Source organism: Pseudophryne corroboree (assembly GCF_028390025.1).
Source record: "Pseudophryne corroboree isolate aPseCor3 chromosome 3 unlocalized genomic scaffold, aPseCor3.hap2 SUPER_3_unloc_10, whole genome shotgun sequence".
NCBI classification, from domain to species: Eukaryota; Metazoa; Chordata; class Amphibia; order Anura; family Myobatrachidae; genus Pseudophryne; species Pseudophryne corroboree.
The window spans coordinates 1,710,169-1,821,035 of NW_026967494.1; the positions used below are offsets into that span (position 1 = coordinate 1,710,169).

The window sequence follows — 110,867 nt, forward strand, 5'->3', positions numbered from 1 at the left end:
GTTTTCCAGGATCTCATTAACGATGTGCTCCGTGAATTTCTTGGAAGATTCGTTGTAGTCTACTTAGACGATATTTTGATATATTCTGACTCTATAGAACAACATGTTACCCAGGTGCGTCAGGTTCTAAAAAAATTACGTGAAAATCACCTATATGCCAAGCTGGAGAAGTGTGAATTTCATGTCACGGAGGTATCCTTTTTAGGGTACATCATTTCCCCTCGGGGATTCTGTATGGAACCAAAGAAGCTCCAAGCCATCCTTAGTTGGGCGCAACCCACCAACTTAAAAGCAATTCAGCGCTTTTTAGGGTTTGCAAATTACTATAGAAGATTTATTCACTCTTTCTCCGACCTAGTTGCTCCCATTGTGGCACTGACTAAGAAGGGAGCAGATCCTACCAACTGGTCACGTGAAGCTGAGTTATCTTTTCAGGCCTTGAAACAAGCCTTTGTCTCAGCCCCAGTCCTCAGACATCCCAACCCAGAATTGCCTTTCATTGTTGAGGTTGATGCCTCGGAGGTTGGAGTAGGGGCTATCCTATCTCAGAAGGATCCGGATTCTCTAGAATTACATCCTTGTGCCTTTATGTCCAGGAAATTCTCATCTGCTGAATCCAACTACGATGTTGGTAACCGGGAATTACTGGCTATTAAATGGGCTTTCGAGGAGTGGAGGCATTGGCTTGAAGGAGCCACTCATACCATTTCAGTTTTGACTGATCACAAAAATCTTCAATACATTGAATCAGCTAAACGGCTGAATGCCCGGCAAGCTCGTTGGGCTTTATTTTTTACTCGTTTCAAGTTCATTATCACCTTCAGGCCAGGTTCCAAGAATACCAAGGCAGATGCCCTGTCACGCAGTTTTCTTCCAGTTCAAGACAACAGTCCTGTTACTCCCATACTTCCGTCTTCAGTCATTCGGGCAGGACTCACACAAGATTTATTTACCCAGTTAAAGCAGCTTCAACATCAAGCTCCTGGAAATACTCCTGCTGGTCGTCTTTATGTCCCCGAGTTTTTGAGAGCAACTGTTTTGACGGAGTTTCATGATAGCAAAGTTGCCGGGCATCCGGGGATCGCTAAAACTTTTGAATTAGTTTCCCGCTCAGTATGGTGGCCTGGTCTTTCCAAAGACATTAAGGAGTTTGTTTTTTCTTGTCAGGTCTGTGCACAGCATAAGGTTCCCCGTTCCTTGCCTATCGGTCAACTTATGCCCTTGAATGTTCCTCTTAGGCCATGGTCTCATATTTCCATGGATTTTGTGGTGGACCTCCCTCTGTCAGCCGGATGCCGAGTCATATGGGTGGTAGTGGACCGTTTTAGCAAAATGGCCCATTTCATTGCTCTTCCCCAATTGCCATCTGCCCAGGGATTGGCAGTCTTGTTCCTCCGCCATGTTTTCAGACTCCATGGGTTACCCACTGATATTGTTTCTGATCGGGGTCCACAATTCATTGCACAATTTTGGAAGTCTTTTTGTGCCTCATTAAAGATGAAATTATCTTTAACGTCTGGCTACCATCCCCAATCCAACGGGCAGACTGAGCGAGTTAATCAATCATTAAAACAATATTTGCGTTTGTACTCGGCCAAACTCCAAAATGACTGGTCTGAGTTTCTTCCGTTGGCGGAGTTTGCTTACAACAATGCCTGTCATTCCTCCACCAATGTGTCTCCATTTTTTACAGTTTTTGGTTTTCACCCCAGAGCTAATTCCTTTTTTCAACATTCCTCTGTCTCCTCGCTGACCTTGACCTCTCATCTCAAACTCATTTGGAGAAAAGTGCACCTGGCTCTCAGAAAAGCGGCATTTCGGGAGAAAAATTTTTCTGACAGGCTCCGGCGGCCGTGCACTTTTAAAGTAGGAGATAGGGTATGGTTGTCGACTCGCAACATTAAACTTCGACAAACCTCAGCCAGATTGGGTCCTAAATTTATTGGACCATTTCATATTATCAAAAAAGTCAATCCAGTTGCTTTCCGGTTACATTTACCAAAAACTTTACGGATCGGAAATACCTTCCATTGCTCCTTGTTGAAACCATATGTTTCGTCCAGTAGATTTCCTCGCAAAATCTCTCAGGGGAAATCACCAATAGATGTACAGGGTCAGCAGGAGTTCTTGGTGGAGAAGGTTCTCGATTCCAAGTTGTCCCGGGGTCGGCTTTATTTTTTGGTACATTGGAGAGGTTATGGTCCAGAAGAAAGGTCTTGGGTCCTGGATGAGGATCTCCATGCCCCGAGGCTCAAAAGGGCATTTTTTCGAGAATTTCCTCAGAAACCTGGCCTTAGGGGTTCCTTGACCCCTCCTCAAGGGGGGGGTACTGTTAGGCGCCGAGGGTCCGCCCGTCAGTGCGGCCCGGCGCCTAGCAACTAGGGACGCCGCAGGCAGACAGCCGCCGGCTCCCTAGCAACGCTAGACGCCGGGCGCACGGAGCCGCTCAGACCCTAGCAATGGGGACGCCACGGTCGGACCGCGTTCCCCGTTGCTGGGTCTTAATTAATCAGTTCAATTGTATCCTGGCCGTGCAGCATGCAGCTGCACGGCATGATTATGTGATTACCCTGTCTGGATCTTGATTGGAGGGCTCCCAAATTTAAGCACTCAGGACTTCTCACAGACGCCGGTGATAGCTTCCTGTTTGCTGTGTCAGTTACAGAGAGTTTCCAGTCCTGCTCAATCCGGTTGTTCCTGTCCTCAGTGGTCCAGTACTCGGAAGTTGTCATCTATTCCTGGAGTCCGACCGAGCACCTTTAACATCCTGTGGTGTTCGTGAGTCGTGGCGTAGCCGTGTGTTGCGGCTTGACCGCTTACTGTTTATTATTTAGTTTCTTTGTGTTCCGGAGCTTTTGCGGAGGATTCCGCTCCCACAAATCCACTCTGGTATCCAGCGGTGCTGGATAGGAGTAACGGATCAGTGGATCTTTGGTTGTCCTTTTCCCTGGCGGTTTGTCCGCACATACTTTTGGTTTAAGTTAGTTAGCTTGTAGCCCCTGGCCTGGTTGCTTAGTCAGAGGGCCCCTTGTTATCACCCTGTCTCGGATTTCCCTTTGTCTCCCATTAAGACCTGAGGGGGCATCGAAGTTGGGCAGACATAATCCGCCCTTCAAACGCGGCTGCCATGGGCTCAAGCAACCATAGTCTCGCAGGGGATTTCTGATAACACGGGCGAGACAACGGAGTTAGGGCGCCAGGGGTTACTAGGCTTTCCTGCTCCCGTAACCAGCATATCTTTCCAGTACTCAGACCTCTGCCATAAGATCTCCTCTGGTCTGGAGTACGGGAATCATAACATTAGGTATACTGGAAGAGAGCTTCAAGCTTATAAAACAGAACTGGTCCAGCATAGAATGGTTCTTAATTATCTCACAGCAGTGACAGGTGGATATTGTGTCACACTGGCAACGCAGTACGGCGTGAAATGCTGCACATATATTACGAATAGTACAGAGGACCCGGTCGAGGTCATAGACCAAAAGATGGACGTCATTCTCCAATTGAAGTGGGAATTTCGCAGGAGACACAATCTCACCCTTGCTGCTGTGGGTAATGAGTTGACTGGTTGGGTGTCATGGTTGAACCCGCGAAATTGGTTCTCTGGTTTAGGAGAATGGGCTCAAGGAGTCATAATGGATGTTGGGAAGTTTCTTCTATGTATCTTAGGTGTTGTCATATCGATTGGCTTGATATTTAGATGCGGTCAGGCTTTAATGAAGTGCAAACATAGTACCAGGGTAATGAGTCTAAGGAGTGAGGAAACTGTAATTCCAATGGATTTGATTTATGACCCAACGGTAGAGACAATGATGTGATGAAAATGCGATTATACAGTCCGTTTCTTTCACCTGTTTTTCCGTTTTCTCCAAGGTAAAAAGACCCACTTGGACGAGGAATTTGACGAGCCTGTATACAGACAACTGATGGATTAAAGAAGAAGTTTTGACGACCTTATACACAGATATTTGATGAACTATGCCATAGACCCCCAGTTTCCCTAGAAATTTTAAAATTACGCTAGCCCAACACTTTTGTAAGTCTATGGACATTGACAAAGCTTTTTGCTCACACCTTTTGGCAAAAGCCCAAAGAAGACTGCATTCAACAGACACCGAACAAGACTTCAACCGACAAATGTTCATTAACCTGACATAGAATACCACTGCATTTACCATAATTGTGTCTTATCTTCATCTCTACAACCTTCAGGTAATGGCACACATAGTCGATAGGGAATACCAGCACAGATATCAGCAATCACATATTCCCCCATTCATGTATCATCAATTAAAATGTGCTCCCCCATTTTATTGCAACCAAAAGCCGAAAGAGCTAGGTAGAGTTTGACAGCTCATCCACAGACCCTTAATACGGGATAAGAAGGAATTCAAATGTATACTTCGCAATACCTCGAAGCTTGATTTAAAACACGTACGGCACAATGATACATGACCCCCCAAACATGGATTCATACACACATGCTTCTGCTATCTCACTAGGTCATACCCTTTTCACACCTTCTTCTCTCCTCCCTTACCCAACCATGGAAATGTATTTACACCTGACATATATTTTTCTCTTTTTGAAATGTTTTAGGAAGTTGCAGTTATTGTTGACTGCCAAAGGGTGGACTGTCAAAGTCAGAAAATATCACTATGCACACTGCCATATTTGCACCCCATGCGAGCTCCCGCTGCGCGTGCAAGAGCTCTCCCGTGCGTGCGCATACTCGCAGTCGCGTGCACCCGCAAGCGCACGATATGCGGATTTACGGTAGAGTTTGTATGCGTCTAGCGGGCGACTAAATCGTTACATATTTTAACTATATAATGTATTTTGTAGATTATGGTCCCTTTAATAAATTCTGAAAGTTTAGTTAATGTAGCATGTTCATGGACAAAGAGATCCCTCTTTGTTTGATACGAAGGGTCAGACAAGGGTTATACAGTGGTGTTTAGTATCCATCGGAAGAGTATTTAATTAGCAATATTCCGGTGTTGGTTTGAAGCGGATTAATCGCTTGTGCGAATAGTTATGGACATAAGAAGTTTATGTCCATTTACTATTATTTGCACTCACTTATCCATGCGGCGGGAAACCTAGTTTCCCACCCACCTGAGCAGTTGGAAATAGTCACAGCCCACCTGTATGAATCAACCTATGACCTTTTGTTATAATGCGAAGACGAATTCCTGTGTCCAATGAACAATGAGATTGTAGGGACCATTGTATTGTACTGTGTGTGGGGCATAAATAGACAAGCCGATCGTATCCAGCTCCCTCTCTTCAACGGTTCTCATCACTGATAATCGGGAGCTGGATATTCAGAAAGGCGCATGCGATCGTTCCCTTTGTGCGTAAGTTTTCTCCGCAATCATATTGTCTTTATTGTTATTGTGAGCCATATCTCTCTCTCTCTCTTCTCCTCTTTTCTCTCATTTTCCCCTAAACGTAATTGTATTGTATTGTATTTCCTGTGTAGTTATCTGGTTAGTTAGTCTATGTTATATTGGTAGTGTATGACTTGTATTGTATTATACTTTTGCAAATATAACGTTCATATAAAGGTGTTAGAACTTAAGGTCGGTATCTGTGTATTTCTTATATTTTTAAGTATTCTCAGAGCGTCGGAGACGCTCGAACAGCTTTTAAGTTAATAAGGTTACACTGTGTTACATTTACACTCTATCACTACACCAAGGTTTACTGCATAATACACTGTTTTATGGTATAGTTATAAAGGTTTAACATTGTGAGCGTCTGCGCCGCTGGTGATCTCCTCGTGGTCCCGAGCGTCCGCTACGCTAATAGCGAACCATTACGTTAGTCGGCAGCCAATAGCGTGCCTGCCTGTGATCTCTTGGCCGTGAGCGAACGTGACGCTTGAGCGTCTCGACTACGGCTAAGTGATTGTTACGCAACGTGCGTACCCTTACGGTACTCCATACGTCAATAGCGTACAGTGTTCTTAGACCTCTTAAAGGGTTTTAAGTAAGATAAATATTTAGCTTTATCAGTTCCTTCACAGGTCCAGGATATTTAAACTTTGTAGTTAAAGGGCACTCAAACTTCTTAATTAATATATGAAAGTTTATTGTTTCCAAAAAAGACACTTTTTAAAAAAAAAATCCATATCAAATGGCAATGGTGAAGGAAAAATGCTTATATATCAATAAATATTCAAGCCAAAAAAGCAAATGTTTCTCTCCAATCCAAGAGATTTTCAACATCAATGCAGCACTTAGAAATATATGATTGAAAGTCAAACTTATACGTTAGTCGTCCTCGGTCATCTAGTGACCGTCAAAGACTCCGGCATCCCAGCACAGATCACCCTGTTGCCACTGCCATCCACACACACTTCTCTGGGAACATACACTATATACCAAATGTACCAAGATGATTCAATTACCGTAATTCACACCTGCCTATTCCGGGGACAGTGTGTTGTCATCTTCCCCCTCCAGCTCCACATCCTCTGGTAGTTCAGTGTCAGACTGGAGCACCTGTGGGAGTGTACGTTTATGAGAGACCACCAGAGGGGGCTGAGTTGGCTGTCTGTGATCAGCAGTCTTAATAATGAACTCTTCTACAGACTGTTTCAGGGTTTGTCTCTCCTGCTTTGCAGCAGGTGACTTTATATCTGTAATCATTGTTTTGAATGAGTCCAACCATGCAGGTTCCTGCAAAGCACTACCCTGTGAAGGTAGAGAACACTGGCTACAGAGCAGGGACCCCTGGGAAGAGGGTGTAAACTTGGTGTTGCAAGAAGGACACAAAGACTTTTTTCTCAGACAAGCTTACAGCAGAAAACACAGATATTTATATCACAGTGCAGTGACACACAATAGGGAACAGCACAGTAACCCAGACAACCCTGATTGGAGGAACACAGAGAGGACTGGGACCAGCACACAATACCTCAGCTCAGGGCAGGGCTCCGCTGGGTATGTTTTACACGTTTTGTGGCCAGCGGTGTAACCGCTATATATGCGCTCCCCCCCTTTTCTATCAGACCCCCTGGTACCAGTACAAAACGTGGTGCAGTGGCCTCTGTGGAGGAGCAGATTGAGCGTGCAGTCTGTAACCAGCAGCAGGAAATGGCGCCTTTCCAGTCTCTGGTCCCGCTCTCTGGGAAGCCCTGCCCCTTACATGGCATGCGGACCCTAGCAGATTATACTGACATAAATAGTAAAACCACCTTGTAATACATGTGTATATAAAGAGAGTAACCCTATGTTCAGTGTGCCAGTGTGGGGTCCACAGCAGGCACCGCAGCTCGAGGACTGTGACTGCCGCACCCTTTTGACGCCATTTGCACCAGGGACCTGCTTACTGGGACCCCTGCGTATTACTCAATGCATCTACTTCGGCATGTTAGGGGTGGCGGCATGCTACTGGCGTGGGCTCACACCCGAGTGTCCTGTCAGCGGGGATATGAACCATTAACTCTTTATTAAGTTGGTTCGGTTCCCACCCTAAGTGTCACGATGCAGGCAGACTGGTGCCAACCAGCGCTGCCTGAAAATAATAAACTAACATAAATTTTGATGAAAACTCTCTGGAGCTCCAGAGAATGCACCCGGCTCCTTGGGCACATTTTTCTAAACTGAGTCTGCTTGAAGGGGCATAGAGGGGAGGAGCCAGCACACACTAATGGACTCGATATATACCCCATGGTACGAATACCACCCCAGTATCCACTAGGATGTTATTGAAAGACAGGTTACTTGCATAGCAGTGGTAGACCAGGGATGATATGATTGTTTCACCCAGTAGCAGCATGCATATTGCAAAAAGCAAAGGAGATAGGACAGGAACTTGAGAAACAATGCATGGCAATTGTGATGATGAGATTAAAAAGGTTCCTCACCTGTGTGATGTCTATTGTGTGAAACAAAGCTGACTTACTTCTCACACTCAGAACATGGAAATGGTTTCTCACATGTGTGAGTTCTTTGATGTCTAACAAGAGCTGATTTCCCTGTGAAACATTCTCCACACTCAGAACATGGAAATGGTTTCTCACCTGTGTGACTTCGATGATGTATAACAAGTTTTGATTTTCGGGTAAAACATTTCCCACACTCAGAGCATGGAAATGGTTTCTCACCTGTATGAGTTCTCTGATGTGTAAAAAGATTTGATTTCTGTATAAAACATTTCCCACACTGAGAGCATGGAAATGGCCTCTCACCTGTGTGACTTCTTTGATGTGCAACAAGATCTGATTTCTGTGCAAAACATTTCTGACACTCAGAACATAGAAATGGACTCTCACCTGTGTGAGTTCTTTGATGTCTAACAAGAGCTGATTTCCCTGTGAAACATTTTCCACACTCAGAACATGGAAATGGTTTCTCACCTGTGTGACTTCGATGATGTGTAACAAGTTCTGATTTTCGGGTAAAACATTTCCCACACTCAGAACATGGAATTAGTTTCTCACCTGTGTGAGTTTTCTGATGTGTAAAAAGATTTGATTTCTGTGCAAAACATTTCCCACACTCAGAACATGGAAATGGCCTCTCACCTGTGTGAGTTCTTTGATGTATAACAAGAGCTGATTTATGTGTAAAAAATTTTACACACTCAGAACATGGAAATGGCTTCTCACCTGTGTGAGTTTCCTGATGTGAAACTAGATGTGCTTTACTTAAAAAACATTTTCCACACTCAGAACATAGAAATGGTTTCTCACCTGTGTGCCTTCTCTGATGTGTAACAAGAACTGATTTGTATGTAAAACATTTCCCACACTCAGAACATGGAAATGGCCTTTTGCCTGCTTTATCTGTCTGATGGGTAATAAGCTTTGTTTTCTGTGTAAAACATATGGCATCTATAGAACAGGGAAACACTGTGTCTACTGTCAGAGCTGTTACCGATGTACCAATATCAGAGTGATCAGGAGAACATTTCCCTGGATCAGAAGGACCAGCTGATAGAGCTGGATGTATAATTGGGATAATGGGGTTATCTCCTGGAGAATCCTGTCTACTGTCATTATCTTTTATGTCACAATCCGGGGATAACATAAGATGTCCTTCTGAGATATTCCTGCTTGTGTGTCCATCTGCTGGAAATAAAATACATTATGCACATATGAATTTTCATGAAACAAAATAAATATTGTATAGGTTATGTTCAAAAATGGCAAAAAACTATAAATGAGTAGAAAACACCCAGGATGTGTCAAAGTCGAAAAATATTGTAATGCATATACCATGTACTAACCCCATGCACATGCCCGCTGCGCGTGCACTCAGTCCGCCGTGCGTTCACATATCCGCAATTTGCGTAGGATCGCTCCTGCGATCATGCGCGTGGTATGGGTAATTACGGTGGAGTTTGTGAGCGCGTAGAGGGTTATTAGAACATTACATATTTAACCCAAATAGTGCATTTTGTACCCATAGTTCCCCTGCACCACATCAGTGAGTATCAACAGTTTAAACAGTTCCAGGACTAAGGGATTCGCCTTTGCATGATAGGAAGGGTCAGATAAAGGTTGGAAGGTGATGTCTAGTATCCAGCTGTAGGGTATTTTAAGGGTAACATTCCGATGTTGGTTAGAGAAAGATCGTATGTACCAGCGTATAGTTATGTGCAAAAGTAGAATATAGATATTAACTGTATTTAATGTATATTATGTATGCGGCGGGAATCCAGAGGATACCACCCACAAGAGCAGTTGGGGAAAGACATCGCCCACATTTTCAAATCAACCTATGACCTCTCCTGTGATGTAAAGACACATCTCTGTGTCCAATGGACAATGAGATTACAGTGACCATTGAATTGTGTATGTAAGTTGTGTATAAAAAGCACATTGTTGCCTGGCCGGTCAGAAGACTCTGAACGCTTTCTACCTGACAAGTGGAGGACCGGCCGGGTTGCGCTTGCGAACATTCTCACGTATGTACATTCTCTGTAGCCATTATTCTGTTGTAGATTTATCTTGTTAGCCTGTAGTGTATAATTTATACTGTTATACCTTTTGAAATAATCCACTGTGGCCTTAGAACCCTGTGGTTTCACTACATATCGGTGTTGTGTCCTCACTTTCCTGCTAGGGTTTAAAGCGGATTTTACTGTATAAGGTTATAGAGTGTATTGATAAGGTGTATGCACTGCGGGTACTTTATACCGCCAGCGCTACTTAAGGTTTAAAGTATAAACATCATTACAGTGCTTCGCGGCACATGGTTTAGAGTGTAACATTACATTGCATTACTAATAAGGTTTAAAGGTTATCAATTGTGTGTGCGCGCGCTGTGCGAACTCTGTACAATCAGCAAATAGCAAATAGCGTACAAAGTGCGTATCGCGTGTATTCAGTATAACGGACATAGCGGCTCCACGGTAAAAGTGTATCTAGAAGTATAGCTTTATGGTTTAAGATGATATCAACATTATCAGATGTTACATTGTACATTATATAATTCTGTAACTGAAATTAACCAGTACTATAGTTCTGCCATTCCTTTTATGCTTAATTAAAAATACTAGGAAGCTTGGACTGAAGTATAATATGCACTCAAAGAGTGTGAGGAGACTGGTCAGATCTCTAGGCTGGTAAAATACAGTGACATGATGTGAGGAGGAGAGCAGGAGTATAATAGGGGCTGATGGCTCCTGCTGTATGAGATACACCAGCGAGTGTGGGGAGGAGACTGGTCAGATCTCTGGGCTGGTAACACAGGGACATGATGTGAGGGTGAGAGCAGGAGTATAATAGAGGCTGATGGCTCCTGATGTAAGAGATAAACCAGAGAGTGTGGGGAGGAGACTGGTCAGATCTCTGGGCTGGTAACACACAGTGACATGATGTGAGGGGGAGAGCAGGAGTATAATAGGGCTGATGGCTCCGGCTGTATGAGATACACCAGAGAGTGTGGGGAGCAGACTGGTCAGATCTCTGGGCTGGTAACACAGAGGGACATGATGTAAGGAAGAGAGCAGGAGTATAATAGGGGCTGATGGCTCCTGACTCCACACTGGGAAAATACATATTCCTCCTTAGTTTGTACTGACAGAGGAGGGTGTAGAATTAGAGATTGCTGTAGTCACTCAGCAAGAATATGTGACTCTTATCTGTAATAAGTGTTTATTACTCACCTGTGCTGATATCTGTAGGGATTTCCTCCTCCTTACACTGTTGATCACCCCTCACATACGTCTCTTCTTCTCCCTCTGTATCTTCTGCCTTTATATCAGTCACATACGTCTCTTCTTCTCCCTCTATATCTTCTGCCTTTATATCAGTCACATACGTCTCTTCTTCTCCCTTTATATCTTCTGCCTTTATATCAGTCACATACGTCTCTTCTCCCTCTATATCTTCTGTTTTAATATCAGACAGATGTTCTACCTAAAAAGACAAACAAACACTATAATGACATTTGCACACAGTCAGATTAAACTGAGGTGAAACAGTATAATATCAAGACACACACAGCTCCTCTACAGATCATATAGTGACAGTAACTTTGGGTGAGACCCTAAATCCCACCTACCTGATCCTCCTGTGGGGTCCTGTGATTCTCCTCTGTACAATCCTGGGAATACAGAGGACGGGGACATCTCTCTGGGGTATCTCTGTTACTGGGCCCATCTGTAGGAGACACGCAGTGACTGAGTACAGTGTATATATGTGATTATCAGGTAATGTGTGTATATATGGGTCCCCATACCTGCTCTCCCCTGTACAATACATGACAGTCTCCTCTTACCCAGTGATGTGAGGGGCCGGTGATTCTCCATCATCACATCCTTGTACAGACCCCTGTGTTCCTCTATATACTCCCCCCTCCTGCATGGAGACATAGACAGTGACATCATGACACCTTATAGGAACCTGACACACACACAGTGATACAGTCATCACCCAGACACATCCCCTGGTGTTACTGTATAATGTCCCATTCCCTGTAGTCACCTCTCCAGTCATCACCCAGACACGTCCCCTGGTGTTACTGTATAATGCCCCATTCCCAGCAGTCACCTCTCCAGTCATCACCCACACAAGTTCCCTGGTGTTACTGTATAATGTCCCATTCCCAGCAGTCACCTCTCCAGTCATCACACAGACACATCCCCCGGTGTTACTGTATAATGCCCCATTCCCAGCAGTCAGCTCTCCAGTCATCACCCAGACACATCCCCCGGAGTTACTGTATAATGCCCCATTCCCAGCAGTCACCTCCCCAGTCATCACCCAGACACATCCCCTGGTGTTACTGTATAATGCCCCATTCCCAGCAGTCACCTCCCCAGTCATCACCCAGACACATCCCCTGGTGTTACTGTATAATGTCCCATTCCCTGCAGTCACCTCTCCAGTCATCACCCAGACACATCTCCCGATGTTACTGTATAATGCCCCATTCCCAGCAGTCACCTCCCCAGTCATCACCCAGACACATCTGCATGTTACTGTATAATTTCCCTTTCCCAGCAGTCACCTCTCCAGTCACCACCCAGACACGTCCCCCAGTATTACTGTACAATGTCTCATTCCCGGCAGTCACCTCCCCAGTCAGAACCCAGACACGTCCCCCGGTGTTACTGTATAATGTCCCATTCCCAGCAGTCACCTCTCCAGTCATCACCCAGACACATCCCCTGGTGTTACTGTATAATGTCCCATTCCCAGCAGTCACCTCTCCAGTCATCATCCAGACACATCCCCTGGTGTTACTGTATAATGCCCCATTCCCAGCAGTCACCTCCTCAGTCATCACCCAGACACATCCCCTGGTGTTACGGTATAATGCCTCATTCCCGGCAGTCACCTCCGCGTTCATCATCCAGACACGTCCACCGGTGTTACTGTATTATGCCTCATTCCCAGCAGTCACCTCTCCAGTCATCATCCAGACACGTCCCTCGGTGTTACTGTATAATGCCCCATTCCTGGCAGTCACCTCCGCAGTCATCATCCAGACACGTCTACCAGTATTACTGTATTATGCCCCATTCCCAGCAGTCACCTCTCCAATCATCACCCAGACACATCCCCCGGTGTTACTGTATAATGCCTCATTCCCAGCAGTCACCTCTCCAGTCATCATCCAGACACATCCCCTGGTGTTACTGTATATTGCCCCATTCCCAGCGGTCACCTCTCCAGTCATCACCCATACACATCCCCCGGTGTTACTGTATAATGCCCCATTCCCAGCAGTCTTTTTTCCAGTCATCACCCAGACACATCCCCTGGTGTTACTGTATAATGCCCCATTCCCAGCAGTCACCTCCCCAGTCATCACCCAGACACATCCCCTGGTGTTACTGTATATTGCCCCATTCCCAGCGGTCACCTCTCCAGTCATCACCCAGACATCCGCTGGTGTTACTGTATAATGTCCCATTCCCAGCAGTCACCTCTCCAGTCATCACCCAGACACATCTCCCGGTGTTACTGTATAATGCCCCATTCCCAGCAGTCACCTCCCCAGTCATCACCCAGACACATCTGCATGTTACTGTATAATTTCCCTTTCCCAGCAGTCACCTCTCCAGTCACCACCCAGACACGTCCCCCGGTATTACTGTATAATGCCTCATTCCCAGCAGTCACCTCTCCAGTCATCATCCAGACACATCCCCTGGTGTTACTGTATATTGCCCCATTCCCAGCGGTCACCTCTCCAGTCATCACCCAGACACATCCCCCAGTGTTACTGTATAATGCCCCATTCCCAGCAGTCACCTCCCCAGTCATCACCCAGACACATCTGCATGTTACTGTATAATTTCCCTTTCCCAGCAGTCACCTCTCCAGCCATCACTCAGACACATCCCCTGGTGTTACTGTATAATGTCCCATTCCCAGCAGTCACCTCTCCAGTCATCATCCAGACACATCCCCTGGTGTTACTGTATATTGCCCCATTCCCAGCGGTCACCTCTCCAGTCATCACCCAGACACATCCCCCAGTGTTACTGTATAATGCCCCATTCCCAGCAGTCACCTCCCCAGTCATCACCCAGACACATCTGCATGTTACTGTATAATTTCCCTTTCCCAGCAGTCACCTCTCCAGCCATCACTCAGACACATCCCCTGGTGTTACTGTATAATGTCCCATTCCCAGCAGTCACCTCTCCAGTCATCATCCAGACACATCCCCTGGTGTTACTGTATAATGCCCCATTCCCAGCAGTCACCTCCTCAGTCATCACCCAGACACATCCCCTGGTGTTACGGTATAATGCCTCATTCCCGGCAGTCACCTCCGCGTTCATCATCCAGACACGTCCACCGGTGTTACTGTATAATGCCTCATTCCCAGCAGTCACCTCTCCAGTCATCATCCAGACACGTCCCTCGGTGTTACTGTATAATGCCCCATTCCTGGCAGTCACCTCCGCAGTCATCATCCAGACACGTCTACCAGTATTACTGTATTATGCCCCATTCCCAGCAGTCACCTCTCCAATCATCACCCAGACACATCCCCCGGTATTACTGTATAATGCCTCATTCCCAGCAGTCACCTCTCCAGGCATCATCCAGACACATCCCCTGGTGTTACTGTATATTGCCCCATTCCCAGCGGTCACCTCTCCAGTCATCACCCATACACATCCCCCGGTGTTACTGTATAATGCCCCATTCCCAGCAGTCTTTTTTCCAGTCATCACCCAGACACATCCCCTGGTGTTACTGTATAATGCCCCATTCCCAGCAGTCACCTCTCCAGTCATCACCCAGACACATCCCCTGGTGTTACTGTATAATGCCCCATTCCCAGCAGTCACCTCCCCAGTCATCACCCAGACAAGTCCGCTAGTGTTACTGTATAATGCCCCAGTCCCAGCAATCACACTTCCAGTCATCACCCAGACACGTTCCCGAGTGTTACTGTATAATGCCCCATTCCCAGCAGTCACCTCTCAAGTCATCACCCAGACACATTCACTGGTGTTACTGTATAATGTCCCATTCCCGGCAGTCACCTCTCCAGTCATCACCCAGACACGTCCCCTGGTGTTACTGTATAATGCCCCATTCCCAGCAGTCACCTCTCCAGTCATCACCCAGACACATCCCCTGGTGTTACTGTATAATGTCCCATTCCCAGCAGTCCCTTCTCCAGTTATCACCAAGACACATCCCCTGGTGTTACTGTATAATGTCCCATTCCCAGCAGTCACCTCTCCAGTCATCACTCAGGCACGTCCCCTGGTGTTATTGTATAATGCCCTTTTTCCAGCAGTCACCTCTCCAGTCAGCAGCTGAATGATCTTGTTGGTGAGTTTCAGGAACTTCTGGTCACTGTGTCTTTCATGTTTCAGTGAGTGAGGTGGAGGCACCGTGATGGGGCTCTGGGTAATGCTTAGTCCGCCTGACACACAAAGATGGCTGCTGGGTGTCTCATGCTCACCGGATGTCTTCCAAACTACTGTGTAATCCTGCGAAATGGGGGAGACATCACTATCACTGTAAATACTCCCAGATCCCCTCATCTCCTCAATTATGTCCCCGTATTATTACTAGACATATAAGTAATGTCACTGTGACATTCCCAGATCTCCTAACCTCCCCAGTCATGTCCCTGTATTATTACTATAGATACAAGTGATGTCACAGTGTTGTTCCCAGATCCCTTCACCTCCCCAGTCATGCCCATGTATTATAACTATAGATTTAAGTGATGTAACTGTGATGCTTCCAGATCCACTCACCTTACCAGTCATGTCCCTGTATTATTACTACAGATATGTGATGTTACTGTGACACTCTCAGACCCCCTCACCTCCCCAGTCATGTACCTGTATTATTACTACAGATATAAGTGATGTCACTGTGACGCTCCCAGATCCCCTCACCTCTTCAGTCATGTCCCTGTATTATTACTATAGATGTAAGTGACGTCACAGTGACATTCCCAGATCCCCTCACCTCCCCAGTCACGTCTCTGTATTATTACTATAGATATAAGTAAAGTCATTGTGACATTCCCAGATCCCCTCACCTCTCCAGTCATGTGCCTGTATTATTACTATATATATATATAAGTGATGTCACTGTGTTGCTCCCAGATACCCTCACCTCCCCAGTCATGTCCCTGTATTATTACTATAGATATAAGTGTTGTCACTGTGATGCTCCCAGATCCCCTCACCTCCCCAGTCATGTCCCTTTATTACAATAGATATAAGTGATGTCGCAGTGATGCTTCCAGGAGTCTGATATACATTTGATTCACACTGCTGCAATTATCATCTGTTACTCATGCCAGGGATATTATGGTCTCTGCTTTAATATAACCTGGAATTTGAGCAATATTTTCAATTCCCACAACTACATATAATAAAATTAATAATAATAGTTATAATATTAACAATAACGACACAGTATAAAAATAATAACAGATGTCTTTAAATCAGGACACCTCAGACCATTCCTCCTGTATTGTAGGACATCACCAACACTCCCAATGTATAATAATAATACCAGGACACCACAAGCCGCTGTCCCTGTACAATAATAACCATACACAAAAACCTGCTCCCTCTGTATAACACTAATAACAACAGGACAACCCATTCTGCTCTCCCTTTATAGTAATAATAAAATTACACCACAGGCTGCTCCCTCAGCAAAAAAATAATAATAATAGGACACAACGTGCTGCTCCCTTCTGTATAACAACAACAACAACAACAGGACATCACAGGCTGCTTCCCCCCTGTATAATAATAATAATAACAACAACAACAACAACAGGACACCACAGCCTGCTTCCCCTGTATAATAATAACAACAGGACCCCATAGGCTCCTCCCTCTGTATAATAACAATAATAATAATAACAACAACAACAGGACCCCATAGGCTGATCCCCCTGTATAGTAATATTAACAGGTTACCACAGGCTGCTCCCCCTGTATAATAATAAATAATAATAATAATAATAGTAATAACAGGACACCACAGGCTGCTCCCCCTGTATAATAATAATAACAGGACATCACAGGCTGCTCCCCCTGTATAATAATAATAAATAAGATTTTACTTACCGATAAATCTATTTCTCGTAGTCCGTAGTGGATGCTGGGACTCCGTAAGGACCAGGGGGATAGCGGTTCCGCAGGAGACAGGGCACAAGAATAAAAGCTTTAGGATCAGGTGGTGTGCACTGGCTCCTCCCCCTATGACCCTCCTCCAAGCCTCAGTTAGGATACTGTGCCCGGACGAGCGTACATAATAAGGAAGGATATTGAATCCCGGGTAAGACTCATACCAGCCACACCAATCACACCGTACAACTTGTGATCTGAACCCAGTTAACAGCATGATAAAACGAAGGAGCCTCTGAAAAGATGGCTCACAACAATAATAACCCGAATTTTTGTAACAATAACTATATACAAGTATTGCAGACAATCCGCACTAGGGATGGGCGCCCAGCATCCACTACAGACTACGAGAAATAGATTTATCGGTAAGTAAAATCTTATTTTCTCTGACGTCCTAGTGGATGCTGGGACTCCGTAAGGACCATGGGGATTATACCAAAGCTCCCAAACGGGCGGGAGAGTGCGGATGACTCTGCAGCACCGAATGAGAGAACTCCAGGTCCTCCTCAGCCAGGGTATCAAATTTATAGAATTTAGCAAACGTGTTTGCCCCTGACCAAGTAGCTGCTCGGCAAAGTTGAAAAGCCGAGACCCCTCGGGCAGCCGCCCAAGATGAACCCACTTTCCTTGTGGAATGGGCTTTTACCGATTTTGGCTGTGGCAGGCCTGCCACAGAATGAGCAAGTTGAATTGTACTACAAATCCAACGAGCAATCGTCTGCTTAGAAGCAGGAGCACCCAGTTTGTTGGATGCATACAGGATAAACAGCGAGTCAGATTTCCTGACTCCAGCCGTCCTGGAAACATATATTTTCAGGGCCCTGACCACGTCAAGCAACTTGGAGTCCTCCAAGTCCCTAGTAGCCGCAGGTACCACAATAGGTAGGTTCATGTGAAAAGCAGAAAACACCTTAGGTAGAAATTGAGGACGAGTCCTCAATTCTGCCCTGTCAGAATGAAATATTAAGTAAGGGCTTTTATACGATAAAGCCGCCAATTCTGACACACGCCTAGCTGAAGCCAGGGCTAACAGCATCGTCACCTTCCATGTGAGATATTTTAAGTCCACAGTGGTGAGTGGTTCGAACCAATGTGACTTTAGGAACCTCAACACAACATTGAGATCCCAAGGTGCCACTGGAGGCACAAAAGGAGGCTGTATATGCAGTACCCCTTTTACAAATGTCTGAACTTCAGGTACTGAAGCCAGTTCTTTTTGGAAGAAAATCGACAGGGCCGAAATTTGAACCTTAATGGACCCTAATTTTAGGCCCATAGACAGTCCTGTTTGCAGGAAATGGAGGAAACGACCCAGTTGAAATTCCTCAGTAGGGGCCTTCCTGGCCTCACACCACGCAACATATTTTCGCCAAATGCGGTGATAATGTTTTGCGGTTACATCCTTCCTGGCCTTGACCAGGGTAGGGATGACTTCATCTGGAATGCCTTTTTCCTTCAGGATCCGGCGTTCAACCGCCATGCCGTCAAACGCAGCCGCGGTAAGTCTTGGAACAGACAGGGACCTTGCTGGAGCAAGTCCCTTCTTAGAGGTAGAGGCCACGGGTCCTCCGTGATCATCTCTTGAAGTTCCGGGTACCGAGTCCTCCTTGGCCAATCCGGAGCCACGAGTATAGTTCTTACTCCTCTCCTTCTTATGATTCTCAGTACTTTTGGTATGAGAGGCAGAGGAGGGAACACATACACTGACTGGTACACCCACGGTGTTACCAGAGCGTCCACCGCTATTGCCTGAGGGTCCCTTGACCTGGCGCAATACCTGTCTAGTTTTTTTGTTTAGACGGGACGCCATCATTTACGTGGGCGACTGACGTGATGTTGTCCGATTGGATCAACACCGCCTGACCCTGAAGCAGGGGTTTCGCTTGACTTAGGGCATTGTAAATGGCCCTTAGTTCCAGAATGTTTATATGAAGAGATGTTTCCATGCTTGACCACAAGCCCTGAAAATTTCTTCCCTGTGTGACTGCTCCCCAGCCTCTCAGGTTTGCATCCGTGGTCACCAGGATCCAATCCTGAATGCCAAATCTGCGGCCCTCTAGTAGATGAGCACTCTGCAGCCACCACAGAAGAGACACCCTTGTCCTTGGTGACAGGGTTATCCGCTGAAGCATCTGAAGATGCGATCCGGACCATTTGTCCAGTAGATCCCACTGAAATGTTCTTGCATGGAATCTTCCGAATGGAATCGCTTCGTAAGAAGCCACCATTTTTCCCAGGACCCTCGTGCACTGATGCACTGACACCTGGGCAGGTTTTAGGAGGTTCCTGACTAGCTCGGATAACTCCCTGGCCTTCTCCTCCGGGAGAAACACCTTCTTCTGGACTGTGTCCAGAATCATTCCTAGGAACAGAAGACGCGTCGTTGGAATCAGCTGCGATTTTGGAATATTTAGGATCCACCCGTGCTGACGTAACACTACCTGAGATAGTGCTACTGCGACTTCTAACTGTTCCCTGGACCTTGCCCTTATCAGGAGATCGTCCAAGTAAGGGATAATTAAGATGCCTTTTCTTCGAAGAAGAATCATCATTTCGGCCATTACCTTGGTAAAGACCCGAGGTGCCGTGGACAACCCAAACGGCAGCGTCTGAAACTGATAATGACAGTTTTGTACTACAAACCTGAGATACCCTTGGTGAGAAGGGTAAATTGGGACGTGGAGATAAGCATCCTTGATGTCCAGAGACACCATATAGTCCCCTTCTTCCAGGTTCGCTATCACCGCTCTGAGTGACTCCATCTTGAATTTGAACCTTTTTAGGTAAGTGTTCAAGGATTTCAGATTTAAAATTGGTCTCACCGAGCCGTCCGGCTTCGGTACCACAAACAGCGTGGAATAATACCCCTTTCCCTGTTGTAAGAGGGGTACCTTGATTATCACCTGCTGGGAATACAGCTTGTGAATGGCTTCCAAAACTGCCTCCCTGTCTGAGGGAGACTTTGGTAGAGCAGACTTCAGGAACCGGCGAGGGGGAGACGCCTCGAATTCCAGTTTGTACCCCTGCGACACTACCTGTAGAATCCAGGGGTCCACTTGCGAGTGAGCCCACTGCGCGTTGAAATTCTTGAGACGGGCCCCCACCATGTCTGAGTCTGCTTGTAAAGCCCCAGCGTCATGCTGAAGACTTGGCAGAAGCAGGGGAGGGCTTCTGCTCCTGGGAAGCGGCTGCATGGTGCAGTCTTTTTCCCCTTCCTCTGCCGCGGGGCAGAAAAGAGTGGCCTTTTGCTCGCTTGTATTTATGGGAACGAAAGGACTGGGTTTGGAAAGACGGTGTCTTTTTCTGCTGATGTGAAGTGACCTGGGGTAAAAAGGTGGACTTTCCAGCCGTTGCCGCGGCCACCAGGTCCGATAGACCAGCCCCAAATAACTCCTCCCCTCTATACGGCAATACTTCCATATGTCGTTTGGAATCCGCATCCCCTGACCACTGTCGCGTCCATAACGCTCTTCTGGCAGAAATGGACATAGCACTTACTCTTGATGCCAGGGTGCAAATATCCCTCTGTGCATCACGCATATATAGTAATGCATCCTTCAAATGCTCTATAGTTAACAATATATTGTCCCTATCCAGGGTATCAATATTTTCAGTCAGGGAATCCGACCACGCTACTCCAGCACTGCACATCCAGGCTTAAGCGATTGCTGGTCGCAGTATAACACCAGTATGTGTGTATATACTTTTTAGGATATTTTCCAGCCTTCTATCAGCTGGTTCTTTGAGGGTGGCCGTATCAGGAGACGGTAACGCTACTTGTTTAGATAAACGTGTGATCGCCTTATCTACCCTAGGGGGTGTTTCCCAACGCGTCCTAACCTCAGGCGGGAAAGGATATAGTGCCAATAATTTATTAGAAATTAGCAGTTTTTTGTCGGGGGAAACCCACGCTTTATCACACACCTCATTCGATTCATCTGACTCAGGAAAAACTATTGGTAGTTTTTTCACACCCCACATAATACCCTTCTTAGTGGTACTTGTAGTGTCAGAAATGTTCAATGCCTCTTTCATTGCCGTGATCATGTAACGTGTGGCCCTACTGGACATTACGTTTGACTCATCACCGTCGACACTAGACTCAGTATCTGTGTCTGGGTCTGTGTCGACCCACTGAGGTAACGGGCGTTTTAGGGCCCCTGACGGTGTCTGAGACGCCTGGACAGGCACTAATTGATTTGCCGGCTGTCTCAGTTTTTTGTAAAGTGCTGACATTATCACTTAACTGTTTAAATACGATCATCCAGTCAGGTGTCGACTCCCTAGGGGGTGACATCACTAACGCAGGCAATTGCTCCGCCTCCACATCATTTTCCTCCTCATACATGTCGACACACACGTACCGACACACAGCACACACACCGGGAATGCTCTGATAGAGGACAGGACCCCACGAGCCCTTTGGAGAGACAGAGGGAGAGTCTGCCAGCACACACCCAGCGCTATATATATATATACAGGGATAACCTTATATAAGTGTTATTCCCTTATAGCTGCTGATTATTGTTATTTGCTGCCAAAAATGCCCCCCCTTCTCTTTTTTACCTTGATTCTGAAGCAGGACTGCAGGGGAGAGTCAGGGAGCCCGTCCTTCCAGCGGAGCTGTGAGGGAAAATGGCGCTTGTGTGCTGAGGAGATAGGCTCCGCCCCTTCACGACGTCCTTATCTCCCGCTTTTTTGTGTAAAAATGGCAGGGGTTAAAATACATCCATATAGCCCAGGAGCTATATGTGATGTATTCTTTTGCCACCTAAGGTAATATCTCTTATATTGCGTCTCAGGGCGCTCCCCCCCAAGCGCCCTGCACCCTCAGTGACCGGAGTGTGAAGTGTGCTGAGAGCAATGGCGCACAGCTGCGGTGCTGTGCGCTACCTTAGTCTGAAGACAGGATCGTCTTCTGCCGCCGATTTCACCGGACCTCTTCGTCTCTTCTGGCTCTGTAAGGGGGACGGCGGCGCGGCTCCGGTGACCCATCCAGGCTGTACCTGTGATCGTCCCTCTGGAGCTAATGTCCAGTAGCCTAAGAAGCCCAATCCACTCTGCACGCAGGTGAGTTCGCTTCTTCTCCCCTTAGTCCCACGATGCAGTGAGCCTGTTGCCAGCAGGACTCACTGAAAATAAGAAAACCTAAATTTAAACTTTTATTCTAAGCAGCTCAGGAGAGCCACCTAGCCTGCACCCTTCTCGGCCGGGCACAAAAATCTAACTGAGGCTTGGAGGAGGGTCATAGGGGGAGGAGCCAGTGCACACCACCTGATCCTAAAGCTTTTATTCTTGTGCCCTGTCTCCTGCGGAGCCGCTATCCCCCTGGTCCTTACGGAGTCCCAGCATCCACTAGGACGTCAGAGAAATAATAATAGTAATAACAGGTTACCACCGGCTGCTCCCCCTGTATAATAATAATAATAATAATAATAATAATAGTAATAACAGGACACCCCAGGCTACTCCCTCTGTATAATAATAATAATAATAATAATAACAACAACAACAACAGGACACCACAGGCTGCTACCCCTGTATAGTAATATTAATAGGTTACCACAGGCTGCTCTCCCTGTATAATAATAATAATAATAATAACCTTGATGGGATCACAAAGGACAAACAGAGCGTCCGACTTCCTGTGACGAGAAGTTCTCTTCACATATATTTTCAAAGCCCTCCCACTGGCATCACAATAGGTTGGTTGATATGAAAAGCTGTAAAAATCAAGTAGGGACTCTTGCATGACAATGCACCCAATTCTGACACACGTCTAGCAGATGCCAATGCCAACAGTGTGACCGCCTTCCAAGTAAGAAACTTAATGTCCATCTCCTGTAAAGGCTCAAACCAATCCGATTGCAGGTACTGCAGCACCACATTAAGATTCCAAGATGCCGTAGGAGGCACAAAGGGTGGTTGGATGTGCAGAACCCCTTTCAAGAAAGTCTGAACCTCAGCGAGAGCAGTCAATTGTTTCTGGAAGAAAACGGACAAGGCTAAAATCTGGACCTTTATGGAGCCCAAGCGTAGGCCCACATCCACACCTGCTTGCAGAAAGAGGAGAAACCGTCCCAGTTGAAACTCCACCGTAGGAAACTTCTTGGATTCACACCAAGACACATACTTTTTCCAAATCCGATGGTAATGTTTAGATGTTACTCCCTTCCTAGTCTGTATCAGGGTAGGAATGACCTTGTTCGGAATGCCTTTCCGAGCTAAGATCTGTTGTTCAACCTCCATGCCGTCAAACGTAGCCCCGGTAAGTCTTGAAAGGTGAACGGCCCCTGTTGCAGAAGGTCCTTTCGAAGAGGAAGAGGCCTTGGATCATCCAGTAGTAATTCCAGTAGATCCGCGTACCAAGCCCTTCTTGGCCAGTCCGGAGCAATGAGGATCGCCAGAACTCTTGTTCTTTTTTATTAGTTTGAGAATCCTTGGGATGAGTGAAAGTGGAGGGAACACCTACACTGACTGGAATGACCACGGAGTTACCAGTGCGTCCACCGCCACTGCTTGTGGGCCTCTCGACCTCCGAAGCTTCTTGTTGAGGCGAGAGGTCATCATGTCTATCTGAGGTACACCCCATCGGCTTGTCACCTCTGTGAACACCTCCGGGTGGAGGCCCCATTCTCCTGGATGGAGATTGTGTCTGCTGAGGAAGTACGCTTCCCAGTTGTCTACTCCTGGAATGAAGATTGCTGACAGTGCCACTTTTCTGCCCAGAGGAGGATTCTTGTTACCTCTGACATTGCTGCTCTGCTCTTCGTTCCACCCTGTCGGTTTATGTAGGACACTGCCGTTACATTGTCAGACTGAACCTGAATGGCCTGATCTTGCAGTAGATGTGCCACATGTAGAAGGCCGTTGTATATGGCCCTTAGTTCCAGAATGTTTATCAGAAGGATGGATTACAGACTTGACCACTTTCCTTGTAAGTTTTCCCCTTGGGTGACTGCTCCCCAACCTCTGAGACTTGCATCCGTGGTTAGAAGGATCCAATTCTGAATTCCGAACCTGCAGCCCTCGAGTAGGTGAGAAGTTTGCAGCCACCAGAGGAGTGAAATTCTGGCTTTTAGCGACAGGCGTATCAGCTGGTGCATGTGAAGATGTGATCCCAACCATGTGTCCAGGAGATCCAGCTGGAAGGACTGCGCATGGAATCTTCCGTACTGTAAAGCCTAGTAGGAGGCTACCATCTTCCCCAGAAGGCGAATGCACTGATGAACCGATACCCGGTCTGGCTTCAGGACATCCCATACCATTGATTGGATCACCAGCGCTTTTTCCACCAGTAGAAACACCCTCTGCACTTCCGTGTCAAGTATCATCCCCAGGAAGGGCAGTCTCCTTGTCGGCTCCAAATGTGACTTTGGAAGGTTCAGGATCCACCCATGATCCTGGAGTAGTCGAGTTGAGAGAGCAATACTCCGTAACATCCTCTTCCTGGAAGATGCTTTTATCAGCAGATCGTCCAGATATGGAATTATGTTCACTCCCTGCTTGCGGAGTAGCATCATCTCTGCCATGACCTTGGTGAACACCCTCGGTTCTGTGGAGAGGCAAATGGCAATGCCTGGAACTGATAGTGACAGTCCAGCAGCATAAATCTTAGATAAGCCTGGTGAGGTGGCCAGATCGGAATGTGAAGGTATGCATCCTTGATATCATGGGATGCCAGGAATTCCCCCTCCTCCAGACCTGAGATCACCGCTCTCAGAGACTCCATCTTGAATTTGAATTCCCTCAAGTAGGGGTTCAATGACTTTAGGTTTAATATCGGCCTTACCAAACCATCTGGTTTAGTTACCATAAACAGGTTTGAGTAATAACCCTTGTGTTGTAGGTGAAGTGGCACTGAATTAATGACATTTGTTTGAACCAATTCTTGAATGGCTTCCTGTAAGATAGCACTTACTATCAGCGAAGCTGGTAAGCCTGATTTGAAGAATCTGTGAGGTGGGAACACTTGAATCTCCAGTCTGTACCCCCGGGCAAGAATATCCTTTACCCATGGGTCTAGGCATGATGACGTCTAGATGTGACTGAAATCCTTTAGTCTTGCTCCCACCTGTACTATCTCCAGGCTGGGAGGTCCACCATCATGCTGAAGACTTTGAGGAAGCAGAAACTGGTTTCTGTTCCTTAGAACCTGTTGTTGCAGGTTTTTGGATTTTCCCCCACCTCCTCTAAAGACAGTGGAAAGGGGTTTGGACTTTTTAACTTTTGCGGTCCATAAGGACTGCAGTGAAGACGTAGGATAACATTTCCTAGCCGGTGGTGCTGCTGAGGGAAGAAAGGTTAACTTACTTGCAGTTGCCGTGGAGATCCACGCATCCAATGTGTCCCCAAACAGAGCCTGACCTGTGAAGGGTAGGTTCTCCACACTTTTATTGGATTCTGCATCTGCAGACCATTGGCATAGCCAGAGTCCTATGCGTGCCGAGTCTGCCATGGAAGTAGCCCTTGTGTTCAGCATGCCAAGGTCCTTCATGGCCTCCACCATGAAACCTGCAGAATCCTGTATGTGACGCAAAAACAAGTCAATATCACTCCTATCCATAGTGTCTAAGTCCTCTAGTATGGTGCCTGACCACTTTACTGTGGCTTTAGAAATCCACGCACAAGTAATAGTGGGCCTTAAAGCCACGCCTGTAGCAGTGTATATTGATTTGAGCGTAGTCTCAATCTTGCGATCAGCCTGCTCTTTTAAAGCGGTTGAACCAGGGACAGGTAAAACCACCTTTTTAGACAGCCTAGATACAGAAGCGTCTACTATAGGTGGGTTTTCCCACTTCTTCCTATCCTCTTCAGGGGAAGGGAAAGCAATGAGAACCCTTTTGGGGATCTGGAATTTTTTCTCTGTTTTTTTCCCAGGATTTTTCAAACAAAGAAGTTAACTCCTTAGAAGCCAGGAAGGTAAGCGAGGATTTCTTACTTTCTGTAAAATAAGATTCCTCTACCTGCTCAGGAACCTTCTCAGTAATATGTAAAATGTCCGTAATGGCTTCAATCATTAGCTGCACCCCTTTAGCAATGGATGCATCCCCCCCTGCATATCCCCATCACCGTCCCCTGTATCAGAGTCGGTATCAGTGTCAGCTTGCATTATCTGAGCAAGTGTACGTTTTTGTGGGTATGTAGGTGAGGTTTTAGATGAAGATGAAGTAGTGAGAGCTGAATACTTCAAACCCACTACAGCAGGGGTGGCCAACCAGTCAGTGACAAAGAGCCAAAAAACCTTGTTAGGTACGTCAAAGAGCCGACATGGAGCCGATGGCGAGCATGCAAAAATGGAATGTGGCCTTGTGCCTGCTAGACCACACGCCTGGTATAAAATACATGAAAAAAGCCAGGACGACATAAAATAAATTTTTTAAAGCCAGATCCATTGAAAAAGCCACTTTCACAAAAAATCCAGATTCACATAATAAACTTCAGCTCCCCCATGTGTCACTCCAGACAGCTCCCCATGTGTCACTACTGCTAGCACCCTCTTATGTCATTCCAGCCAGCTCCACCGTGTCAATCTTGCTAGCTCTCCCATGTGTCACTCCAGCCAACACCCTCTTGTCACTCCAACCAGCTACCCCATGTGCCACTCCTGCTAGCACCCTCTTATGTCACTCCAGCCAGCTCTTCCATGTGTCACTACTGCCAAGACCCTGCTGTGTCACTCCAGCCTGGTCTCCCATGTGTCACTACTGCCAAGACCCTGCTTTGTCACTCCAGCCAACAACCTCTTGTCACTTCAGGCAGCTCTTCCATGTGTCACTCCTGATAGCACCCTCCTATGTCACTCGAGCCAGCTCTCCCATGTGTCACTACTACCAAGACCCTGCTGTGTCACTCCAGCCAGGTCTCCTATGTGTCACTCCTGCCAGGACCCTCCTGTGTCTCTCCAGCCAGCTCTGCCGTGTGTCACTCTAGCCCACCCTCATGTATCACTACAGCCCCCCCATCAACTTGTGCCATTGCAGCAGTCCCTAATGTGTCCTCTGTTTGCTTGTGGGTGTCTCACTTCTAGTATCTGACTCATTCAGTTTTCAGTCCCTGTAGTGCTGCTGCGTGTCTAGCTGGAGTGCAGTGGTTTCTGTATCTGTTGTGGTCACATGATTTAGAGTTTTGGGAGCCACATTTGAATAAAGAAAGAGCCACATGCGGCTCAAGAGCCACAGGTTGGCCACCGCTGCACTACAGATTGTCTCAAAACCTGCGTCTCTTTCTCAGTATGTGACATCCTTGTTGAAATATGGGATATCATTCCCCTTAAAGAATCCACCCATGGGGGTTTGGAGTCAGAAAGGTGAGACAGCACATTGCAGTCCTGAGTACATGGAATAGACTCCTCAGGAGAAGATACACACTCTGCAGCACAGGACACAGAGTCCTTAGACATGGTAATGTGGATACACACACACACACGTCAGACACGTCAGACACAGTTTCCCCCAGAGTACCTTCAGAGAGACACAGAGAATAAGGAGCCAGCCACACAGCGCCCCGGTAGGCAGTTATTATACACTCCACCCCCCCCCCCCGGTACCGCAGAGGTATGCTGGAGTTATGTGGAGGGCAGCGCTCCCTGTCAGCGTCTCTTCCTGTGATCTGCAGGGAGAAAATGGCGCTGGTGAGTGCTCTGAAAAGCCCCGCCCCCTGTGTAATGGCGCGTCTTCCCTCACTAATTGTTTATACTGGCCTGAGGATTTTAGTGATAACAGGAGGATTAGCCCCTGTTAGCTGCGTGACCAGTGTAGGGTATCCGGTGCTGGCTCAGGACGCTCCTCAAAGTCCCTACACTGTGTGTTGCTGAGCCTTCCTGGAGCACAGCCTGTCAGAGCTGCACTCCCACCCTTGTGCCGCCATACCCGCTGGTGACCCGCTAACCGGGCCGCCGGCGCTATAATCACCACTCTTCTTTCTTCTGGCTCTGTTAGGGGGTGGCGGCCGTGCTGCAGGAGTGAGCAGTCGCCTCGTGGGCTTGCGATCAGCACCATCAGGAGCTCAGTGTCCTGTCAGCGGAATAGAGAACCATTAACTTCTAGAGTTGGTTCCTACTCCCCCCCATAGCCCCACGAAGTCCTAACTAACAATGACAGCACATGATGCTCCCCCTGTATATTATGACAACACAGGATGCTCCCCCTGTATATTATGACAACACAGGATGCTTCCCCTGTATATTATGACAACACAGGATGCTCCCCCTGTATATTATGACAACACAGGATGCTCCCCCTGTATATTATGACAACACAGGCCACTCCCCCTGTATACTATGACAACACAGGATGTTCCCCCTGTATATTATGACAACACAGGCCGCTCTCCCTGTATACTATGACAGTACAGGATGCTCCTCCTTTATATTATGACAACACAGGATGCTCCCCCTGTATATTATGACAGCACAGGATGCTACCACTGTATATTATGACAACACAGGCCACTCCCCCTGTATACTATGACAGTACAGGATGCTCCTCCTTTATATTATGACAGCACAGGATGCTACCCCTGTATATTATGATAACACAGGCCGCTCTCCCTGTAAATTAGGACAACACAGGCCACTCCCCCTGTATGTTATGACAACACAGGCCACTCCCCCTGTATGTTATGACAACACAGGCCACTCCCCCTGTATGTTATGACAACACAGGCCACTCCCGCTGTGTATTATGACAGCACAGGATGCTCCTCCTTTATATTATGACAGCACAGGATGCTACCCCTGTATATTATGACAACACAGGCCGCTCCCCCTGTATACTATGACCACACAGGTCGTTCTCCCAGTATATTATGACAACACAGGCCGCTCCCCTTGTATTCTATGACAGCACAGGCTGATCCCTCTGTATACTATGACAGCACAGGATGCTACACCTGTATATTATGACAACACAGGCTGCTCTACCTGTATACTAAGACAACACAGGAAGCTACCACTGTATATTATGACAACACAGGCCACTCTTTCTGTATAGAAAGACAATACATGCAGCTCACCCTATATAATAATAGTAACAAGACACCACAGGCCCCTCCCCCTGTAGAGTAGGACAACACATGCCGCTCCCCCTGTATAGTACAATGCCACAGGACACAACAGCTGTAATGTCCTGTGTATAGAATTACGGTAACAGCGGGGTCTGCGCCGCTTGTATTACGGTAACGGCGAGGTCTGCGCCACCTGTATTACAGTAACGGCGGGGTCTGCGCCACCTGTATCATGGTAACGGCGGGGTCTGCTCCACCTGTATTACGGTAACGGTGGGGTCTGCACCACATGTATTACGGTAACGGCGGGGTCTGCTCCACCTGTATTACGGTAATGGCGGGGTGTGCGCCACCTGTATTATGGTAACGGCGGGGTGTGCGCCACCTGTATTACGGTAACGGCGGGGTCTGTTCCACCTGTATTACGGTAATGGCGAGGTCTGCGCCACCTGTATTACGGTAACGGCGGGGTGTGCGCCACCTGTATTACGGTAACGGCGGGATCTGCGCCACCTGTATTACGGTAACGGCGGGGTCTGCGCCAGCTGTATTACGGTAACGGCGGGGTCTGCGCCACCTGTATTACGGTAATGGAGGGGACTGCGCCCCCTGTATTACGGTAACGGCGGGATCTGCGCCACCTGTATTACGGTAACGGCGGGGTCTGCGCCACCTGTATTACAGCAATAGGTCACTAGAGTGTCAGCCACCTGTACAGGGATAATGCAGCACCAGAGGCTGCTCCAGCTGCACTATAACAAGGCACCAGAGGCTGCTCCCCCTGTAGTACAGAACCTGACACCAGAGCTGCTCAGCCTATAGAATAATAATAATAATATCATTACCTGCTGCCAGACACAGCAATGGCTGCTCTCTGCTCCTGCTGCCTTGTGGGAATGATAGAAGGTAGACGGAGCTCAGACCAGGGGAAAATGGCCGCCGCTCCGGACGTCACTACACGGCCAGCGAAGCTATTGCTGCTGCCGGACTGGTCTACAAGAAAATGGCCGCCGGCCTCCTGCACTGAGGACATGTATGTTAATATTCATTAGCAGAGAGCGGGGCTGTGGGCGGGTTGAAGGAGGGGAGGGGCCAGTAACCAATAAGCAGCCTGTGCCAATCATGCCCTACTTCCGGACTGTGCGTTCCAGCTTACTTCCGTATTGTGCGGTCCACATACAGGAAGTGAGTTTTCATCGACTGTTGCAGCCACCCAGTGTCCGTGGAGATCAGGTAATGACGTCTTACTATACAGGGGGAGCAGCCTGTGGTGTCCTGATATTATTATTATACTGGGGGAGCAGCCTGTGGTGTCCTGTTATTATTATTATACTGGGGGAGCAGCCTGTGGTGTCCTGTTATTATTATACAGGAGAGCAGCCTGTGGTGTCCTAATATTATTATTATACAGGGGGAGCAGCCTGTGGTGTCCTGTTATTATTACTATACAGCAGTGGCGTGCGGTGAGGTCTGTGGCTGGTGAGGCACTGCAGTCATAATGTTCACTGAGTCCCACTGATGACCCATACCACAACTGTGGTTGTAGACATGCCCCCTCACAGAGAGCCTTTCTCACGCTGACGGCCAGGCTGAGCAGGAGAGGTTTGCAGTTGCTGTGATCCCTCCCTGCGAGGGAGCCCTCTCACCCCCTTGGGCTCCCAGCGCCTGTAGTGATCCCCACTACCAGAGAATCCTCTCATGGATCCGTTATCCTCCCCTCCATGGCACTCCCTGCTCACCTGGGACCCCGACCAGCGCTCACTTGGACACCCGCTGGTAATGCAGTGTACAGGGAGGATCCAGGTAGGGTGCAGGGAAACAGGTGACTCATAGACAAGTAGCAAACAACTCTCTAACCCACTGCTGACAGTGCCGGCAGACACCATGTGATCTGACCCAGCCGGCTGCAGGGACAGCGGGAGACACACGGGGAAAGTTGTACGGGGGAACACAGGGGTCTGAGTCTGTCAGAGACCATTTCTGAGGCAGGTGAGGAGGCAGAATGACTTACTGCCATAGGCGTGCGCAGCACATTTTATTAGGGGGTGCACCGTCGTATAGGCGCGGCTAGTACCACCTACTGGGCATGTCTAGGACCGCCTATTCTTATTCTGTTCTATTCAATATGCACCTTACCTATTTGGTGGTTTCTCATAACAGGGAACCTCTGAAGAAATGTATCCTTCCTGGGCAGACAGCGTCTTCAGTCGGTAATCACTATTCATGTAGGAGATCACATGATCCAGAAGATACCTGTGTAGGAATATAACCAATGTGGTCATCATACAACAGAGGTTCACCTCCTGCCCTTGCGTCTCTCAGCCACACCATCACCCCTTCTCTGCATCTCTCAGTCACAACACCATCTCCTCCCTGCGTCGTCTCTCAGTCACACCATCATCTCCCATCTGAATCTCTCACAATACCCCTCACTTTGTCTCTCATCCTGCCACCTTCACTCTGTGCCTCTGAGCCTCCCACCCTTCTGTCTGTGCCTTTCAGTCACCCACCCTTCACCGTCTCTCAGCCTGCCCCACCCCATTCACTCTGTGTCTTTCAGCCTCCTCCTCCCTTCATTCTCCACTCCCTTCACTGCATTATTAATAATTTATTACTAGTTATATTATATCCCTCCTGGCCCTCACTCCCCCCCCCCCCATTCCCTGCAGGCTGCAGTAGTTTATGGCTAACTCCCACTGACAGGAACGCTGTATGCAGCTCCTCCACCTCCTCCTCATCAGTGGAGTTTGTGGGCACAGTAGAAGAACACGGGCAGGTGGGCGGCCGTTCGCGTGGTGTGACATCATTGGGTCACATCGCACAGTACATTCAGGCGGAGTAGTAGTGTGGATCAGGGGGCAGGATAGGAGTAGTAGTGCGGATCACGAGGGCAGGATAGGAGGAGTAGTGCAGAGCAGGGGGGTAAGATAGGAGGAACATTAGTGTGGGGCAAAGGGTCAGTTTAGGAGGAGGAGGAATACTGCTGAGTAGGAGGAGTAGTGTGGAGCAATGGGGCAGGATAGGAGGAGTAGTGCAGGGAAGGGGGCAGGATAGGAGGAATAGTAATGTGGCTCAGGGGGGTAGGATAGGAGGAGGAGGAGTGGTGCGGGGAATGATAGGAGGAGTAGTGGTGCGGGGCATGATAGGAGGAGTAGTGGTGCAGAGAATGATAGGAGGAGTAGTGGTGCAGGGCACAATAGGAGGAGTACTGGTGCGGGGCATGATAGGAGGAGGAGTGGTGCGGGGAATGATAGGAGGAGGAGTGGTGCGGGGAATGATAGGAGGAGTAGTGGTGCGGGGAATGATAGGAGGAATAGTGGTGTGGGGCATGAAAGGAGGAGTAGTGGTGCGGGGCATGAAAGGAGGAGTAGTGGAGCGGGGCACGATAGGAGGAGTAGTGGAGCGGGACATGATAGGAGGAGGAGTGGTGCGGGGAATGATAGGAGGAGGAGTGGTGCGGGGAATGATAGGAGTAGTAGTGGTGCGGGGAATGATAGGAGGAGTAGTGGTGCGGGGCAAGAAAGGAGGAGTAGTGGTGCGGGGCATGAAAGGAGGAGTAGTGGTGCGGGGCACGATAGGAGGAGTAGTGGTGCGGGGAACGATAAGAGGAGTAGTGGTGCAGGGCAAGGCGGCAGAATGGGAGCAGTGGAGTGGGACAGGGAGGGTAGGATGGGAGAGTAGTGGTGAGAAGCAGGGGGAGGCAGGATGGAAGCATTGGTGCAGGTTAGGGGGGGCAGGATGGAAGCATTGGTGCAGGGCAGGGGGGGCAGGATGGAAGCATTGGTGCAGAGCTGGGGGGCAGCATGGGAGCATTGGTGCAGGGCAGGATGGGATCAGTGGTGCAGAGCTAGGGGGCAGGATGGAAGCAGTAATGCTGAGGGGGGGCAGGATGGCAGCAGTGGTGCTGTGTGAGGGGGGGCAGGATGGGGGCAGTGGTGCTGAGCGGGAGGGAGGGCAGTATGGGAGCAGTGATGCGGGGGGGGGCAGGATGGCAGCAGTGGTGCTGAGTGGGGGGGGCAGTGGTGCTGAGTGGGGGGGGCAGTGGTGCTGAGCAGGAGGGAGGGCAGGATGGGTGCAGTGGTGCTGAGGGGGGGGGGGCAGGATGGCAGCAGAGGTGCTGAGTGTGAGGAAGGGGGCAGTGGTGCTGACTGGCAGGGGGGGGGGCAGGATGGGAGCAGCGCTAGGAAGAAGCCGGCAGTTAAACTTTAATGTCACCTGCTTCCTGCAGCTCCCGAGTCCTGGCCGCCGTCGCTCCCTCCCTGGACAAGCAGCGTCCATTCACAGGAGCCACATACACAGGAGCCGCCAAGACTGGTAAGCGGATTCAGTATGCCAAGCAGAGCTCTCACGTGTGTCCCGCTCCGCCGGCTCGTCCTGCTCATGACGATCACAAGCAGCTCTCCTCTGTTCAAGCTGCCTCACACCAGGGACGGGTCGCCAGGGGGTAGCGTGGAGGCTGAGGAAGGACTCGAGGAGTCCGTGCACCATGCTGGGGGGGGCGGGGGGGGGGGGGGGGGGTGGACACATTAATTATTGGAATTATTGGCAGCACCGTAGCAGGCGTGTGTGAGGGGGGTGCCTGTGCGCACCAGGGCACCCCCGTGCGCACGCCTATACTTACTGCGGCAGGGTAAGTTGGGCAGCTGTGTCCTCCTGAATGTTGTGCCAGCGCCGTACGCAGCGGCAGCCTGGATCAGGTCCTGGAGTAATGATTGGACCGGCCCTGCCTGTCCACTGCCCAATAACATCTTCCCCAGTGACAGGGGAAGGACTGAGAGCACGCCCCCTCTCAAAGCGGCACCTGTGTTAGGTGCCGCTTCTGCTGCTTTTATGAATGGGCTATCACTGTCAAGTGCTTGGCCCCGCCCCCCGCTTCCGTCCCTTTCATACAGACTGCGGGAGGCACCGAGAACGGTGCCTCTAAAACTAATTTAAAGCGGTTTTTCATAGGGCATAAACTATTAAAATAATACACAGCCTAAAGCAGATACTTATGACACAGAATATGTGTCATAAGTATCTACTTTGTATTATTTTATTCATTAATGACAGGGGAGGCACTGCCTCCCCTGCCTCCCCTGACTGCACGTCCCTGCTATACAGGGGGAGCAGCCTGTGGTGTCCTGTTATTATTACTATACAGTGGAGCAGCCTGTGGTGTCCTGTTTTTATTATTATACAGGGGGAGCAGCCTGTGGTGTCCTGTTGTTATTACAGATATATATATATATAGAAAGAGAGCGCATAAAGTTTTATATGGTTTTATTACACTTTAAAAAAACATTAAAAGGTTCTTTCCTTATTTTCAATATTAATACATGCATATAATACTAAAATGCTGATTAAACCACCTGATCGATATAATTTATACTACTAACACAAGTAACATTAATCAAACGTCTGTATTGATTCCACTTAGTCCATATATTGTGACTTTGATGACAACTGCCACAAATTTATCCAACACAGATTCCAAAATCCCTTTCTGTGTTTACTTTAATAGATATTGTGTAATTATGTCCCACATCTGAGCGAAGCACTCATAGGATTGAACTGTGGTTTTTTTAAAAAAATTTATGACGGACTTCAGCATCTAATTAGACTTGCTCTGAATGGCCATTCATCTGTAAATTTCACATATGCTGGTTACTTGTGATGTATATAAGTTCGCTTTAGCCAAGTATTGCATCAAATTAAGCAGAATTATTTTGTATAGTTTGTCACAGGCACTGTTTCTCACCTCTCTGCGGACCGGGTGCAAACTTTCCCCGTTGCTTTGTGAGCTACTCAGAGCCGTAGCATGAGACCGCTGACAGCTCAGTTTTTCTGTGTAGCTCCGTCCGCGGAGGTCAGGTAAGGCAGACCGTGATGAGAGCTCCCAGCCACGGTCACGTACTGTTCACACTCCCCGTTTTTTTCCCTTGGTATGTGTCCAACGGGAGGGGGGGGATTCAGATAGACGTGCCGCCGGACTTCAAACCAGCTGGGACCGCAATGCTTCTCACCTCCGGAGTGCAGATATGGAGATGGATGTCTGCCAAATTTCACAAATAACTGGCTCCTGCGATAGTGTGATTCATATCAGAGTCCCAAGTGGATTTAAAAGCACAAGAGTATGGCACTCTTAACGCGTTTCTCCGTTGTGTTTTTCTAACGGTTTCCTCAGAAGATAGCCACCTGTATAGGACACCCTTATTTAAACAGAGTCTCCTCCAATCGCATGTTTCCATTCATTATAAGGAACAGGTGTGCTCCAGGTGTATATGCATAATCGTTTCTTGATGACTAGTTAAATATATTATATTCAATAAATAAACAGAACCTTCTGTCTTATATTCATATCTAATAATTAATATACTTTATATATAATCAATTACATATAGCTTTCTTTAAAAACATCAATTAGTAATTAAAAAATGACAACACGTGAGAATTTGCATATTTGATCATATTTGGTTAATATAGAGGATAAGTGAATCCACAATTCCCCTTTTATTATCAACCCAGGGTTTAGCCTGGTGGAGAGAGCCCCCGACCCACAACCAGCCGGCCTGGGTTCAAGTCCCGCTCCATCCAACTCAACATTCACTTTCATAAATCTATATTTTGTACTAAATTATCCACTTACTTTATTTATCCTACAAAAAAGTTTTTTTGTCTACTTCTTGTGTTCCCCATAGAACTAGCACCTATTTCACTACAAAGATGTTTCTATTTATAATGATTTACTGCATCAATATAGTATAACTATATCCAAAGCTAATTGGAGGGTATAAAAAGAGAGAAGAAAAAAATTTTTTTTTGGGGGGGGGGGAGGGGGGTTTAGTTTTTTTTTTTTTGGGGGGGGGGTTTCAAATAAGGAGAGGGAGGAAAAGTTTCCTATAATTCATGAGATATAAGAGGAGGAAGAATCCATTTGTAAATAGACCAATTACTTTACACCTGATTTATATATTGTTCATCTCTATATTATCATTAAGCCCCAAAGGGAATAATGAACCCAATGAGAATGTCCAAAAAGCCTCTCTCTTGCAGAGCCGATTAAATCTATCTCCACCTCTGACTGTAATAGGTATATGTTCAATACCCTGTAGCTTCAAACCATCTATTTTACCCATATGTCTCTGTTGAATATGCCTAGACAAACTGTGCATTTTCACTCCTTTCACTATATTTCGTCTGTGTTCTAAAAATCTTGTATTGAGCTTTCGAATAGTTCTTCCCACATATTGCACACCACATATGCAGGTTATCAAGTAAACTACATATGTGGTATTGCAATCAATATGACTTTTGATCTCAAAATCAGTATTATAGGTAGTCGAGTGGAAGTGGGTACTCCTATGCTCCAGATGCTTACAGGTCATACAACCTGCCCGTCCACATCTAAAGCAACCTTTTTTAGCTGGAACTGAATTGAGCCACATTTGTCCTGAATTTTCTATTGGACTGGAACCTATATAGTGACTTGGTGTTAAGAAGCTCTGCAGATTCCGTGCCCTTTTAAACACTATTTGAGGTTCTACTTCTAACGTTGGTGCTAGTATTTTGTCCGCTTTCAACATGGACATATTCCTCCTTAACAACTGTTTAATTTCTCTTGAACTTGAATTAAATTTAGTAATAAACCTAAGTTCAGTATTTTCTTTGGAATTATTACTTTTTTTAGGGGAAAGAAGAATATTTCTATCTATATTTCTAGCTTGTTCTCTAGCTTTATCTAAAATGTCCACAGGGTACCTCTGTTCAAGGAGTGCAGTTGTGAGGTCATAAGCTTGCTGATCATAATCCACAATATCTGTGCAGTTACGTCTATGCCTCATATATTGGCTTTTTGGAATATTTCTTAGCCATGGTTGATGGTGACAACTAGAATAATTTAAGAATTTATTACTATCGACCTCTTTCTTAAAGGTCGAAGTTGTTATAATACCATCCTTAATTTCTAAGGCAATATCCAGAAAGGAAATCTTTGTGTTGTGTATCGTGCTCGTGAGTCTTAAACCAAAATTATTTGTATTTAAACTTTCCACAAAAGAAAAGGCCGAACTCAAATCCCCCTCCCAAATAAAAAACATATCATCGATGTACCTGCCATATAGCACCAAGCTCGCCCCATGTGCGCCAGACCAGATGAGATCTTCCTCAAATCGGCCCATATATAAATTGGCGAAACTTGGGGCGAACTTGGTGCCCATGGCGGTACCCAATATTTGTAAATAATATTGTGTATTAAAAGTGAAATAATTGTGAGTAAGCGTGAAGGTGATAGCATCCAAAACAAACTCCAATCTGGCTTCACTCAGATCGTCATCCTGGAGTAAAAAGCTTTTGATAGCCTGTACTCCCCCTACATGTGGAATATTTGTATATAGTGATTCTATATCACAAGTGATAAAAATATAATCATTATGCCATCTTACAGTAGACAATAAGTTCAGAAAATGCATTGAATCTCTGATGTACGACCTGAGTGTGGTCACATGTGGCTGTAAAAAAGAATCAATAAATGAAGATAAATTAGTGGTAAGGGACCCAATACCAGAAATAATCGGACGCCCGGGAGGTGTAGTGAGGGATTTGTGTATTTTGGGCAAATGATAATACGTGGGTGTAACAGGATAAGGATTAAATAAAAAATTATATTCCTGTCTGGATATTGCACCAACTGCACAAGCCCTGTCCAGGAGCCCCCTGAGTTCACTCACAAAGCCTGATGTTGGATTATAGGTCAATTTAGAATAAAAATTTTTATTGTTTAGTTGTCTATATGCTTCCTCCTCATATGTACTTTTATCTTGTACCACTGTACCTCCACCCTTATCTGTGTTCTTAATAATAATGGTTTTATCTTCCATTAATTTTTTGAGGGCTTTTCTTTCCTCTTTATGTAAATTATCCTTTTTACTTGTCTTTTTACCACAAATATCCCTCAGACCATCTAGGGTTGAAGTATAAAAGGTCTCAATCATCCCACTTTTGTATTGCATCGGGTAAAATTCAGATTTCTTCTTAAAGGAGCTTTTATTAGCTGAGTTTATATCAAATATTCTTAACTCCTCCCCACTTTCCTCTTTTAACTCCACCAGAATATTAAGAGCTAAAAAAAATTTTTTCTTCTCTCTTTTTATACCCTCCAATTAGCTTTGGATATAGTTATACTATATTGATGCAGTAAATCATTATAAATAGAAACATCTTTGTAGTGAAATAGGTGCTAGTTCTATGGGGAACACAAGAAGTAGACAAAAAACCTTTTTTGTAGGATAAATAAAGTAAGTGGATAATTTAGTACAAAATATAGATTTATGAAAGTGAATGTTGAGTTGGATGGAGCGGGACTTGAACCCAGGCCGGCTGGTTGTGGGTCGGGGGCTCTCTCCACCAGGCTAAACCCTGGGTTGATAATAAAAGGGGAATTGTGGATTCACTTATCCTCTATATTAACCAAATATGATCAAATATGCAAATTCTCACGTGTTGTCATTTTTTAATTACTAATTGATGTTTTTAAAGAAAGCTATATGTAATTGATTATATATAAAGTATATTAATTATTAGATATGAATATAAGACAGAAGGTTCTGTTTATTTATTGAATATAATATATTTAACTAGTCATCAAGAAACGATTATGCATATACACCTGGAGCACACCTGTTCCTTATAATGAATGGAAACATGCGATTGGAGGAGACTCTGTTTAAATAAGGGTGTCCTATACAGGTGGCTATCTTCTGAGGAAACCGTTAGAAAAACACAACGGAGAAACGCGTTAAGAGTGCCATACTCTTGTGCTTTTAAATCCACTTGGGACTCTGATATGAATCACACTATCGCAGGAGCCAGTTATTTGTGAAATTTGGCAGACATCCATCTCCATATCTGCACTCCGGAGGTGAGAAGCATTGCGGTCCCAGCTGGTTTGAAGTCCGGCGGCACGTCTATCTGAATCCCCCCCCTCCCGTTGGACGCATACCAAGGGAAAAAAACGGGGAGTGTGAACAGTACGTGACCGTGGCTGGGAGCTCTCATCACGGTCTGCCTTACCTGACCTCCGCGGACGGAGCTACACAGAAAAACTGAGCTGTCAGCGGTCTCATGCTACGGCTCTGAGTAGCTCACAAAGCAACGGGGAAAGTTTGCACCCGGTCCGCAGAGAGGTGAGAAACAGTGCCTGTGACAAACTATACAAAATAATTCTGCTTAATTTGATGCAATACTTGGCTAAAGCGAACTTATATACATCACAAGTAACCAGCATATGTGAAATTTACAGATGAATGGCCATTCAGAGCAAGTCTAATTAGATGCTGAAGTCCGTCATAAAATTTTTTAAAAAAACCACAGTTCAATCCTATGAGTGCTTCGCTCAGATGTGGGACATAATTACACAATATCTATTAAAGTAAACACAGAAAGGGATTTTGGAATCTGTGTTGGATAAATTTGTGGCAGTTGTCATCAAAGTCACAATATATGGACTAAGTGGAATCAATACAGACGTTTGATTAATGTTACTTGTGTTAGTAGTATAAATTATATCGATCAGGTGGTTTAATCAGCATTTTAGTATTATATGCATGTATTAATATTGAAAATAAGGAAAGAACCTTTTAATGTTTTTTTAAAGTGTAATAAAACCATATAAAACTTTATGCGCTCTCTTTCTATATATATATATATATCTGTTTTACATATCTTTGGTAATACTTCAGAATACCAAGTGGGAGCTGCTTGTAGTTTTATATAAATTAAATGCTTTTTGACTAGTTTATATATTTGAAAAGTACTTTGCGCCCGAATTGATATAGACACACAGTAGTGATAAAAACTTTTTTTCACGTCTGTGTGCCTGTATATAATTTTAGTACCTGTTGTTATTACTATACAGGGGGAGCAGCCTGTGGTGTCCTGTTGTTATTACTATACAGGGGGAGCAGCCTGTGGTGTCCTGTTATTATTACTATACAGGGGAGCAGCCTGTGGTGTCCTGTTGTTATTATTATTATACAGGGGGAGCAGCCTGTGGTGTCCTGTTGTTATTATTATTATACAGGGGGAGCAGCCTGTGGTGTCCTGTTATTATTACTATACAGGGGGAGCAGCCTGTGGTGTCCTGTCGTTATTATTATTATACAGGGGGAGCGTCCTAAGGTGTCCTGTTGTTGTTGTTATTGTTGTTATTATTATTAATATTATACAGGGGGAGCAGCATGTGGTGCCCTGTTATTATTATACAGAGGGAGCGGCCTGTGGTGTCCTGTTATTATTATACAGAGGGAGCGGCCTGTGGTGTCCTGTTATTATTATACAGAGGGAGCAGCCTGTGGTGTCCTGTTGTTATTATTATTATTATACAGGGGGAGCGGCCTAAGGAGTCCTGTTGTTGTTGTTGTTGTTGTTGTTATTATTATACAGTGACATCACATATCTATAGTAATAATACAGGGACATGACTGGGGAGGTGAGGGGAACTGGGAGTGTCACAGTGACATCACATATCTATAGTAAGGTAACCCCTCTTTTACCTGGGGGTACAGTGTATATGTGCAATGTGTCTCCACCCAAGCTATCTAGAGCCCAATACTCTCATACCCTCCAACTGTACCTTTTTAATAGGTACAGTACCTTTTTTTCATGGTCTGTACCGATTTTTGGCTCTCCAAACTTCCATTGAAAGTATAGGAAAAGGGGCGTGGCCACGCCTCCTTTACCCGCGGCCACGCCCCTTTTTCGGATTTGTACCGATTTTTCTGTGTAAAATGTTGGAGGGTATGTACTCTTATCGCTTAAGAAATACCCTACCCCTGTAGTGGTCGCCTATGACATTAGTATGTGATGTAAGCATATAGGACTATGCACATTTACCTATCGTACCTTTCCTTTGTGATTTCAGGCTCTTCCACAGATACGGAGACAGTTCCACCGGTAAGTATACTAGTTTTATATGTAAGAAGTTATAGGCCACCTTATACAGTTATATCATATAATACTCAAACCATGAACCGTTCTACTAATATATCCCGCCTATACAAAATAATATACCCCACCTGTACATAATATACTCCACCTATACATAATAATATACCCCACCTATACATAATAATATACCCCTCCTATACATAATAATATACCCCTCCTATACATAATAATATACCCCACCTATACATAATAATATACCCCACCGATACATAATAATATACCCCACCTATACATAATAATATACCCCACCTATACATAATAATATACCCCACCTATACATAATATACCCCACCTATACATAATAATATACCCCACCTATACATAATAATATACTCCACCTATACATAATAATATACCCCACCTATACATAATAATATACCCCACCTATACATAATAATATACCCCACCTACACATAATAATATACCCCACCTATACATAATAATATACCCCACCTATACATAATAATATACCCCACCTATACATAATAATATACCCCACCGATACATAATAATATACCCCACCTATACATAATAATATACCCCACCTATACATAATAATATACCCCACCGATACATAATAATATACCCCACCGATACATAATAATATACTCCACCTATACATAATAATATACCCTACCTATACATAATAATATACCCCACCTATACATAATAATATATCCACCTATACATAATTATATACCCCACCTATACATAATAATATACCCCACCTATACATAATAATATACTCCACCTATACATAATAATATACCCCACCTGTACATAATAATATACCCCACCTGTACATAATAATATATCCCACCTATACATAATAATATACCCCACCTACACATAATAATATACCCCACCTACACATAATAATATACCCCACCTACACATAATAATATACCCCACCTATACATAATAATATACCCCTCCTATACATAATAATATACCCCTCCTATACATAATAATATACCCCTCCTATACATAATAATATACCCCACCTATACATAATAATATACCCCACCTATACACAATAATATACCCCACCTATACATAATAATATACCCCACCTATACATAAGGTAATGCATGCAATACAAACAATACGATTCCATAAGAAAGTTGTGGGGCTGTGTTTGATAAACCACCCGGGTTCTCTTACTATAATCGTGCACGGTTGGGGCCCTTTCGTGTCTGTGTATAAGACGTACTCTGGGTTATATGGGTCTCCACTTGGAGCAATTGTCCTCACGATTGTTGAGCAATCCCTACTTCACGGCAATGAATAGCATGGTTTCCATGGAAGATCTAATTGTAGCGCTCCTAGACAACCTGAAACAGGAAGGTAGTACGTGGAGCTCTCCACCCTGGAATCCCTGACACCCATGGTCTACTCGTTACATATAGTGGGGTGATGATCTGTGTTACCTGTCCCAGTATAAGCATAGCCCCACTGTAGATCCGTGGGGGTGGCTCCAGAACATACAGAAGTCCTGGTTATTGGCACCTGTCTCTGATAGGTGAGGGGTGCTTAGTCTTCCTAGTGTATAATTTCCAAGTTTAGGTGACCCTGCGCCCTCTCCGAGCTGCTTTCATCATTATACACCACCGCACTCTTTATGACTGGTACCCGGCTGGTCATTATCTAATGGATATGGAGTCTCTAGAGGTGCTATTTATACTCCTCAGATCCACCGATGCTGCTGGTCCCTGTGCTACTGTGCTGGGGGCTGGTACTTTAATAGTTAAAGGATGATAGGGGAGTATGCAGATTAGCAGTATTTATATGGGGGCATCCTGCACTTACAATGATAGTGTGCCCGGTCTGGACCTCCCCCCGACTCCGCCTCCACCAACAACCGGGCTCTTCCTGTCTTCCTGCGGGTTGGATGGGATGAGGGGCACAGCTCTGCCTCGGGGGGAGGGGGGGGGACTGTCTGCTACTGCTGAACTCCTGGTAGCTGCTGCCCGAACTGCGATCTCCTTCCATGTACTAGCCTGCCCCGCCAGCGCTCCGCCTCCCAGCACTCTCCGTGACAACCAGGCACCGGGACGTCCCTGCTCGGCGTCCACCAGGGGAAATTAACACAGCGCTTCTCACCCACAGCGGAAGACATCCAATTCCTTTCCCCCACAGGGGCTCTCTCACTCGCAGGGAACCGCCTTCCTGTAAGCTCCCTTGTCTCAGCCGCCAGCCTTTTTCTCTCCCCTTAGTCAGCCCACCAACAAAACCGCCACTACACGCGCCCAGCCACCTCTCTCAGCACACGGGACCTCTGGAAGCTTCTCCACGATCTCCCCCGCGCACTGCGCGCTTACCAGAGTCCCCTCACCTTCAGCAGGCACAGAATAATAACATGCATAAACACTATACATTATTGGATCACTAGAAAGATCCAAGTTATTATCACATATATGGTATACATCAGTTGGCAGCATATCTATTACCTTATAGATCTACACATTCATTAATTGATTTGCCCCCTCATAGTGTCCCAAGGCCTTCAGATCACTAGAGTACTACAGTAATAATACAGGGACATGACTGGGGAGGTGAGGGGACCGGGAGTGTCACAGTGATATCACTTATATCTATAGTAATAATACAGGGACATGACTGGGGAGGAGAGGGGATCTGGGAGCGTCACAATAACGTCACTTATATCTATAGTAATAATACAGGGACATGACTGGGGTCTGAGGAGACTTGGGAGTACAGTAGCACTGGGGATGTGTCTGGGTGAGGACTGGAGAGGTGACTGCTGGGAATGGGACATTATACAATAACACCGTTTGATGTGTCTGGGTGAGGACTGGAGAGGTGACTGCTGGGAATGGGGCATTATACAGTAACAGCAGGGGATGTGTCTGGGTGATGACTGGAGAGGTGATTGCTGGGAATGGTACATTATACAGTAACACCAGGGGATGTGTCTGGGTGATGAGTGGAGTGGTGACTGCTGGGAATGGTACATTATACAGTAACACCAGGGGATGTGTCTGGGTGATGACTGGAGAGGTGACTGCCGGGAATGGGGCATTATACAGTAACACCGGGGGATGTCTCTGGGTGATGACTGGAGAGGTGACTGCTGGGAATGAGACATTATACAGTAACACCAGGGGATGTGTCTGGGTGATGACTGGAGAGGTGACTGCTGGGAATGGGGCATTATACAGTAACACCAGGGGACGTGTCTGGGTGATGACTGGAGAGGTGACTGCTGGGAATGGGACATTATACAGTAACACCAGGGGATGTGTCTGGGTGATGACTGGAGAGGTGACTGCTGGGAATGGAGCATTATACAGTAACACCAGGGGATGTGTCTGGGTGATGACTGGAGAGGTGACTGCTGGAAAAGGGACATTATACAGTAACACCAGGGGATGTGTCCGGGTGATGACTGCTGGGAATGGGACATTATACAGTAACACCAGGGGATGTGTCCGGGTGATGACTGGAGAGGTGACTGCTGGGAATGGGACATTATACAGTAACACCAGGGGACGTGTCTGGGTGATGACTGGAGAGGTGACTGCAGGGAATGGGACATTATACAGTAACACCAGGGGATGTGTCTGGGTGATGACTTGAGAGGTGACTGCTGGGAATGGAGCATTATACAGTAACACCGGGTGACGTGTCTGGGTGATGACTGGAGAGGTGACTGCTGGGAATGGGACATTATACAGTAACACCAGGGGATGTGTCTGGGTGACGACTGAAGAGGTGACTGCTGGGAATGGGGCATTATACAGTAACACCAGGGGATGTGTCTGGGTGATGACTGGAGAGGTGACTGCTGGGAATGGGACATTATACAGTAACACCAGGGGATGTGTCCGGGTGATGACTGGAGAGGTGACTGCTGGGAATGGGACATTATACAGTAACACCAGGGGCTGTGTCTGGGTGATGACTGTATCACTGTGTGTGTCTGGTGTCTATAAGGTATCAGGATGTCACTGTCTATGTCTCCATGCAGGAGGGGGAGTATATAGAGGAACACAGGGGTCTGTACAAGGACGTGATGATGGAGAATCACCGGCCCCTCACATCACTGGGTAAGAGGAGACTGTCATGTATTGTACAGGGGAGAGCAGGTATGGGGGCCCCCTATATACACACATCATCTGATAATCACATACATACACTGTACTCAGTCACTGTGTGTCTCCTACAGATGGACCCAGTAACAGAGATACCCCAGAGAGATGTCCCCGTCCTCTGTATTCCCAGGATTGTACAGAGGAGAATCACAGGACCCCACAGGAGGATCAGGTAGGTGGGATTTAGGGTATCATCCAATACACCAAAGTGACTGTCACTATATGATGTTTAGAGAAGCTGTGTGTCTTATAGTACACTGATATTATACTGTTTCACCTCAATTTAATCAAACAGTATGCAAATGCCATTGTATTTTTTGGGTTATTTAGGTAGAACGTATTTCTCGTATAAAGGCAGAAGATATAAGGAGAGAAGAAGAGACGTATGTGACTGATATAAAGGCAGAAGATATAGATGGAGAAGAAGAGACGTATGTGACTGTTATAAAGGTAGAAGATATAGAGGGAGAAGAAGAGATGTGTGTGACTGATATGAAGGCAGAAGATATAGAGGGAGAAGAAGAGACGTATGTGACTGATATAAAGGCAGAAGATATAGAGGGAGAAGAAGAGAAGTATGTGACTGATATGAAGGCAGAAGATATACAGAGGGAAGAAGAGAAGTATGTGACTGATATAAAGGCAGAAGATATAGAGGAAGAAGAAGAGACGTATGTGACTGATATGAAGGCAGAAGATATGGAGGGAGAAGAAGAGACATATGTGACTGATATAAAGGCAGAAGATATAGATGGAGAAGAAGAGATGTATGTGAGGGGTGATCAGCAGTGTAAGGAGGAGGAGATCCCTACAGATATCAGCACAGGTGAGTAATAAACACTTATTACAGAAGTCACATATTCTCATTGCTCAGTCACTACAGCAATCTCTTATCCTACACCCTCCTCTGCCATCAGCCCTGTTCTCAATTGGGTGTTTATAACACAAGGCTATCCATGACAAACATCAGATGAAGAGAGTTATTACACACATCACTATACTGTTATTAAAAGTAACAAGCAGAAGTTTATTTTTAGGGATCATATATAAGTAGTAGTGTGTTTTTTGTGGAGCGTCTAATTTGTATGGGATCTAAATTTCTCAGTTTAGCAACCTTTTATTAAATAACCTTCATTTTGTTAGATGATGCAGGTATTAAATAACTCCTTGAATATAGTAGACCTATTTGGCCATTTGTGGTCAGGTTTACTATATCTTTACATTTAGCGTGGTGTAAAGGACAGAGTGTGATTCCTGATTAGTTAAAAAAACAAATACCAAATACAGAGCAACATCACCAAACAGGTAATTTCAACTTTAAACTTGTCATTTATTTTGTACTGTCTGGACATGGCTACTACTAACAGATGCAGACATAATTCTTAAAGCTGTGTGTGCAAATGCTAGGAGCTTAGGAGACAAAATTCCAGAGCTAATTGTGATAATGACCAGGGATTACCTGGATATTGTGGCAATTACAGAGTCAAGGTGCAATGAGAATCATGACTGGGACATAGCTATAGCAGGATACAATTTATTTAGGAAGGATAGAATGGTCAGTATAGGAGGAAGGGTAACCATGTATGTGGGGAAAAAGCATAAATGCTACTTCAATTAATACAAAACATTGAAGACAAATCTGAGGCCCTTTGGGTCACCACAGAAACCGGGGAGAAGGACATTATTCGCATTGGGGTGATCTCTAGACCACCTGGCCAGGGGCAGGATTTGGACAGGAATCTATTGTTGGACATCACTAAAATGGCTTTAAAGGGAGAAGTCATAATCATGAGAGACTTTTAGTTTAACTGATGCAAATTGGGTGGGGGTATTTTGCAAGTTCAGCTACAAGTGGCAAATTTCTATATTCCTTACAGGGAGCATCTCTCAATAAACAGCAGATATTTCCCTTCTGCATAGACGTGCGGTTGGGAAAGAAAGAAGTAAACCTCCTTTCTCTTTTATCCACTAGGGGACACTGGAGTCTTATACAGTAGGGGTGTGAAGCTTGCAACCGGAGGTGTGGCACAATCTAAAAATTATCATTGTCTGCACAGCCGGCTCCTCCCCCTTCACATCCCTCAGTTTGAAAAATTGTGCCAAGGAGGTACAAGCACAAGAAGGGAGCTCCTCCTCCATTTCAGTACCGAGACTGAGTTACCCTAATGTAAAGGGGGACGAAAGTCTTAAGAATAGAGAGACAATGATCCCTACTAAAGGGGATCTGCATCTCTCCTCAGAAAATCCGGAGCGCAGAGTCAGCAGTGAGTACTGGTTGTAAAGGGGCCCTAGTTACAGTTACACTTACGGTAACCATAGCTTCTTCATGGATCCAGGAGACAGTTTGACAGACTTCCTCCCGCGGACCGCACACAACGCTGCTACCTTCTGGCTCTTAGCCCTGGGACTCAGCAGCGCAGCTTCCCCGCCGCCCCCCTCCTTCCGCTGTAACAGAACAAACGTCTAAAACACTCCCTGGCCGGCTATACACTCCCGCTTCATGTCAGCTCCCCCGTCCGCCCCTCCTTCCTCTACAGACAGAGGGCTGAGGGAGACGCAGCGTGGATGTCAGCGGCAGCGTATACCGCCGCCTCTTAAACACACAGCGGGGCGCTTGAAAAGAGCATCCCCTCTCGCCGCCCGCTGAAACGACATATCTCTCATGGTGTTAGGGTCTCCTGTCCTGTGCTGCCACGTCGTCATGGCAACCGGGAGACAAGTGCTAGCGGAGTAACCTGAGCGCAGCTGATACTCCGGTTCGGGTCTTTTGCTGTGCAGTTGTTACAGGCTCTGTGCACGGCAGGGGATCCGGTGCTGGTTTTTGTGCTCACAGTCTGTGAGGTCTGAGTGGGGCGTGGACAGCACCTGCTTTATAAGGCCTCTTCTCAGGTTAAGCAGATGCTGCTGAATCTTTGTTGGTTAGTCAGTTTCTGAAAGTTAGCCAGTACTGTGTAGCTTTGTATTTGTTGTTGCTTACTGCAAATAGGCCTGGGGATTTGGTACTACACTCTGCCAACCCAGACCTAGCAGTAAGACTGGAGTCAGTCGTTTAGCTTGCTGGGGTTTTTTACTACTCTGTGAACTTAGCAAGTTTGCGGCTGTATTCTAAGACTTGCCTGCATAAATCCTGTCTCACTGTGCAAGGTGTCAGGTGTCAGCTTAGTGGCAGTAAGCTGAACCTGTGCACTGCAAGTGAGAATTAGGATTGTGGAGACTCTCCTTGTGTCTATCATTCCATCTCTGACCAAGGAGTTTACTGCCACACCCGTTGGTAACCCTTTAGGGTTTTGCTGTTGCCCTTAGCAACAGCATTTCGGGTTCTCTACGTATTAAAACACAACATCTTGCTTTTCCCATCTGAGCATTACTAATACTAGGGAGACACCCAGTTCCTTAGCCTCTGGGCTTCTCTGTTCACTTTGTGTGTATTTTGTTACCCTATCACCTTCTGTGTACGTAATGTCATATTTCCCAGTCTGTCTGTGAGTTCATTTGTTTTGCATACCTATCTGTTCAGACACCAGTACATTCCTGCAGGCACTGGAGTGCATAACAGTTCTGACACCTGTACATTCCTGCAGGCACTGGTGTGCATAACATATTCAGCAGCCTAGTACTCCTGTTGAAATTTTGTGGGAATATGGAGCATACCCCTCAAAATACGTTGCAACAGGTGGTCGATCAGGTGCAGGTCCTGACTCGACAATTTAATGATTTGTCCATTAAAATGCACATCTCCCAGGCCGCTGGCGGAGCTCCCGCAGCAGCAGCACCTTCAGGGGTTAAGGAGCCGAAAGTAAATCTCCCGGATCGTTTTTCTGGAGATCGCTCGCAGTTCTTTTGTTTCAAGGAGAGCTTCAAGCTATACTTCCGGCTTAGGCCTCAGTCTTCTGGGTCGGAGATTCAGCGGGTGGGCATAGTGATTTCCTTGCTACAAGGAGACCCACAGGTCTGGGCATATGGGTTGCAGCCTGACTGTCCGTCGCTTAAAAGTGTTGATGCTTTTTTTACGGCACTGGGCATGTTGTATGATGACCCTGACAAGACGGCCTCAGCCGAGGCTCAGATTTCGATCCTTAAGCAAGGGCGAAGGCCAGTTGAAGTTTACTGTACGGAGTTTCGGAGGTTGGCCCATGATACCCAGTGGAATGACCCAGCCCTGAGACACCAGTACCGAAGAGGTCTTTCTAACCAGATAAAGGACCAACTGGTACAATATCCCTTGCCTGATAGCTTGGATCAGCTCATGCAGTTATCCATCCGGGTGGATAGACGGCTGAGAGAGCGTAGGCTTGAAAGGGAGACTGAGGTTTCCTTCTTTTCCAAGGGAACCTCAGACTCTGAGGAATTTTCCGAGGAGCCTATGCAGATTGGGGCTACCCGCCTCTCCTCGCGTGAGAAGACGCGGAGGAGACAGCAGGGGTTGTGTTTGTACTGTGGGAATAAAGGTCATGTGGTAGTATCATGCCTAGAAAAGCCGGAAAACTTCAGGGCCTGAGGGTGATTGGAAATATCCTGTCATGCCAGAAGTCAGAATTTCCCAAGAAGAATTTTATCATTCCGCTGACCTTGAAGATCCTCGGTCAAACTGTCAAGACTGAGGCCTTTGTGGACAGTGGGGCCGACGGGGTTTTTATGGATCGCCAATTCGCCCTGAAACACTCTGTTCCCTTAGTACCCTTGGCATCGGAAATTGAGATTTGTGGGTTAAACGGGGAACCATTATCCCAAGGTAAAATTACCTCTTGCACTAGCCAGATTTCTTTGTTTATTGGAGCCACACACTCTGAAAAATTGTCCTTTTATGTGACTGTCTGTACTTTTGCCCCATTGGTGTTGGGGTTACCCTGGTTAAGGGCCCACAATCCTCAATTTGACTGGGTCTCTGGGGAGATTCTTAGTTGGGGTACTGATTGTTTCAGGAGTTGCTTGAGCCTTCCAGTCAGGCTCTCGCAGCTAAGTTTGCCAGGATTGCCAGGGTGTTATGCAGATTTTGCGGACGTGTTCTCCAAAAAAGTTGCAGAGGTACTACCTCCCCATCGCCCCTATGACTGTGCCATTGATTTGTTGCCAAATGCTAAGCTTCCCAAGATCAGGTTGTACTCCCTGTCACGTCCTGAGACTCAGGCTATGGCAGAGTACATTCAGGAGAACTTGGCTAAGAGATTTATCAGACCTTCACAGTCTCCAGTTGGGTCGGGGTTCTTCTTTGTGGGTAAAAAGGACGGTTCGTTGCGACCCTGCATCGACTTCAGGGAATTGAACCATATCACGATTAAAAACTCATACCCATTGCCTCTCATTTCGGTCTTGTTTGACCAGCTTCGTACTGCCACCATTTTTTCCAAGATTGACCTACGCGGTGCGTACAATCTAATCCGAATAAGAGAGGGGGATGAATGGAAGACTGCCTTTAATACCCACTCAGGGCATTATGAATATTTGGTGATGCCTTTTGGGCTCTGTAATGCCCCAGCAGTCTTCCAGGATTTCATGAATGATGTGCTCAGGGAATATTTGGATAGATTCTTAGTTGTATACTTAGATGACATCCTAATCTTCTCCCATTCCCTGGAGGAACATCGGAAGCATGTACGCTTAGTCCTCCAGAAACTCAGAGATCACCGGCTTGGGGCGAAGCTGGAGAAGTGCGAATTTGAAGTTCAGCAAATCGCATTTCTAGGATATATTATCTCCCCAGAAGGTTTCCAAATGGAGGGTTCCAAGGTACAGGCAGTCCTGGATTGGGTGCAGCCCACTAGTTTGAAGGCGCTTCAGCGTTTCCTGGGCTTTGCGAATTTTTATAGACGATTTATCGCTGGATTTTCGTCTATAGTGGCGCCCTTGGTGGCACTCACTAAGAAAGGGGCGGATGTTGCTCACTGGTCTTGTGAGGCTAAAGCGGCTTTTGCCCGTCTCAAAAGGGCATTTGTATCGGCCAAGGTGCTGCGACACCCAGATCCAGAGCGTCCTTTTGTGGTGGAGGTGGATGCCTCTGAGATGGGTATTGGGGCAGTGCTTTCTCAGATGGGAGTGTCTGATAATCGCCTTCAGCCCTGTGCTTACTTTTCCCGTAAATTTCCGCCTGCCGAGATGAATTATGACGTGGGTAACCGGGAATTGCTGGCTATTAAGGATGCACTCGAGGAGTGGAGACACTGGCTTGAGGGGGCTAAGTTTGTGGTCTCAATTCTCACCGACCATAAGAATCTGGCATATTTAGAGTCAGCGAAGCGTCTCAATGCCAGGCAGGCACGATGGGCTTTGTTTTTTGCTCGCTTTAATTTTTTGATAGCATATCGCCCTGGGTCAAAAAACATCAAGGCTGATGCGCTCTCGCAGAGTTTTGCTCCAATCCAGGAGACCACCGAGGAGCCGTTGCCCATTGTGTCCCCATCATGTATTAAAGTGGGCATTACCCAGGACCTCTTATCATTAGTCCTTAGAGCACAGGAGCAGGCTCCTCCAGACCTTCCGGTAGGTCTTTTGTTTGTGCCTCCTAGGTTAAGACAGTGAGTGTTCCTGGAATTCCATGCCAAGAAGTCGGCAGGTCACCCGGGTATTGCCAGAACTCGGGAGATGCTATCTAGGGCGGTGTGGTGGCCCTCGGTGGCTAAGGATGTGGATCAGTGGGTTCGGGCATGTGACATCTGTGCCCGAAATAAGACTCCTAGAGGGGTTCCTGTTGGCCCATTACATCCACTCTCTATCCCATCTAAGCCATGGACCCACATTTCAATGGATTTTGTGGTGGACTTGCCCAAATCCTCGGGGATGACAGCCATCTGGGTTGTCGTTGACAGGTTTTCGAAGATGGCGCACTTTGTTCCACTGGTTGGGCTGCCATCGGCCAGATGCCTGTCTGAATTATTTATGCTGCATGTTGTGCGTCTCCACGGGTTGCCACTTGATGTGGTCTCTGACCGCGGATCCCAGTTTGTGGCCAAATTCTGGAGGGCATTTTGTTCCGATCTCCAGATTTCTGTCAGCTTGTCGTCAGGCTACCATCCGCAGTCTAATGGGCAGACTGAAAGGGTGAACCAGTCCTTGGAGCAGTTCCTCAGGTGTTATGTCTCCAAGTGTCAGACTGACTGGGTTGCTCATCTGTCCATGGCGGAGTTTGCCTATAACAACGCGGCTCACTCTGCTACAGGGATCTCTCCCTTCCTTTGTGTGTATGGGCATCATCCTAAGGCCAATTCTTTTGACCCCCTGGACTCCACGCCTGGTGGTTCCTCTGTGGTTTCGGTCCTTAGAGGTATTTGGCGGAAAGTGAAGAAAGCCCTTGTGTCTGTGTCATTAGTGACCAAAAGGGTTTTTAATAAGCGGAAAAGACCCTGCAGCTTCAAATTAGGAGACTTCGTCTGGTTGTCTACCAAGAATTTGAAGTTGAGACAGCCATCTCATAAGTTAGGACCCCGGTTCATCGGCCCTTATAAGATCACCAGGGTTATCAATCCGGTGGCATTTCAGTTAGATCTGCCCCGTTCTTTGGGTATCAATAAAACATTTCATTGTTCCCTTTTAAAACGGGCGATTAGTAATCCTTCTTCCAGTGGAAGACCTTCCCCTCTTCTGATACGTGGCCAGAGGGAGTTTGTTGTTGAAAGGATTCTTGACTCCAAGGTGGTTCGGGGTCGGCTGTCATTTTTGGTGCACTGGAAGGGGTATGGCCCGGAGGAGCGGTCGTGGGTGCGCAGTTGTGATCTTCATGCCCCCAGACTGATACGCTCTTTCTTCTCGCAGTTCCCCGATAAACCCGGTGGTAGGGGTTCTTTGACCCCTCGTCAGAGGGGGGGTACTGTTAGGGTCTCCTGCCCTGTGCTGCCACGTCGTCATGGCAACCGGGAGACAAGTGCTAGTGGAGTAACCTGAGCGCAGCTGATACTCCGGTTCGGGTCTTTTGCTGTGCAGTGGTTATAGGCTCTGTGCACGGCAGGGGATCCGGTGCTGGTTTTTGTGCTCACAGTCTGTGAGGTCTGAGTGGGGCGTGGACAGCACCTGCTTTATAAGGCCTCTTCTCAGGTTAAGCAGATGCTGCTAAATCTTTGTTGGTTAGTCAGTTTCTGAAAGTTAGCCAGTACTGTGTAGCTTTGTATTTGTTGTTGCTTACTGCAAATAGGCCTGGGGATTTGGTACTACGCTCTGCCAACCCAGACCTAGCAGTAAGACTGGAGTCAGTCGTTTAGCTTGCTGGGGTTCTTTTACTACTCTGTGAACTTAGCAAGTTTGCGGCTGTATTCTAAGACTTGCCTGCATAAATCCTGTCTCACTGTGCAAGGTGTCAGGTGTCAGCTTAGTGGCAGTAAGCTGAACCTGTGCACTGCAAGTGAGAATTAGGATTGTGGAGACTCTCCTTGTGTCTATCATTCCATCTCTGACCAAGGAGTTTACCGCCACACCCGTTGGTAACCCTTTAGGGTTTTGCTGTTGCCCTTAGCAACATCATTTCGGGTTCTCTACGTATTAAAACACAACATCTTGCTTTTCCCATCTGAGCATTACTAATACTAGGGAGACACCCAGTTCCTTAGCCTCTGGGCTTCTCTGTTCACTTTGTGTGTATTTTGTTACCCTATCACCTTCTGTGTACGTAATGTCATATTTCCCAGTCTGTCTGTGAGTTCATTTGTTTTGCATACCTATCTGTTCAGACACCAGTACATTCCTGCAGGCACTGGAGTGCATAACAGTTCTGACACCTGTACATTCCTGCAGGCACTGGTGTGCATAACACATGGCTGCAGCCGCAGCTTCCCCTGCACTCGCCGGGACCCGGGCTATATCCCCCGCACACTTCCTCCCACCGTCGGTGCTAGTACGAGGGCGCGGAGGGCTGGAAAAGATGACGGGGGAACGAGCAGCAGCGGCTTCTCATACGCTGCTGCCTTATAACTTAAGCCCTGGTAGCTAGCAGCACAGCTCCTCCGCCGCTACCCTTCTTTTATAGAGAGTAGAGGCTATTCCATTTGGGGGTTAGATGATGTTTGATGAGTTAAACAAGTGGATTTCGCAGGCAACTGCAGTAACATCTACCTTTCTACCTACTTCTTACTCGAGCACAACGTCACACGTTATAGAAGGTTGCTCGGGACCAGTGTTTAAATTCATTCGATCGCTGTCGTACCGAGCCAGAAGAGGTTTTGGAGCAACAGACTCGTGGAACCAGAGGTAGAGGTCGTTCATAGTCGACACCAGAAAAGAGCGTCCACACAGTCCATTTATTTGCAGCATGAGGGCCTAGGTGCCCATTGCGAGCAGGAGCGTTACAGGAGGCAACTTCAAAGACTCCTGCATACAAAGGGTTAAGTCTCCAGTCCCAGATCCTCAATGAGGAACGGGATTTTATTCAAAACTTTTGGTAGTGCAAAATACCTTCATATCCCGATTTGAACCCCTCATCAGCCCCAAGAATCTTTATAAAGATCATAGCAATAGTGGTGACAAGATTGAGACAGGGGTCACGATCATACCTTATCTAGACAATCTACTGATCAAGGCCCATCTCAGAAACAGCTGATAAAGGATGCTTCGACATCTCATCAATTTCTCATTCAACATGGGTGGATTGTGAACTTCCAGAAATCCAACCTCATGCCAACTCAACGGATTCATTTCCTCGATCTCATCTTGGACACGATACAATTAAGAGTATTCCTACCAGAGAACTAGATCCAGGATCCACCTACACCTCTGTGCTACTTCTCAAGAAGAGGGTGGCGTCATTCGCAGCTCTCTGGTATGGAGGACTTCATTCCTGACCATTCCAGATGAAACTCATTGCTCAGGGAGCAGGTTCGCACTGGCTTCTACATTGAAGAATCCAGCTTCCACCACGCATACGAACCTACTTGATTTGGTGGTCGTTGCACAAGAATCTTGCAGCAGGCAAGAGATTCGGCATTTGGGATTGGAGGATCCTGACAACGGACGCCAGTCTCAGAGGTTGGGGTGCCGTCCTAGTGGAACAAATTCCTAACGGTTTGCAGATTCAAGATGGAATAATTCCAGTCAGTTATTGTGGGTTTAGAACATGGAGGGGTCATGGTATCCATGGACAAAAAGGATGGACGTTACAGGAGAGCAGCCTACCCATAAACATTCTCGAACTGAGAGCAGTTTACAATGTGCTTCTCTTAGCCGCAGACCTAGTCATGGGTCAACACTTAAAGATACAGTCGAACAATGTCACGATGACTGCTTACATAAACCATCAAGGAGGATGGCGTTAAAGGAAGCCACAAAGATCTTTTTGTGGGCAGAAAGGCGAAACATCATTCTCTCGGCAGTGTTCATTCCAGGTGTGGAAAACTGGGAAGCAGATTATCTCAGCCGCCAGGACATGCATCCGGGAGAGTGGTGCCTACATCCACGGATTTTCGAAATGGTGGTGAGGAGATGTGGTCAATATCCCAGGATAAAAGATCCAGCAGCAGAAGGAGTGGACGCATTAACACTTCCTTGGTGTTACAGGAGGATTTACATTTTTCCACCTTTCCCACTCATACCCAGGGTTCTGAAACGGTTGAAACGAGAACGAGTGTGGGCATTTCTAATCACACTAGATTGGCCCCGCAGGAGTTGGTACTCAGACCTGCGAGGGTTACTAGTGGAAGATACTTGGCGGTTACCTCAGAGGTAGGACCTGCTATCTCAGGGACTGTTCAAACACCCACACCTGCACAGGCTGCATTTAATGGCGTGGCTATTGAAACCCGGATCTTAAGAAACAGAAGGATACCAAGAACGGCCATTCCTACAATGTTTGCCGCTAGGAAGCCGGTCACAGCCATGCACTACTACAGGATTTGGAAGAGGTACATAGACTTATGTCAAGAATGTGGGTGGAATTCGACGATCTTCCACTTATCCAGACTTCTACTTTTCCTTCAGGCCGGTCTAGATGTAGGACTGAGGCTGGGCCCTCTGGAGGTTAAAATTTCGTTTCTCTCTATACTATTTCAACAAGCGGTTAGCATTCTTGCCAGAGCTTCAAACTTTTTTACAGGGGGTTCTGAGGATACAACCCCCTTTTCGTCCTACCACTGCGCCATGGGACTTAAATTTGGTGTTGGAATTTTTGAGATCTCCAACTTTTGAGCCGTTAGCAAGAACAGACCTGAAATATCTCTTTTGGAAGGTCACGTTATTGATTGCCTTGGTCTCGGCCAGGGGGGTTTCTGAGTTGGGAGCCTTATCGTGTAAGAGTCCTTTGAATGTTTCATGAGGATAGGGCAGAACTCCGTACAAGAGCAGGTTTCCTTCCTAAGGTTGGTTTCACGTAAACCAGCCAATTGTGGTCCCATCTTTTCAGGGTCTCGCAGATGGGGAAGTGTCCTTGGATGTTGTCCGAGCTTTAAGGGTATATGTACAAGTTACGTCGTCCTTCAGAAAGTCGGACCATTGTTTGTTCTTTATGATGGGCCAAAGAAGGGTTGCCAGCATCTAAGCAGCCTTTGTCTAGATGGATTCGACTTGCCATTCGGTAAGCTTATATTTCCTGTGGCAAACAGGTTACGGTTCAGACGGGTGCTCATACCACCAGATCAGTGGGTGCCTCGTGGGCGGCTGCCAGATGTGTTTCCACTACTCAACAGACAAAGAGGAGGGGGTGCAAATCCCCTCCCGTAAATTCCCTTCCGCACACTGAAAATTACCCTGTAACCATACCTGAACCTATCTGGTAATAAAATTTAGAGAATTAGTCACAAATGTTTGCAAACACATGTTTAGCTGCTGAGCCACGTCACGCCTTCTCTGATACAGCAGTCCTAACCTACATAATAGCAGTGCCCACATAGGGCCATGTAATTTGTCATAGTAGGCCTCATGATAAAGGCTATTACTAAAACACTTCCAGACAGAGAGCTAACTTACCCGGGAGCCACCCCCAGGATCTCCCATTGGCACTACAAGGAACAGCATGCCTTCCAAATGCTGCTCCCATTCAATTCCACTACTCAACTTTGCAGAGCGGCGACGTGGTCCTCAGCCCACACGTTCGTGAAATTTGACAAGTTTGATGCCTTTGGGTCCGGAGACTGTAAGTACGGACGTTTTTTTGGGAGCACTCTTGTTAACTTAATTGCAAATAAAATATAACCTTTAAGAAATATTCACTAAAAATTCATATAAATTGATCCTACTTAATTAAAAGAAAGATTACTATTGACTGAATTGTCTTACTATCAGTATTATATCAATCAGGGTGAAAAATATTTTATTTAGAAGAAATATATTCATATGTGTAATACTTTACCATCTAGAACACTGCCAGACAGCCGTGGGCTCTCCCTATTGGAAACTATAGGTCAGTTAGACTACAATAAGCCACTATACGTCAGTAAGACAATACAGTAAGAAACTATAGGTCAGTAAGACAATACAGAAGGAAACTATAGGTCAGTAAGACAATACAGTAAGAAACTATAGGTCAGTAAGACAATACAGAAGGAAACTATAGGTCAGTAAGACCATGCAGTGAGAATAGTGGGGATGGCGGTAGTGAATGAAAGGGGGAAGGAGTAGGGGGTAGGGAAAGAGCAGCCGGCAAGGGCATTAACTTGGGTATTAAAGTTTTTACCAAAATACTAAGTAATAACGATTATGGGTCACCGTTGCTGCATAAAGAGAATGATGCCCCTAGCACAGGGGGAAATACTGATCTTAATTGTATGTATGTAAACGCTAGAAGCATTACTGGAAAAAAGGGTGAAGTAGAAATCCTTGCAGCAAGCAAACAGTATGATACTATAGGCATTACTGAAACTTGGGATGAATCTCATTATTAGACAGTCAATCCTAGAGGGTTATACGCTGCTCAGGAGAGACAGACTAAATAAACGGGTGGAGGGGTATGTCTTTATGTAAAGCCGTTATTAAAACCTCATATATGGGAAGATATTCAAGAGTGGACTGTAAATACTGTTGAAACGCCTGGTATTAATGTGTCTGATGAGAAATTGTTACTGAAGCAAATTGAAAGAGCAGCAGGAGTAGGAGACATAGGGGTATATGCAATTACGGTCGAATTCCCGAAATTGGCGAAAAACTGGACTTTTTCACCCCCAAAAAAAATCGTCAATGCAATTCAGAACTTTCCGTCAAAAAAACAGAGTTTCAAAATTTGATTTTTTGAAATTCGACTTTTGTCAAATTCGACTTTTCTGCAATGGTACAAATGCTGCAATTCGACAAAAGTGTAATCAATTGAAGTTTGGAAATTCGCCAACAGTGCTTTTAGACAGTAAATTCGTCAATTTCAATCCGCCACACTTTGGTGGGTGAAACTAATAAAAAAAATGTAAAACATGTTTTTTTTGGTGTTTTTTTTTTTTTTTTGGTGATAGCATATCTATTTATATTAGAAGGGATTAGGTAATTGGTTTGTCTGTTTTGGAGGCACAAGTATTATTTATATATTTTGTAAAATAATATATATATTTTTTTTTAGATGGAATGGTAAAATCCCGGAAAAAAATGGCATGGGGTCCCCCCTCCAAAGCATAACCAGCCTCGGGCTCTTCGAGCTGGTCCTGGTTCTAAAAATCCGTGGAAAAATTGGACAGGGGATCCCCCGTATTTTTAAAACCAGCACCGGGCTCTGCGCCTGGTGCAAAAAATACGGGGGACAAAAAGAGTAGGGGTCCCCCGTATTTTTTACACCAGCATCGGGCTCCACTAGCTGGACAGATAATGCCACAGCCGGGGGTCACTTTTATACAGTGCCCTGCGGCCATGGCATTAAATATCCAACTAGTCACCCCTAGCCGGGGTACCCTGGGGGAGTGGGGACCCCTTCAATCAAGGGGTCCACCCCCCCCAGCCACCCAAGGGCCAGGGGTGAAGCCCGAGGCTGTCCCCCCCATCCAAGGGCTGCGGATGGGAGGCTGATAGCCTTGAGAATTGTGAAAGAATATTGTTTTTTCCAGTAGTACTACAAGTCCCCGCCAGCTGGTACTTGGAGAACCACAAGTACCAGCATGCGGGAGAAAAACAGGCCCGCTGGTACCTGTAGTTCTACTGGAAAAAAATACCCAAATAAAAACAGGAGACACACACCTTGTTAGTAAAACTTTATTACACAACTGCCAACACACACATACTTACCTATGTTGACCCGCCGACTGCCACAGTCTCCGTCGATCCGGGGTACCTGTGAAAAAAATTAGACACAGCACCACACATGCGACTACAAAAAGGATATCCTGGAGTTAGAAAAGGTTGAGAGGTGGGTGACCAAACTAATTAAGGGCATGGAGACTCTGGAATACGAGGAAATGCTTGCAAGACTAGACATGTTTACACTGGGAAAGAGGAGACTAAGGGGGTAATTCTGAGTTGATCGCAGCAGAAAGTTTGTTAGCAATTGGGCAAAACCATGTGCACTGCAGGTGGGGCAGATGTAACATGTGCAGAGAGAGTTAGATTTGGGTGGGTTATATTGTGTCTGTGCAGGGTAAATACTGGCTGCTTTATTTTTACACTGCAATTTAGATTTCAGTTTTAATACACCCCATCCAAATCTAACTCTCTCTGCACATGTTATATCTGCCCCCCCACCCCCTGCAGTGCACATTGTTTTGCCCAATTGCTAACAAGCTTTCTGCTGCGATCAACTCAGAATTAGGCCCTAAGAGGGGACATGATCAACATCTACAAATATATAAGGGGACAATACACAGAGCTTGTCTGGGACCTGTTTTTGGTAAGATCAGCACAGAGGACACGTGGACACTTTCTTAGGTTAGAGGAGAGAAGATTCCGCACAAAGCGGCGAAATGTTTTTCTCTGACGTCCTAGTGGATGCTGGGAACTCCGTAAGGACCATGGGGATTAGCGGCTCCGCAGGAGACTGGGCACAAAAGTAAAGCTTTAGGACTACCTGGTGTGCACTGGCTCCTCCCCCTATGACCCTCATCCAAGCCTCAGTTAGATTTTTGTGCCCGAACGAGAAGCACTCTGTGATCAGGACTTCCGGGTGAGTCACGTGAGCGGCTCTGTGATGACGTGTGTGTTGCCTAGCAACGTGTCCGTGATTAGACAGGCGCCGGGAAAGCCTGTCAGAGAAATGTAAACAAAGTGAGAAGGCATGTGAAATACATGCAGTGATGCTGTGAACAGAACTAGTGAAAATGAAAGCAATATAGTGACTGAAAGTTTAAAAAGATGTTTAAAAAGGCAATATTCAAAAAGCTGTACAGCAAAAAACATGCAGTTCTGTGGTTAGCAATAAAGGCACATGTTCTATAGGCATATGAGCATATTTTAACTGTATGTCCCATGTAAGGAAAAATAATTATTATTTAAATTTTAATATTTAAATTTTGATATTGACTTAGGCACTAAGCCCTGGCTGACGTCTATCTTCAAGAGGTACAAGAGAACGGAAAAAAGAGGGAATGGGGGAGGGTGGGAGGGGGAAAGGGGGAGGGGGGGGGGAAGAGAAGGGAGGAAAGGGAAACAAAAAAGGAAGGGAGGGGGGGGAGGGGTAGGGGGGGGGGAGGAAAAGAAGGAGGGGGGGACAAAAAATATGTACATGATCAGCAACAATAAATATTGGAGAAAAAGGGACAACATGGAATACTGTTGTGTAGTAAAACTTATGAGGAGACCCAGTGACATATCCCTCATGATAGAAATATGTTCCAAGTGAATTTTTCGTTGAGGCCCTTAGGTGATAATGCATCCAGAAGAAAAATCCATTTTGATTCACATTTGGATAAGGCCCCTTCTTACTTGACCACGAGTAACCTCAACCGCTGACGCAAAGTTCTCCTGAGCTGCTTAGAATAAGAAAAAGAAAAAGTTTAGTTTTAGGTTTTTTATTTTCAGTGAGACCTGCTGGCAACAGGCTCACTGCATCGAGGGACTAAGGGGAGAAGAAGCGAACTCACCTGCGTGCAGAGTGGATTGGGCTTCTTAGGCTACTGGACACCATTAGCTCCAGAGGGACCGAACACAGGTCCAGCCATGGAGTCCGGTCCCAGAGCCGCGCCGCCGGCCCCCTTACAGAGCCAGAAGCAAGAGGAGGTCCGGAAAATCGGCGGCAGAAGACATCAGTCTTCACCAAGGTAGCGCACAGCACTGCAGCTGTGCGCCATTGCTCTTCATACACACCTCACACTGCGGTCACTGAGGGTGCAGGACGCTAGGGGGGGGGCGCCCTGAGCAGCAATAAAAACACCTTGGCTGGCGAAAATACATCACATATAGCCCCCAGGGCTATATGGATGAATTTTAACCCCTGCCAGAATCCATAAATAAGCAGGAGAAAAGTCTGTGAAAAAGGGGCGGAGCCTATCTCCTCAGCACACTGGCGCCATTTTCCCTCACAGCTCCGTTGGAGGGAAGCTCCCTGGCTCTCCCCTGCAGTTACTACACTACAGAAAGGGTTAAAAAAGAGAGGGGTGCACTAATTAGGCGCAGTATTAACAATACAGCAGCTATAAGGGGAAAAACACTAATATAAGGTTATACCTGTATATATATAGCGCTCTGGTGTGTGCTGGCAAACTCTCCCTCTGTCTCCCCAAAGGGCTAGTGGGGTCCTGTCCTCTATCAGAGCATTCCCTGTGTGTGCTGTGTGTCGGTACGTTTGTGTCGACATGTATGAGGAGGAAAATGATGTGGAGGCGGAGCAAATTGCCTGTAATAGTGATGTCACCCCCTAGGGGGTCGACACCTGAGTGGATGAACTGTTGGAAGGAATTACGTGACAGTGTCAGCTCTTTACAAAAGACAGTGGTTGACATGAGACAGCCTGCGACTCAGCCTGTGCCTGTCCAGACGTCTCATAGGCCGTCAGGGGCTCTAAAGCGCCCGTTACCTCAGATGGCAGATACAGACGCCGACACGGATACTGACTCCAGTGTCGACGATGAAGAGACAAATGTGACCTCCAGTAGGGCCACACGTTACATGATTGAGGCAATGAAAAATGTTTTACACATTTCTGATAATACGAATACCACCAAAAAGGGGTATTATGTTCGGTGAGGAAAAACTACCTGTAGTTTTCCTGAATCTGAGAAATTAAATGAGGTGTGTGATGAAGCGTGGGTTTCCCCCGATAAAAACTGATAATTTCTAAAATGTTATTGGCATTATATCCTTTCCCGCCAGAGGTTAGGGTGCGTTGGGAAACACCCCCTAGAGTGGATAAAGCGCTCACACGCTTGTCAAAACAAAGGCCCTCTCCTGAGATGGCCGCCCTTAAGGATCCTGCTGATAGAAAGCAGGAGGGTATCCTAAAATGTATTTACACACATACTGGTGTTATACTGCGACCAGCAATCGCCTCAGCCTGGATGTGGGTTGGCGTGGTCGGATTCCCTGACTGAAAATATTGATACCCTAGATAGGGACAGTATATTATTGCCTATAGAGCATTTAAAAGATGCATTTCTATATATGCGTGATGCACAGAGGGATATTTGCCGACTGGCATCAAGAGTAAGTGCGCTGTCCATTTCTGCCAGAAGAGGGTTATGGACACGACAGTGGTCAGGTGATGTGGATTCCAAACGGCATATGGAAGTATTGCCTTATAAAGGGGAGGAGTTATTTGGGGTCGGTCTTTCAGACCTGGTGGCCACGGCAACAGCTGGGAAATCCACGTTTTTACCCCAGGTCGCCTCTCAACATAAGAAGACGCCGTATTATCAGGCGCAGTCCTTTCGTTCCCATAAGGGCAAGCGGGCAAAAGGTTCCTCATTTCTGCCCCGTGACAGAGGAAGAGGAAAAAGGCTGCAGAAATCAGCCAGTTCCCAGGAACAGAAGCCCTCTCCCGCCTCTGCCAAGCCCTCAGCATGACGCTGGGGCTTTACAAGCGGACTCAGGCACGGTGGGGGCCCGTCTCAAGAATTTCAGCGCGCAGTGGGCTCACTCGCAAGTAGACCCCTGGACCTTCAGGTGGTATCTCAGGGGTACAAATTGGAATTCGAGACATCTCCCCCTCGCCGTTTCCTAAAGTCGGCTTTACCGACGTCTCCCTCCGACAGGGAGGCAGTATTGGAAGCCATTCACAAGCTGTATTCCCAGCAGGTGATAATCAAGGTACCCCTCCTGCAACAGGGAAGGGGGTATTATTCCACACTGTTGTGGTACCGAAGCCGGACGGCTCGGTGAGACCGATTTTAAATCTATAATCTTTGAACACTTACATACAGAGGTTCAAATTCAAGATGGAGTCCCTCAGAGCAGTGATTGCGAACCTGGAAGAAGGGGACTACATGGTGTCTTTGGACATCAAGGATGCTTACCTTCATGTCCCAATTTACCCTTCTCACCAAGGGTACCTCAGGTTTGTGGTACAGAACTGTCACTATCAGTTTCAGACGCCGCCGTTTGGATGGTCCACGGCACCCCGGGTCTTTACCAAGGTAATGGCCGAAATGATGATACTCCTTCGAAGGAAGGGAGTTTTAGTTATCCCTTACTTGGACGATCTCCTGATAAGGGTAAGATCCAGGGAACAGTTGGAGGTCGGTGTAGCACTATCTCAGGTAGTGTTGCGGCAGCACGGTTGGATTCTCAATATTCCAAAATCGCAGCTAATTCAGACGACTCGTCTTCTGTTCCTAGGGATGATCCTGGACACAGTCCAGAAAAAGGTGTTTCTCCCGGAGGAGAAAACCAGGGAGTTATCCGAGCTGGTCAGGAACCTCCTAAAACCGAGCCAAGTCTCAGTGCATCAATGCACAAGGGTTCTGGGAAAAATGGTGGCTTCCTACGAAGCAATCCCATTCGGCAGATTCCACGCAAGAACTTTCCAGTGGGACCTGCTGGACAAATGGTCCGGGTCGCATCTTCAGATGCATCAGCGGATAACCCTGTCACCAAGGACAAGGGTGTCTCTCCTGTGGTGGTTGCAGAGTGCTCATCTTCTAGAGGGCCGCAGATTCGGCATTCAGGACTGGGTCCTGGTGACCACGGATGCCAGCCTGCGAGGCTGGGGAGCAGTCACACAGGGAAGGAATTTCATGGGCTTATGGTCAAGCCTGGAGACATCACTTCACATAAATATCCTGGAGCTAAGGGCCATTTACAATGCTCTAAGCTTAGCAAGACCTCTGCTTCAAGGTCAGCCGGTGTTGATCCAGTCGGACAACATCACGGCAGTCGCCCACGTAAACAGACAGGGCGGCACAAGAAGCAGGAGGGCAATGGCAAAAGCTGCAAGGATTTTTCGCTGGGCGGAAAATCATGTGATAGCACTGTCAGCAGTATTCATTCCGGGAGTGGACAACTAGGAAGCAGACTTCCTCAGCAGGCACGACCTCCACCCGGGAGAGTGGGGACTTCACCCAGAAGTCTTCCACATGATTATAAACCGTTGGGAAAAACCAAAGGTGGACATGATGGCGTCCCACCTCAACAAAAAACTCGACAGGTATTGCGCCAGGTCAAGGGACCCTCAGGCAATAGCTGTAGACGCTCTGGTAACACCGTGGGTGTACCAGTCAGTGTATGTGTTCCCTCCTCTGCCTCTCATACCCAAGGTACTGAGAATTATAAGACGGAGAGGAGTAAGCACTAAATTCGTGGCTCCGGATTGGCCAAGAAGGACTTGGTACCCGGAACTTCAAGAGATGCTCACGGAGGATCCGTGGCCTCTACCTCTAAGAAGGGACCTGCTCCAGCAAGGACCTTGTCTGTTCCAAGACTCACCGTGGCTGCGTTTGACGGCATGGCGGTTGAACGCCGGATCCTGAAGGAAAAAGGCATTCCGGATGAAGTCATCCCTACCCTGATCAAAGCCAGGAAGGATGTAACCGCAAAACATTATCACCGCATTTGGCGAAAATATGTTGCGTGGTGCGAGGCCAGTAAGGCCCCGACGGAGGAATTTCAACTGGGTCGATTCCTACATTTCCTGCAAACAGGAGTGTCTATGGGCCTGAAATTGGGGTCCATTGAGGTTCAAATTTCGGCCCTGTCAATTTTCTTCCAGAAAGAACTAGCTTCAGTCCCTGAAGTTCAGACGTTTGTAAAAGGGGTACTGCATATACAGCCTCCTTTTGTGCCTCCAGTGGCACCTTGGGATCTCAATGTAGTTTTGGGGTTCCTAAAGTCACATTGGTTTGAACCACTTAAATCTGTGGAGTTAAAATATTTCACATGGAAAGTGGTCATGCTATTGGCCCTGGCCTCGGCCAGGCGCGTGTCAGAATTGGCGGCTTTATCCTGTAAAAGCCCTTATCTGATTTTCCATTCGGACAGGGCGGAATTGAGGACTCGTCCTCAGTTTCTCCCTAAGGTGGTTTTCAGCGTTTCACCTGAACCAACCTATTGTGGTGCCTGCGGCTACTAGGGACTTGGAGGACTCCAAGTTGCTAGACGTTGTCAGGGCCCTGAAAATATATTTTTCCAGGACGGCTGGAGTCAGAAAATCTGACTCGCTGTTTATCCTGTATGCACCCAACAAGCTGGGTGCTCCTGCTTCTAAGCAGACTATTGCTCGTTGGATTTGTAGTACAATTCAGCTTGCACATTCTGTGGCAGGCCTGCCACAGCCAAAAATCTGTAAATGCCCACTCCACAAGGAAGGTGGGCTCATCTTGGGCGGCTGCCCGAGGGGTCTCGGCTTTACAACTTTGCCGAGCAGCTACTTGGTCAGGAGCAAACACGTTTGCAAAATTCTACAAATTTGATACCCTGGCTGAGGAGGACCTGGAGTTCTCTCATTCGGTGCTGCAGAGTCATCCGCACTCTCCCGCCCGTTTGAGAGCTTTGGTATAATCCCCATGGTCCTTACGGAGTTCCCAGCATCCACTAGGACGTCAGAGAAAATAAGATTTTACTCACCGGTAAATCTATTTCTCGTAGTCCGTAGTGGATGCTGGGCGCCCATCCCAAGTGCGGATTGTCTGCAATACTTGTACATAGTTTTTGTAAAATAATCGGGTTATTGTTGTAGTGAGCCATCTTTTCGAGAGGCTCCTCTGTTATCATACTGTTAACTGGGTTCAGATCACAAGTTATACGGTGTGATTGGTGTGGCTGGTATGAGTCTTACCTGGGATTCAAAAATCCTTCCTTATTGTGTATGCTCGTCCGGGCACAGTATCCTAACTGAGGCTTGGAGGAGGGTCATAGGGGGAGGAGCCAGTGCACACCAGGTAGTCCTAAAGCTTTACTTTTGTGCCCAGTCTCCTGCGGAGCCGCTATTCCCCATGGTCCTTACGGAGTTCCCAGCATCCACTATGGACTACGAGAAATAGATTTACTGGTGAGTAAAATCTTATTTTTTCGCGGTAAGGACAATACGTGTTTGGAATTCCCTGCCTGAGAGTTATAATGGCGGACTCAGTCAACACCTTTAAGAATGGGTTGGATAAATTCCTAATGGATAATGAAATTCAGGATTATGGTGCGTAGTCACTCACTATAGTTATTATAAAAAAAAGGAATAAACACAACGGCTGACATCAGCATCAGACAAAATTTAGTCCAAAAATAATACTGCACAGGAAACCACAAATAGGTTGAACTCGATGGACAAATTGTCTTTTCTCACGTCCTAGAGGATGCTGGGGTCCATATTAGTACCATGGGGTATAGACGGGTCCACCAGGAGCCATTGGCACTTTAAGAGTTTAATAGTGTGGGCTGGCTCCTCCCTCTATGCCCCTCCTACCAGACTCAGTTTAGAAAATGTGCCTGGAGGAGCCGGTCACACCTAGGGGAGCTCTACAGAGCTTTCTTAGTAAAAGTTTTTCTTAGAGTTTTTATTTTACAGGGAGGCTGCTGGCAACAGTCTCCCTGCATCGAGGGACTGAGGGGGGGGGGGAGGGTCCGCCCTGCGGGGTGTGAGCCACTGTCTCCGCTGACTGGACACAGAGCTCCAGAGGGGATAGATCGCTCCCCGCCACAGGGGAACGCTCACCCCAGCAGCATGCCGCCACCCCCTTGCAGATGTGAAGGGTGGCGAGTGAGTCACTGCCCCCCTAACAAGCGGGGGGTCGGTGTGAAGATGGCTACAGGGTAGGAGCGCAGTATTAACCGCTCCCGGACGGCTCGGCGGTACCTAGGTGTGGCGCTGTGAGGGGCGCCCTGAGCCAGCGCCTGACCCTACACTGACAATTCCAGCATGTCGGGATCTGCGGATCTCAGCCAGCACACAAAACCTCAGGCCAGTATAATCTATCAAGAGCGGGAAGACGACGCCATTAAGGGGGCGGAGCTTCTCAGAGTGGACCCATCAGCGTTTCAGCGCCATTTTCCTGCTTGCAAGTGGAAGATCAGTCCCTCCAGTGCAACTCCAGCTATCTGTACGGTACCAGGGGGGTGTAGAAGGGAGGGGAGGCTGTGTAAGACTCTGTCACCTATTAAGGGACACAGTCAGCGCTGGTTTAGGGTCTCCCTATACCTGTAATAGCGCTGTGTGTGCGTTGGCTCCAATCTCTGCGTCTCTCTGCCATTCTTGGGGGGGGGGGGACTGCCCAGTACCCTGTGTGTATGTGTGATGAGTAGTGTGTAACAGCAAACATGTCTAGAGACTCTGTCTCATATGCTGCAGAGGATTAATCTTCTCAGGAAGATCCCATCCCATGTAATCAGGATTGCACTGTTGTAGCGCAGATCCCAGCTAGAGAACCGGAGTGGTTAGCCTCTCTTAGGGGAACTATTTCTCAAATTTCTGAGAGGGTTACAAGAACTGAGCATGTCACTCAGGTATTACAATCCTCTATGGTTGTATGGTCTGATACTGCCTCCTCAGGGTCCCCTGCGGTACATTCTCACAAACGTGCGCTTGCCAAGATTACGCAGGATGACACGGACACCGATTCTGACACTGCAGACAGTGATGGAAATGTGTCGAGGTGGACAGCGTCACTTGCAAAGGGGGCGCAGTTGATGATTGAGACCGTACAGGATGTGTTGCGTATTTCGGACACTCCTCCTGAGCAGGTAGAGGAGGCCTTTTTCATGGACAGTAAGAAGGACCCTCTTACCTTTCCAGCATCTGAGGAATTAAATGCTATATTTGAAAAGGCCTGGGAAAATCCAGTGAAAAAATTACAGATCCCTAAGAAGGGTCTTGGTTGTTTTTCCATTCCCAGAGGATGATAGAATGAAATGGGAGTCTCCACCTATAGTGGACGCCTCTGTTTCCAGGCTGTCAAAATAAGTGGTTTTACCAGTCCCGGGATCTACCGCGTTGAAGGACCCGGCTGATCGCAAGGTGGATGCTACGCTCAAATCCATATATACGGCTTCAGGGCTATACTGCGATCTACTATTGCCTGTGCATGGATTTCTAAAGCTATAGCCAGATGGTCAATCACTCTGCAGGAGGACTTGACTACGATGGATAAAGGTGATGTTGATTTATTCTTACGTAACATTCAGTATTCTGCGAGGCCTACAAAGAACAAACCTCACACCTTCTTTAGAGGTGGTCGTGCTAAAGGAAAAAAGCCTGCTCCCGCAGGTTCCCAAGACCAGAAGCCTGCTTCTTATACCCACAAGTCCTCCGCATGACGGTGGACCACACAGCCTGGAGGAAAGTCAGATGGGACCAAGACACCGGCATTTCAGCCACGTCTGGGTGTCGTCTGGCCTGGACCCTTGGATATAGGATATGGTGTCCTGGGGGTACAGTCTGGAGTTTCAAACTCTCCCACCTCACCGTTTCTTCAAATCAGGCTTGCCGGCTTTGCAGGCAGATAGAACAATTCTTCTGGAAGATATCTGAAAATTGGTAGTGTCTGAGGTCATTGTTCCAGTTCTGCCTCATCAGTGGAACAAGGGTTACTATTCGAACCTTCTCATGGTACCGAAGCCGGATGGTTCTGTACGACCAATTCTGAACTTAAAGTATTTGAACCCTTATCTCAGGGAGTTTAAGTTCAAGATGGAGTCTCTGAGAGCTGTCATCTCAGGACTGATGGAGGGGGAATTCTTGGTGTCCCTGGACATCAAGGATGCGTACCTCCACATTCCCATTTGGTCGACGCATCAGGCTTATCTCAAGTTTGCACTCTTTAGACGATCACTATCCGTTTCAACCGAGGGTCTTCACCAAGGTGATGGCAGAGATGATGGTTCTCCTCCGCAAGCAGGGTGTGAACACAATTCCGTATCTGGATGATCTCCTGATCAAGGCAACATCCAGGGAGAAGTTATTAAGATCCAATGCTCTCATGACACATCTGCTCAAGGAGCACGGTTGGATCCTGAACCTTCCAAAGTCTCATCTGGAGCTGACAAGGAGGCTGCCTTTCCTGGGAATGATCCTCAACATGGAGGTGCAGAGGGTGTTTCTACCGGTAGAGAAAGCACTAGTGATTCAAACAATGGTCCGGGATGTCTTGAAGCCTTCATGGGTATCGGTTCATCAGTGCATCCACCTTCTGGGGAAGATGGTTGCCTCCTACGAGGCTCTGCAGTATGGAGGAATCAATGCTCGCTCCTTTAGCTGGATCTCTTGGACCAGTGGTTGGGATCTCACCTACATATGCATCAGAGGATACATCTGTCACCAAAGCCAGGATTTCACTCCTCTGGTGGCTACAACTACCACACCTTCTAGAAGGCCGAAGGTTCAGGGTTCAGGACTGGGTCCTTCTAACCACGGATGCAAGTCTAAGAGGTTGGAGAGCAGTCGCTCAGGGAGAAACCTTCCAAGGAAGGTGGTCGTATCAAGAATCCCTTCTCCCAATAAACATCCTGGAGCTAAGGGCCATGTACAACGGCCTTCTTCAAGCAGCACACCTACAGGATTGAGCTGTTCTGGTGCAGTCGGACAACGTGACCACAGTGGCCTACATAAACCAACAAGGCAGAACGAAGAGCAGGGCTGCAATGTCAGAGGTGTCAAGAATCCTCCTCTGGGCAGAAAGGCACGCAGTGGCGATGTCAGCAATCTTCATTCCGGGATTAGAAAGATGGGAAGAAGACTTCTTCAGCAGACACTATCTCCATCCAGGAGAGTGGGGCCTTCACCCAGAGGTGTTTGAGGAGGTAACCTGTTGGTGGGGGGTTCCTCACATAGACATGATGGCCTCCCGTCCCAACAAGAAACTGCGGAGGTACTTTTCCAGGTCGAGAGACCCGCAGGCAGTGGCGGTGGACGCACTGGTAACACTGTGGGTGTTCACGTCAGTGTATGTGTTCCCTCCACTTCCTCTGATTCCAAGAGTTCTTCAACTTGTAAGAAGAACAAAGGTTCTGGCAATCCTCATTGCTCCAGACAGGCCAAGGAGGGCTTGGTACGTGGATCTGCTGGATCTTCTGCAAGATCCACAGCCCTTACCTCTTCGGGAGGATCTGCTGCTGCAGGGGCTGTTCGCCTATCAAGACTTACCAAGGCTACGTTTGATGGCATGGCGGTTGAGCACCAGATCTTAGCTCGAAAGGGTATCCCAAGCGAGGTGATTCCTACCCTGATACAGGCTAGGCATGGGGTAACATCTAAATATTACCATCGAATTTGAAAATAATATGTGTCTTGGGGTGAATCCAAGAAATTTCCTGCTGTGGAGTTTCAGCTTGGACGTTTGCTCCTTTTCCTGCAAGCAGGTGTGGATTTGGGCCTGAGATTGGGATCTATCAAGGTTCAGATCTCGGCTTTATCCATTTTCTTACAAAAGCAATTGGCTGTCCTACCTGAGGTTTAGACCTTTTTGAAGAGGTTCTGCACATCCAGCTTCCCTTTGTGGCGCCAATGGCACCCTGGGATCTTGGTGTGGTATTAGTTCCTGCAGTCGGATTGGTTTGAGCCTCTACAGGAGGCTAAAATCAAGTTTCTCACGTGGAAGGCGGTCACTTTGTTGGCCTTAGCTATCTGCTCGACGCGTGTCAGAATTGGGAGCTTTTTCCTGTAAAAGCCCCTATCTGATCTTCCATGAAGATAGGGCGGAACTCAGGACTTGTCCGCAGTTCCTACCTAAGGTTGTATCAGCTTTTCATATCAACCAACCTATTGTGGTGCCAGTGGCTACTGACACCTCAATTGCTTCAAAGGCCTTGGATGTTGTAAGGGCTTTGAATATTTATGTGAAGAGGACAGCTCATCATAGGAAAACTGACTCTGTCCTCTATGATCCCAAGAAAATTGGGTGTCCTGCTTCTAAGCAGTCGATTTCACGCTGGATCAGGTTCACCATCCTGCATGCATATGCTATGGCATGATTGCCGTGTCCAAAATCTGTAAAGGTCCACTCTACTCGTAAGGTGGGCTCTTCCTGGGCGGCTGCCCGGGGTGTCTCGTCTGTACAGCTTTGCTGAGCAGCTACTTGGTCTGTGTCGAACATGTTTGCTAAGTTTTCCAAGTTCGATACCTTGGCCTCTGATGACCTCAAGTTTGGTCAAGCAGTTTTGCAGGAGCCTTCGCACTCTCCCTCCCATACTGGGAGCTTTGGTACATCCCCATGGTACTAATATGGACCCCAGCATCATCTAGGACATAAGAGAAAATAGGATTTTAATTACCTACTGGTAAATCCTTTTCTCATAGTCTGTAGAGGATGCTGGCCGCTCGCCCAGCGCTTTGTTTTCCTGCTTTGGTTTTATAGTTCAGTACTGCCTGGTTCCTAGGTAAGTTCTGCGTTTTTACTGTTTCAGCTGTTGCTGAGTTTTTCGGCATGTTAGCCGGATTTGCCTGTTGTGTGAGCTGGTATGAATCTTGCCACTATCTGTGTATTTCCTTCTCTCGAAGTATGTCATCTCCTTGGGCACAGTTTCTAGAGTCTGGTAGGAGGGGCATAGAGGGAGGAGCCAGCCCACACTATTAAACTCTTAAAGTGCTCATGGCTTCTAGTGGACCCGTCTATACCCCCATGGTACTAATATGGAGAAAAGGATTTACCGGTAGGTAATTAAAATTCTATTTTTTATACCTTAGATACTATGTTACTATGTAATTCAGAAGGAAACTATAGGTCAGTAAGGCAATACAGTAGGAAACTATAGGTCAGTAAGACAATACAGTAGAAAAGTGTAGGTCATTAAGGCAATACAGTGGGAAACTGTAGGTCAGTAAGACAATATAGTGGAAAACTATAGGTCAGTAAGACAATACAATAGGAAACTGCAGGTCAGTAAGACAATACAGTAGAAAACTGTAGGCCAGTAAGGCAATACAGTGGGAAACTGTAGGTCAGTAAGACAATACAGTGTGAAACTATAGGTCAGTAAGACAATACAATAGGAAACTATAGGTCAGTAAGACAATACAGTAGGAAACAGTAGGTCAGTTTGACAATACAGTAGGAAACTGCAGGTCAGTAAGACAATACAAAAGGAAACTAGGTCAGTTAGACAATACAGTAAGAAACTGTATTTCAGTAAAACAATATAGTAAGACACCATAGGTCAGTAAAAAACTATAGGTCAGTAAGACAATACAATAAGAAACTATAGATCAGTTAGACAATACAGTAAACTATAGGTCAGTAAGACAATACAGTTAGAAACTATAGGCCAGTAAGACAATACAGTAGGAAACTATTGGTCAGTAAGACCATACAATAGGAAACTATAGGTCAGTAAGACAATACAGTAAGAAACTATAGGTCAGTAAGACAATACAGTAGGAAACTATAGGTCAGTAAGACAATACAGTAGGAAACTATTGGTCAGTAAGACAATACAGTAGGAAACTATAGGTCAGTAAGACAATACAGTAAGAAACTATAGGTCAGTAAGACAATACAGTAGGAAACTATAGGCCAGTAAGACAATACAGTAGGAAACATCTAAAAAGGCTTTTTAAATGAGTTCCTCCTAACACCGCAGAACTGCTCAGTGCGCAGACATTTGTGAGCAAAATAAAAAACCTATGGAGAATTATCAGCAATAACTTTTTGCGGCTAATTGGATAGGGAGTTTTTGCGATGAACTGAATCCCCCCCATAAAATGTTTATACATACAGCATGATTTCACATTGAGATTACCGCTGGAGGAAACTCTGCCACAATATTATTCAATGTGTAATTTATCCCATCCTCGTATGGGTGTAATATATTAATATATTCTTACTGAACAGGATTACCAGCACTGAATCAGTTATCACCCAATATAATATATATGCCGATGTTTAACAACAAATACACTTGCTTCTTTATTATTTAATTCACCTTTATACATTTACCTTTGTGTTTAATATATCACTGATTTATCTTACATACTTTATTGTACTTAATAAAGGTTATATATTATTTATTAGTGCACAAACAGGACAGCACTTTCTCTTCTTTGCTGTTTTATTATTGCAAAGCCCATGTACCTCTAGTAATCCCACATGAGCGTCCATGTCACCTCTAGTAATCCCACACGAGCGTCCGTGTCACCTCCAGTAATCCCACATGAGCGTCCATATCACCTCTAGTAATCCCACATGAGCGTCTATGTCACCTCTAGTGATCCGACATGAGCGTCCGTGTCACCTCTAGTGATCGCCCGTGTCACCTCTAGTAATCCCACGTGATCGCCCGTGACACCTCTAGTAATCCCACGTGAGCGTCCACGTCACCTCTAGTAATCCCACGTGAGCGTCCACGTCACCTCTTGTAATCCCACGTGAGCGTCCACGTCACCTCTTGTAATCCCACATGAGCGTCCACGTCACCTCTAGTAATCCCACATGAGCGTCCACGTCCCCTCTAGTAATCTCACATGAGCGTTCAGTGTTGATCAAGGTCCAGTCTAAGCATCCTAGCTTTTTTTGTTTTTTAATAAACATAAAAGCAATGATTACAGGTAAAAATGTCAGTTATAGAATTATTTATTGTATGCTGCAACACCCTGGGTCTTGTCTACTCATTATATATATTAATGTATTTTATTTCCAGCAGATGGACACACAAGCAGGAATATCTCAGAAGGACATCTAATGCTATCCCTGGATTCTGAAATAACAGATAATGACAGTAGACAGGATTCTCCAGGAGATAACCCCATTACCCCAATTATTCATCCAGCTCTATCAGCTGATCCCTCTGATCCTGGGAAATGTTCTCCTGATCACTCTGATATTGGTGCATCTGTTACAGCTCTGAGAGTAGATACAGTGTTTCCCTGTTCTATAGATGCCATATGTTTTACACAGAACACAGACCTTATTACTCATCAGCCATCTAAGGCAGGTGAGAGGCCATTTCCATGTTCTGAGTGTGGGAAATGTTTTACATATAAATCATATCTTGTTAGACATGAGAGAAGTCACACAGGTGAGAATCCGTATTCCTGTTCTGAGTGTGGGAAATGTTTTGCAACAAAATCATTTCTTGCTACACATCAGAGAATTCACACAGGTGAGAAGCCGTATTCCTGTTCTGAGTGTGGGAAATGTTTTGCACAGAGATCACATTTTGTTATTCATCAGCATGCTCACACAGGTGAAATGCCATTTTCCTGTTCTGAGTGTGGTAAATGTTTTGCATGTAAATCAGTTCTTGTTACACATCAGAGAAGTCACACAGGTGACATGCCATATTCCTGTTCTGAGTGTGGGAAATGTTTTGCACAGAAATTACATTTTGTTACACATCAGAGAAGTCACACAGGTGAGAAGCCGTATTCCTGTTCTGAGTGTGGGAAATGTTTTTCATCGAAATACCATCTTGTTAGTCATCAGAGAAGTCACACAGGTGAGAAGCCATATTCCTGTTCTGAGTGTAGGAAATGTTTTGCACGGAAATCAGCTCTTGTTATACATCAGAGAAGTCACACAGGTGAGAAGCTGTATTCCTGTTCTGAGTGTGGGAAATGTTTTGCACACAAATCACATTTTGTTATACATCAGAGAAGTCACACAGGTGAGAAGCCGTATTCCTGTTCTGAGTGTGGGAAATGTTTTTCATCGAAACCAGATCTTGTTATACATCAGAGAAGTCACACAGGTGAGAAGCCATATTCCTGTTCTGAGTGTAGGAAATGTTTTGCACGGAAATCACATCTTGTTATACATCAGAGAAGTCACACAGGTGAGAAGCCGTATTCCTGTTCTGAGTGTGGGAAATGTTTTGCACACAAATCACATTTTGTTATACATCAGAGAAGTCACACAGGTGAGAAGCCGTATTCCTGTTGAGTGTGGGAAATGTTTTTCATCGAAACCGGATCTTGTTAGTCATCAGAGAAGTCACACAGGTGAGAAGCCGTATTCCTGTTCTGAGTGTGGGAAATGTTTTGCACACAAATCACAATTTGTTATTCATCAGCATGCTCACACAGGTGAGATGCCATTTTCCTGTTCTGAGTGTGGGAAATGTTTTGCACAGAAATCCGCTCTTGTTACACATCAGAGAATTCACACAGGTGAGAAGCCGTATTCCTGTTCTGAGTGTGGGAAATGTTTCGCACAGAAATCAGCTCTTGTTACACATCAGAGAATTCACACAGGTGAGAAGCCATATTCCTGTTCTGGGTGTGGGAAATAAGCTCTTTTTTATTTTTAAATTGTGTATTCTTTATTGTAAGTTTTTAACCCCCCCCCCCCCCACCCCCAAAAAAAATACAACAAACAATCATTACATAGTTGTAACGAGCGCTAAAAATTATGAGAATTATAAGAAAGTGGCACCTGTAAGAAAAAATTGTTAATACAAAACGTGTTTACAGCTCCTTTTGGAGAATTTGAGCTCAGTCTGTCCCGATTTCAAAAAATGTGGAAGTTCTAACTTTCCCTAACTACTAACCGGTACCATGCAGGGCTCCAAGATGTAGTATGGTAAGTCCTCTTCTCCCTTGCCACTGCGTCCAGTGGTGGGAGATCGCGGTTAGTTAAGTCGCGGCTCAATGACGTCACACTGCGGCTCGGCGTCGGGGAATTTGGGCCGGTCAGATGGTAAACTGTAGCTCTGTGCCTCCAACGCGTTTTGTGCATCACAATCATGGCAGATACAGTAGAGCATGCAATATGCAGACAGGAGTACTGTCAGACAATGTATACCAAATAAAATTACAATACATGCCCAACAAAAACAGGATATATAAAGCACTTATCAGTATAACATTAAGCAATAGGAGCACACAGGCGCCATGTGAGCTCACATATCTAGGATAAAGTGAGAGTAACCTATAGCTGAGGAATATAGAGATACAGAGATAACTATATTGCAGACCATGAATAGAATAGGCATAGAGTGAAGGAATATTGAAAAAATATATATATAATTCCGGAGACATCTGCCATAAATCTAAGCAGAATAAAATAAAACCCTACAGTCTCTAACTAAATCAAAACAACCCCCCCAAAACAAACCACCTCAGAACCCCCCACCCTGTATAACCTAACCCCAACCTAAGTATACCTGGATCCCCATAACCCGCCCACCTAAGCTACTTAACTTGTCTAAGCCCTAAACCCCACCCCATACCCAAAACGAGGATAAATAAAATAGATATATGACTGGAGCAACTGAAAAGATAATATCAAAGGATCTAAATCTAGTAGAATTTCCACGTATAAACTTACATATGTGAACATAAAATATGAAGGATAGTGTTTGCTATACCCAATAGATATTCCAATGCGTATCTAGATACATAAGCTCTTAAATGAAAAATGTTCAAATTAAACATAGTGTGTAACTATGTAATAAAGTTAGGCCGATAATAAGACATACAAAAAACATGAGAATGGACAATATTTTACAGAGAATCAGTGAGAATAAAACATAGCGAGGGTCCTGGCAACAGTGAATCAGTACACAGACTTGGAAAGAAACAAATTCAGTCTGGGGGACGGGCCCATTCCGGAACCATATAGCCCAACAATTCACAAACAGTAACCAGCAAACAAATGGAGTCATCAGCCCATCTTGTACAGCATTATCCAAGTAGAGAAGAGTAAATGCCTCAGGTCCACAAAAATTACAGAATGGAAATCCATCCCCCTCCCTAGCACCTCAACGGACTGCAATGTGATACAGTACAGTTCTCCAGTGTCCAAAAAGTCACATTTTGAGGCCCTGAATGAGATTACAGTGTGGGTCCACACAGTCACTAATGACGAGATGGAGGCTGCCGCTGACATCCCATGCACCATCGCCAACCAGGAATAACGGCGAATACGCATGGGATTAATCCGCAACTCCCCCAATTTATTTATAACTTGTTGTGTAGCGGAACCCACAGGCTCACCCAAGGGCTCCGAGGGCATCAACACAGGTAGGCAGGCAGACTGTTCAGGAGAAACGGGCACCGCAACAGTCTCTTCTCCAAACATAGCAAGAATCCTTTTCTCAGATTCCATAGCAGCCTTCAGGATAGAGGAGGTTAGATGTTCAGAGGTACTAGCGGGGTTAAACATGGCTGCATGGGGTGCCTCACCAAAGCCAGTAATATGTAAAGAAGCACAGAATAGCAGATAGAAATATTAGAAAGGTCCAGTCTCAAACAGTCAATATCAGAGGTATGAAACGCAGAAGAAATGGCAGTTCTGTGTGTTCATGATGAAGGAGACCTCAGTGTTCAGCAGAGAGCTATAGTTAAAAAAAAAGGTGTGCACTCACTAGGGAAGCATAGGAGAGAAGTAATGAAGTGCCCAGGTTTCCTAGGGGCCCGGTCAAAAGATGGCGTCTCCGCGGCGGGAAAGCACTCTTAATAAGCTGCTCCCAGGGTCGGCCAAAATGCAAGGATTCCGCTCGCAATATAAGGCGACAGCAGCGGCACAGACACAGAGTTAAAAGCACCACTCAGAAGAAGCCGCCCCGCATTCAGCTTGGATAAACAGTCGGGTAGGAGAAGTGGCGGATCCGCAGCAGGTAAGTTTGGCCACAGTAAACATGCGGTCAATCCCGGCGATGTAGTAGTCTTCCACCGCCACCAGTCAGTGCCAGCAGTCCCCGAATCAGCAGCCCGCCAGCCGGAGTGGTCAGTAGAGGAGAGCCGTAGCTGGAAGTGAACTTGCGCACAGCACAATGTCAGGCAGTGAGGCCGGCCGCGGCACCCAGGATGTAGGCCGCACTACGCAGCTCTGCAATGCCGAGGTTTTTCTGCAGCTAGAGACAGCACAGACACCAAAAGATGCAGCACACTGGAACACCCCTGTGGAGCAATTTCCAACGAGAACGTAGTAGGGAGCAGGATATATCAGCAGGACGTTGGTCGGGAAATAAGCTCTTGATAGGCATGAGAGAAGTCACACAGGTGAGAAGCCGTATTCCTGTTCTGAGTGTGGGAAATGTTTTGCACAGAAATCACATCTTGTTACACATCAGAGAAGTTACACAGGTGAGAAGCCATTTTCCTGTTCTGTGTGTGGGAAATGTTTTGCATATAAATCAAATCTTGTTACACATCAGAGAAGTCACACAGGTGAGAAGCCATTTTCATGCTGTGAGAGAAATAAATCCGCTCTTGTTGAACATAGACATTATCCAAGTACGGAACCATTTAAATTTTCTGGAGTATAATTATCACTGTCATGCAATGTTCCTCAAGGGTCAATCCTATCTCCTATGCTTTATAAAATATACATGCTACCACTGGGTGATATAATCAGACATCATGGCCTGGTCTGCCATTGCTATGCAGATGACCTGCTTTTTGCTCCATGTACTGAGAACCTAATACCAATCCTAAATGGTTGTCTAGCTGAGCGCCAGGGGTGGATGATGCCAGTTGGCTGTGACTCAGTCTTTGTGACACATAATAGAAGCTCCCCAACAAAAGACAAGACTACAGCTTTACCAACCATCTGGATTTATGCTTTGGTGTTCAGAATTGCAAAATACTGAACATGTGCTGAATCTTTGTGTTGTCCTGGTATGTGGCTGACACATACATCAGGTATCTGCCACATACAAATCCTCATTCTTCCATCTGTGGACCATAGCCAGAATCAGGCACTTGATTCCCTCAGAAGTTCATAGACTACTGCAATGCCATCTACCTGGGTCACCCAGCAAAAGAATGACAGAGCTTGCAGCTAGTACAGAATGCAGCAGCCAGGCTGTTACGTAACCAGCCCGTTCCTGCCACATAACACCCATTCTCTACTCCCTTCACCGGCTACCTGTAAGATGACAAATCTATTTCATAATTGGCTAACTGACCTTCCCAGCCCAACATTACATGGTCCAAGGTACTAGAAGCAGCTTCTGCCTCCTACTGCCCTGCTTGCTTCTACAGATGGACTGTTACCAGCAGTACCAAGAATCTCCTGTCATTCATTTATGGGCTGAACTTTTAGCTTTGCAGCCCTGACCATGGAACTCACTGCCTTGCACAGTCCAAGAGGCCTCCACTCTAGAGACCTTCACAAGCAGACTGATGACTGTTACTCACGCTTTTCATTAATGTACCTCTATTTACTTCCTAAATAATACATCCCAAATGCTTAGGTCTTTTTTCTGCTGTTTATTTTGTATCTTGTGCTTTGTGTAAATGTGAATGTCTAATACCAGTTTCCACAATCTGTATTGCTGCACGACAATATGGCGGCCATTGGAACGTGTTTTCACTTCTTCTAGTTTGCCTAACTTGTTGCAGACACTCATCTTGATCAGGAGTGCAGAGTGTTTTCAGATACAAGATCCTATCCATATATACCCTGTACATTACCATGTGCATTAGAGTCACCCGGGTTCCATCTGCGGTGGTTTGTTGTATGTTACATCTATATGGTGCGGATACTCCTCTGTATGATTTCATAATAAAAGCTTTTGTTTGCATCTAATTATTACATTAAATCTTTTATTTTTATTCCGTTTTATATTCCCGTCTAATAATGTCTAATCTCGGAGTGCCAAATCAAACATGAAAAAAGCGCTAAGCTAAAATGTGTCCGCTGTCCTAACTTCCAAGAATGCTAGTATATACCAAGTAATTCTCCTCGCCTTATTGAGGACTGCTAGTATATACCAAGTAATTCTCCTCGCCTTATTGAGGACTGCTAGTATATACCAAGTAATTCTCCTCGCCTTATTGAGGACGGCTGCTCTTAAAGGGTTGATTCCCAAAGTATTACAAAAACATAAAAAGAAATTGAAAGCGCTGTACAAAATTATAGGCTTGTTCTTACAAGTTCATTAAAAACAATATCACATGATCTATTGGATAGCACCTAATCTATAAATAATTCATGTGGACCTTAAAGCAACCTCCCTACAATAACTAGTGCTGCTAACACAGTGGTTCCACTAGCAAATATATTTCTTTCTCTTCTAATTGAAGCAATGTATCATATGGTTGTGTGATACAAGTTTTCTCCACAATGCACATTTATAAACCCAATGACCACCCTGATATACGCAGCCTTCTGAGAACTCTATTAAATCACTGTATAACTCACAGCCCAGACATATCTAGAGGAATAGGTAACACAGAAATTCACAATGGCTTGAATCCTCCCGCTGGGGCAGCGTTGTGATGTATAAACTAGGCAATGTCTCTTGATGGTAGACACGCTGAAATTTACAAATTAAAGTCAGAATGATTAACGGTCTCCTTTGAAAAAACTGCTAATGCCAGCTGTATATGTTCTGACGGGCGTCCCCGTTTAGTACATACAGGGCAAGTGAGAGTTCTTAGTGAAGATGTGCCATATCCACAATTTAACAAGTGTCCACTGAAATAAGTGTAGGTGGGAGACTGATAAGAGGTACCTCTGTTGGAAATCACTGTTGAAATGTACAGTCTCCTCTCCTTATGCACATACAAGCCTCATTGGCGGACAGTGTCCCAATGTTGGAAATGCGGACACCTGCGCTGTATTAATGTGCAATGAGTCGATGGTAATGGTATAAAGGAATCAAATTCTCTTGTAGTGTATCACCTGATGGAGGAGCCTCTCCGTTGAGATTGCTGTACTGAGCCGGGTATGCAGCGGCTCGATGCAATGGGAGTACAGCTGGTCATGCCGCTGGTGAACTATCCGTTTGTTTGCAGCTATACTTCTCCGCTGTAAGCGCTATACCAATCTGACTGTGCAACGGCACAGCGTAGAGGGAAGGCAGGTTATCTAGCCGCTGGAAAAATATCCGTTGATTGCGGCTAAGCTCCACTCAGTGTATACAACTCTAAAGGTGTCAGGAGTATATGGCAGTCAGGTGGAATCCGTCAATGGAGTACCTTAACGCGTTTCTCGGCCTGCAGCACTGGCCGTTTCATCAGAAGGAAATGAAATGAAGTATCATTACACATTAATACAGCGCCGGTGTCCGCATTTCCAACATTGGGACACTGTCCGCCAATGAGGCTTGTATGTGCATAAGGAGAGGAGAGACCGTACATTTCAACAGTGATTTCCAACAGAGGTACCTCTTATCAGTCTCCCACCTACACTTATTTCAGTTCGTGGACGCACGGATGAATTCTATGAAGCATCAGTGCATCTTTTAATCAAGGTCTATAAGACTTTCTTTACATACATCGGTTCAGGAGATATATTGCAGTCTTATTTACTTATTCATTTATATACACTTATGTGATTTTTACTGTTTCAATGTTTTATTAGGCTATTTCATGTATTTTATTTTTAATAATGTGTTTATTAAAACACCATTTTATTGATAAATTTATATATTAGACTCATTCAGCGCTCCCATTTCTTTTTTCCACAACATTTTTGCAGTAAGTTTGCAGGATCTGCTATCAGCTGGATGCTGGCCCGTGATGAGCGCGGTCGCACAGATTCTCACCGGCACTAGGAGAGGTGAAGGCTGCTTTCAAGATTACTTATGTCCACATAGGCAGGGGTCCCACTTGACGCGTTTCTCCGCCTGTCATTGTCTCCAGCTGTCACCTCTGGCCTGCCCTGATCCCTACCTAGTCTCCAAGTTAGTGTGCGCCGCCACTGCTTCTCCTTCTACTCTGCGGCTGCCAGCACAGTGGCCCGCGGAAGGGGGTGGCAGTGCGCCCTCAGAGCTCGCACTCCACCGGAGCCACCCTCGCTACACCCCTGTATATATGACAATGGTTGGAAAAGAGAATTTTGTGAACCGCAATAAATGGCGCACTAGGAGCCGCCCGCAAAATGATTCACCACAAATGAACCTCACCAATGATTCAAAGATTGTACAAATCAAAGATAAAGAATGTGTGGGACTCGATCAATTACAGGCGCTGGAAACATTTTTAAATACTTAACAATGCGTTTCTAGGGTAGATTCCACTCCACTGTGTAGATAGAATCCTGTTTTCTCCACAGGACGTCCTTTCCTCTCGTGTGGATGTTACCATAGGAGAAAAAATAATACAAATGTGTAATAAAGTTTTTAACTGCACATAAGTCTTGATTAAGGCCTATGACAGGCCGAAACATGTCCACCAGCTGAGAGTGTGGATCCATTCCAATATACCACTTAGGTATTAACCAAAAACTTTTTTAAGTTAATTTTCTGTACATGCAAATTTTACCTTGTGCTTTTTGGATTGTTTTTTTGTATTTTATGTTAGAGTCTTGCTGCTACCACCTTTTCAGACTCTGTAATTTTTAAAAAAAATATCTGTTTGTTTTCTTTTTAATAAAAACTATATCCATTTCATGTGGACCCATTGTGGGTGAGAATTTTTTTTTCTGACTAATACACCACTATTGGGGAACACTATGGGGGTAATTCCAAGTTGATCGCTGCAGGATTTTTGTTAGCAAATGGGCAAAACCATGGCCCTCATTCCGAGTTGTTCGCTCTGTGTTTTTCATCGCATCGCAGTGAAATTCCGCTTAGTGCGCATGCGCAATGTTCGCACTGCGACTGCGCCAAGTAAATTTACTATGAAGATAGTATTTTTACTCACGGCTTTTTCATCGCTCCGGCGATCGCATTGAGATTGACAGGAAATGGGTGTTACTGAGCGGAAACATGGCGTTTTATGGGCGTGTGGCTGGAAACGCTACCGTTTCCGGAAAAAACGCAGGAGTGGCCGGAGAAACGGTGGGAGTGCCTGGGCGAACGCTGGGTGTGTTTATGACGTCAACCAGGAACGAAAAGCACTGAACTGATCGCACAGGCAGAGTAAGTCTGAAGCTACTCAGAAACTGCTAAGTCGTTTGTGATCGCAATATTGCGCATACATCGGTCGCAAATTTAAGAAGCTAAGATTCACTCCCAGTAGGCGGCGGCTTAGCGTGTGTAACTCTGCTACATTCGCATTGCGACCGATCAACTCGGAATGAGGGCCCATGTGCACTGCAGGGGAGGCAGATAATAAGAATTTACTTACCGATAATTCTATTTCTCGTAGTCCGTAGTGGATGCTGGGACTCCGTCAGGACCATGGGGAATAGCGGCTCCGCAGGAGACAGGGCACAAAAGTAAAAGCTTTAGGATCAGGTGGTGTGCACTGGCTCCTCCCCCTATGACCCTCCTCCAAGCCTCAGTTAGGATACTGTGCCCTGACGAGCGTACACAATAAGGAAGGATTTTGAATCCCGGGTAAGACTCATACCAGCCACACCAATCACACTGTACAACCTGTGATCTGAACCCAGTTAACAGCATGATAACAGCGGAGCCTCTGAAAAGATGGCTCACAACAATAATAACCCGATTTTTGTAACAATAACTATGTACAAGTATTGCAGACAATCCGCACTTGGGATGGGCGCCCAGCATCCACTACGGACTACGAGAAATAGAATTATCGGTAAGTAAATTCTTATTTTCTCTGACGTCCTAGTGGATGCTGGGACTCCGTCAGGACCATGGGGATTATACCAAAGCTCCCAAACGGGCGGGAGAGTGCGGATGACTCTGCAGCACCGAATGAGAGAACTCCAGGTCCTCCTCAGCCAGGGTATCAAATTTGTAAAATTTTGCAAACGTGTTTGCCCCTGACCAAGTAGCAGCTCGGCAAAGTTGTAAAGCCGAGACCCCTCGGGCAGCCGCCCAAGATGAGCCCACCTTCCTTTTGAAATGGGCATTTACATATTTTGGCTGTGGCAGGCCTGCCACAGAATGTGCAAGCTGAATTGTACTACACATCCAACTAGCAATCGTCTGCTTAGAAGCAAGAGCACCCAGTTTGTTGGGTGCATACAGGATAACAGCAAGTCAGTTTTCCTGACTCCAGCCGTCCTGGAAACCTATATTTTCAGGGCCCTGACAACATCTAGCAACTTGGAGTCCTCCAAGTCCCTAGTAGCCGCAGGTACCACAATAAGCTGGTTCAGGTGAAACGCTGACACCACTTTAGGGAGAAACTGGGGACGAGTCCGCAGCTCTGCCCTGTCCGAATGGACAATCAGATATGGGCTTTTGTGAGACAAAGCCGCCAATTCTGACACTCGCCTGGCCGCGGCCAGGGCCAACAGCATGGTCACTTTTCATGTGAGATATTTCAAATCCACAGATTTGAGCGGTTTAAAATGTGATTTGAGGAATCCCAGAACTACGTTGAGATCCCACAGTGCCACTGGAGGCACAAAATGGGGGTTGTATATGCAGTACTCCCTTGACAAACTTCTGGACTTCAGGAACTGAAGCCAATTCTTTCTGGAAGAAAATCGACAGGGCCGAAATTTGAACCTTAATGGACCCCAATTTGAGGCCCATAGACACTCCTGTTTGCAGGAAATGCAGGAATCGACCGAGTTGAAATTTCTTCGTGGGGCCTTCCTGGCCTCACACCACGCAACATATTTTTGCCACATGTGGTGATAATGTTGTGCGGTCACCTCCTTCCTGGCTTTGACCAGGGTAGGAATGACCTCTTCCGGAATGCCTTTTTCCCTTAGGATACAGCGTTCCACCGCCATGCCGTCAAACACAGCCGCGGTAAGTCTTGGAACAGACATGGTACTTGCTGAAGCAAGTCCCTTCTTAGCGGCAGAGGCCATGAGTCCTCTGTGAGCATTTCTTGAAGTTCCGGGTACCAAGTCCTTCTTGGCCAATCCGGAGCCACGAGTATAGTTCTTACTCCTCTACGTCTTATAATTCTCAGTACCTTGGGTATGAGAAGCAGAGGAGGGAACACATACACCGACTGGTACACCCACGGTGTTACCAGAACGTCCACAGCTATTGCCTGAGGGTCTCTTGACCTGGCGCAATACCTGTCCCGTTTTTTGTTCAGGCGGGACGCCATCATGTCCACCTTTGGTCTTTCCCAACGGTTCACAATCTTGTGGAAGACTTCCCGATGAAGTCCCCACTCTCCCGGGTGGAGGTCGTGCCTGCTGAGGAAGTCTGCTTCCCAGTTGTCCACTCCCGGAATGAACACTGCTGACAGTGCTATCACATGATTTTCCGCCCAGCGAAGAATCCTTGCAGTTTCTGCCATTGCCCTCCTGCTTCTTGTGCCGCCCTGTTTACGTGGGCGACTGCCGTGATGTTGTCCCACTGGATCAATACCGGCTGACCTTGAAGCAGAGGTCTTGCTAAGCTTAGAGCATTGTAAATTGCCCTTAGCTCCAATATATTTATGTGGAGAGAAGTCTCCAGACTTGACCACACTCCCTGGAATTTTTTTTCCCTGTGTGACTGCTTCCCAGCCTCTCAGGCTGGCATCCGTGGTCACCAGGACCCAGTCCTGAATGCCGAATCTGTGGCTCTTTAGTAGATGAGCACTCTGCAGCCACCGCAGAAGAAACACCCTTGTCCTTGGAGACAGGGTTATCCGCTGATGCATCTGAAGATGCGATCCGGACCATTTTTCCAGCAGATCCCACTGAAAAGTTCTTGCGTGAAATCTGCCGAATGGAATCGCTTCGTAAGAAGCCACCATTTTTCCCAGGACCCTTGTGCAATGATGCACTGACACCTTTCCTGGTTTTAGGAGGTTTCTGACTAACTCGGATAACTCCCTTCTGCAAGGGGGTCGGCGGCGCGGCTCCGGTGACCCATCCAGGCTGTACCTGTGATCGTCCCTCTGGAGCTAGTGTCCAGTAGCCTAAGAAGCCAATCCATCCTGCACGCAGGTGAGTTCACTTCTTCTCCCCTAAGTCCCTCGTTGCAGTGAGCCTGTTGCCAGCAGGACTCACTGAAAATAAAAAACCTAATAAAACTTTTACTCTAAGCAGCTCTTTAGGAGAGCCACCTAGATAGCACCCTTCTCGGCCGGGCACAAAAACCTAACTGAGGCTTGGAGGAGGGTCATAGGGGGAGGAGCCAGTGCACACCACCTGATCCTAAAGCTTTTACTTTTGTGCCCTGTCTCCTGCGGAGCCGCTATTCCCCATGGTCCTGACGGAGTCCCAGCATCCACTAGGACGTCAGAGAAATAACATTTGCAGAGAGAGTTAGATTTGGGTGGGTTATTTTGTTTCTGTGCAGGGTAAATACTGGCTGCCTTATTTTACACTGCAAATTAGATTGCAGATTGAACCCCCCCCCCAATCTAACTCTCCCTGCACATGTTAAATCTGTCTCCCCTGCAGTGCACATGGTTTTGCCCATTTTCTAACAAAAATCCTGCTGCGATCAACTTGGAATTACCCCCTATGCACGGAGACGAGAGCCTTGTTTGACCAGCACATTCAGTCTCCCAAAGAAACCCAGATGTGCTTGATTACAACCACCTCTTCTGTGAGTAGGGTACGCCTTACATTTATCTACTGAACACAAAAAGAAACCTTTATGTGCTTCTATCAGCTCTGTTTTGTGTGAGCTCCGCCTATTCCTTTGGGTTAAAGGGTTCACCACCAGACTGACATGGTTTTAACACAGTGGTGGATAAAAGAAACTTTTATGGGCTTTTATCATCTATTTGAGAAGTGAGTTGGGGTACGTTTCTTCATTGAAATAAACATCACCTTCCTATATATGAAAGTGAACAGTAGCAAAAAAGAATGGTGTTTAGTTAAAAACATTACTACACATATATATACAAATTATTTTCTATGGTGACACCTACACGAGAGGATTGGACATCTTGTCGAAAGAAATAGAGAGCCACTCACAAAAGAAACCTTTATGTGCCTGAACCAGCCTCTTTTTTCTGTGAGTGAGGTATGCTTATCCCTCTTGGTCAAAAGGGCTCATCATTAGATTGCTTTTTATCTGACTCAATGGTGGATAAAAGATACCTTTACGGCTTTTACCTTCTATGTGAAAAGTGAGATGGGGTACGCTTTTCCAGTAAAATAACTATCACTTCCTTATGTGTGAATGTACACAGTAACGAAGAATAATTTCATTTAGTTAAAAACGTTACTACACACATATATATACAATTCTTCTCTTCCATGGTTACACCCACACGAGAGGAAAAAGCACCTTGCAGAAAGGAATAGAAAGTCATCCACGAAAGAAACCTTTATGTGGCTGAACCAGTCTCCTTTTCTGTAAGTGAGGTACGCTTATTCTTCGCGGTTATAAGGGTTCATCACCAGATTTCTTTTTATCTGACACAGTGGTGGATAAAAGATACTTTTATGGGTTTAACCCATTGTGTGGAAAAGTGAGTTGGGGTACGCCTCTTCAAAGAATCGAACATTATCCTTGCTGTTTAAAGTGCATAGCAACAAGAGAGACTTATGTGCAGTTAAAAACTTTATTACACATTTGTATTATTTTTTCTCCTATGGTAACATCCACACGTGAGGAAAGGAAGAAAACAGAATTTTTTTTCCAGCGCCTGTAATTGTTTGAGTCCCACACATTCCATACCCCTCTATATATGTATATATATTGGAACAAATATATCTACATTTGACGCCTGAATTTAATACAACTTTTGCTGATAACCGATAATCCTTGGTATAATCAATAGTTCTTAGTACAGACAAAGATAACCGTACATTTAGTTTATTTAAAAGCATTAAAACTTTAACAGTTCAGAATTGTCAGTTTGTGTCTCAATAAGAGCAAATTATCTCTGATAAAGTCAGTAGAATTGCGCGTCACATCTATAAAACGGTGTCTGTGATATAACTACTGGGAAAGGTCTGCTGGGGGTTTGCGGTCACATAATAGCTTAGTTATGATGCATGAGAACATATCCTGGGGGTCAGCTTATCACTGTAACAGGAAGGTCACACAATGCCATCTGTCTCTGTAAGTGGAACTAATATGCATGACAGTGTATCCTGAGCTCACCTATTCAGTGTAACGGGTCACCACACACAGCCTGTGTAAGTGGAACTAATATGCATGAGAGTGTATCCTGAGCTCACCTATTCAGTGTAACGGGTCACCACACACAGCCTGTGTAAGTGGAACTAATAAGCATGAGAGTGTATCCTGAGCTCACCTATTCAGTGTAACGGGTCACCACACACAGCCTGTGTAAGTGGAACTAATAAGCATGAGAGTGTATCCTGAGCTCACCTATTCAGTGTAACGGGTCACCACACACAGCCTGTGTAAGTGGAACTAATAAGCATGAGAGTGTATCCTGAGCTCACCTATTCAGTGTAACGGGTCACCACACACAGCCTGTGTAAGTGGAACTAATATGCATGACAGTGAATCCTGAGCTCACCTATTCAGTGTAATGGGTCACCACACACAGCCTGTGTAAGTGGAACTAATATGCATGAGAGTGTATCCTGAGCTCACCTATTCAGTGTAACGGGTCACCACACACAGCCTGTGTAAGTGGAACTAATAAGCATGACAGTGTATCCTGAGCTCACCTATTCAGTGTAACGGGTCACCACACACAGCCTGTGTAAGTGGAACTAATAAGCATGAGAGTGTATCCTGAGCTCACCTATTCAGTGTAACGGGTCACCACACACAGCCTGTGTAAGTGGAACTAATAAGCATGACAGTGTATCCTGAGCTCACCTATTCAGTGTAACGGGTCACCACACACAGCCTGTGTAAGTGGAACTAATAAGCATGAGAGTGTATCCTGAGCTCACCTATTCAGTGTAACGGGTCACCACACACAGCCTGTGTAAGTGGAAGTAATAAGCATGAGAGTGTATCCTGAGCTCACCTATTCAGTGTAACGGGTCACCACACACAGCCTGTGTAAGTGGAAGTAATAAGCACGAGAGTGTATCCTGAGCTCACCTATTCAGTGTAACGGGTCACCACACACAGCCTGTGTAAGTGGAACTAATAAGCATGAGAGTGTATCCTGAGCTCACCTATTCAGTGTAACGGGTCACCACACAGCCTGTGTAAGTGGAACTAATAAGCATGAGAGTGTATCCTGAGCTCACCTATTCAGTGTAACGGGTCACCACACACAGCCTGTGTAAGTGGAAGTAATAAGCATGAGAGTGTATCCTGAGCTCACCTATTCAGTGTAACGGGTCACCACAAACAGCCTTTGTAAGTGGAACTATTATGTATTAGACTTGATGCACTGTCAAAGGATAGCCGGGGAGGGGGCAGTTATAGCAGATGTGGTAACTATTAGTGGTGCAATGGTGACATCTATCGGCCAGTGTGTGAAATTACAGGTATTTAGGAATTTATATATATATCTATATCTATATCTATATATATCTATATATATATATATATATATATATATATACACATACATACGATCCGCCAGGTCGACCGATAATCTCGGCTCGTGATTCTCTTTTCCAAACTACTGCCCAACTATTGGACTCTATATTGCAACCGCTATTACCCCTAAAAAAATCCTTTCTCAAGGATACTACTGGTTTTATTAAGTTATTAATGGGGATTGACACAGTACCTGACGGGACGTTGATGTGTTGCCTTGATGTAACTAGCTTATACACGTCGATTCCCCACAATGGGGGGTTGACGTCTATGAAGCAATTTTTGGCTAATTATTTGGATGCTTCTGTGTTTAATCATGATCTGTTTCTGCGCCTCCTTGAGCTGACACTGTTGAATAATTATTTCTTACATGATAGCCAGTACTTTTTGCAGCTCCGTGGCTGCGCGATGGGGTCGGCGGTGGCCCCAGCGTACGCCAACATTTATATGTTTGATATAGAAGACCAAATGTTCCTCAATAGACCTGAAGTTAATTGTAACATACTTACATACACCCGCTATATAGATGATATATTCATGTTATGGACCGGGGGTGTCAATGCTTTTGAAAAGTTAATGCTGGAGGTAAACCAGATGAATACAACCATTAAGTTTACACATTCCTCGAGTGAAAGTGAGATTCATTTCCTGGATGTGAACATCCGTGTCAGTGGGGGCAGGATTGTAACCAGCGTCCATTTCAAGGATGTTGAGCGCAATTCATTTCTCCTGGCTGGAAGTCACCATCCATCTTCATTAAAACAAGGACTGCCACTATCTCAGATGATGAGGGTGGCTACGGTTACTAGTGATAGATCCATGATTTCACAACAGTTGGATGTGTTAATTGCTAAGTTTAAAACTCGTGGATATGACCGGGAATTACTCCAGCAACAAAAAAGACAGGTATTAGCGATGCCGAGGGCTCAACTACTTGAACCATCAAATCGTAGAGCTAAAAAAGTAATTCCGTGGGTTAGCACCTTTACGGTAGCAAGCCCAATAATTAATCAGGCAACTAAAGCACTCTGGCCAATTGTAAAAACTGATGAAGATCTGGGTTGCTTTAAAGAATATAGACCCATGGCTGCATTTAAACGGGGGCGTAATCTTAGGGACAGATTAGTGAAAACGGATATCTCTGGTCGAGGAATCCCTAGACCCCCAAATGTATCCTTTAAGAAACCCGGTTGCTATAGTTGCTATAGTTGTGTCACTTGTAAATACATGTCTCCATGCAAAAGCTTTAAGCATCCCCATAACGATAAGACTTTTGAGATTCGCCATGTGTTGACATGTAAAAGTACACATGTGGTGTACGTAATATATTGCCCTTGTGGCTTATATTACGTAGGACAAACCACTCGTAGTTTTAGAAAACGTATGGCTTTGCACAGGTCCAATATTGATCTATCATTAGCAGGGAGAAGTGTCGATCAACCTGTAGCCAGGCACTTCAAAAATAAGGGACATTCATTATCTCAGTTGCGTTACTTTATCATTGATCATGTTCCGGAATCACCACGTAGAGGGGACCGGAATAGAACATTATTGTTATCTGAAGCCAGGTGGATGTTCAGGTTAAATACCATGACTCCACTTGGCTTAAATGAAAAGATCAACTGGAATAGCATCATGTAAATTTCCTTTATTAGTATAATTAGTATATTTTAATAATTCTGGAATATGTATTCATTATGTCCATTCAAGGTATGCATAAACACTTGTGTTTCACATATTCATGTTTGTTTATTAATTGTTATGTTATGTTTTGTTATTCACAGCGCCGCCTGCCTGTATGAACAGGGAGCCTGCAGTCGTGTCTCCATGGTGACCACCAAGGCTGGAGCGCACGCCGGGCGTTGCCATGGCAATGACCGGAAGCCGCGGCCAGGAAGTACGTCATCGTCAGGAACCGATCTGCAACGGAGCCCAGGTGCCGGTGAGCGACGCTGATTCGGGTGTGTTAAGAAGGGGTAAGTGTTTTGTATTTGTTTATTCTGTCTGGTGTCTGGAAGAAGGAGCAGCAGCTCCGAAACGTTACACTAAATAAATTTACCAGCTTCTCTTTCTATTCAACCCGTGAGTGCCGTTTATGCCGCATTTGGAGAATTATTGATTCAAGGAATCAGGCACCGGGGGCAGTTGTCCATTTAGGATCTGAGTGCCGACCAATTTGGAGGAGTATATATACATACATACAGATAGAAAGTCTGCGTTGGCTGGCACTCCGTCTAACTGGTCCAGAATCGCCTAGGTGCCTTCCTTACCACTAAAAGTGGAATGTATATTAGAGAAAGTTCTGGCAGCACTTATAGGTCTTATAATGTAAGTAGAATAAAGGCACTAACGCCTATAGCACATCAACGTTTCAGTTTTATTACAAACACTTTCATCAGGATACAGCGTAAAGAAACTCACATACCTTTATAGATAAACTCACCCACACTGCTGACTCGTGGTCCCGGGCTTGTATATACATGAATCATATGGTAAAGTGTAAAGATATATTAACCAGCAATACGAATCATCTGTTCTACGCCACATCTTGTACACAGTCCTATCTCAGATGCTTATTGTATAGAAACACAAATCAGTTACCACTTCAGCATTTTACAATATTTTGCAGTATTTTTATTATCATATGTAGAAACATATCATGTTTAGGTTCAAAACACTTGTTATTATCAGCTTATTATTATTAGTTTCCAGTTTTACATTTTATTTTATTTATTTTTTCCAAATATGTTTATTAAATACCTCCAAAACATGGTACAGAAATAAGGAAAAAAAAAACTGCATACATATCAGACATATCGACATCAAAGTAAGCAGATAAGAAAGGTAAAAGTACACAGCATATATGAGTAGGTGGAGGAAATTTTCCAATTTTCCAAAACAATCAACAAGAACAAATTGTAAACCACCAGAAGAGCGGCGGCCAGGCTATAACATATTGAGAATAGGACTGAATATGACACTCAATTCCGGCAGTTCAAATTAAGAAAAAGAAGAGGTAAAAAAGAACATCACAAAAACGTTAGAACAAAAATAAGCAAAAACACCTACCAAGAGCCACAGGCCACCGATCCGTCCATAGAAGTGTCCATCCAATCCGCCAGGGAAGAAACAGCAGAAATAAGAAGAGAGAGGAAAGAAAAGAAGAAGTGTGTGGAGAGGGAAGTACGGATGAAGAAGAGGGAGAGGGGAAGATAGGAAGCTCAGTCAGTTAGAGAAACTTGGCTATCAAGTTGTCGGAGAGAGTACCAAAAGTTAGATTGGAAACATTTATGTATTGCTAGTTTAGTGTGGGGAGGGAGGGTACAAATGTATTTATCCCAGCACTTAAAGAGTGCAGGAGTCAGGGTTTCCTTGTGGATAGAGGCCTCCAGCCAGTCCATATTAAATAAGAAGAGTAACCTAGAAGTAGCCATAGGGAGAGTCGGAGAGGTAGGATGGATCCACTGTTGCAATATAGCTTTTTTCCCCACTGCTGAAAGTAACACTATCAATTTGTTATCAGTGCGTGGAATTCCAGGTTGGTCCGACAGATGACCAAAGAGGGCCCAGGGAGCAGTACATTGAAAGGGGATGCCTAGCGTTGAGGTGCAATACTGGTGTAAGGTATGCCAGAATTTTTGGATGACAGGGCAGGCCCAGAGACAATGGAAAAGGTCAGCTTCTACCGTTGAGCATTTATTACATCCGGCCCTATCTGATATACCCATTAGAAAACCTTGTTTAGGCGAAATATATGCCCTGTGTAGCAGTTTATAGGACATTTCCTGATATAAACTAGCCGGTATTAGTTTAAGGGTCATAAAAAAAGTATCTAATAGGGTGTCTACTGTGAATGTAGGAACTTGGGAGATCCATTTAGCCAGATCAGGAAAATCAGTGTGGGGGTCCAGTTCAGTGCGGATGCGCGCATAGATAGAAGATATGGAGTATGTGTTGGAGCGTAAAAGGGAGTCTAAGGGGTTAACAAAGTATTTTCCCGTGAGGTGAGGGAGAACGGATGTAAGATAATGTATAGCCTGGAAGTAGTAAAATCCATGCAGGGGTGAAATTGCATATTTCTCAATAGCCTCCTGGAATGGCAAAGGAGTATGAGTAGGTGTCATCAGATTACGTAGAGTCCTTAGACCAGAGGAGCACCAAGCACCAAAAGGCAAAGAGGCAGTGCCATTCTGGAACTCCAGGTTTCCAAGCAAAGGTAGAGATACTGAGTAATAATATTTGAGACCAAGAGCTTTCCTAGCCATTTTCCACGCCTTAATAGTGGAAGATAATAGCGGGTTATCAAATTGGGGAGATTTTATTTGAGAGGGCCAGGCATGTAGGAGGTAAGCAAGAGAGAGGGGAGCACAAAGCTGAGATTCGAACTTGGTATCTGTGAATACATCGTTGCCACTGAGCCAATCCATAGCGAAACGTAGTAAGCACGCTAGATTGTATCGTTTAATGTTTGGTAGGTTTACACCCCCTTGGCGCACCGATTGCGACATTTTTTTTTAGACTTATCCTGAGACGCTTACGGTTCCATATAAACTTGGAAAGCAAGGTATTAAGTAAAGAAAAGTTGGAGTTAGTGAGAAGAATGGGAGTCATTTGGAGAATATATAGGAGTTTCGGGAAGCTTGCCATTTTAAACAGGTTGCATCTCCCTAACATATTAAGGGGAAGGTTTTTCCATAGGCTAAGTACAGTCTGTATTTTATGGGGTTATATTACGTGCATAGAGGGTGGAGAGATGTTGTGGTAGAGTCACTCCTAAAAAGGTGATATGCGAGGGGTCCATCTAAACGGGAAGGGTCTAATCCAACCCAGTCTCGCCTGGCCAAATATGGCCAGGGCTTCAGACTTGGCAAAGTTAATGGAGAAGCCAGCAAAAGACGAAAATCTGTCAATTGCCTCTACCAATACAGGAAGGGAGCGTTTAGGGTCAGAGGTACATATAAGTAGGTAATCTGCAAAGGCTATAACTTTGAGTTCGCGATCCCCAACAACAATGCCTCTAAACCCAGGTAGTAGTTGGATATAACGAATAAAAGGTTCCAAGGCCAAATTAAAAAGCAGAGGGGAGAGAGGGCATCCTTGTCTGGTGCCTCTCTCAAGAAAAAAGGAAGAGGAGGCCACATTATTAACTACCACCTGGGCCATCGGAGCAGTGCAGAGGGTCCGCATTAGACTACAAAAATTAGTGCCAAATTGCTGATGGGAGAGCACTCTAAAAAGGTGTGGCCTAGCGATTTTATCGAAGGCCTTTTCGGCGTCTAGATTAATAAGAATATTGTCTTCCAAATTATGAAGGCTGGTATGGGAAATAGCAGCAATCGCCGATCTAATACCTTGTACAGATTGTCTGCCTTTAATAAAGCCTAACTGGGCCGGGGAAATGAGATGAGGCAGACAAGACTGTAGACGGTTGGCCATTAGTTTGGTAAGCAATTTGAAGTCTTGGTTAAGAAGTGAGATAGGGCGATAGGAACCCACGAGGGAGGGATCTTTACCCGGCTTGGGTATTACGATTATCCGTGCCTCATTGAAGTATAAGGGTATAGTTCCGGAGGTAAAGATATGATTATATAATTTGGCTAGAGTGAGTGTGAGTTCAGCATTAAGTAATTTATAGTATTCAGCCCCAAAGCCATCAGGGCCTGGGCTCTTGCCGTTTGGTAAAGATTTGATAGTTGTGAGTATCTCGAGAGAGGACAGGAAGCTGAGCGTCATGCAAAAAGGATTCACCTGTCTCCACGTTATCTGGCTCTGCTGTATATAGGGATTTGTAAAACTGCATAAATTCGGCGCAAATGGCTGTCAGATCTGATATAATAGTGTCTGAAGATTTAACCACCTCAACCCATGTGCGCGTGCGGGGTCCCCGAGCGAGGTTTGCCAAGAGTCTGCCCGATTTATTACCCCATCTTAAAAATTTGTTCCGCTGGTAATCATATCGTGTCTGGGCCTGCTCTGTTAGGAAGGTATCATATACTTGTTTAGCAGTCAGGTATGCCTCTTTCTGTGCGGGAGTGTCTGAACGCTTATACGTTCTATAAGTTGAGGTGAGAAGGGAGCTCAGTTCATGGAGGCGGGAGTTAAATGTTTTGCGTTTAGAATTTACGTATGAGATAATGTGGCCCCGGATAACAGCTTTAGAGGCGCTCCAGAACAGTGAGACATCCTCCGCCTGGGCCAAATTATCAGCAACGTAGGTGTGCCAAGTGTGTCTAAGGTGTAGAAGAAAATCCTCAGAGTGAGTAAGATAAGCAGGGAATCGCCAGCATTTGGAAAAACATTGGGGCAACGCAAGCTTAAGAGAAATCATAATAGGGGCATGGTCTGAGATAATAATATTTTTAATCGATGTGTGAGTGACTTTAGGGAAGAGGTGTCGGGCTAAGAAAATATAATCAATACGGGAGTGCGTAGAGTGGGGGTGAGAGTAGAAAGAGTAATCACGAAGAAGAGGGTGATGGATACACCAAGGGTCGGAGAGAGCAAGTTGTGAACAGAGGGAGGAAAGAAGATCACAGCCGGATTTGGAGGATGAAGTACTCACCCCAGACCTGTCCATGGACGGATCGATGACCGTGCTGAAATCTCCTCCTAGGATTAGATTAGAGCTCACCCAAGAGAAAAGTTTCTGTAGGACAACTGCAAAAAAATCCTGTTGAGAGACATTTGGGGCATATAGATTAAGGAGAGTATACAAGACATTATCAATAATCACATCTAGCAAAATAAATCTCCCATTAGGATCGAGAAACCTTCTGCGTATCGAATATTGTAGGGACTTGTGAAAAAGGATGGCAACTCCCCTGGTCTTATTAGAATAAGGGGCCGAGATACAATCCCCAATCCAGGGGGCACGTAGAGTGTTACGGGGATCATCCAGCCAATGTGTTTCCTGTAGGAAGGTGATGTGAGGGGTCAAACGGTGGAGGTGGGAGAGCACTTTCTTGCGCTTCACTGGAGCGTTAAGGCCCTCCACATTCCATGATACTATATTGAAGGCAAGGAGTGGGGTATCCTCCGCGGCGGCGGGGGGAGTAGGAGCAGGGTCAGCTATATCAGCCTATACCGATGGATGAGAATGCAAGAAAAAATATACTAGAGGTAAAGTAGGGCCCCTGCCCGTCCCAGCGAGCGGGAAGGGGTTGACCCATGGAGGATCGGGGTTGGCAGGTCCGGCAGGTGCAACCAACAATATTAAACAGTAACATAAAAAACAAACAAGAAAAACAAGAAAATTTATAGCTCATTGTATACACAGAGCTGCGCAATTATTCCTCTCCACGTGACCTACAGATGGAGAAAAAAAAAGAGAGAAAAACATGCATGCAAGCAATAATAACAGTGCAACAGTCAAGTGGGTAAACTCGAGAAGTGGGCCTTGGCGAGTGTTATGTCATCGAAGAACAACGGCTTGCCGTCCTCGAAGACCCGCAGCCGGGCCGGGTACAGGTGTCAAAGTCAGAAAAATATCACGCTGCACGTTGCCATATATGCACTTCATGCGTGTGTGCACGCTGCATATTTAATCAAAATAATGTATTTTATAAGTTAATATTCCCCTGAGTTCAGCAAAGTATGGTATATTTAAGATGGCTCTTTGACCTTAGAGATTCCCCAAACAATAGTTTGCATGTTGGGAGGGCTTCACGTGTTCTTATGCATAGTTAAGCACAGGAATAGTAATTGAAGATTAATTGTATTCCGAATCAGTATCTTTCCCGCAGACGGAATACAATAGCCTTTAATTACACTGAGCTTTGAGACTCAATGAGAAGGGCCAACACCTGTGTTTACGAATGGGGCTGGTTTTTGTCTCCAGAAGAATGATTGCTGAGATGTCATTGTCTCAACTGAAAGTGGACATTGAGAATACCGAACAAAACCCAGAGACAGGGTTTTGTTTTGTATTCGCCAAACAATAGCTTTCCACAAGACAGGAATGTGTTAGTCATCACACAACAACCAAGATCACATGCTCAGCTCACTGATACAGCTAGCTCACATGCTGTGAAAGACACACACTTCATGTGGTTGACACACCCCCACAGCTGGAATGAAGGTATGATATACCCACTGGAAATCATAGGGCACACTCACTCACTCACACAGCTACCTTGCACCCAGCAAGCATGGCTGGATCATCACCAGGCTCCTTACAAAGGCTAAGTATCATAATCTCAATATCTCATGGCTGATTGGCATAAAATAGTTTAAATATGTGTTTGTGGTAAAGTAGTTGTGAAATGATTGGCATAGATTAGTTAGTTTGGAGATACAAATGGCTTAAGGGTAATGATGCTTGTGCAGTTGTGTGATTGTTGGGTGTTTGTGTTGATACTCTATGAAATCTGTAATGAATTGGAACAGTAGACAATCTGTAGCATAGCATCTCTGGTATACATTTATGGATGGTGATTTATAACAGATTGTAGTGGTTTTATATAGTGCATCTTGCTGAAACATAGCATGTGCTTGTAGCAATGGCAGGCTGATGCTTGTGGTTACCTGGTGATCTGGTCTTGTGATGGTTCATATAGCATAGCCAGCATACCATATGCTCTGGTTATCGAGATACTGAGTTGGTTTAAAATTGTGAAATGTAATTAGATGGCTTGGAATTGTAATATCAGCACATATGCATTATGTTGAAGCTTATATGGTGTAGCAAAGAATGCCATGTGTTTGGACTTGCAAATCTAAAATGGCTGCTAGCATTCCCTTTTAAATCACATGTTACAGACTTTGGAATCATGGGAGTTTTTTTTTTTTTTTAAATCAAGTGGGTTTTTTTTTTATTGAGTTTTTGTGTCACAGACAAACAAAACAAAACATCAACAACGAAATTCAACCACAACATTAACAGTTGCCATCAATAAACAGACACTATCCAATCACAATTTGGTGTGCGTGTTATTTCTTATCATATATATTTACATACATGTATCCACGACAAGGAGTATCCATGGTTTTACTAATGTCGCTCATGTGCTTAATATACTTGCTCGCCTAATCCTGCGCTACCCCAGCGGCCCCACATCTTCGTAAATCGGGAGGTGGAACCCCGTATTTTGTACATATGTCTCTCATGACGGATTACCTCGTTCACCAGCGCCCTCCAGTGCTCCACTCTAGGTACATCAGCAGAGAACCAGACCCTAGCAATAACCACCTTAGCTAGCGTTGTGAGACACAGGACATATTTGTATAGTAAAACAGAGTGTGTCTCCTCCAAATCTAGCCCAAATAAACATATGCCAGGATCTAATGTAGGGAGGGACGGTGCTGTCATGACCACATCACACCACACTTTATGCCAGAAAAGGGAGATCTCAGGGCAGTCCCACAGTAAGTGCCAAAAACCGGCATCAGCTGCCTTGACACCTGGGGCAGTTAGAATCCTCCCTAAGACCAGCCCTCTGCAAAATAACCGGAGTGCGTTACTCCCTGTGTAGAATGTAGAAAAAAACCTGCTTATACCTTATACATGGCGTAGTGTATTTAAGGGAGCTCATAATCTGGAGCCACTGCTCTTGGGACAACTGCCCCAAATCAATCTCCCATTTAGTACGGAGATTATTTAATAGATCGGGATAGCTATTGTTATTTAAAGCAGCATATATGGTAGACACCCTCCCCCTCTGGCTCAAAGAAGCAAGCATCGTCTTAACAGGTGAGTCAGCAATCGATGGTGGGCCGCGAGGGAATTGGGTCTGTGCAGCATGTCTAAGCTAAAAATATCGAAACATACCTGTGTTAGGCACATCAAATTCGATTCTCAGTTGCTGAAATGACTTCAGCACTCCACCGTGGTATAGCTGACCCAGTGCCACGACTCCCCTAGCAATCCATATGTTATCTAGCGACATCTCATAACTCAGGGTATGCACTATTGAACCACAGTGGGGTACAGGTATCATGTCCCTCCCAGTCATACAAAGTATGCGCATAGCGCCAGATAAGCAAGGCTTGACGCAACAGGGGAGGCAAGCCAGACGTTGAGAGACCAGAAAGGAGAAGCTGAAGAGGAGAGAGAGAGAAAGCAGGAGAACACTCCGTCCGCTCAGCCAGAAACCCCCTCATCGCATCCCCCAGAGAGTCCCCGGTCCATTCACTCAGATGGGCCAGCTGAGCGGCCACATAGTATAGTCTGAGATCTGGGAGACCTGCCCCGCCGGACATCTGAGATCTGCATAATGTTCTGATAGAGACCCGCGCCGGCCTACCACTCCATATAAATGAGGATAAAACTCCCTCAATAACAGCAAAGATCGTCTTGGGAAGGTAGACCGGGGAATTCTGTAGAGCATAGAGAAACTTTGGCTGCATCACCATTTTGAATAAATTAACCCTACCCAGGACAGACAGCGGTAATTTTTTCCAGCTATGTGCCTTCTCTTTAAATGTCGCTAGTATGGGGTCAATATTTTGGGCCATATAACTACGCGCCATAGGAGTAATCCAAATGCCTAGATATTTGAACCGCAGTGTCCATTGCAAAGGATACGCCCCCCGTGTATTTTCGGGGAGAAGGCCAGAAATAGGGAAAATGTGGGATTTGTCCCAGTTAATTAGCAGACCGGAAAAGATACCAAAATTCTCTACTACCTGTAATGCTTTTTGAAGAGAGTCATCAGAGTCCTGCAGAAAAAGTAGCATGTCATCCACGTATAGCGCCACCACATCCACATGACCCCCAATCTCAACTCCCCTGACCCCGCCATCACCGCGCAGCAGGGCGGCCAACGGCTCCACGGCCATCGCAAACAGTGCAGGAGATAGGGGGCAGCCCTGTCGAGTGCCCCTCTCCAATGCAAAAAGCTCAGACGTGAAACCATTGGCCGTCACACGAGCCACAGGCAAGGAATACAGTAATTGGATAAAGCCAATAAATCGAGGGCCAAAGGCAAATTTCTCCAGCACCCCCCACAGGTACCTCCATTCTACAGAGTCGAACGCTTTGGCCGCATCAAGGGACACCACCACCGCGTCCGACCCCCCTATATCGCTTCTCTGGAGATGACAGAACAATCTACGTAAATTTTGGGCCGTGGACTTACCCGGCATAAAGCCAGTCTGGTCTGGATGAATTATAGTTGTAATTACCAAGTTCAATCGAGATGCCAAGATTTTTGCAAGTATTTTTACATCAGTATTGAGGAGGGAAATGGGTCGATAAGACTCGGGGAGCAGGGGGTCTTTTCCCGGTTTCAGCAGGACAATTATATTGGCCTCGGCCATAGAGCGCGGGAGAGCCCCACCCTCTAAGAGTAGTTCAAACAGTTGTAAGAGATAGGGGGCAAAAAAAGTAATGTATTTTTTATAGACCTCACCCGGAAGTCCATCAGATCCCGGTGCCTTAGACGCCGGGAGAGACAGGATCGCGGCCTCCACCTCCTCCACCGTGATAGGCGCATCCAGAGCCCTCCCGGGACAAGCATGGCAAGGTCAACTGAGCCAAAAACTCCCCCAGCTGATCATCAGAGTAACTGGCCCGGGAGGCATAAAGCGAGGAATAATAACTACGGAAGGTCTCCGCCACCTCTGCTCCAGAATAACACATTTGGCCAGCAGAGTTCTTCACACACTGAATTACTGTTCTAGGGGAATCAGACCAGGCCAAAAAGGCCAAATAGCTGCCATTCATCTCAGCCCGAAAATACTGCTCATGTCCCGCAAAAAGGAGTCTACGCCTGGACTTTTCAAATAAACAATCCGGCCACTCACTCTGCGCATTCTTCCACAACAACTCATCAGACCGCATATGGGTAACAAGATATTGAGATTCCAACTGCTGGCACAAAGATTCCAACCGCATCTCCTCCCTCTTGCTGAACGCTTTAACTTCAGAGATCCTCTTTATAAAGGAGCCCCGCAAAAACGCCTTAAAGGCATCATGTTTCATCGTCAGAACATTGTATAGTGAGTTATCTTCCTGGAACCCTTTCTAGGCGGCTATCAGATCCGCACCCTCCCCCAACAGAGTCAACCAAAAGGGGTTAAGCTTCCACATTCTTGCTCCCCGCTCCCAACCTACATTAACTGTGACTAAAACAGGAGAATGATCCGATATGCCCCTAGGGAGATACTCCACCGCCAGCACGTCCGGGGACAAATCAGGGGAAACCAACACCAAATCAATACGAGAAAAAGCATGATGGGTAGCGGACTGACAGGAGAATTGAGTGGCCGCGGGATTACGACATCTCCATATATCCACCAGCCCCAGCTCCCCTACCAGTCTCGCGAACGAGGTAGGGGACGCCAGGGGAGGGGAAGACGCAACTGACTCCCTCCACCTGTCCATGCCACCATCCATGACATTGTTAAAATCTCCTAGGCATATCACAGGGGTAGCAGGGGACCGGGCCAGGAAACGGGCAGCGTGCCGGAGGACCTCGTTATTATATGGCGGGGGGACGTATACTGCTAATATATGAAACAGTCGGCTGTTAATATGGGCTCGTAGGAAGACGTACCTGCCATATTGGTCAGTTTCACATACATCCAGATGAAATTGTACGGACTTTCTAATCATTACAGAAACGCCTCTGGCATTACTAGAGAAGGTGGAATGATACATGTGACTGACCCAGGGCTTTCTAAGCGCCAACACTCTACTTCCATGCAAATGTGTTTCAGAAAGACAAATTATGTCTGCCTGATATTTTTTAACCTGAGTCAGGACTAACGATCTTTTGATTCTTTCATTAAATCCCCGAACGTTCCAGCTGAGCAGACGGAGCCCCTCAGAAACAGTAGACATAGAGATCATAACGGAGAGGGATAGCAGGATAGGTTAAAGAGACATATAGCAGAGCCTGGCATCGCAGCATAGCAACGTTGAGCAAACAGTACATAGGGGCAGGAACAACCAGTCCCCCTACGTTCCAGGAGGCAAAAGAGCACAGAGCAACATAATACAGAAAACACACGTCATTGCAAAATGCGCACAGAGCTAAAAAATGATGGCTTGGAAAAAAATAAACTAACCCCCCCCGCACCCACCCTGTATCACCTCGCAAACTTAAGGCATACCTGGATCCCATAACTCCCATTAAGTAACCAAACTAAGGGATAAGGGCCTAACCAAAGAACCTAAGGAAAAGCCCTTACACTATTTTCAGTAAGAGCTCTCCACAATTCGTAGAGAAAAAAAAAGGGGTATTTCCCCAACCCTGAGAAGAGAAAAAGAAAAAACAATACCAACTTAGCCGGGCATATGCCCCAGTACACAGCAGCAAATAGCAGTAAAATAATGTGGGACTGACCATTATCTCCTCATCATAACGATACATAGCGAGCGATATCGTAAATTCTTCCCCCACACCCGTACACCCCACACTGCATATATTCTCCTTTTGCATTTATATTTACAGGAATATGCATTTGGACAAATGGGTGCATAGGAAAAGCCGAAAGCAGCCTCAGAGCAACAACACAGTATTAAGGAGGACGTGGCTGACGCTCCAGCCATGCACCGGCATCCTGGGGAGATGTGAAAAAATGTGTGGTGTTGTTAAGCACCACCCGCAACCTGGCTGGAAACATCATAGCCTATTGTATATTGCGTCTCTGAGCTGGCGCTTGACTTGAATAAATTGAGATCGGCTCTTTTGCACCTCCAGGGCAAAATCAGGAAATACGGAAATATTATGTCCATCTTGTTGGATAGGGCCCTTTGTTCGGGCCAGTCGGAGCACAGTGTCCCGGTCCTTGAAATGCAGGAGGCGTGCAATAAATGTTCTAGCCGGGGCCCCCGGTGGCGGCGGTCTAGGCGGGAGCCTGTGCGCCCTCTCCACCGCAAATTGGGAGGTAAACGCCTCCTTGCCAAACAGATCAATAAGCCATCTTTCTAGAAAGGACTCCGGGGAGTTGCCCTCTGCCTTCTCGGGCAACCCGACAATTCGGATGTTGTTGCGCCGCAATCTCCCTTCAATATCTGACATTTTAGCTTGCATAGACGTCACTTGGGTAGACAAGTCCGCCACTCTCAGCTGCATGGGCGAAGCAGCATCTTCCAAAGCCGATATCCGATGTTCAGTTTCACCCACATGCTCTCGGATCATCTGCATATCCTGCCTTAGCAGAGAAACATCCATTTGTACTTGCCCAATCCGGTCCGTAACCCTCTGCTCGGATGCAGAGATGGCCTGCAATATTTGCTGGGTAGATTGAATTTGCTCATCTTGGTCGGAGGCGTCCACCTCGGCCTCAGGCGAGGGCGGGCCGGCTTCACCTCTCCTTGCCGACGCAGATGCCTGTTGTGGTCTGGCATATCTCTCCAGTTTCGCAGCAGCGTTAGCCGCACTCTGTCCTCCCTTCACCATGGTGCCCCTGGACGGGGGTACAGATCCACAGGAGTATTACAGCAGATTTAGCACACGGGTTAGGGCTGCCCGGGTCGGGCAGATATAGCACCCCAAATAAACAGAGCAAGTATGTAGAATCACTGCAGATAGTTAGGAAGCAGGTGTACGTGGTATAAATTGCAGCTGAGTAAAAGCTGAGTCAGGGTCACCCAGGTCGTCACCACAGCAGAACAGGCACTTGATGTAGGGCAGCCAGATTCAATGAAGTATATACAGTCCATCCAGGAGAAAATATAAAGGTCACTGGCTTTGCAGGGCTTCATGGAAGTATTAAGCCCAGGAGGGAGACAGGATGGCAGCCCCAGTCATCGCTCCGCACAGCTAGGGGAGAAGGAGCTGCAGGGCTAAAGATGGCGGCTTTTCGCAGGCTTTTTTTTCGCCCAGGCTCGGTCTCCAGCGTCTCCGCAGCGGGGTCTCAAGCATGTACCTTCGCCGAACAGCATATAATAGGGTCCCCTCCTCTGCAACTTTCAGCCGTAGAACCAGCTCACAGGCACCGCCGGGCGCGCGGACACGCGCCGCTCCCGGAGCTCCAGCGGCGGCCGGCAGGGAGCCGGGGACCTCACTGAAAGGTCCACCACAGCTCAACCGTGCCGCGCAACGGGTCAGCAGTCAAGGCAGCACACACTCAGGGGTCAGCTGGCAGGGAGCAGGATCCACGGGTTGGGGAAAACGGATGAGTTTTCAGGATTTTTTGTGGAGAGCTAAGGCTGCACGCAGCTACTCCATACCGATCCAAGCCACGCCCCCCGGAATCATGGGAGTTTTTCCCAAAATGGAGTCTAGCTTCTGTCCCATGCGGTATTGTAGGTACCATTGTGTTGTTGCTGGGTGTTGTGTATATAGGGACAGCCAGCCTGGGTGAGCTAAATTTTTCTCTCCGCAAAGGGTCTCAGCATTGACTAACTGCACAGCGATTGTTTCTCACATGTGTAAGTTTCTCTGCAACCATATTGTCTTTATTGTTATAAGCCATTCTCTCTCTCTCTCTCTCTCTCTCTCTCTTTCCCCTTAAATGTAATTGTGCAGCTATTGTATTTTATGTGTAGTGATTCGGTTAGGTATTCTATGTTATTTTGGTAGTGTATAACTTGTATTGTTTATTCTTTTGCAATTGAACGTTCATTCTCTTCATTAAAGGCGTTAGAACCTTAGAACGGTATTTGATTGATTATTATATTACTAAAGGGTTCTCAGAGCATCACAGCCGCTCATACAGCTTTTAAGCTAACATGGTTACACTGCATTACATCTACACATTATCACTGCACAAAGGTTTACATTATAAGTACATTCCTTAAGGTATAGTTATTCTAGTTTAATTCTGTAAGTATCTGCAATGCCTGTGTTCACACCCTGTGCACAGCGTCTGCTACGCTAAGGGCGTACCCTTGCGGTACTTTTTGCGCCAATTGCGTACTGTCTCCTAATCTTTTAGAGTGTTTTAAATAGGATAAATATATAGGCTTTATCAAGTGGGGGCAAGTCCGGTCCATCTCATATCCGCAGTCAGGCGAAAAAGGCGCAGACTTTATCGATTAGCAAAGGGAGGAAAAGGTAGTATCTTGGAGTGCTGATCAGAGGAGAGTCTGCGTCTGATTCTTTTGGTCTGTAGGGATGCTGGTGGAATCCGAAGAAGGTAGGAACATTAAGCTATTGTCTTTGTAAATCTGGTTTTTATTTCTATTTGGTGCCAACTACACATGCAGATTGGATGGTTTGTCTGTTTAAATAGGTTTAAAATTATTTTTAATCGCTCTGCATAGCGTGATAACTAAAAGGAGCTGGCATGATGATTTTCTTTGTGACAAAAGGTCTGTCCCCCATTTTGTGTAAACCTCATGGGAGGTGAAAGGGGGAGGAGCAGCGGCCATTTTGGGAAGGTCACATTTTTATTTTTATTCCCCTAAGCGGCTGATTTTTAGTTGACTCAGGAAATAATCAGCCATCCATTGTCAAAAAGAAATCATCATTTAATGAGTTTTTTTTAATTTTTTTTATTTATGCATTTATTTAATCTATAGTCAATCATAAGTAATAGTGATTGGTAATTATATGTAATATCTATATGAGTGTGCTTACATCAATGTATGTTATTAGATTAAATTTAGAATTGCATGTTCATTTGTGTAATTTTCACATCTCACCTTCCTGTTTGCCATTTGCATTGATAACGTGCTAAGAAAGTTTTGTTGCTATTGGTAGTTAAAAAGATAAAAAGTAATATTTAAGGGTATAATTGTAAAAGGCACGCACACAGTCTCGCCTAAGAATACAAGGGAGATTTGGGTGGTGTATAGTGAATGATTACACTTAAAGATCATTCACATTGATAAACGTGTAGTGTGTTACTGTGAACGTACTTGGTCTGTGTACACGTGTCCTTACAAGGACAGAGCGTACGCGACGCGAGGGCCGATGCAACGGAGCGTCTGGGTACGCCCACATAATACAAATCACACAATAGTATTATTTTAAATAGGCGAAAAGGAAGTAATGCGATAAATAGAGCAAGTCAATTTTAGTGTCCAAAGTTTTAAGCTAATAGATCCTTCTCCAATTTGCGACTCATCTGGTCTAGACTGTTACTGAATGAAAGGAATTTCTGCGCAGAAATACAATTAAAGTGTACATGTGGTGAGTGTGTGTGTATATATAGAAGTTTCTACAATTTTTTTTGAGGTTGAACCACAGGAAGTGGAGTTCTCGTGAGGTACATACATGTAAGTGACGTGCATGGTGGCTTGGGAGGCATCCCTTGTTAAATATTGAAATAAGAGCATTAGAGTATAGCAGACCAGGAGGTCTATTGTAGCACAGACCAGGAGGTCTAGGTACAGCAGACGAGGAAGTCCGCTATAGAGAGAAGTAGCACAACACCAGGAAGGGTTGGTGCGGAACCCATATAGGACATTGAAGCTCTGGCTAAAGGAATTCGCAGCCGAAATTTTCGATTCCGTTGGTCGCCCCGCACATAAGATTAGTTGCTTATGTGCAGAACGATTGTACCGCACGTAATTGTGTGCATTAGTTATTAACCTGACCCAGTACCATTTGCGTACGAAAGGGGTCATAAACGCTATTTGTACATTCTAACGTGATTTGTGTAATTTTTTTTTATTTTAAGGGAGGTTCGCTGGTCACTCAGGAACTATCTAACAACCAATAGTTACTGGAAAGGGTTAAGTGCTCTGCGGATCACACTCACATGTTCCAGTAAATAGCGGTTCAGCTCGCAGGGGGCCTGGGTCGAGTACGCCAGCGCTAGGGCAGTGTGTGGGCGTATTGGTCGGCGTGGGCGAGTGAGTGGAGTACTCGGTAAACTGCCACCGTCGGCCTACACCGGACATCTTAGTTTTGTAAGGGTTCGCTGAAGACCCTGATTTGAAGGTCAGAGGTAGTGAAAGCAACACCTGCAGGTATGGGGGCCAGTTGTTCGGGTAGGGGACGATCAACCTCGGTTCGGGTTTATTCAGTAAACCGGCCAATCGGGTCAGCAAGGTATGTAATGTGTGAGAAGTACGGTCCACACACAGAGGTTTTATGTGATGAATGGGAAAGAATGACTGTGCATGACGGGGAGAAGTTCACAAGAGTGGGCAGTTTTAGCCCAGATGTGTTACAAAATCTAAGGAGAAGGATATGTCTCATTAAATCAGCAAAGAGACGGATTAGACATTATGATGATTTAAAATTGTGGCAACAGGAAAGTGAAATGCAAAGAAATTTAACTTACATATCTGACTCTCATCTTGGGAGGAGAGACATGGCAATGGAGAGGATTATGGCTGCAGAGAATGGCGCAATGGTGTACGATAAAAATGCACTTAGTAACTATATTAAGAATGAAAGTAACAAATGTAATAATGTTTATAAAAATGAAAGAGTAAAAATTACAAATGTTAACCTGTGCAAGTCGCACCCCATGTTAAACTCCCCTCAGGATTACCAGTGAGAAGGTGAAACCAACACGATGTCAACACTCTACCCAGCAGTCATCATACGAGACACCCAGAGGGACACGGCCAAGTTGGTAAAGGCAATAGCAGAACCCCCTAACGGAGGGTCAGGTGAGGTCGTGTCAACAGGTAAGTACGGTATTGTATGTTACTCACAGACAAATGCATCTTACACCAAAGAGTTAGCACAAAACAGCATAATGGAACAAAATCCTGTCAGGGTGAACAATATATTAAAACAAATGTACACTACAGGAAAGTAACAGTTTAGGTGTTAATACATGGTTTAAAGGAAGTATTAAGAACGAGTATACAAGCCTCTCTACCTAACTGGAGAAATAACCCAGTAACTGAATTAAGGAACTCCGCTGTTGGGCATGAGCAAAACATCATCAAGCACAGGGAAACAAAGAAGCCCCAGATCCCTGTGGGTAAGTCAAAGGTGAAAAGGCGTTATAATTGCCAGAAGGAAGGTCATTTTGCAAGAGATTGTAGATCAAGAAGTAGACCAAATTCATATAAACCCCCTAGACAAAGATATGAGCAAAGTTATGACACACCAAATTGTAATCAGAGACCACATAGGAAGGAGTTTGGGCCGCACCTGTAACATGCAATCAGGAAAGGTGATCATTAGGACTGATAGTAAGCCTGAGGTTACAGTTAATGAAATGGGAGGTCAGTTCCTTGCAGGCACAAGGACGGCCGGGTAGACGTTGTAATTTATCTGTAAATGTTCTTTTCCCCATCTCTGATGTTCATCGGCAGGACCCAAATATCACATAGCTATTTGGTCCTTGCAGAAGTCTACCAAACCCCAGTATGACCTACCAGCATCGATGTATCCTGGCCAGATACAGAGTGTAGGTATGGAAATGCTGGTGGGAGAGACTATGCAAGGATACCATTGGACATGTAGATGTGACAGCCTGATGGTGAACGGAAGATCTGACAATGTTTTTTTCTCTCCTGAAGGAAAAAAAGATGTTTGAAAAATGTTTTTTTTTTCTGTTGTTGTTTATTGTTGATTTATGTGATGCATATATATACGAACGGCTCTCTCTCTCTCGTTGTTTTTCTCTCTCTCTCTTCTTTCTCATGTTCTCATGTTTTAAAGATGGTATGTCACACATTAGTTGGATAAATGGTAATGCAAGATTTATTCTCCTTACAGAAAGAGCACTGAGCTAGAAGAAATATTGTATCACCAGAATGTTTAGAAGACTGAGAGACAGCACCTTTGAGATGACAGCAGAACAAGAAGAACAACAAGACTAGAGAACTAATTATCGTAACAAGTTTCTCTCCCCCTCAAACTGTTTTCCTGTACCCCCATTACAAATTTCTCCTTTTCTCCTCCTGTAAGATGGACTCGCCTCAAGAGACTGTGATCCGTGTTTTCATGTTGACCCTGATGTTGACCAGAGCAGTCTGTTTCGGTGAGAGTACCAGTGAGGTCGAGAAAGGATCCAGAAAGGTTCTGATGACAAAGATGGAGGTGTAAATTTCCAATAACAACACAATCACCGAGCAAAGGCGAGTACCGGAAACGATCTAGCAGCCATGTTATTTGTAAACATTGTGAAGGATTGTTAGCTGAAAAGAGAACTGTATCTGTAGACTCTGTGACAGTGTAGTAGAGGATGGGTGCATCAAGAAATGTCAGTCCAGTTTTAACATTAACATGGACCGGCACCCATTGAGTGACTATCACTCCTTAGTGGGTAAAGTGTTAAATCAGACAGATTGTTGGGTATGCTCTCAAGTACCTCAAGGCCACAGCAAGCCAGGACTAGTACCATTTCCTTTAACGTTAGGGGAGGTACTTGAGTTAAGTGGTGGGAGACCGGTGGACAAGAGGTTTAATATCTCTAGTCCTCCTAGTTTGAAGCTCCACCAATACCATGTGGATAGGTCCTTAGTGTGTTTTAACATTTCCAATCCCCGAAAGCCGGGAAATTGGGAAGTGTCATGGAATAACAAAACCATGACCTTTTCATATAGAGCCGATAGAATGCCTACAGATATAGAGCTTATACGCCTCATAGCCGGTAGTGGAAAATCTTTCCGATATAGGTACACCTTGGGAAATAGGATCATGAGAGTTGGAGAGGTATCACCAGGATACTGTGCACATATCATACAAACGGATACGTGTACTAGACAGATGGGAGAGTTAGGGTTAGGAGATTTCATATGGAAAATGTGTAATATGGTTATGTCCTACTCGGTCCCATATGTCCTCACCGATGATGCATATTTCATATGCGGGAGGAAGGCGTATAAGTGGCTTGCCCCAAATTCTGAAGGATTGTGTTATATTGGAAAAGTACCGCCTGAAGTAATGACTGTATCGCATAACAAAATGGATTTGATTTATGACCCAACGATAGAGACACTGTTGTGATGAAAATGTGATTCCACGGTCCGTTTCTTTCACCCGTTTCTCCTTTGTTTCTTTCCAAGGTGAAAAGACATCCGCTTGAAAGAAGAATTTGACATCCGCTTGAAAGAAGAATTTGACAACCTTGTACGCAGACAACAGATGGACTATGCCATAGACCCCCTTATCCCTAGTAACGTTAATTTTACGCTAGCCCAACATTTTTTGTAAGTCTATGGACATTGACAAAGCTTTTGCTCGCACTTTTGACAAAAGCCCAAAGAGACTACAGTCAACATGTACATCAAGACAAGACATCAGACAAGACTCCAATCAACGAATGTATATTAACCTCACATAGAATACCACTGCATTTACCATAATTGTTTCTTATCTTCATTTCTACAACCCTCAGGTAATGACACACATAGTCGATAGAGAATACAGGCACAGATATCAGCACTCACATACCTCCCCCATTCATGTATCATCAACTAAAATGTGCTCCCCCATTTTGTTGCAACCAAAAGCCGAAAAGAGCTCGGTAAAGTTTGACAGCCCATCCACAGACCCTTAAAACGGGATAAGAAGGAATTCAAATGTATACTTCGCAATACCTCGAAGC

The 110,867-nt window shown here is 45.8% G+C and overlaps 1 protein-coding gene and 1 pseudogene across 2 annotated transcripts; one reads left to right on the top strand and one right to left on the bottom strand.

Annotated features, from left to right (window-relative positions):
- Positions 1 to 6,803: 6,803 nt before the first annotated feature.
- LOC134983217 (zinc finger protein OZF-like) lies at positions 6,804 to 30,054 on the bottom strand. 2 transcript variants are annotated; one of them, XM_063948956.1, is made up of 6 exons: positions 29,949 to 30,054; positions 15,235 to 15,426; positions 11,739 to 11,818; positions 11,519 to 11,620; positions 11,125 to 11,373; positions 6,804 to 9,079 (listed from the first exon to the last, which is right to left on the bottom strand). In XM_063948956.1, exons 3-6 carry the CDS (start codon positions 11,770 to 11,772, stop codon positions 7,911 to 7,913), a joined length of 1,554 nt encoding a protein of 517 aa, XP_063805026.1. In that variant the 5' UTR covers positions 11,773 to 11,818; positions 15,235 to 15,426; positions 29,949 to 30,054; the 3' UTR covers positions 6,804 to 7,910. The 2 variants fall into 2 exon arrangements, with proteins under 2 accessions (XP_063805026.1, XP_063805025.1); XM_063948955.1 differs by having other exon boundaries at positions 6,804 to 9,082.
- Positions 30,055 to 30,259: 205 nt separating this feature from the next.
- LOC134983218 (zinc finger protein ZFP2-like) lies at positions 30,260 to 79,796 on the top strand (annotated as a pseudogene).
- Positions 79,797 to 110,867: the final 31,071 nt, after the last annotated feature.

Coding starts and splice junctions, on each gene's coding strand:
- LOC134983217 (XM_063948955.1), bottom strand. CDS start 11,772: ATGATGGAGAATCACCGGCCCCTCACATCACTGG. Junction 11,374..11,518: donor CCCACAGGAGGATCAGGTAG/GTGGGATTTAGG, acceptor CTTTTTAGGTAG/AACATCTGTCTGATATTAAA. Junction 9,083..11,124: donor CCCTACAGATATCAGCACAG/GTGAGTAATAAA, acceptor TTTTATTTCCAG/CAGATGGACACACAAGCAGG.